This window comes from Perna viridis, chromosome 5, assembly GCF_037379345.1.
Source record: "Perna viridis isolate PV_CMFRI_1.1 ecotype Kerala chromosome 5, ASM3737934v1, whole genome shotgun sequence".
NCBI lineage: Eukaryota > Metazoa > Mollusca > Bivalvia > Mytilida > Mytilidae > Perna > Perna viridis.
The window spans coordinates 46609804-46729441 of record NC_142449.1 but is presented as its reverse complement, the minus strand read 5'-3'; the positions used below and the strand labels follow the sequence as shown (position 1 = coordinate 46729441).

The window sequence follows — 119638 nt, the reverse complement described above, 5'->3', positions numbered from 1 at the left end:
TCTATTTTCAAATAAGGATTTTAAATATTCCAATTCAATATGTTTATTCTATAATTTTGGAGTAATTTGTAGAATTGGTCTTTGTATGTTATCTTCCCTCATTTGACATGAGGATCACCTTTATCAATAATAAGAATCATTTCCACATTAAAAATTTTCACAGAGTTGTGTGTCTAGGTACCAAACCTGATTTGTATACAGAAAGCTTCCAACCCCCACCACACATCTGCTTCTTATTGCCGCCACACGGTGCATTACAGTATTTTTCTTTTGTTGAACCATACTTGTTGTATTTATTCCCACAAAAGCAGTGTTTATAGGACTGAAAGTATATGCAATTTATTCTTTAACTTTTTAGGCTTGAAGACAGCAATAAAATTATTACACATCAATTCAATATTCAAGTTAGACTTAAAAATCAATACTGAATTAAAGATGCTTTGAAGGTGCTGCTTTATATGACGACAAAAGTCAAACCCTGAAAAGTTGGGTGCTTACTTATTAAACAATCAGAACAGGACAAAATGACAACTTGATTCTTTAATCAGAAAGGTCTGAGTGAAACAACAGTACTCACAAAAAAAAAATTATCAGCTTAATTGTTTTCCTTCTCTAAAAAGCAGACTTCATTCACTTTCCTGCTCAGAAAATTTCAATCACAAGTTCAAACTAATGAGAAACTAAAATGTCTTTTAATCATCTTAGGCATTGTACCAAATAACTTTTCATTTTTTGGATGTGTTCCAAATTTAATGAATATCACTTGTAGATAAAAGCTGTACAAACTTTAAAATGGACAAACAGGAAAAAACTATATTCCTCTCCTTCAAAAGAAAAGATTTGTTTGTTTTGTTTGTTGGGGTTTAATGCCCGAGCAGCAATATTTCAGCTATATTCAGGCGACAAAAGAAAAGATATTGTTACCTCCACACCAGCATAATGATACCCTTTACTTCTACAGTGCTTAGTACATGTCTCTATGGTCATTCTATTATTAATGATATGATTGTATGGCATTGCATGATGTCTGTTATCTTTGAAACATCCAACATATCCTGTAATTGAAAAAGAAGTTTCATGTAAAATATGTAACCCACGTATACAAAAACCATAACTAGAGGCTCAAGAGAGCCCGAATCACTCACCTGGTTAACCATCTGCTTATTTGAAAAACTTGAGGAATGAGACAGGCTAAGTTAAAATCAACTAAAATTATTCATAGCATTTTCATGACCTGAACCAGAATTTTGCCAAAGGCAACAATTTTTCAAATTTTTTTTCAAAAACCTGTCTTATGACCCCTAAGTTCCATTTTTAGTATAGGCAGCCATATCTATTCACGGATTCAAAATCACAACAGTCATTTTCAGAACAATACACTAAAGAACTAGTATGCTTACTTTCATTCAATAATCTTGAATGGTTTCAGAGAAGAAGATTTTCAAAGCTGTACATGTGAAAAATGCAAACCAAACTATTTCAGGGCCGTAACTCCTACATCAGTTGACCAACCGTTTTGAAAATTACAGCATAGGTCCGTCTCAAGATGCTGAACAATATTACCCTCCGCAAGAAATTTGCTAAAGGCAATGCTTTTTGAGTTATTTGCAAAACACTGCCATTAGACCCCTATGTTCTATTTTTAGTAATGGTGGCCACGTTTTCTCATGAATCATCAATCCCAACAGTCATTTTGTAGTGGATACCCTAAGGAACATAAATGCCAACTTTCATTGAATTCTGTGCAATGGATTTTGAAAAGAAGATTTTCAAACTTGCACATGCGAAAAATGCAAAAAGCCTGTTTCAGGGCCGTAACTCCTACATCAGTTGACCAATCATTTTGAAAATTTTGGCATAGGTCCGTCTCATGATGCTGAACAATATAATCCATGCCAGAAATTTGCTAAAGGCAACAGTTTTTGAGTTATTTGCAAAAAACTGCAATCTGACCCCTATGTTCTATTTTAGTAACAGCGGCCATGTTTGTTTTTTCATGGATCAAAATTCCCAACAGTCATTTTGTGCAGAACACCCAAGGGAACAATCATCCCAAGTTCAAAACCTGTCAGTTCAGTAGTTTCAGAGATTTTTTAAAATTTGTCCACGACGACAACAACGACGAGGACGATGGACGCTAAGTGATGGCATAAGCTCACTTGGCCTTCGGCCAGGTGAGATAAAAAGGCACAATTCCCATTAATCCAAATATTCTCTGACAATGAATCACTTTAATATAGTCATACAACAATTCAAAATATTATATATACTGTTATTATAGATTGATTTCCATGAATTTTTACAGCCCTGAATATTGACCACTTTTCAATATGTAATTGTTCCACATATTTCAACTTGTACTAAAAAACTGTTTACAAAAAAATCAACGTTCCCCTTGATACTATATAGTTACAAAACATTACCTTTTGGCTTTATGGAGGGTTTCACTACTTTTTGTTTTCCTACAAGCAAATATTTCACACACTGTGTTAAAACATACAGATTTCAACTGAAGAATTTACTTTCATATATACATTGTACTTCATGCATACAGTTCATGTATTCAATATTTAGATATTTCTTTGGTATCCCTCTTCAAATCTTAAATACTTCCATTTTTCTAGGTTTTCTACAATATGTGTATGCTTCCTTTCAAGTAGGTGTGTATCATACATTTCTTCTGTATGTGAAGGCATTATGTACCGTGCATTGTTTGTGGTCATCTTATAGGTTTTCATAAATATTTTTGATATACTATTTCCATTGTTTTTGTCTATTTTCAAATAAGGATTTTAAATATTCCAATTCAATATGTTTATTCTATAATTTTGGAGTAATTTGTAGAATTGGTCTTTGTATGTTATCTTCCCTCATTTGACATGAGGATCACCTTTATCAATAATAAGAATCATTTCCACATTAAAAATTTTCACAGAGTTGTGTGTCTAGGTACCAAACCTGATTTGTATACAGAAAGCTTCCAACCCCCACCACACATCTGCTTCTTATTGCCGCCACACGGTGCATTACAGTATTTTTCTTTTGTTGAACCATACTTGTTGTATTTATTCCCACAACAAAAGCAGTGTTTATAGGACTGAAAGTATATTGCAATTTATCTTTAACTTTTTAGGCTTGAAGACAGCAATAAAATTATTACACATCAATTCAATATTCTAGTTAGACTTAAAAATCAATACTGAATTAAAGATGCTTTGAAGGTGCTGCTTATATGACGACAAAAGTCAAACCCTGAAAAGTTGGGTGCTTACTTATTAAACAATCAGAACAGGACAAAATGACAACTTGATTCTTTAATCAGAAAGGTCTGAGTGAAACAACAGTACTCACAAAAAAAAAAATTATCAGCTTAATTGTTTTTCCTTCTCTAAAAAGCAGACTTCATTCACTTTCCTGCTCAGAAAATTTCAATCACAAGTTCAAACTAATGAGAAACTAAAATGTCTTTTAATCATCTTAGGCATTGTACCAAATAACTTTTCATTTTTTGGATGTGTTCCAAATTTAATGAATATCACTTGTAGATAAAAGCTGTACAAACTTTAAAATGGACAAACAGGAAAAAACTATATTCCTCTCCTCAAAAGAAAGATTTGTTTGTTTTGTTTGTTGGGGTTTAATGCCCGAGCAGCAATAATTTCAGCCTATATTCAGGCGACAAAAGAAAAGATATGTTACCTCCACACCAGCATAATGATACCCTTTACTTCTACAGTGCTTAGTACATGTCTCTATGGTCATTCTATTATTAATGAATGATTGTATGGCATTGCATGATGTCTGTTATCTTTGAAACATCCAACATATCCTGTAATTGAAAAAGAAGTTCATGTAAAATATGTAACCCACGTATACAAAAACCATAACTAGAGGCTCAAGAGAGCCTGAATCACTCACCTGGTTAACCATTTGCTTATTTGAAAACTTGAGGAATGAGACAGGCTAAGTTAAAATCAACTAAAATTATTCATAGCATTTTCATGACCTGAACCAGAATTTTGCCAAAGGCAACAATTTTTCAATTTTTTTTTTCAAAAACCTGTCTTATGACCCCTAAGTTCCATTTTTAGTATAGGCAGCCATATCTATTCACGGATTCAAAATCACAACAGTCATTTTCAGAACAATACACTAAAGAACTAGTATGCTTACTTTCATTCAATAATCTTGAATGGTTTCAGAGAAGAAGATTTTCAAAGCTGTACATGTGAAAAATGCAAACCAAACTATTTCAGGGCCGTAACTCCTACATCAGTTGACCAACCGTTTTGAAAATTACAGCATAGGTCCGTCTCAAGATGCTGAACAATATTACCCTCCGCAAGAAATTTGCTAAAGGCAATGCTTTTTGAGTTATTTGCAAAACACTGCCATTAGACCCCTATGTTCTATTTTTAGTAATGGTGGCCACGTTTTCTCATGAATCATCAATCCCAACAGTCATTTTGTAGTGGATACCCTAAGGAACATAAATGCCAACTTTCATTGAATTCTGTGCAATGGATTTTGAAAAGAAGATTTTCAAACTTGCACATGCGAAAAATGCAAAAAGCCTGTTTCAGGGCCGTAACTCCTACATCAGTTGACCAATCATTTTGAAAATTTTGGCATAGGTCCGTCTCATGATGCTGAACAATATAATCCATGCCAGAAATTTGCTAAAGGCAACAGTTTTTGAGTTATTTGCAAAAAACTGCAATCTGACCCCTATGTTCTATTTTAGTAACAGCGGCCATGTTTGTTTTTTCATGGATCAAAATTCCCAACAGTCATTTTGTGCAGAACACCCAAGGGAACAATCATCCCAAGTTCAAAACCTGTCAGTTCAGTAGTTTCAGAGATTTTTTAAAATTTGTCCACGACGACAACAACGACGAGGACGATGGACGCTAAGTGATGGCATAAGCTCACTTGGCCTTCGGCCAGGTGAGATAAAAAGGCACAATTCCCATTAATCCAAATATTCTCTGACAATGAATCACTTTAATATAGTCATACAACAATTCAAAATATTATATATACTGTTATTATAGATTGATTTCCATGAATTTTTACAGCCCTGAATATTGACCACTTTTCAATATGTAATTGTTCCACATATTTCAACTTGTACTAAAAAACTGTTTACAAAAAAATCAACGTTCCCCTTGATACTATATAGTTACAAAACATTACCTTTTGGCTTTATGGAGGGTTTCACTACTTTTTGTTTTCCTACAAGCAAATATTTCACACACTGTGTTAAAACATACAGATTTCAACTGAAGAATTTACTTTCATATATACATTGTACTTCATGCATACAGTTCATGTATTCAATATTTAGATATTTCTTTGGTATCCCTCTTCAAATCTTAAATACTTCCATTTTTCTAGGTTTTCTACAATATGTGTATGCTTCCTTTCAAGTAGGTGTGTATCATACATTTCTTCTGTATGTGAAGGCATTATGTACCGTGCATTGTTTGTGGTCATCTTATAGGTTTTCATAAATATTTTTGATATACTATTTCCATTGTTTTTGTCTATTTTCAAATAAGGATTTTAAATATTCCAATTCAATATGTTTATTCTATAATTTTGGAGTAATTTGTAGAATTGGTCTTTGTATGTTATCTTCCCTCATTTGACATGAGGATCACCTTTATCAATAATAAGAATCATTTCCACATTAAAAATTTTCACAGAGTTGTGTGTCTAGGTACCAAACCTGATTTGTATACAGAAAGCTTCCAACCCCCACCACACATCTGCTTCTTATTGCCGCCACACGGTGCATTACAGTATTTTTCTTTTGTTGAACCATACTTGTTGTATTTATTCCCACAAAAGCAGTGTTTATAGGACTGAAAGTATATGCAATTTATTCTTTAACTTTTTAGGCTTGAAGACAGCAATAAAATTATTACACATCAATTCAATATTCAAGTTAGACTTAAAAATCAATACTGAATTAAAGATGCTTTGAAGGTGCTGCTTTATATGACGACAAAAGTCAAACCCTGAAAAGTTGGGTGCTTACTTATTAAACAATCAGAACAGGACAAAATGACAACTTGATTCTTTAATCAGAAAGGTCTGAGTGAAACAACAGTACTCACAAAAAAAAAATTATCAGCTTAATTGTTTTCCTTCTCTAAAAAGCAGACTTCATTCACTTTCCTGCTCAGAAAATTTCAATCACAAGTTCAAACTAATGAGAAACTAAAATGTCTTTTAATCATCTTAGGCATTGTACCAAATAACTTTTCATTTTTTGGATGTGTTCCAAATTTAATGAATATCACTTGTAGATAAAAGCTGTACAAACTTTAAAATGGACAAACAGGAAAAAACTATATTCCTCTCCTTCAAAAGAAAAGATTTGTTTGTTTTGTTTGTTGGGGTTTAATGCCCGAGCAGCAATATTTCAGCTATATTCAGGCGACAAAAGAAAAGATATTGTTACCTCCACACCAGCATAATGATACCCTTTACTTCTACAGTGCTTAGTACATGTCTCTATGGTCATTCTATTATTAATGATATGATTGTATGGCATTGCATGATGTCTGTTATCTTTGAAACATCCAACATATCCTGTAATTGAAAAAGAAGTTTCATGTAAAATATGTAACCCACGTATACAAAAACCATAACTAGAGGCTCAAGAGAGCCTGAATCACTCACCTGGTTAACCATCTGCTTATTTGAAAAACTTGAGGAATGAGACAGGCTAAGTTAAAATCAACTAAAATTATTCATAGCATTTTCATGACCTGAACCAGAATTTTGCCAAAGGCAACAATTTTTCAATTTTTTTTTCAAAAACCTGTCTTATGACCCCTAAGTTCCATTTTTAGTATAGGCAGCCATATCTATTCACGGATTCAAAATCACAACAGTCATTTTCAGAACAATACACTAAAGAACTAGTATGCTTACTTTCATTCAATAATCTTGAATGGTTTCAGAGAAGAAGATTTTCAAAGCTGTACATGTGAAAAATGCAAACCAAACTATTTCAGGGCCGTAACTCCTACATCAGTTGACCAACCGTTTTGAAAATTACAGCATAGGTCCGTCTCAAGATGCTGAACAATATTACCCTCCGCAAGAAATTTGCTAAAGGCAATGCTTTTTGAGTTATTTGCAAAACACTGCCATTAGACCCCTATGTTCTATTTTTAGTAATGGTGGCCACGTTTTCTCATGAATCATCAATCCCAACAGTCATTTTGTAGTGGATACCCTAAGGAACATAAATGCCAACTTTCATTGAATTCTGTGCAATGGATTTTGAAAAGAAGATTTTCAAACTTGCACATGCGAAAAATGCAAAAAGCCTGTTTCAGGGCCGTAACTCCTACATCAGTTGACCAATCATTTTGAAAATTTTGGCATAGGTCCGTCTCATGATGCTGAACAATATAATCCATGCCAGAAATTTGCTAAAGGCAACAGTTTTTGAGTTATTTGCAAAAAACTGCAATCTGACCCCTATGTTCTATTTTAGTAACAGCGGCCATGTTTGTTTTTTCATGGATCAAAATTCCCAACAGTCATTTTGTGCAGAACACCCAAGGGAACAATCATCCCAAGTTCAAAACCTGTCAGTTCAGTAGTTTCAGAGATTTTTTAAAATTTGTCCACGACGACAACAACGACGAGGACGATGGACGCTAAGTGATGGCATAAGCTCACTTGGCCTTCGGCCAGGTGAGATAAAAAGGCACAATTCCCATTAATCCAAATATTCTCTGACAATGAATCACTTTAATATAGTCATACAACAATTCAAAATATTATATATACTGTTATTATAGATTGATTTCCATGAATTTTTACAGCCCTGAATATTGACCACTTTTCAATATGTAATTGTTCCACATATTTCAACTTGTACTAAAAAACTGTTTACAAAAAAATCAACGTTCCCCTTGATACTATATAGTTACAAAACATTACCTTTTGGCTTTATGGAGGGTTTCACTACTTTTTGTTTTCCTACAAGCAAATATTTCACACACTGTGTTAAAACATACAGATTTCAACTGAAGAATTTACTTTCATATATACATTGTACTTCATGCATACAGTTCATGTATTCAATATTTAGATATTTCTTTGGTATCCCTCTTCAAATCTTAAATACTTCCATTTTTCTAGGTTTTCTACAATATGTGTATGCTTCCTTTCAAGTAGGTGTGTATCATACATTTCTTCTGTATGTGAAGGCATTATGTACCGTGCATTGTTTGTGGTCATCTTATAGGTTTTCATAAATATTTTTGATATACTATTTCCATTGTTTTTGTCTATTTTCAAATAAGGATTTTAAATATTCCAATTCAATATGTTTATTCTATAATTTTGGAGTAATTTGTAGAATTGGTCTTTGTATGTTATCTTCCCTCATTTGACATGAGGATCACCTTTATCAATAATAAGAATCATTTCCACATTAAAAATTTTCACAGAGTTGTGTGTCTAGGTACCAAACCTGATTTGTATACAGAAAGCTTCCAACCCCCACCACACATCTGCTTCTTATTGCCGCCACACGGTGCATTACAGTATTTTTCTTTTGTTGAACCATACTTGTTGTATTTATTCCCACAAAAGCAGTGTTTATAGGACTGAAAGTATATGCAATTTATTCTTTAACTTTTTAGGCTTGAAGACAGCAATAAAATTATTACACATCAATTCAATATTCAAGTTAGACTTAAAAATCAATACTGAATTAAAGATGCTTTGAAGGTGCTGCTTTATATGACGACAAAAGTCAAACCCTGAAAAGTTGGGTGCTTACTTATTAAACAATCAGAACAGGACAAAATGACAACTTGATTCTTTAATCAGAAAGGTCTGAGTGAAACAACAGTACTCACAAAAAAAAAATTATCAGCTTAATTGTTTTCCTTCTCTAAAAAGCAGACTTCATTCACTTTCCTGCTCAGAAAATTTCAATCACAAGTTCAAACTAATGAGAAACTAAAATGTCTTTTAATCATCTTAGGCATTGTACCAAATAACTTTTCATTTTTTGGATGTGTTCCAAATTTAATGAATATCACTTGTAGATAAAAGCTGTACAAACTTTAAAATGGACAAACAGGAAAAAACTATATTCCTCTCCTTCAAAAGAAAAGATTTGTTTGTTTTGTTTGTTGGGGTTTAATGCCCGAGCAGCAATATTTCAGCTATATTCAGGCGACAAAAGAAAAGATATTGTTACCTCCACACCAGCATAATGATACCCTTTACTTCTACAGTGCTTAGTACATGTCTCTATGGTCATTCTATTATTAATGATATGATTGTATGGCATTGCATGATGTCTGTTATCTTTGAAACATCCAACATATCCTGTAATTGAAAAAGAAGTTTCATGTAAAATATGTAACCCACGTATACAAAAACCATAACTAGAGGCTCAAGAGAGCCTGAATCACTCACCTGGTTAACCATTTGCTTATTTGAAAAACTTGAGGAATGAGACAGGCTAAGTTAAAATCAACTAAAATTATTCATAGCATTTTCATGACCTGAACCAGAATTTTGCCAAAGGCAACAATTTTTCAATTTTTTTTTCAAAAACCTGTCTTATGACCCCTAAGTTCCATTTTTAGTATAGGCAGCCATATCTATTCACGGATTCAAAATCACAACAGTCATTTTCAGAACAATACACTAAAGAACTAGTATGCTTACTTTCATTCAATAATCTTGAATGGTTTCAGAGAAGAAGATTTTCAAAGCTGTACATGTGAAAAATGCAAACCAAACTATTTCAGGGCCGTAACTCCTACATCAGTTGACCAACCGTTTTGAAAATTACAGCATAGGTCCGTCTCAAGATGCTGAACAATATTACCCTCCGCAAGAAATTTGCTAAAGGCAATGCTTTTTGAGTTATTTGCAAAACACTGCCATTAGACCCCTATGTTCTATTTTTAGTAATGGTGGCCACGTTTTCTCATGAATCATCAATCCCAACAGTCATTTTGTAGTGGATACCCTAAGGAACATAAATGCCAACTTTCATTGAATTCTGTGCAATGGATTTTGAAAAGAAGATTTTCAAACTTGCACATGCGAAAAATGCAAAAAGCCCGTTTCAGGGCCGTAACTCCTACATCAGTTGACCAATCATTTTGAAAATTTTGGCATAGGTCCGTCTCATGATGCTGAACAATATAATCCATGCCAGAAATTTGCTAAAGGCAACAGTTTTTGAGTTATTTGCAAAAAACTGCAATCTGACCCCTATGTTCTATTTTAGTAACAGCGGCCATGTTTGTTTTTTCATGGATCAAAATTCCCAACAGTCATTTTGTGCAGAACACCCAAGGGAACAATCATCCCAAGTTCAAAACCTGTCAGTTCAGTAGTTTCAGAGATTTTTTAAAATTTGTCCACGACGACAACAACGACGAGGACGATGGACGCTAAGTGATGGCATAAGCTCACTTGGCCTTCGGCCAGGTGAGATAAAAAGGCACAATTCCCATTAATCCAAATATTCTCTGACAATGAATCACTTTAATATAGTCATACAACAATTCAAAATATTATATATACTGTTATTATAGATTGATTTCCATGAATTTTTACAGCCCTGAATATTGACCACTTTTCAATATGTAATTGTTCCACATATTTCAACTTGTACTAAAAAACTGTTTACAAAAAAATCAACGTTCCCCTTGATACTATATAGTTACAAAACATTACCTTTTGGCTTTATGGAGGGTTTCACTACTTTTTGTTTTCCTACAAGCAAATATTTCACACACTGTGTTAAAACATACAGATTTCAACTGAAGAATTTACTTTCATATATACATTGTACTTCATGCATACAGTTCATGTATTCAATATTTAGATATTTCTTTGGTATCCCTCTTCAAATCTTAAATACTTCCATTTTTCTAGGTTTTCTACAATATGTGTATGCTTCCTTTCAAGTAGGTGTGTATCATACATTTCTTCTGTATGTGAAGGCATTATGTACCGTGCATTGTTTGTGGTCATCTTATAGGTTTTCATAAATATTTTTGATATACTATTTCCATTGTTTTTGTCTATTTTCAAATAAGGATTTTAAATATTCCAATTCAATATGTTTATTCTATAATTTTGGAGTAATTTGTAGAATTGGTCTTTGTATGTTATCTTCCCTCATTTGACATGAGGATCACCTTTATCAATAATAAGAATCATTTCCACATTAAAAATTTTCACAGAGTTGTGTGTCTAGGTACCAAACCTGATTTGTATACAGAAAGCTTCCAACCCCCACCACACATCTGCTTCTTATTGCCGCCACACGGTGCATTACAGTATTTTTCTTTTGTTGAACCATACTTGTTGTATTTATTCCCACAAAAGCAGTGTTTATAGGACTGAAAGTATATGCAATTTATTCTTTAACTTTTTAGGCTTGAAGACAGCAATAAAATTATTACACATCAATTCAATATTCAAGTTAGACTTAAAAATCAATACTGAATTAAAGATGCTTTGAAGGTGCTGCTTTATATGACGACAAAAGTCAAACCCTGAAAAGTTGGGTGCTTACTTATTAAACAATCAGAACAGGACAAAATGACAACTTGATTCTTTAATCAGAAAGGTCTGAGTGAAACAACAGTACTCACAAAAAAAAAATTATCAGCTTAATTGTTTTCCTTCTCTAAAAAGCAGACTTCATTCACTTTCCTGCTCAGAAAATTTCAATCACAAGTTCAAACTAATGAGAAACTAAAATGTCTTTTAATCATCTTAGGCATTGTACCAAATAACTTTTCATTTTTTGGATGTGTTCCAAATTTAATGAATATCACTTGTAGATAAAAGCTGTACAAACTTTAAAATGGACAAACAGGAAAAAACTATATTCCTCTCCTTCAAAAGAAAAGATTTGTTTGTTTTGTTTGTTGGGGTTTAATGCCCGAGCAGCAATATTTCAGCTATATTCAGGCGACAAAAGAAAAGATATTGTTACCTCCACACCAGCATAATGATACCCTTTACTTCTACAGTGCTTAGTACATGTCTCTATGGTCATTCTATTATTAATGATATGATTGTATGGCATTGCATGATGTCTGTTATCTTTGAAACATCCAACATATCCTGTAATTGAAAAAGAAGTTTCATGTAAAATATGTAACCCACGTATACAAAAACCATAACTAGAGGCTCAAGAGAGCCTGAATCACTCACCTGGTTAACCATTTGCTTATTTGAAAAACTTGAGGAATGAGACAGGCTAAGTTAAAATCAACTAAAATTATTCATAGCATTTTCATGACCTGAACCAGAATTTTGCCAAAGGCAACAATTTTTCAATTTTTTTTCAAAAACCTGTCTTATGACCCCTAAGTTCCATTTAAGTATAGGCAGCCATATCTATTCACGGATTCAAAATCACAACAGTCATTTTCAGAACAATACACTAAAGAACTAGTATGCTTACTTTCATTCAATAATCTTGAATGGTTTTAGAGAAGAAGATTTTCAAAGCTGTACATGTGAAAAATGCAAAACAAACTATTTCAGGGCCGTAACTCCTACATCAGTTGACCAACCGTTTTGAAAATTACAGCATAGGTCCGTCTCAAGATGCTGAACAATATTACCCTCCGCAAGAAATTTGCTAAAGGCAATGCTTTTTGAGTTATTTGCAAAACACTGCCATTAGACCCCTATGTTCTATTTTTAGTAATGGTGGCCACGTTTTCTCATGAATCAACAATCCCAACAGTCATTTTGTAGTGGATACCCTAAGGAACATAAATGCCAACTTTCATTGAATTCTGTGCAATGGATTTTGAAAAGAAGATTTTCAAACTTGCACATGCGAAAAATGCAAAAAGCCCGTTTCAGGGCCGTAACTCCTACATCAGTTGACCAATCATTTTGAAAATTTTGGCATAGGTCCGTCTCATGATGCTGAACAATATAATCCATGCCAGAAATTTGCTAAAGGCAACAGTTTTTGAGTTATTTGCAAAAAACTGCAATCTGACCCCTATGTTCTATTTTAGTAACAGCGGCCATGTTTGTTTTTTCATGGATCAAAATTCCCAACAGTCATTTTGTGCAGAACACCCAAGGGAACAATCATCCCAAGTTCAAAACCTGTCAGTTCAGTAGTTTCAGAGATTTTTTAAAATTTGTCCACGACGACAACAACGACGAGGACGATGGACGCTAAGTGATGGCATAAGCTCACTTGGCCTTCGGCCAGGTGAGATAAAAAGGCACAATTCCCATTAATCCAAATATTCTCTGACAATGAATCACTTTAATATAGTCATACAACAATTCAAAATATTATATATACTGTTATTATAGATTGATTTCCATGAATTTTTACAGCCCTGAATATTGACCACTTTTCAATATGTAATTGTTCCACATATTTCAACTTGTACTAAAAAACTGTTTACAAAAAAATCAACGTTCCCCTTGATACTATATAGTTACAAAACATTACCTTTTGGCTTTATGGAGGGTTTCACTACTTTTTGTTTTCCTACAAGCAAATATTTCACACACTGTGTTAAAACATACAGATTTCAACTGAAGAATTTACTTTCATATATACATTGTACTTCATGCATACAGTTCATGTATTCAATATTTAGATATTTCTTTGGTATCCCTCTTCAAATCTTAAATACTTCCATTTTTCTAGGTTTTCTACAATATGTGTATGCTTCCTTTCAAGTAGGTGTGTATCATACATTTCTTCTGTATGTGAAGGCATTATGTACCGTGCATTGTTTGTGGTCATCTTAGAGGTTTTCATAAATATTTTTGATATACTATTTCCATTGTTTTTGTCTATTTTCAAATAAGGATTTTAAATATTCCAATTCAATATGTTTATTCTATAATTTTGGAGTAATTTGTAGAATTGGTCTTTGTATGTTATCTTCCCTCATTTGACATGAGGATCACCTTTATCAATAATAAGAATCATTTCCACATTAAAAATTTTCACAGAGTTGTGTGTCTAGGTACCAAACCTGATTTGTATACAGAAAGCTTCCAACCCCCACCACACATCTGCTTCTTATTGCCACCACACGGTGCATTACAGTATTTTTCTTTTGTTGAACCATACTTGTTGTATTTATTCCCACAAAAGCAGTGTTTATAGGACTGAAAGTATATGCAATTTATTCTTTAACTTTTTAGGCTTGAAGACAGCAATAAAATTATTACACATCAATTCAATATTCAAGTTAGACTTAAAAATCAATACTGAATTAAAGATGCTTTGAAGGTGCTGCTTTATATGACGACAAAAGTCAAACCCTGAAAAGTTGGGTGCTTACTTATTAAACAATCAGAACAGGACAAAATGACAACTTGATTCCTTAATCAGAAAGGTCTGAGTGGAACAACAGAACTCACAAAAAAAAAATTATTAGCTTAATTGTTTTCCTTCTCTAAAAAGCAGACTTCATTCACTTTCCTGCTCAGAAAATTTCAATCACAAGTTCAAACTAATGAGAAACTAAAATATCTTTTAATCATCTTAGGCATTGTACCAAATAACTTTTCATTTTTTGGATGTGTTCCAAATTTAATGAATATCACTTGTAGATAAAAGCTGTACAAACTTTAAAATGGACAAACAGGAAAAAACTATATTCCTCTCCTTCAAAAGAAAAGATTTGTTTGTTTTGTTTGTTGGGGTTTAACGCCCGAGCAGCAATATTTCAGCTATATTCAGGCGACAAAGAAAAGATATTGTTACCTCCACACCAGCATAATGATACCCTTTACTTCTACAGTGCTTAGTACATGTCTCTATGGTCATTCTATTATTAATGATATGATTGTATGGCATTGCATGACGTCTGTTATCTTTGAAACATCCAACATATCCTGTAATTGAAAAGAAGTTTCATTTTAAAACATGTAACCCACATATACAAAAACCATGAAAAGGCACTACTCCCATAAATCCAAATATTCTCTGACAATGAATCACTTTAATATAGTCATACAACAGTTCAAAATATTATATATACTGTTATTATAGATTGATTTCCATAAATATTTACAACCCTGAATATTGACTACTTTTCAATATGTAATTGATCCAGATATTTCAACTTGTACTAAAAAGCTGTTTAGAAAAAAGTTCCCCTTGATACTATGTAGTTACAAAACATTACCTTTTAGCTTTATGGAGGGTTCCACTACCTTTTGTTTCCCTACAAGCAAATATTTCACACACTGTGTTAAAACATGCAGATTTCAAATGAAGAATTTACTTCCAAATTTAATTCATGTAAACTGTTCATGTATCAAGTGTAAATATAATTCTTTAGTTCCCCTCTGGAAATGATTCATGTTACCATTTTAGCATGCTTTGAGTAATATATATGTATCATTCAATATACTGTGTGTTAAAGTATATGAGGGCATTATGTACAGTTTATTGTTTATGGTTGGGTTTCTTTTGGTATTCTGGTTTTGTTTTGTTTTTTTTTTTTTTTTGGGGGGGGGGGGGATTTAATCAGTGTATTCATGTGCAATATTTTTTCTTCTGACATGTCGAAAGACTGAATAAATGCTGTAAACAGTTTTTTTTTTTTTTTTTTTTTTTTTATGCAGATCACTTGCCATCATTCTTGGTAACCAAATGCTTCATTAATGAAAAGAAATGAGCTGCATTACAGTTGATAACAATTTTATTAATTTTTATATTGTGTTTTTTATTTATTTATTTTTTTATTTTTTTTTTTTTTTTTTGGTAACTTAAAAAAAAGGCATTTTACAACATAAGGACCCAAGCTGGGACAGGAAAAACAAAAGGACAGAAGTCCAAAGGTTTATATAATAGCACATATATAAACTGAAACCTTGGCCCAAAAAAATATTCTGTGGCTAAAAGACCATTGCAAGATTTTAACCAGAGAATATTATTCATGAATTTATCGGCATAATCAGTTCACAATTAAAAAAAATATATTTTCAAATTTTCTTCAAAGCACTATATACTTCATGATGAAGGAATATATACATGTAAATGTTGAAAAAGAAAGACAGGTTAACATGGTGTCCATGCTTTGTCTTTGTATCAACATGTGTAAATATTTCCTAAAAGTAGGATATCTTGATACCAAACCTGATTTGTACACAGAAAGCTTCCAACTCCCTCCACAAATCTGTTTTTTATTACCAAGGCATAGAGTGTTACAAAATTTCTCTGCTGCTGAACCATACTTGTTGTATTTATTTCCACAAAAACAATGTTTATAGTACTGAAAATATAAATTTGAGGCATAGATAATGTGAACAAAGAAAGATCAACCACTTGTCAACTAAAACTTGTAAAACTTATTGACTCTCTCCCTTGAAGCAACCCACAATAGCACATGGTCTCACTAACCACTTCTAACATTCCCATTACTTTACATGTTAAAAAAGTATATTTCAAAGTTTCACTGTGAATTCCCAGGACAAATGATAGTTAAGTGCTGCATACCATTGTCAAGCTTGGAAAATTAGGCTTTCAAAATCATTATGCTAATAGTATGCCATCATGATTGTTGAAATTCTTCACAAAACTGACTGGAATAAATAGCACTGAAAATCTACATTTGTATCTTTTCTGCTCACTGACACCATGAATGCGAATTATTCACAAATGCAAACAATAATCATACATTTTTGTAGTAAATTACGAATATGATTTTAAAGTACACATTTTCAGCTTTATTTTGACTACTACTGATAAAAAAAACATGCTCTCACAATGCATAGATCTAGGTTCAGTGTCTTTATGGTACTATATAGAGGAGTGGCCATTTGACCTGAAAGTGGTAAGTGAGACCCATGGAAACATGATGCGTTTAAGGTTTCACTAAATGCATAAAGGAGTTTTACATCATAAAGGTGAAGACAAACAGGAGGTTCATATATACCCCAAAACTTTGTTTGGCAAGAAGTAATGATCTGAAAATGCTGGATGGTTACATCCTTTTTATCAATATGATTCAGTTTTATTAATCCAATAATATTAACCATATTTTGAAGATATAAGTTATGTGATTTGGACATAGAAGACTTTAGACCCATCCAACACTGGATGTTCAATTAAGACAAAAGTCTCACAAACATTTCATCTCATTATGTAGAATCCACATACCATTATTTAATAAGACTCATGAACTTTACAAGACCTGATACTGAAGCTGCATACCTTATTCATTAGTCTCATTTATAACTGGTGATGCTGAAGCAGCATACCAGTATTTAGTAAATCTTGTGAACATAACAACTCAAGAAGCTGAAACTGCATAGCTTATTCATTTGTCCACTAAACATTACAACTCCTGATGCTAAAGCAGCACACCTTCATTATAAGTGCTCCAAATAATAGCTGACTAAAAAAACTACACAAAAGTACAAAAAATTATAGTTATATAGGAAATAAGTAAAACAACAAAATTACCAAACACTAATTCGATCCATGATCAAATCAAGTCCCATAGAAATATTACATCACCAAAGAGAATGTGTGATCAAGTCAAAATTCTAAGACATTATAAAATTCATTTTGCTAAAGATGCAAACTACACTGAAAGTCAGTTAACATAGTAGACCTTGGGTACACCCAAAATTTTCCATCATTCAATTTTCTTCAAATTTGTACATGATATTACACTAACTGTGGCACATCATTTGTCAAATTTTTAGGGAAATTTGATGTGCAGATTTTGATCAATGAAGACTAAAATATAGCTATTTTTTTTAATCTGAATCATTGGCCAAACTGAACCATATCTGGTATTTTAGGATCATTTTGACAATATTTAAATAAATAACTGAATATTAAGTCAAATACACTTTAAAAGAATTAATATATCAGATTTAATATCCAATTCTATTCTTTCCATTTTGTAGAAGAGATACTAGGCTTTTAATTTACCAAAATAACAAAAAAGGGGGGTCATTTTCAGTGATTGGCTTACATAAAAACCTCTATTTTGCCAAAAATTCAAATTTCGTACAATACTGATATTATATGGACTATTCATATTCGAATCAATAAACAAATTTTCAGAAAAATTCACAGTGTATTTTTTTTAATGTTTTAATGACATTAAGGTAAGGCATTGAAATTTTTTTTTTTTGATAATTCATCATTATGGCTAAAATCATGTTAATTTTCAATAAGGTTACCAAGTATCAAATTATGATGACTTATATTGATGAAAGAGCATTGCCAGGCACAGCTTGAGTCAACTACAGTTGCAAATTAATGTCACAACAAATATCTATACTTCTGCAGAAAGGGACAAACTTATATACTAAACCTAATTCAATGCTGGATACAGTCATATGCTGAACAAAGCAACAAAATGAAAACAGAAAGCTTAAAGTCTTGTATGGAATTAAAGAAATTGTATATTTTGTTTAACTCTAAAAGGTTAAGGAGTTATAAAAACTGGCAATGTTATTGGTTAGCCTTACTGTCTCATAACAGAGATCATTTCATATTTCAATTTTAATATCATATCAAAAGGAAACTTGGTTTGCCGTAAAAGGTATCATTTCAAACGTTTTCCCACCTTATAAAATATATTCCTAAATGTACCCATTCGAAACATTTAATCTATACTTCAAAAGAGCAGAGTTACTGGGACTGGCATCTTTGTTCTAGAAGTTGAACCCTTTCTTGGAGTTATTTCCCTTTAACATCAGTATCACTTCGAAGCTTGCATATTAGGAGTCATTCAAACGCTCCAGTGACTTAAACTCTTTCAATTTGGATTACCTCCCTTACCCCAGGTCTACTACCTTAAATAAAACTGTTTAAAATATATTAATCAAATGGTTCCAAGTTTTAGCTATAAGAAAGAACTTTGTCTGGGAGTAAAGCAACACTTTATGCCAAGCCATCTGAAAGCTCAAGAAAACCAACAAAAATTCCATAACCTACTAACATACCTTGCTGCAATAAATCCAAAATAAAATAGCTATGCATACCTATATATCCTCCACCAGTGCAAAAAAGATGAAATGCAAAAACACCACAACTCCTGTAGCTGAATCAAAATGGCAACAAAAAAGATCAACTACATATAGTGACTAACAACCCTGTAAAATTTGAACAAAATCCATGAAGCGATTTCCCAGGAATGCGTCCAGGCAGTGTTAGGGACATACACAAGCATGCATTGACACCAGTAATTTGTATGTCCCTTCTGCATTGCAGTGAGGGACAAAATGTGTCAAAGAAAGAGCTGAACATTTTTTAACAGGAAGTAGATGTTCAACAGGCCTGTAATTGGATCTCACAATATGGGCCTGTTACTGATGCTGGATACCAAAAGAGGCTGCAATTAGTAGTTGATAAAAAAAAGGGTTTTGGAAAAGAATTTCTCCACCCACCTGCCCGCCCAACTGACCAACACTCACCATACTTGGACCAGATTTTCACTATGTGAAACTCAGCCAAAAATGTAACTTATTGGATATTTTAAGAGCCTGTCTCAGAGAAATCCAAGCAAATTTGTCACATAGTGATAGTTTCAAAACAGATTCATTTTTTGCTTAAAAGTGCCCTATGGACATGTACAACTAACACACAAAATATTTTTTTTTTTTTGGTTTACTATGGATATAGGGGGATATGATTTATACCTTATACCGTGCAAAAAAAATAAATGAGAAAACCTGAAATTTAGTGTTTTTCACCTGTATTTTTTTTTTAAGCAAATAGAATATCAAAATTTTGCCCTGTGGAATATATACATTACGTATGACAAAAGATAATAAAAACATTAAAAAAAATATTACTCTGAATTTCATACGATCAGGTCAAAGACACCCATAAAACCCGAATACGTAGTATTTGCTCAAACTGGACAGTAAAAAGAGTCCATATCTCCCAAGGGGGATATAGTAAATACATTTTCTGTCTATTATACCAATATTTAGTCATCAGTAAGCAATATATGAAAAATTTATCTTTGGCAAATTAAATATAAATAGTTAGGGTAAGGGCAAAAGTTAAGTGCACATGCAGTTAGCTAAAACATTCAAAAAATAAACAAAAAAACAACAATAGCCTCCACAAGTCTGACAAACCATGAAAATGTCTTATAATTCATCAGCTAAACATATTTTATGTATTTAGATCAATTAAATTTATTTTTGAGAAAAAAGGGGGATGATGGAGAGGAAAACAGGGGGGTGAGTTTCTGTGATGTTTGTAATTTCGATGACCCTTTGAATTTTGCATCATATTTATCAAATGCCAACATGACAGCCCAACTTGAGTCTTAGAATGGATCTCTTTTTAAAGACATTTTCAAAAACAGAGACTTATAAATGAAACATTAAGCATTGATGTGTAATGTATTAGTGAAGTGTAATTAACTCTATAATACACAGTTGGTCTGCCCTTACTTATACGAGGTAATTCTTCAAAGATATGGATCTAAACCTAAATATAAGTTGCAATGACCTTATTCTTATTATGTGGTGTCATTCTACATGTACATGTACCTCAGACTCAGACGTGTGTCGTGCTACAAAAGATACATCTACTTGGTCATTAGTCTACTACATATAGCATGTTACATATCGACATAAACCAAAAATTTGACCAAAGTCGTTTGTGATTGAAATATAAGTTGCACTGACCTTACTCATTGCGGGTAGTGTCATGCTACCAAAAATACATCTATTGGTCATTTATCATTGGTCACCTGTGCACTTAGACCAAGAACTTAACCAGAGTGTGATGGACGTTCATACAAAAGTTAGAATGGACATGTTTAACATTATATGTCTTGGCCATATAAAAAATGTTTATATGAAAGACAAATTCCTATTGAGCTGCGACAGTGGATCTGCAACCATTTTTAAAATTGCCATTGGAAGTAAACTGCACTCTACTGTATCCACAAGTTCAAGATCTTCCTGTGACAGCTGAATGAATTTTCTTATATTTTCCATAGTTGATTTGTTGTTGTACACACAACATTTACCAATAACCTTTCTTTTTCAACATGGAAATGTGTCTGGAAAATCCAGATCTCAAGCTTGGAACATTTTGGCAGAACTTCCCATCAAAATGTTTTTAATTACAATGTGTAAGTGTACAAAGTTTCAAGAAGATAGGACTTTCAGAAAAATCAATGAAATCATAAAAAGGAAACCTGAATGTGTCAAAAGGACAGACAGACAGAAGATGACTTAACTAACCAAACAACTGTACGTGTAAGTCCTGCAGCAATTTTGGCAGGACATAATAATAAACAAGCAGTTGCAGGCTACAAAATGTACATCATGCTAGGAATATCTCCAATCAAATATCTAAGCATTCCCTCTAAGAGAAGCTAAGAAATATATTCCTAAAAGTGTAACAGACTGACAGACAGATAAGGTAATTGCAGGAATAACTAGAAATACTGTAAGATCACAAAGAGAATATCCCCACTTCAAATGGATGTCACAAACAGAACTGTTCCAACTTATGTATCTTGTTTCTGTTTCATGAGTTTGGTCAGTGTATTTGAGAAAAAATACTACATGTACATTTGTATTTCATATATTTTGGAAATGTAATTCCTTTCCCCATTTGTTCTACAGATACAGCACCCTAAGACTGTTACTTTTAATAAGTATGAAGGTTTTTGATTGCAACAGGTCAAAGGCAGTGTATTTCTTGCATATTTCCTAATTATTTGACTTAAAGAGAGTATGATACATATGTTACAATATACATTGTACTCATATATAGTTTGCTAAAATACAACTATACCCCTTCACTGAGCCCCCATGTGTGATATCAACTTTAAGTTATTTGTGTGTTTTCATACCTGTACCCATAATTTTCAGAAAGGAGTGTGTTTAAAATGCAAACAGATTGGGGGTGCGCATGCAGTGAAAAGAGGATTTTGACCCCTCCTGAAGAATTTGAATTATTTTCTTTTGTACGGGCCTGGTTTTAAAGATGAACTGGATTTTTTTATGTGTGAAGTGTAATTCTGTCCCACACATATTCAATCAATATCAATTTATTTCTAGTGTCAGGATATTGAAACCTTTTTAGGATGCCAATAGTTGAAAAACTTTTTTACAGTCAGAACAGTTTTAGCCGTCCAAACTGACAAAACCGACACTGTTTAGAAAGTTTGATGAACTAAAATACTACAATCATGTAAATGAGCAAACATCACTTGCTACATTTTGTACATGTATTACATTTAAGTAGCCAAAACGAAGTATTGTTTTTGATCTATTTCTTCTTCTTCCTATTATTATTATTATTATTATTATTATTATTACTCAGAACGTAAAGATGGAGGATGTGCAATCATTTTTCGAAGTTATAAAATGGCTGATGCAGTCAAAATGGCCTCCAAAATCGGCAAATTTCAACATTATTCGATTTAAATGAAAATTTATTTCTAGGACTAGGGTAAACATGTCATTGGTGGCTTCAGAATTTAGCTGAACCCAATCATTTTGCCTGTTTGGGCGACTTTTGCATTTTGCTTGCAAATAAAGTACATGTATCACTTGTTTACATTATAAAAATCTTTGTAGTATTTGGCTACATTTTGTACAATTGTCTTTTGTGCAATGGAATATTTTTTGGAAATAAATTGTAAAGGCTATTTTATCATTTTCATCATACTGTTTTTATCCTTGCCCAACCATGAATAACAGACGGTTTCTCTCCAAGGCACCAGCAATTTTTTAATTGAGATGGGGGGATACCAGAGATGGCTTTTTCTTCAAATAATGTTTTGCATTAACTTCTTGCAAACAAATTAAATTTTTGGTTCTCTTGGCTAAAAAAAAAAAGAATTTTCGAACGCTATGTAAACCATGTACATGTGTAATTTGAAGAAAGAGAAATAATATCTGATAAATAGTTGCACGTTTAATAATGTACAGGCTGGCAAAGAACACAGAAAACGAAAAATCAAAACAATCCATTACCTGACAGATTTACCTAAATCAGTAAATCGTAATGCAATTCACAATTTTATTGCCCCAAAAATGTCTGACCTCTCCCATGTCTCCGGAGAAAAATCAACTCAAATCTGCAGGATAATCAATCAGACAACTAAACATTTTGTCTGACATGTTAGAACACAGGGACATGTCTCATGGACATTTTTGGCGAAATAAGTGCTTGTCAACTCATTAGGGGTTGAGATAGTTAAGCTAACCCACACTAATTTTGCCCTAGCGCAGAAGCCGTAGCCTTTTGGCTTTCTTTTGTTCCACCAAAAGAATTTTTTTTTTCAAAGAACCAAAGAGCTAGAATTTTGCAGTTATTTAATGTCTAAAACATCTATTATACACTCCCCAACCCTGTGGTCGGATCTTCTTGCACATTTTGATGCCACCCCCACCCCCTTTTCAAAATGAAATATTGGTGCTTTAAAATGGACGTGATGGCAATTAGTATATGGCATATTTTGTGGCATTGCTTGTAACATCAAACTTGCAAAACAATTTTTGTCTGTAAATACAACTCTTTACACATTGTCGTTGTAGCTCCTCTGTCTGCCCTGCACCTGGCACTGTGATATGTTCTGGATACAGACTAGGGTGTGGCTCTTCCTCCACCTAACTCCAAAGTAGTCCCTATGTCTTTTGCATATTTGTTACAACAAAGAATCAGAAGGGCTTCAGACTACATTCAAAGAAATCCACCGCTTTTCCTGGTATTTTTTCATCAGATTTAATGCCAGCTAGATGAAAGGCTGATGGCTTATTGCATTGATACAATCGGGTGTTATCTAGACTGCATTCATCACAAGAAATGTATGAAAAGTTGGCAAAATGACAGGGTTGACTGGGGGAAGCCATTTCCCTCTGTATGGAGATAACTATGTAGGGGGAAGTAACTTTTAAAATGCAAATGCCTAAGCTGTATTGTATCAGATCACTTTAAACAGGCAAAACTCAATACATCTCAATTGTTTGCGAAAAAAATCCCTTTATCAGCTTTCTGATTCTTCTTATAACACTAATTAAGTTAATTTTGTGTTAATTAACTGATAATTTTATATAAGATCAAGTGTGCCAAAAAATCTCAAAATGCTTATGGGTCCCTACTTCAACAGCAAATAACTTTTTCTGTTCTCTTTAGCCAAGTCCAATTTTTATATGTTTTAGTCCCAAGATTTACCTAAATAGGTAAATTATAACAAGAATGACAATTATCCCCCAATCGAGATATTATTATACAAACTTGGGACAAATTCACAAATTTCGAAAATCGGACACAATGACCAACATTAAAATGCCACAACATTTCCTCAAGAAATATTTCATACTACTTTTTTGGTCAATGTTTCCCTCCAGTATAGTCAAATATTTGGACATATTTATTTCATTATTCTTTGACTTTTAACATTTATAAATTATCATCGCTATATGCATATTTTGGAACTATTTAAGCACATTTTCCTCTTGTATTTGGCTTAAACATATAAGTCTATTTTTCTCGAAAACAACAGAGTTTTGCGAAAAATCAGTGGTATATCTTTGAATAAGTGCTATTAATTGAGTAAAAAACAAAAGTGATGAATTTTTTCAAAGACATGGGTTGGTTACAATTTTTTGGATATTGCATGGTTTTCTGTGAGACATGCTCTTAAAAAGTCTAACTCATCCAGGCACTGAATCAAGTTACCTAAACAGTAAAACAAAGTTAATAAATAAAATAAAGTAGATAAATAGAAAGCTTAATGAGCAGACTGTTAAAGTAGAACAAAACCTATATGTCTCCCATTATTACAGGCTCTAGTGGGTGGGCATCTTCAGTACTGTTACATAATGTGATAAATTCCCTTAAATACAACTGCAGTTTAGCAGTTGAAAGAACATTATGGAAACAGGAATTGTTTGGTATTTAAAATTGCATAAAGCAAGATTTCGAAAAATGAATAAATTGACTGTTTTTGGACATCATTGTAGATTCTTTTAATAGCAATTATAGTACAAAATGTATGTAAATATACAGATATGACTACATGAACAAGAGGCTCCCAGGAGGCTGAATCGCTCACCTGGTTAAATTTTGCCTTTCAAGGATAATAAATTAAACAAGAAGTTGTCCAACAATTTTAACTCAAGAAAACTTTGGTAAGACTTTTCATAAGGATCATTTCAGCAAATGAAAGTTTAAATCTATCATAGTTTTCAAGACATTAGCTGAAAACTATTGAAAAAATAACCTGTCATTTTCCCCTATCAAGGGTAATAACTCTTATAAGGAGGCTTCTGACAACTTTTATGCCTGAAGACTTTTGTAGTCCTAAAAATTAGGATCGTTTCAGCTATTGAAAGAATTTGGCTAAACCTAATGGTTTTGGAGATATATGCGAAAAACTACTGCCTGACCCCTATGTTCTATTTTTAGTAACAACGGCCATGTTTTTCAACGGATCAAAAACATTAGTTCTATGCATGATACCCCAAGAAACATTCATACCCAGTTTGGTTCCAATGGGTTAGTAGTGTCAGACGAAAAGATTTTTGAAAGAAATAACATTAAAAATAGCAAAAAAATGTCAAAAAAGAGCAATAACTCAACATGGCTGAACAGATTAAAATGGAAAGTTGACCACAGATAGATCTTATCATGCTTAACACTTTTACCCAGGTCAAAATTTGGCTAAACCTAATGGTTTTGGAGATATATGCGAAAAACTACTGTCTGACCCCTATTTTCTATTTTTAGTAACGGCGGCCATGTTTTTCAAAGGATCAAAAATCCCCACCTCAGTTCTATGCATGATACCCCAAGGAACATTCATACCAAGTTTAATTTCAATTGGTCAAGTAGTGTCAGAGGAGATTTTTGAAAGAAATAACATTAAAAATAACCAAAAAAAAATGTTGAAAAAGGGCAATAACTCCAACATGGCTGAACAGAAAAAAAATGAAAATTTGGCCACAGATAGATCTTATCATGCTGAACACTTTTATTTGGACAAAATTTGGCTAAACCTGATGGTTTAGGAGATATATATGCGAAAAAACTACTGTCTGACCCCTATGTTCTATTTTAGGTAACGGCTGCCATGTTTTTCGAAGGACCAAAAATCCCCACATCAGTTCCATGCATGATACACCAATTACCCTTAAATGATTAATAAACTGAATCTTCATTTCAGAGATATCAATTCCTATCAACCTTTAAAACAAATAAACTGGGAGATTTTCCAACTTGACATGTCTCAAGTAGATTTTTATGTAAAAGCATATTTTTCATGTAAAATTTATTTATTTTCTATTTTTCACAGAAAACATAGTTATTTCAACCAAAAACATACCACTAATCTTACATTCTTCTGTAATAGATTCTACATTTTCCATATATTTTGTGGGAGTCTCCCTCAAGGTATGCTTATGATCTGTAGATCAATAGTTTAGGCCTTGTCATTAGGATCAGTCCAATAACTTAAAATTTCTACCTATCTATTACATTTTACATCCAAAAATCACAAAAATCATCATTTAGCAATAACACTGATATATAGTCTCATATAATTTAATCCAAATGGAGACAAGCAGTGCTTCACAAGCTAAATAGGAAGGTCACATTTATTGCCCAGTAGTTCATAGTAGAAAATACTTAATATATGTAGAAATTGATGACTTTATCCCTGTGGTTTTAAAATAATGACTATGTTTTATGTCAATTTTGGAACTATTTGGCCATTTCTGAATGGAAGTAGTTCTATCCACCTGATGGCGCTAAAAATTTAGATAGATATCACTGGAAATAAAGAACAATAACTCTTCCAAGAATTCTGTCACAAAGCGAGGAGTTAAGAAAAAAAGCAATGGTAAAAAATTCATCCAGTTTAACTATAATTTTAGAATTGAATTGGTTAAATTCCTGACTGATTCCTCTGCCTGGTGCCTCTAAGGTTATTCTTCTGTGTAACAAGTAAGGCTTACGACTTTGGATTGAGTTTAAGCTTGATCTATATCATCTTAACAATTTTTGAAGTAGACACACTAAGGACACAGGTTACTAAATTGGTAATTATCCACAGAGCAGTTTCAGAGAAGATCGCAAAAGTAACACTAATGACAGATAGGCACCAAAGGAAGGTCATGACAAAAGCTCACATAGATGGTCAGTCCTGGTGAGCTAAAAATGGGAAGCTATTATTACCTCAACACCAGCATAATAGTAGCCTTTACTTTTACAACGCTTGATACACATCTCCAGAGTTAATCTACTATCTGTCGAATGCCTGAAAGGCATTGCATGGTGTCTTTTGTCATTAAAACAACCAACATACCCTGTAATTGAAAAAAGTAGCATTAAAATGGATATTTCCTTCTCAAATTCTCAAAACTATACAAAATATCAATTCAAGCATTTAAAATTTCTTGGATATTATATCATCCATAAAAACAACATTGAAGGCTTAGCAAGGCACAGCACCATATATTTGCAGAAATCAAATCCTGAATGGTTTACACAGATCTAAAAATCTGACTGGATGTAGCTCTAAATTTGGATGATGATGAATATTTGACACAGGATGAGAATAAGTCTAGAACTGAAGTGGCCAAATCACTTAAACTGCTTGTAATAAGACTAATAATTATTAGAGATTACATGAACAGACAATGTGATTTCATTATACCCGCAAGTTTTCCTTTTAAAGCACGGTGAATAAAATCAAAATGACTTTAAATGGAAATAAACACATTAATCAAAGTTTTTTATTAAGTCAAAAAAAGTAAAAAGTAAAAAAAAAAAAAATTGTTATGCATAGCCATATGTATCCAACCATCACAAAAAATTGCAAAAGAACCCGTAACTTCTGTAAAATTTGTCGAAATTAAAATGGCAAACATAAAATGGAAATATGATCAACTACAAATAGTGACTAACAATCCTACAAAATTTGCTGAGCAGTTTATGAGGAAGAGTTGTGTCCAAAAAGTGTTCCTATAGAGTAGTATGTATTAAGCCTCTTAACACCTATAAAATCGGTAGAATCAAAATGGGGGCACAATATAATAAACTGTAAATTGCAACTAACATTCCTACAAAAGTTGAAAAAATTGGTTTAGAGGTTTACGAGCAGTGCATCCACAAAGATTTCCTATCATGAAGCATGTACATATTCAATTAGTCCCAGGACACCTGTAAAACTTGTCGACTCAAAATGGTGGCATATTATGACCAACTACCTATGGTAACAAATAATCCTCAAAAATTTGCAGAATGGACTCTGAGAAGTTGCGTCCACAATGTGTGAAGGATGGATGCAAGCAAACAGGCATTCACAGACGGACACCTTCTGCATTGCAGCAGGGGACAAAAATGATAAGAATTTTAAAGGGTTTACATCAATTGAGATGAACTGTTTCCAAAAGTTTAGCAAAAATTGGTGGAAGCATTTTTAATTTATATTCTGAAAACTGGAACATTCCATAACTGCAAAATGCATCATTTAAATTATAGGGGGACACTTGTGTATATACATCTTGTCTACAAAATCTTTCTTTCAAAACATACATGTATATAGTTTACTGCTCTATAATTAAGACGAGTAGAAGTCAAGCTAGGAAAAAAGAATTGGATATGCCATGTCCTTTTATTAAAAAAATAAAACTTCTTCTAAATATCTACTAAATACTTAATATTACCTTTAAGCTTTATGCAGGGTTTCACTATTTCTTTTCCTGCAAATGAATTTATTATATCAGATTAAACATTTGGAACTCAACTGATGCTTATAAACAATACTTCTGTAAATCCTAAAAATGATTGGGAAATATATAAGAGAAGTAATCCTTGCAATAAAACTTTCATGCTTAATGTATTTTAAATGAAATTTCCTTTTTTTTCTTCAATATCACTGGCATAAAATGACCAATTCTAATTATTACATGCAAGAATAATATCTGGCTCAACTTTTTCCTTCATATAGTACGGTAAATATTACTTTTCAGTTCTATTCTACACTCAATATCCTTCATATCCATAAATTATGCTGTAATATACATCTTTTATTCCCAATTTAATATTATTCTTATACTTATTTAAATGTCGGACCTCAAAGTCATTTAAACGCAAGTCTGAAGAAAAGTAATATCTTAAATACTTCAGGACAGCAAATACAAAATAACTATAAGTTTTCATCAAGGTTTTTTATATGATTAAACTGAAAGTACACTATAAAATAACTTTCTGACTTGAAGATCTGGTACACTTCCATATCAACAAGACACAAACAAATACTATCACTAAATAAAAGGACTTGCCACCAGACCTGTTTTGTATACAGAAAGTGTCCAACTGCCTCCACAAATCTGTTTTTTATTGCCAAGACATGGAGTGTTACAGAATTTCTCTTCTGATGATCCATACTTGTTGTATTTATTCCCACAAAAACAATGTTGATAGTACTGAAAATGCAAAATATATTTAGAAACAAGAGGCTCTAGACATGCTGATTTACAGTCTTCACAAAGTCTGTCAGTCTGATGTACAAAACAAACAATAACAAGACGGAAGTCTGGAGGTTTGTCATTGTTCTGGAGCTTTATTGATGAAAGAACCAAAACTCCTGTAATATCTAGCCCCATTTTTGAACAGTCTTGCTTTTCTAGAATGTTTGGTGGACCAAATGTCCACGTTTTTCTAAAAGATCATCATAAAGACTGAAAAAAATGTAAATCTTACAATTACTAAGGGAGTTAGTTAGGACAGCATGACTATAGGGTCTAGTAAGTTTTCCATGCCTTTTGCTATCCGACCAACTTTTATTGACCTTCAAAGGGCAATGTCTACAAAAAGGAGTCAACACACCTAATGATCCCTATATGGACTTTTGTATGTCTTGTCATATAAGAATCATTTTATCAACTGACAGTTTATTCCTCTCTACTATTGTTTTCAAGTTTTCATTTAAAAACACACAAAAATAGTCATTTTTGACCTTCTCAGGAAATAAATACAATAATGAGCTGTCACAAGGTAGAACAGGGTTATGTTGCTATAAGACTTAAGTCATCACTACAGAAGTTATATGGTCATCATCATGAACTCATGGATCATTATGGTGTGTCCATCTGTGCCATAAAAACTGATTTGTTCAATGTGTCATAGTTTTCCTTTCCCCTTCACCAAACTTGACTTTTATGAGTAACTCAGCAGGTGTTTGTAGAAAAGCAGAGGACATTTACCCTACCAGTGCACCTGGTCCATGCTCCCAGTTTTTAGTGGAGTCTGAGTTGCTCATTTACTTTTGTTACTCTGTATGTATGATTTTAGTTACTTTATGTTCTTTGTTGTGTATGTCTGTTTTCCATGTCTGGTCTTTGTCCCTGGATTACATTCTTTTGATTACTACTTTTACCTTATTTCTCTTGATTACTCTTGTTTTTAAATTAAAAGCTAAAAACCACAAAGATCATTATTGTTTACCTTCTAATGTCAATAAAGGAAGGAGTTGTCATACAATTTTGACGAAAATGAATAGTTTTGTAGAGCTTCTCAAGGTGAAGAAAGAAGGTCCCTGTTAATTATCCAGTATCTGTTATAGTTTTTTTTTTTTTTTATATTTAGAAATTGGTTGACTTAACCCCAGTTGTCTAAAATTAGCAATGGCAGCCATGTTTTACACTTAATTAAAAATATATGAGATTTTTTTTCATAAGTAGAATACTCCTAGGATGCTAGTGTTCATATTTAGTTATAATCCACTGAGTGGTTTCAGAGAGGGTTGATGACAACAGATGATGAAAGATGCAAAATGATGACCATAGCTTACCTGAACCACAAAACTTTTTATCAAATTTGATCTGATTCAATACAAAAATTTAAAAGTTTTGAAAGTCAAATCTCTGCAACAATTATTTCATGTCATAAAATAAAGCCTAAAACTCAAAAACTATGAATATATAAGTTGTCATTCATATGCACAAATAAAATACCAAATGTTACAACAACTACAAATATTGGAAAAGCAAATGACACAAAACGATATTTCTCCAATATCTCTTTTCAAAAAAGAAAGGCATAATTACCTCCAAACCAGCATAATAGTAGCCTTTACTCTTGCAATATTTGGTACATGTCTCTACCATCAACCTGTTATTTATCATATGTTTGTATGGCATTGCATGCTGTCTTTTATCATGGAAACAACCTATGTAATCTGTAATTTACAAAAAATGGTATTATGGAATAAAAAATATTTTTCTTTTTCAGTCTGCAACTTTAGCCACAAGTCCGATATCCCAGACTAGTAGATTTGAGTATCAATTTCTACAGGTCTGATTGGACTTTTTTTTTCTTCTTTTTTCTAATATCATCTTATGAATGGAGGACTAGTTTATAATTGCAAACAAGCAACTTGTCTAGTAAATAAAATTATTAACCTTTTAAATTGTCTATTTTTTTAATAAGTAAATCTGTTCTGGGACTATTGGAAGATTTCATCTACTAGTCCTGTTGACTGGTTGTTTGAAATTTTTTTGGTACAGACTGCTCTTACTACAATAATTCCTTAGAGACCAAGATATTTTGCGTTGTCTTCCACATATCAAAAATAGGCTTAACATGAATATTTTGCTTGAAAACCATTTCCATTTTTCATAAGATTAAATCATGTTCACTTTTTTTTATATTTAACTGAATGAAATAAAGAAAGATTGGTAAATTGATTTTACCAGCGGTATTTCATACAAGTGTTCAAATCTAAAAATGTATTTCGGCCAGGGTTTCATAAAAAAAAAATAAAAAAATCAATATTGAGATTTTTCTCAAATCCGAACTCCAATTTTGCCCAATCAAATCACTTGAAATTGAAGATTTGAGAAGAAACTCAAGGTTTTGAGAAAATTTTTTTTTTTTTTTTATGAAACCCATGCCAGAACAGCATTATTCTCTTTTTCAAAGCATGCACTTTGAATTTATTTTGCTATCATACAGCCAAATAAAATTAGAAAGTAGATTCTCATTCCTCCACTCCCCCCTAAAAGAATTTTCAAACATCTGAAAGCATTATGGGAAAAATGCAGAAAACTGAGTTTTGCATTAACGTTCCAATTCCAAGGATCATAAATCAACAAAAAAAAAAGCAGAGGACCAGAACACATTCAAACTTGATACATAATTTGTTATGGTTAAGCAATGGACTCTTGATTGATTGATTATTGGGATTTAATGCCCAAGCAGCAATATTTCAGCTATATTCAGGGGACTGGACTCTTGACCTTACTGTTTTCCACCAGGTTTTCACATTACAAAATAAACCTTTTGTTGTCATTTTTGGACCCTTCAAGAGCAATAACTCTAACATCAAACAAGTAAATTTGGCTAAACCCATTGGTTTTCAAGTTATTTCCACAAATCCTCAATATTTAGTTATAGTGACCAGGTTTTTTGACAGATCAAAAATCTCCTCACATAGATGTTAAAAATATCCTATAAAACATTCAAGCCATGTTTGGTTACAGTCATTCTTACTGGTAGTCTCAAAGGAGAAAATTTTCAAAGTTGGAAATGTAAAATTCAGGAAAAAATCCATTTCAGGACCCATAACTCATTCAACTGTATACAGATCATTCTGAAAATTTTGGCATGTTTTGGCATAGGTCAAATTCATCATGCTGAACATGTTACCAGTACTCCCTACCAGATTTTACCTAAACCCCGTTGTTTTTGAGTTCTTCATTTTGACCCCTATGGTCTATTTTCAGCAAAAATGGCCATGTTTTTTGCAAGATCAAAAATCTCTATACATAGATTGTAAGATGATCTACATTACATTTATGCCAAGTTTAATACATCCACTAGTTTCAAAGGAGAAGATTCTTAAAGTTGGAAATGTAAAATTCAGTCAAAAATCCATTTTAGGACCTATAACTTATTCATTCATCTACAAGACTACAAGAATTAAGGCATGGGTCTATCTCATTATGCTGAACGATTTTACTTCCTGCCAGATTTTAGACAAACCCAACTGCTTTTAAGCTACATACAAAATTCGATAACTTTACACCTACAGTCTATTTTTAGTACCAGCAGCCATGTTTCTTTGCTAGATCAAAACTCCATATACAAGGATTGTTAAAAATACCCTTAGGAACATTCATATAAAGTTTAGTTACATTCTGTCTAATATTTTCAGAGGGGAAGACATTTGATTAATTGATTGACTGTTGGGATTTAAAACCTGAGCAGCAATATTTCAGCTATATCCAGGCAATGAACATGAAATAGATGATAAAATGAACATGAAATGACGATGAAATGAAGAATGTGATGCAACACAAGGATAATGGGGTCAACAAATTTTGATTGCCACTGGAAATAGTTAGAAGTGGGTAGGGTCAGGCAGTTTAGCCTTCTGTAGTGGAGCAAAATGGTTCCTACTTTGGTAGAATACCACAAAAGGGTTCTGTATTGTGTGAGGGACATGGCATCTTTCCCAACACCTTGCACCACTATGGTCTTCAGAAAGGTTTTCCGTATTATGGCCTGACGACGCCAGCATGTAACATGGTAGGGGTACCCCCATTCCACCCCATCAGGCACACAACCCAGTTGTTCTATGGGCAGAGCACCCTTACCCCCGGCCAAGGTTCTGAGCACTATTAAGTCACCTTATACTACAAGTTTAGTGCTGCTGTGGGCCTACTCCTTTGACATACGGACCCACACAGGGTGAAAATGTTTGATAAAGTCAACAGAGAATAGACACATAGTGATGGCAATAGTTCACATGGCCTTTTGGCCAGGTGAGCTAAAGAAGCAGAAAACTGTCAATTCATAAATTTTCCAAGTCCAAGGTCCAAAACTCAGCAAAAAATCAACAGACCAAAACAAAAATTTGAACTTGACCTGTAATTTGTCATGGTTAATCAATGTACTAAATATTAATTGTATACCTGCAAGCATGACAAAAAATGTGCAGAAAAATTAATTAGTACATAAATTTGTGAATTGGTGAAAGCATTACAAACAAAAGTGTGGAAAACAGTAAATTCACTGAAATTTTCTAAGTCCAAGGGCCGTAACTTCCGTAAAAATCATTCAACTGTAACCAAAGTCGAACTTTATCTGTAACTCTTCATAATAAGGCCACGTACCAAAAACAAATGTATTTGGTATAACAAAAAAAGTGCGGAAAACGCGGACAGACTGACGAACGGAAGGACGACCAGCATTACCTTGAAATCGTTTTTTTAAATATTCATATATGAAATAATACAAAATATAAAATGTCATGAAATTCAATGAAGCAGTGCAGCTAACCAAAAACCTTGCTAGTTTTACAACGACTCAAATTGTTAGAGTTGAAAAAAAGATACAATATCATAATTCCCATTGAGATTTCAAGTTTTCTGCTTTCATTGTACATGTTTTTAGCATATGACTCTATCTAGCATATAACTTTTTAGAAGATGAATATTTGTGTGCCATTATTTTGCATCATTCTGTACTTGACAATGCTCTTTATATTGAATATTCAGACTTTATCCATTAATTTGACTGAAATTTTCCAATGTCATACCTCAAAACCTTTAAAAAAAAACTACATGATGGACTTTTCTCCAACTTCGTACATGAATATTCCTGAAATTTTTGTACAAAAATTTAATTATAGGTTTTTGCAAAACAGAAGTTCTTTTGTTTTTTTTTTTTTTTTTAGGAAAACAGCTGAAAATTCCCCCTTCTTTAGTTACTATGGTAAAATAAAAGCCCAGTTACTCTTCCACAATATCAAAACAATAAAAACTTCATATTAAATAATTATTATATATTAATCCTTTTTAAGTGAATTTGACTTAATATTTTAATTCATTTAAGGTAGTAGACCTGGAAGGTAATCCAAATTTGAAAAGACTTCAGTCACTATAGCATTTGAATGACTAATATGCAAGCATCAAAGTGGGATACTGATGTTAAAGGAAAATAACTTCAAGAAAGGGTTTAGGTCTCACTAACTACTTCCGGCTCAAATGGCCACCCCCCTATGTAGTACCAAAAACACAGTGAACCTAGATGTATGCATTATTAGTGCATTATTTGTATGTTATCTGATCAAAAGTACTTGTAATAAATAAGAGAATGGGTACTTTAAAATCATATTTGTAATTTATTTCAAAAGCAAATGAATATTGTCTACATGTGTGAGTAATATGCCTCCATGCTGTCAGTTAGGAGAAAAGGTAAAAATATGGATTTTCAGTATTATTTATTCAAGTAAATTTTGTGAGGAATTTCTACAATTATTGTAGCATTAGCATGATTTTGAAAGCCTTGTTTTCCAAACTTCACAATGGTGCATACCTTTAAGACGCCATCTGTCCTGGAAATTCACATTGAAACTTTAACAAGAGGCTCCCAGGAGCCTGAATCGCTGACCTGGTTAAATTTTTGCCTTTCAAGGGCAATGACTCTAACATGAAGTTGTCTTGGTAGGACTTATCATGAGGATTATTTTATCAATTGAAAGTTTCACTCTATCTGTTATAGTTTTGATATTGACTGAAAACTGCAAAAAAAATGTAATTTTTCATCTCTCAAGGGCAATATCCCTTATATGGAGTCATCTGACAACTTTGATCCCTGAACAACTTTTGTAGGCCTTATGATAAGGATATTTCAGCAATTGAAAGATATTGGCCAAACCTAATGGTTTTGGCGACCCCTATGTTCTATTTTTAGTAATGACGGCCATGTTTTTTAACCGATCAAAAATCCAAACGATCATTTTGTTAGGGATACCCTAAAAAAGAAAAATACCAACTTTCATTGAATTTTGTACAGTGGTTTTTGAGAAGATTTTTGAAATTAATAACATCAAAAACAGCAAAAAACATCCAAAAAGGGCAATAACTTCAACATGGTTTAGGTCTCACTAACCACTTCCAGGTCAAATGGCCACCCCCCTATGTAGTACCAAAAACACACTGAACCTAGACATATGCATTGTAAGTGCATTATTTGTGTGTATTATGATTAAAAGTGGTCAAAATGAAGCTGAGAATGTGTACTTTAAAATCATATATGTAATTAACTACAAAAGTGTATGAATATTGTTTACATGTGTGAGTAATTTGCCTCCATGCTGTCAGTTAGCAGAACAGGTAAAAATGTGGATTTTCAGTATTATTTATTCAAGTAAATTTTGTAAAGTATTTCTACTATCATCGTACCATTAGCATAATGATTTTGGAAGCTATATTTTCAAAGCTTCGCAACGGTATGCAACTTTAAGATGTCATTTGTCCTAGGAATTCACAGTGAGACTTTGAAAATTACTTTTTTAACATGTAAAGTAATAGAAATGTTAGAAGTGGTTAGTGAGACCTTAACAGATTTTCAACAAAATTTGACCACAGATATATCTCATCATGCTGAATACTTTTTATCCAAATGTCAGAATTTGGCTAAACCTAACAGTTTTGGAGATATATGAAAAATATGCTGTCTGACCCCTATGTTCTATTTTTAGTAACAGCGGCCATGTTTGTCAACTGATAAAAAATCTGAACATTAATTTTGTTAAGGATACCCTAAAAAACAAAAATACCAACTTTCATTGAATTCTGTACAGTAGTTTTTGAGAAGAAGATATTTGAAAGTCATAACATCAAAAACAGCAAAAAAGCATCCAAAAAGGGCAATAACTCCAAAATGGGTTAACAGATTTATACCAAAATTTGACCACAGATAGATCTCATCATGCTGAATATTTTTACCCATGTCAGAATATGACTAAACAGTTTTGGAGATATATGAAAAATCTGCTGTCTGGCCCATATGTTCTATTTTTAGTAACAGCAGCCATGTTTTTTAACAGGTCAAAAATCCAAACGGTCATTTTTTTGCAGGATACTCTAAGGAACAGTCATTATAAGTTTCATGCAAATCTATTCAATAGTTTCAGAGTAGAAGATGTTAGAAAAAATTGTTAACGACGACGGACACCAAGTGATGGCAATAGCTCACATGGCCTATGGCCAGGTGAGCTAAACATTACTTGTTTAACATGTAATGTAATGGAAACGTTAGAAGTGGTTACTGACACCGTAAGCTAAATTATGGCATATTTCAGAGAAATGCATAATTTGATTATTAAAATTGCCTTTCCTGGTCATTATTTCCATTTTCACATAGTGACAGTATAGTGATATTGGCAATCTGGCTATAGTTTAAGAGGTGCATTGTGCAAATTATTGAAAAAATAACAACATAACAACAAGATTTTTGTCAGTAAAACTGACTCATAACTTGTCATCATCCCTGAAATACCTAACATCACAGGTTGGGATATTCAAAGTACTCAAATGGTCATACAGCACAGACTAAGAATCACATATTAGATGAAATAGGTATGATATTAATTGTTGAAATCTGCCCCTTTTTTTCATAATGATAAATGATATTAACTACTACAACTTCTTGAGTTATCATAGATATCAAATTGGAGTGAAAAGTTAGCTAAAATTGTGATTTTTACTCGGAAGTCATGTCAGTGGCTTCAAGTATTGTAAGCATAAGAATGACAAAGGGCTTCCGGCAGATAACTTCACAGACGGAAATGCTTTCTTCAAATTAATGCATAATTCTCTTTTAAACTTTAAATATTTCACCAATATCCCAAATGAATGATATTTCAAACATTTTAAGTGTTAATTTTCAGCTAAATATTGTCAAACTGGTATATCGAGACGCTAAACTATTTTTTGCGCTTGGCCGTGTAGTAATTTTAAAGAAGATAATTAAAAGCCAATACAATTTAATTGGAGTTATCTCTCTTTGGGTGGTGTTGGATTTTAACTATGTCCTGTGAATGGTATTATAATCAAAATCATTTTATCAAGAAGCATCACAATCAACATCATCAGCTGCCTTTTTTCAAGTTTAAGGTCTCAAAAACGTAAATAAATGCAATAATTTTCATGATATTTGTATACATCTTCGTTTTGTTTTGCTGCAGGTTGCAAGGGAAATATGGGTTCAACACCAAAACATTCTCAAACTTGTCCATGTCATGACTGGCACTCTAGCACACTGCTTGAAAAATAAACATCGGGAACCTATCTTGCGGGTTGCATGCCAAACGACTTCAGAGTTTCAGTACCTTTGGTGCTTTGATTTAGTAATTTAGTAACTTAACAGAGAGGCATGACATAAAAATGACCATTTCTTTGTAGTCCCATATCTCATTTTGTTAGTTTTCATTTTATTAGAAATACCACAAACTTACATAAAATGTAAAAAAAGAAAAATATAAAAACTCATAAAATGTTCTTAACATCTAGAGCTAAGTCAAAGATGCAAGCCCTAATATTAAATTCTGTTCCTTTAAAGTATTGATTCAATGTTTCAAATGGGTATATTGAAGATTTTATTTTTATAAGGTGGAAAAATGTTTGAAATGATATCTTCTATTCCAAACCAAGATTTCTTCAGATAAAATATTCAAATTATCTCTCTCATCACATGAGACAGTACGGCTAACCAATAACCTTACCAGTTTTACAACTCCTCAACTTTGAATTAAAAATACATTCTTTATTATAATTCCTTAAAAGATTTCAAGCTTTCTGTTTTTCAATGTTGCTTTGTTTAGCATAAATTGTACAACTCCATCTCGCAATGAACTATGTTTAGCAAATAAGTTTGTCCCTTCATGCAGAAGTATGAATATTTGTGTTACATTAAAATTTACAACAGTAAATTGACTCTAGCTGTGCCTGGCAATGCTTTTTCATCAATAAGTAATCATAATTTGATATTTGGTAACCTTATTGAATATTAACATCATATTAGCCATAATGATTAATTATTAAACTAGAGGCTCAAGAGAGCCTGATTCGCTCACCAGGTTAACCATTTGCTTATTTGAAAAACTTGAGGAATGAGACAGGTTAAGTTAAAATCAACTAAATTGTCAAATACAGGAAATGCTTTTCATAGCATTTTCATGACCTGAATCAGAATTTTGCTAAAGGCTAAATTTTGGAATTTTTTTCAAAAACCTGTTTTATGACTCCTAAGTTCCATTTTTAGTATAGGCAGCCATATCTTTTCACGGATTAAAAATCACAACAGTCATTTTGAGCACAATACACTAAAGAACTATTATGCTTATTTTCATTCAATGATCTTAAATGGCTTTAGAGAAGAAGATTTTCAAAGTTGTACATGTGAAAAAACCCAAACAAAAAAACTGTTTCAGGGGTCGTAACTCCTACATTAGTCAATGAATCATACATGTGAATCTACTAGCCATAGTTCAATTCTACCGGAATTTGAACCTTCTTACCGTTCTACCGTTGAAACAGAAAATCTACTGCTTTCTGAATATTATACACTAACAAATTTTGGACGCTACTTTTTTTATTTACTGAACGAAAAAACCTGTGAGGATCAAATAACGACATTTCCGGTTGATCTCAGGTAGACAGGTGAACATGTTAATTAGGGTCATAAACAGTAATTTAGAACTTTAGTGGTTATCGACGAGATGTAATTTAAAAAATGTGTGATGATTATATAACAGGAGATGATTGACAATTATCCAAAGTTTTAGTGGCACATGATTAATTGATTAAACGATTTATTACCGACGATTGGGACTGGTGTAAATATGGTTGCGGGACATATGATCTTTTGATGGTTATGGAAATGTTTACCACGCAATCATTTAAAAATGAAATTGACTCAAAGTATGGCTTATTTTTTATCCAAGTCAATGGAGGAACTAAGTGATTTTTTCTATTTTGAGCACTCTCACGATCATCAACCATCAAAATGTTGAAATGTAATGTTTCACCTTCAGCACCTCCTGCCATGAAAACAAAGTACTGTTCCAAATTCAATGTTGCGTGGAAGTCAAAGTTAAAGTGGTGCCAAGCCAGTAATGACTATTTGAAATGAAATCATTTTGATGCATATTCATGCAAAAGTAGCAATTGCACGTAGTGGCAATTTTTAAATGAAAATTATTTAATTAATAGTAGATATATACAAATGTAGTAATAATGACACTTTTACATATACAGATATCTATATTTATGCTGTTCTTGTTATGTAAATATTGTCAATAACAAATAAAATCATTAAAATGTCAAAATTTTACTCCATCAAAATGGGTCTTTCCAACTATTCAAACAGAGAATTCACATTTTTTCTCATGGAAACAGACTTAATGCAAGGTTTTCCATAAGTTTCACACATATTTGACTTGTTACGCCACAAAAAAAAAACGCCGATAAATATCTTCCTGTTATCAAACCAAATCTCCGATAAAAATCTTTCTGTTATCAAACCAAATCTCCGGCTGAAAAATGACAAATCTCCAGTTTTGAAGGAATGACCTTATCACATGTATGATGAATGGTTTTGGAAATTTCGGCATAGGTCTGTCTCATGATGCTTAACAATTTAATCTGATGCCAGAAATTTGGTGAAGGCAACGGTGTTTGAGTTATTTTTAGTAATGATGACCATGCTTTTTCATGAATCAACAATCCAAATGGTCATTTTGTGTGGGATACCCTAAGGAACATATATGCCAACTTTCATTGAATTCCGTGCAATGGATTTTGAAAAGATTTTCAAAGTTGCACATGCGAAAAATGCAAAAAAAACCTGTTTCAGGGGCCACAACTCCTACATTAGTTGACCAATTGTTTTGAAAATTTCAGCATAGGTCCATCTCATGATGCTGAACAATACAAGTTGTACCAGAAATTTGCTAAAGGCAATGGTTTTTGAGTTAAACTGCAAATCTGACCCCTATGTTCTATTTTTAGTTACAGTGGCCATGTTTTTTCATGGATCAAAAATCCCAACCACCATTTTGTGCAGAACACCCTAAGGAACAATCATGCCAAGTTTAAAACCTGTCAGTCCAGTAGTTTCAGAGAAGAAGATTTTTTTTAATTTGTCCACGACGACAACGACGGACACCAAGTGATGACATAAGCTCACTTGGCCTTTGGCAAGGTGAGCTAAAAATATTTTAATGCCTTGCCTTATAATTATTTAAACAATTAAAAAAAATACACAGTGAACTTCATTAAAAAATTTTTTATAGATTTGCATATGAATAGTCCATATAACATCAGTTTTATATGAAAATTTAATCACATATTTTTTTTTTGGCAAAATAGAGGTTTTTATATAAGCAAATAGCTGAAAATATCCCCCCTTTTTTGTTATGTTGGTAAGTTAAAAGTCTAGTTTCTCTTCTACAAAATAGACAGAATAAAGTTTCCTGTCAAATCTGATATATTAATCCATTTAAAGTGAATCTGACTTAATACATTTGTATTCAGTTATTTATTTAAATATATTGTCAAAATGACCCTAAAATACCAGATATTGTTCAGTAATGCCAATGAGTCAGATTTCAAAATATCAATTTTTTAGTCCTCATTGTTTAAAATCCGCACAGTGAATTTTCTTAAAAATTTGACAGATGATACACTACAGTTAATGTAATATCATGCACAAATTTAAAGAAAACTGATTGATGGGGAAATTTTGGGGATACTCCAGGTCTACTACCTTAAATATTCTACAAAAAATGATCCTAAAATACCAGATAGTGTTCAGCTTGGCCAATGTTTTAGATTTCTAAAGGTAAAATTTTTTTTAGTTTTTAGTTTTTTTATTGTTCAAAATCTGCATAGTTAAATTCTAAAAGAAACTGAACTAAAATAAGATAAATACTAATCAAGGGAAACAAGATTCTAGTGGAAATAAAAAAATATGTAATCCAGGGACAAAGACCAGACATGGAAAACAGACAAACACAACAAAGAACTTAAAATAACCAAAATAATACATACAAAGTAACAAAAGTATATGAGCAATTCAGACTCCACTAAAAACTGGGAGTATTGATCAGGTGCAAGGAAAAGGTAAGCATCCTCTGAGTTACTCATAAAAGGTTAATACCAGGGTAGACTAAAGAGGAATGGAAAACTATGACACGTTGAACAAATCAATTTTCATGGTGCAGATGGATACACTGTAACAATCCACGAGTTCATGATGACGACCATAAAAATTCTAGAAGCAACATAGCCTTGTTCTAGAAGCCTAATTGTAAGGAGTCTAGCATGATACAAAATGTCTCTGTAGTTACGGCAAGCTCTGGCATAACATATGAGTTGTGATATGAAAACCCCAAACACAGATGCTTGAAGGGATGTTGCCACAGATGAAAGGAAAGTTGACAGTACGGAATGAAGTCATCACATCTATTGTATAGTTTAATCAGTAGTTTTCCTTACCACCAATCTCCAAGTGTAGGTCAAGATATGAGGCTGACTTCACAGTGCCAGCAGTATACTTTATCTCAAGTTCCTTGAGGTAGATGTGATGTACATGTATATAATCCCAAAAACTAGGATTGTATAACAATATGTGATCTATATAGCAGAAACTCAGATTAAAGGATCTAGCTAGACAATGTTCCTTCTTTTGGATAAGATCAGCTATAAAGTCAGCAACATAAGAGAGTGAAGGAATAGGCCAGCAAGTAGAGGAGCACAATTCGTTCCCATAAAGAATCTAGCTAGGCAATGTTCCAACTTTGGATCAGATCAGTTGAAAAGTCATCAACATGAGAGAGTGAAGGAATAGGCCAGCCAATAAAAAAATTATTTTTAAAATAACTTCTTTTAGTATATTTAGGAGACGATTTGGATTTTTTTTTTTACAATTTATGACAAATCTCTACTAAGAACAACATATGTGTATCTAGGTGTACCATCCTTTTCAGAGTAACAATAATATATAATGTTTCTGAGTCAGGGTTTTAACTGAGAATGGGGAACAGAAATACAGAGAGCTGAATAATCATACATTTTAATGCTATTGTATTCTGATAATAATCTTAAATTGAGGGTTTCAGGAAGAACTTTCAAATTTTGACATTGCAGTAATACCACTACAGGAGTAACAAGTGTCAGGGTCGGACTGGATACCCTCTTTGACAGCTGAGAGTACTGAGGTAAAAAGTTTAAAAAGACTAAATACTATTGTCAAATTAAAAGAAAATTGAATTATGGGAAATTTTGGGGGTACCTCAGATCTACTACCTTCAACATCCTATGAAACTCCAAAGGTATAGCTCAAAATCTGTAGGAGATAGCCAGACAGGTCCTGCATGTAATAATAAATCTGTTTTAGTCAACTTTTTCTACAAAGGAGTAGGTTCAGTAAAGCCTTATTTTGCCCCAGTATTCAACATTTTTGAAAGATTTGTTTTAGTCTATACTAGTTAATTTATTTGAAAGGATAATGGTTGCAGTAAATACATCTCAGCAGATTTTGGCTGTGCCATGAATGTTTTTGACCTAATAGCGGTCAAAACCTTTTTGACCTAATAGTGGTCAAAACTTACACAATAATAGTAAAATCTTCAATTTTGTTGCATTTTTGCACATATTTTTCGATGGTTTTTGCCTGTAACAGAACTGGCCGCATCCGCGTTTATCCAAAATATTGACATACATGTTGTATCTTTCAATACTACACAATATATATAAAGACCAAGAATGAACATGAATACAGCTGTATTCGTTTTCCACAAAAACTGTCAAAAATATGCTGAAATGTTGAGATTTTATGGATTTTGCATCATTTAGGCAATTTTGTTTGTGCGACAACGACAAGATGCTTTTCTGTTTTGGCTTAAATCTTATCGAACTAGCTGGTGTAACCACTTGTGTGTATTAAAACAATAAAAATCTTTGTTTTGAACAATATCAAATTTTGAGGCCAAAATTGGCCATAACTGAACCTTCTTCTTTTGGAAATGTTATCTCAGGAAAATCAAAATCCTTTTGATCTGCACAACTCCTTATCAATTTTTAACAAACACTCTACAAAATTTCAAAACTGCACTGTAATAGCTTTGACATAATAGCCAGACAAACTATGTAAATGAACCATCAATAAAACTGTAAGTGTGACCTTGAAGTTAAACAAGAGGCTCCCAGGAACCTGAATCACTCACTTGGTTAAATTTTTGCCTTTCAAGGGCAATAACTCTAATAAGGAGTTGTCTGACACTTTTGACTCCACAAAGACTTTGGTAGTACTTATCGTAAGGATCATTTCATCAACTGAAAATTTCATTCTATCTATTATAGTTTTCAAGATATTGCCTGAAAATGGCTAAAAACATAATTTTTTGCCTCACAAGGGCAATAACTCATACATGGAGTTGTCTGACAACTTTGATCCTTAGAGACTTTTGTAGGCCTTAAAAAAAGAATCATTTCAGCAATTAAAAGTCTCATTCTATCTTTCAAAGTTTTCATGATACTAGCTAAAAAGTAAAAAAAAAATGTCCTCCTCTGAAGGGCAATAACTCTTACATGGAGTCTTCTTTCTGACAACTCTGATTGGTTAGAGACTTTTTAGGCCTTATAAGGATCATTTCAGTAATTAAAAGATATCAACTAAACCTAAAGGTTTTTGGAAATATATGCACAAAACTACTATCTGACCCCTATGTTCTATTTTAGTAACAACGGCCATGTTTTTTAACCAATCAAAAATCCAAACACTCATTTTGTTTACGATACCCTAAAAAATAGCAAAATACCAACTTTCATTGAATTCTGTATAGTAGTTTCTGAGGAGTACATTTTTGAAAGTAATAACATCAAATACAGCAAAAAAATGTCCAAAAAGGGCAATAACTCCCCAAATTTGACCACACATAGATCTCATCATGCTAAATACTTATACCAGGGTCAGAATTTAATTAACCTAACGGTTTTGGACATAACTTTTTTCCTTTCAAGAGCTATAACTCTTACATGGAGTCGTCAGACAACTTTGATCCTTGGGGTCTTTGTAGGCCTCATGATAATAATCATTTCAGCAATTGAAAGAACTTGGCTAAACCTAACGGTTTTGGAGATATATGCGAAAAACTACTGTCTGACCTCTATGTTCTATTTTTTTTGTGACAGCAGCCATGTTTTCCAAGTACAAAAATCCCCACATCAGTTCTATGCAGGATACAACAAGGAACATTCATACTAAGTTTGGTTCTAATTGGTCAAGTAGTGTCAGAGGAGAAGATTTATGAAAGAAATAACATTAAAAACAGCAAAAAAATGTTGAAAAAGGGCAATAACTCCACCGTGGCAATACAGATTAACACAAAATATCTGACAACCGATAGATTTCATTATGCTGAACACATTTATCCAACACCAGAATTTGGCTAAACCTAATGGTTTTGGAGTTATGTGCAAAAAACTAATGTCTGACCTGTATGTTCATGTTTTAGTAACAGTGGCCATGTTTTTCAATGGATCAAAAATTCCCACATCAGTTCTATGCAGGATAAGAGAAGAGAAGATTTTTGAAAGAAATAACATTAAAAATAGCAAAAAACATTGAAAAAGGATAATAACTCCAACATGGCAATACAGATTTTCACCAAAATTTGACCACAGATAGATCTCATCATGCTGAATACTTTTTATCCAAATGACAGAATTTGGCTAAACCTAACGGTTTTGGAGATATATGCAAAATCTGCTGTCTGACCCCTATGTCCTATTTTAAGTAATGGTGGCCATGTTTTTTAACTGATCAAAAATCCAAATTGTCATTTTGTGCAGGATACTCTAAGAAACAAGCGTTATAAGTCTCATACAAATCTATTCAGTAGTTTCAGAGGAGAATATGTTTGAAGAAATTGTAAACGACGACGGCAGATGCCAAGTGATGGAAAAAAGGAAAACGTCACAAATCATGGTTCGCAATAAACTGCCTTCAGCTGATCCAATCTCATGCCCAATAACAAAATTCTACACCAAAATAAACCAGTCCAGACACAATGCTATACAGTACAACAAAATCATTTTAGGTCAATGGTCATCGACTATTGTACGTAGCAAAAGACAATATAGTTACATCCTAGACAAGAATCCTTCATGCAAAATTGTGGTTTACACCCACACGGAATTAACAAAAACATTAAGTTCTTCCTATTTTTAGAAAAGTTAAAGAACAATCAGTGGAAGTTAAAGAAAAAAATCAGTGAAAGTTAAAGTTAAAGAACAATCAGTTGAAGTTAAAGAAAAAAATCAGTGAAAGTTAAGGAAAAAAATCAGTGGAAGTTAAAGAAAAAAATCAGTGAAAGTTAATGAAAAAATCAGTGAAAGTTAATGAAAAAATCAGTGAAAGTTAAAGAACAATCAGTGGAAGTTAAAGAACAATCAGTGGAAGTTAAAGAAAAAAATCAGTGAAAGTAAAAGAACAATCAGTGGATGTTAAAGAAAAAAATCAGTGGAAGTCAAAGAAAAAAATCAGTGAAAGTCAAAGAAAAAAATCAGTCAGTGAAAGTCAAAGAAAAAAATCAGTGGAAGTTAAACAAAAATATCAGTGAAAGTTAAAGAAAACAATCAGTGAAAGTTAACGAAAAAAATCAGTGAAAGTTAAAAAAAACAATCAGTGGAAGTTAAAGAAAAAAATCAGTGAAAGTTAAAGAAAACAATCAGTGAAAGTTAACGAAAAAAATCAGTGAAAGTTAAAGAACAATCAGTGGAAGTTAAAGAAAAAAAATCAGTGAAAGTTAAAGTTAAAGAACAATCAGTTGAAGTTAAAGAAAAAAATCTGTGAAAGTTAAGGAAAAAAATCAGTGGAAGTTAAAGAAAAAAATCAGTGAAAGTTAACGAAAAAATCAGTGAAAGTTAAAGAACAATCAGTGGAAGTTAAGAAAAAATCAGTGAAAGTCAAAGAAAAAAATCAGTGGAAGTTAAGAAAAAAATCAGTGAAAGTTAAAGAAAACAATCAGTGAAAGTTAACGAAAACAATCAGTGAAAGTTAAAGAACAATCAGTGGAAGTTAAAGAAAAAAATCAGTGGAAGTTAAAGAAAAAAATCAGTGAAAGTTGAAGAACAATCAGTGGAAGTTAAAGAAAAAAATCAGTGAAAGTTTAAGAAAAAAATCAGTGGAAGTGAAAGAAAAAATTGGCATAAGTGTAATGCAAATCTGCACAGATGCAAAATGTCACTTAGCAAACATTGCTTAGTTTTAACAATAGAACCTAGAAGACCTTTGACCATAACCTTTGCCTTACTGTGGTCCTCTTGTAATTTAGTTCTTTTTGTTTTCATAAGTACTTGCACACAAACTGTACCTGAAGGCTTATATAATACAAAATATGACCAACAGTTGTAAACTGAGAACAAACTGCAAAAGGACAGTTTTGCTGAACAAGTAGGCAATGCTCTTCACTCTTAAGAAATTGAGGGCTAACAAGTTATCAGATATAAGCATTTTCTACAAATCTGTCTTACCATTTGTAGCAACAGTATCGTGTAATTAGAAAATAAGGTCTTGAAGTTTGTCTTATTGCTTCATTTTTTTAAATAACATACTATCAATTGATACAAATGATTTAAAAAACACTACTAATTAACTTCAATTAGATTTGTTATGCATTCATCATTCATTCCATATGTTAACTACTCATTTCCAATGCATTCAGATAGTTAGCAATAAAAGTTGGGGTTTGTGTAAGACCGCCTTGAGGCATTATGATGGTCTTCTAGTTTTTTTGTTTTTTTTTGTTTTTTTTTTTTTTTAAGAAGTTAAAATAAGTCAAAATGTTATTTTCTCTATTACAGTTTATTTAAGAAATAATTCGTGGAGGAGGTAGATTTGTACTCATTTTAACATGGGTATGGCATTTATATTCAATTATTCAACACCGAGCGACAGCGAGGTGTTAAATGAGAATATAAATGCTAAACCCATGTTAAAATGAGTATAAATCTACATCCAGAAGGAATTATTTCTCTTCTAATATGACAAAGATGGTAATTTTTGTGACAAAGATTTCCCTAGGCATAGCCAAAATAACGACTTCGGTTAACCTCTCCCATAATGGAAGTTGGATTAAATTTATATATTCATGTCATCATATGTGTTAAATGTATGTATTTATATAATTCATTTCAATTAGAGATAACCTCTCTGCTGTTAAATCATCACATAAACATTTTTAAATGAGTGTTTTGTCTCAAAGCGACAGCAAAAGGAAAGAGACAGTGTGCAGATGCTAAAGGTGGGGTAGTACTGACATGTACTGTTTGATGATATGAAAACATCATATTAGAAAATTACATAACTATCATACAAGAGTGTTCCAACTAGACAAAGAGACATTTCAATTCCTTAGAAAGCTCTAAGTAAACTCTTGATGCTTTCAAGATAATTTCCCACCTTTATCATATTTTTTTTTAATAATTTACTAATTTAATATTTATTTAATTCATGATATCACCCAACTGTGACTTGATCGATAGTTTTTGAAGGGTCCCTTAATCATTGAAGCCACTTGCAGCACAGAACATGCTTACAGTTCCCAGGCAACATGTCACTCCTGATAATTTGTGGGAGTTTATACTGGTAATGATTCAGATTTTAGTGTGATGTCTTGTTTTCCTTGTCTTTAGTTCATATATGTATTTCATATATGTAATTGAATTTTATTCTGTTTGCTTCATTGTGTATTTAGACTATCTTGTTTGCTGTTTTCATATTCAGGCTTGGATTATCTCAAGTATACAATTATTTTACCTTTGATAGTTTTTTTTATACTATTACGGGTGTCATTATGATAGACATTCTTTACCCTAGATTCATTAAGATAAAAGCATACCTTTGTGTCCTTCAGAACACAAGCTCAGTTTCTTATTTCATGCATGATACAGTAAGGAAGAGGAAAACTAGGACAACTTAAATAAATCTGTTGTAATGGTATAAATGATGCCAATTCTGCAAAAATCTGTTGTAATGGTTTAAATGATGCCAATTCTGCGAAAATTGGGATCAAGCATGTTTGATGTCTGATTGCTAACAAATTACTGTTTACAGCTTCCAAAAAGTAAAAATTAGTTTGTATGTGCTGTCGTGCTAAGAATACCTTTACTCCTACTACTGCTATCCCACAAAACATGAAATTGATAGAAGACTGCAATCAATTTCAAAATATGCCCCATCTATGTTATACAACACATCAAATTTGAAATCAATGCATCCAAAGGAAGTCTAGATTCTGATGGACAGACAAGGTGAGTCATATACCACCAACTCATTGAGTGTGGATATAAAAATGATGATGATTAAAATTGCTCATTTTTGTTTCTTTTTTTCTTGCTTTGTCAATTGTCAATTGATACATCTTAATCATGTTTTTAATATCTACTTAACAAAAACCATTAAAAATTCATTTAATTTTTCAAAAAGTTCAATAACTTCATCATAGCTTGATAGATTCATACAAAAAATTAACCAAAGGCCATATGAGCTAATGCCATCACTATGTGTTCGTCATTGTTATCTGTTGCTGTCATCCATCCTCCATTAACTTTTTCATACATCTTCCCTTTTTAACTATTTGAAAGAATGTAACCAAACTTGGCATGAATATTCCTTAGGGTATTTTTAACAATCATTGTGTGGGGACCTTTGATCTGTCAAAAAACATGACCACTGTTACTAAAATAGACCATGGGGGTCAAATTACAGAATTTTGGAAATAACTCAACAAGAGTTGCATTTAGCTAAAATCTGACAGAGGGTAAAATTGCATGGCATGATGGGATGGACCTAGGCAAAAATTATCAGAAATATCCATAGAAGAATGAATGAATTATGGGTTCTGAAATGAATTTTTTTACTGAATTTTACATTCCAATTCTAAAAATCTTCTTATCTAAAATTACTAAATGGATTGAAACAAAATTTAGTATGAGTGTTATTTAGAACATCTTTAACAATCTGTTTGTGGTGATTTTAGATCTTGCAAAAACACATGGCCACTGTTCACTAACAATTGATCACAGGGGTCAAATTGCAGAATTTTGCACATAACTCAATAACCCAAAAATAAAATATTGAATTATCACCAAAAAGTATACAGATCTATAGGTTGATATAACTAACAAGTTGGATTTAGCTAAAATCTGGCAGGGAGTAAAATTTTTAGCAACAGTTGGACCTATACCAAAAATTTCAGAAAAATCCATTGACGAATGAATGCATTATGGGTCCTGAAATGGATTTTTTACAGAACTTTATATATTTCCAACTTTGAAAATCTTCTCCTTAACTACTGGATGAATTGTAATCCAAGTTAGCATGAATGTACCTTAAGATATCCATAGCAATCTATGTGTGGGGAATTTGTATCTGGCAAAAGCCATGGCCAATGTTACCTAAAAAAAGACCACAGGGGGTCAAATTAAAGATTTTTGGGAATAACTTGTAAATAAATGGGTTGAGCTATATTCTGAAAGAGTAATCAAGGGAACCAAGGTTATAGCGGTAATCAAAAGAATGTAATCCAGGCACAAAGACCAGACATGGAAAACAGACAAACACAACAAAGAACATAAAGTAACTAAAATCATACATACAAAGTAACAAAAGTAAATGAGCAACTCGGACTCCACTAAAAACTGGGAGCAAGGACCAGGTGCACCGGTAGGGTAAGCGTCCTCTGCTTTTTTTAGAAACACCCACCGAGTTGCTCATAAAAAGTCAAGTCCAGGGTAGACAGAGTATAATTGATCAGCATGGTGAGACCTACCTAAGCCAAATTTTCATAAAGACCTATCGACCTATGTGGGAGTTAATGCACTTAAAGAGTAAAAAAATGACTATGAGAGATTTATTTTATTAGATGAAAACCAGGTAGGTAACTAAAATGCTCTAGATCTCTACTGATTAAATGATTCTAGTGACAATAGTACAGCAAGGTCATGAGTCCAGCTTTGGAAAGCTAAAAAGACTATTTTTGAGCAGGTGAGTGATTCATGTTCTCCAAAAAGTACACAGACCATTTGAAAAAACAAAACAACAATGCAAAATTTTAAGAAATTTGGATAAATTGTTTTCAAGTTATGGTGCGATATGTTTAAGATGGAAAGACAGATGCTTCCATTTGTATACCATAATACTCTCGATTAAAATTGACGGGCGTATTACTAGTCATAGCAGTAAAATCCTGAATGGAACAACACCAGTAACATATCTACACTTGCATGGCCATCATATATTTTTCAGCACATATATACTTTCAATATGTATATAAACACTAAACAAGTTGAAACGAACTTGAGTGTTGGCTACAAATTACCTTAAATAAGTAACTATGATAGCATATATTGCTGAAAAAAATGGCCAGTTTCAAAAGATAGAATTCCTATTTATATTAATGTCATATTAGTCCATAATAGATTACAAAGACTACTACAAATTTCTCTTACTTTGTCAAAATAATATATATAATATCATTATAATTGATATAAAATAGGTGGCTGTTACGGAAACATAAAATTCCCAAAGGATACAGCAAAATAAAGAGCATACTTAAATCATTATTCTCAGAGCTTTATTTTTCACCGTTTTGCAACAAAGATGTACACCTGATCTTGGCCAAGACATACAATTACAACATTTTGTTCATTCAGCACCAGCAGTTTTAAGTTGCCTAACAAAACTGATGAAATGTGTCTAAAGAGAGCTCCCTTGATTGCTCAAAAAAAGATGTCCAGTTGAATATAAGTTCATGCATTACCAGAATGAAATAAAATTCGTTGTACAGCATAACATTCCATACCAGTCTCAAATCATTCAAATGTATAGTTCCTAAGATTTAGCACATCAGAGCTAGGGTATAAATCAAGCATATTTGATGCATGCACAAAAGTCATTTGTGGAGTGCAAACTGTATGAAAATTATATACTATTGAAGTTACCGTTGGGCCTCATGCATGTTAGACTACATCCAGTCTTCGTTTCAAAATCAAGCAGCAGTTGCTCGTCTTTGTCCATGTAGTCAAGGTCAATTTTATTAAAATTTAGATCAATACAAGCTTACTTTATCATGACTTCAAGTCTCTAACATTTGAAGGCCCAAAAAAAACCAGATGAATATTTTAAACTGAGGCAATTGAACAGTGAAAGAAATTAGCAGTAGACCTACGGACCGAGTCTATGTAAAATCAAGCAGGTCTATGATGAAATTGGCTCAATTTCCTTTGAAATCTACAGTGTGTTGTACATGAAATTATGATGGGTCAATGTTGACAAAAAATTAAGTTTTTAACACTGATTGAATACACTACTTTTTTTCTATCAACCTAAATATTTTTTTAAATCCATGACATGAGCACTAGATCCCAAGACCAAGGTCAGTAAAAATCTATTTAAAGAGATAACACTACAGAAAAACATTCAATTTACATTTAAAATTTTGGTTAATAAAGCAAGAAACTCAGTTTTGACAAGTATGAGTCCTGCTCATGGTGAGAACTGAAAACATACAAGCAACTTCTAAAGCATCACAGGAAAAAGAATGCATTTTTATCACTGTCTTTATTGTAGAAATATAGATGGAAATTTATTTGATTATAAGAAAATGAACTTTGACAATTTATCACTCGAAAGCAATTCCTAAGAAGTAGTTCCATGTGATGTCATGTTAAGCAAACTCCACTCATTCCAAATCTAATGAAGTCCCTCAAAACAGGAAATCAGTGTCCATGCAGAACTGAAAATGAAAATAGGAGACAACTTAGGACTCATCACATCAACCTAACATGAAATCATTCAGATAAGTTGAATAAAGGGTAACCACAGTTAAAACAACTTTCAAAGTTCTTACTTAAAGTGGCCAAGATAGAGCAAAGAAAAGTGAAGCTAAAACAAAAAACATACAAAAACAAAAATGCAAATCAAAAACAAAAAAGACTAAAAGAAAATGAGCAATTCAAGACTCCACCAAAAACCTGAAACTAAATGCATTGAAAGGGTCAATTTTCCTCGATTTTTTTAAAAATACCAACCCAGTTGCTCATGTTGTCCAGTATGACACTAAAGAGATAAATTGAGATGAACATATTTTTTGGGGTATTGGTGTTTCCTTAAGTGATGAAACAAAACTGGATGTTATACTTCAATGCTCTTAAATCTAATCAGTTAAAATTTAAGCACCATAAAAAAAGTGTAAAAAATTCAAGCAAGCCTTTGAACACAAGTTGAGTGCTAAAAACATATATGAAACAGATAGTATTTTACCACAACTTAATGGAATGCAAAGTTATCATGTTTGTTTGGAGTAAACAATAAATCTGTGGGCCATGGCTCACTAGTAATAACCCCACTTTCAATCACACTATACGAAAAATGAAAAACATCCTCGTCAAGTCGAATTTTCTGAAAATAGATCCCAACATATGTCATACCTACAGCAAGAATGTGTTAAAACAGTGCGACAGTTGCTGAAAAAAGTGTGACAAAAATTTCAACTTTCAAAAAATAAGGTAAAAAATACACCAAGTCCTCTGTAAAAAGAAAGTTGTTTGTCGAATTTTTATTTTTTTTTTCTGGAAAACGGATCTCGCCATATGGCACAACTATAGGAAGAATGTGTTTAAATTTCAAGCAACTGTGATGAGTAGTTGCTGAGAAAACTGTGACAGAAAAAGTGTTTTGGAAACAAAGAAACACAGACAACAGTATCCCACCTCTCCTTCCGAGCTGGGATATAATTATTAGTTTTCCTCTTTTGTCAGTTTCAAACTCCACCATGAGCTATGATGAGTGAGCCACTCAATTTCAGATAACTATGTTATCCTAGAAACATGGAGTCACTAAACAAAGTAGGAAACAGACAACAACTTAAAAACCTCTATATAAATTTCATTATGAAATTTAACATTCTACAACATTGAAATTAAAAACTTTGACAAAATCTTTGTTATAAATAAATAAGCATGACTGGATTATTAAATAAACTATGAGAATAGGGTATAGTCAAATATTGTGAAAAAAATCAATGTGTATAGCAGAAAACAATCCTATTTTGACAAAAGACTGCAGAAAGTTGAGAAGAAACTGGAAACTATTTCAAAGTTTTTTTTCTCTTTTTCATAGTTTAGTTAATACAGTACTATAGGTAAGGGTGTTTAAATCAGACCTTAATGTTACATGTTATTTCAAAGGTCCAGAACAAGTGGAAACAATATTGGACAAAGAAATGAAAAAAAATAGACCTACAAAGAAAGTCTTGAAATAGTATTTTAATTTCTACCTAAAGGTGATACCTACTTAATCTTCTACTAAAAAATGCATACAATTAATTTTCAGTCCAATTACAATATACAAATTCTGTAACATTGAATACAAATTATAAGTTTCTTGGTTACAGCTGAACCATTGGGTTTTCTTCTTCTTAATCAATACTAATTCAGTCCTACAATTTAAAGCTTTGTATTCTAGAACCTGTTATGATTAAAATAATTATAATTATTCAATTTTTTGTTATCATTGTTTTTACAAGTTTTAGTTGTAATTTTTGAGAGATTTTATTTTTATCCATGCAAGTCAATCAAGGATTCAAGTTACTTCCCAAAGGACTAAGATGAAAAAAAGTTATTTTACCTTTTAATCAAAGAAATACGTTACCAAAGTTACAAAATATGTGGACAAAACAATGCCTGGAACACCAAAAAGATAAAGAATAAAATCATACAATACAAGAGAACTAAAAGTACACACAGGAAAACAAACAGCATGAAACCCATTGATAAAACACAGTGCTGAATTCAGGTGCTCAGGAAGGATGAGCAACTGTGCTTCTTGCAATGCACCTGCAATGTTTCTCACTGAAGGTTTAGTGTGGAGACAGATGAAGAATGTTCATGACAGATGGAGGTCATCATTTTATTGAAAGCTAACACTACATAGGTTAATCAGATCTAGATGACAACTGTGGAATTTTTACACCATTAGAAACTCAAATAATGAAGAGAAAGATAACTCTGATGGTGATAGACTCTATGCAATAAATTGCTAAAATCAGGAAACACTACAGAAGCATATAACAGGTCTTTTTTTATGCTTGAGAATGCTGGAGGCTAAACACAAATAGCCAAGCAAGGCTGTGTTGCTTCCACTTAAAATTATTCAGTTCTAGATAAGAATTATATCACTGCACTTCACACAAAAGTAAATATTTCATAACCTTAGGCAAGTGACAAATTTTGAAACAGAATTGCTTAAATACCTTGTTATTAATTAACATGTAAGACAGAAATTGACAAAGCAGTCATCAATATTGATACTCATAGAGCCTGTTATCACATGCTGGAATCATCTCCATAGAAATATTTTATAACTAATTATTTAATTTTTTTTTAAATGATGATAGATTGTAAAAAAAAAAAACCATTTGGATCACCTTCCTGAACAAATTTAGAGACAGTTTTCCTTATCAGGGTCTTATTTCCAAATAAGTAAACTGGTGTCATTAACATGCATTGGTTAATGATATGTTCAGAAACTTAAGATGTAATAAAATAAATGATCAGGACTATTGATGATTACCAGGTCACCCCTTTTGGTCCAATCATAGGATTTGTTTATTTTAAAAGCTGCAGCCAGTATGATGTATAAATTTCTAAATATCTCATTCAGTATCAACTGACTTAGTTTACGAATTTTCTGATAATGATAAATCATTCTCATTGTTACGATGTGACATAAGCCCAATCCAACTTAAAACATTGATACCTACAAAATTAGCCCAAGCTGTGTATATACCAGATAAACAGATTATAGATTATTTGTTAAATCTATTTGACTTCCACAAATCTTACATTATAAACAGATAAAAATCTTTTATTTCTAACTGTTTGTTGTTTTCTAAACCAGGAGGCCATTGATATATCATATGCTTTAAACACAATTTGTACTCTTAAGACAGTAATAAAAAGGTGATTTCACATATCTAAGTTTGACCAACCTGTTCATATAATCCCACTTTAAGTTCAAACATTTTCCCAAAAACACTTTGGGAAAATCAAATCTAATTTCTTTCTCAAAAAATTAAAATAAAAACAATATTAGTCATGACAGCTTAATGTACACTTTTTTTATAGAAGACAATGTAAGTGCCCCAAGTCTGACTACAATCCATTCAGAACTTTTACAATTTTGGCCTAATTGACATAAAATCCAGATATGAAAAATATCCCTGTTACTTCACAAAAATTCTCTTAATGAAATAAAAAAGAAGTGGAAAAAAAAAACAAAGGTAATGATCTAATACTTAAGCCTATTACTTTTTTTTTATTTTTTGAAACACCTTTCAAAACACAGTTTTTAACCAAAGTAACAGAAAGCTGTGGTGAGTTGGTCATAACAAATATGTTGGGGTAAAATCTCAGTCAAACAGTCAGATGAAAAATGCACCATTAAAGTCAAGATGGTTTCCACATTAACTCAATGTAAAAAGTTTTGGAAAATAAAACAATTCCCTACCTACCTACTCTATTTTTTTTCTTGCTGGTAAAAGGAAAGAAGATTATTATTTTATTTTGGCATTACACAACAAATATGTCCTATAGTATCAGCTTGTACTATAGGGGTTCCCTACCTACCTACTCTATTTTTTTCTTGCTGGTAGCAGGAAAGAGAACTATTATTTTATTTTGGCCTTACACAACAAATATGTTCTATAGTATCAGCTTGTACTATAGGGGTTCCTTTACAAACAATACAGTAGAAATACAAATAGTCCATATCACTGGATAAAGAAAAGTAAGTTTTTGGTGGAGTCCCAGTTGCTCATTCAATCTTTATTATCGGTAAGTTTCCATAAATGTACATGGATGTACTAGCATACAAGATTTCTCTCTGTCCATCTTCATTTCTTCTCAGTATTCTTTGATAATATTTTTACTATGGTTTCCCTTTTTTTTTACCCATCAAATTTTACATAACATGTACAATATTCCAGCAATGAAGAATTTCATTCAATTCTTCGAATCATATTTTACTTTTTATGCATTTATATAACATTAAAAATCATCATCAAAATTTGCCTTTTTCCTCTACTTCTATAAGAGATTATTTCATTCTAGTGGCTTCTGAAATTTATTCAATCTTACCTTTAATCATTTTTCCCCCTAATCTTTTCTTCACATTACTTGGTGCATAATGTTCTACAATGGGAAAAAATCTTAATCAAGAGGTGGTAAAATGCTTCACAGGGCATAACTTGAATCTACTGCAGAATTTGAACCCTAAACAATTGGGGCAAGTATGGACACACCATTCAAACTTGACAAACGTTTGACTTTTGATTCAGATTGTGATACAATTTCAAATAGGGTTGGCAGATCTGCACTAAAATACAATAAAAACTTGGATTTTCAATGTGGATTATCTCTTAATAGCAGACAGATTGGAATGAATCCTTAAATAGCCCAGCATTCACCTCCATTGATACGGTTTTTTCAGTGTCTGGGACCTGTTGCCCCCAGATCCCCGGCTGATTACTCTTTTTTAAGGGGATCTGGGGGCAACAGGTCCCAGACACTGAAAAAACCGTATCAATGGAGGTGAATGCTGGGCTATTTAAGGATGATTTGGACCGTAACTATCAGACCCATCGAAACCTGCCGCACTGTCGGACCTGTCCGGTAAAATTGTCCCGGGCCCGGTAAATACACGTTGCTTGTCGGCCCGGGTGTCCGATGTTTTTTTCTTACGTTAAAGAAGATTTTCTCAAAACTGAAGTGGTTTTTGTGAATAATAAAACTAGAACGTTTTAATAATTACGTGAATTAGTCTACAGTCTAGCGAGATAGTCAATCAATTTGATTGTAAACAATAATATGTAACTTCCGGTTCATTCGCTACACGTCATTTCGTCCTTTGATATATCGTCCCTTCCGTTGTCTCGCTACTCGTTTACATGTGAAACATGCAGTCATTATATTGTCAAAATAATAATGAAAAAAATAATAAAGTATATTTCTTTTACATCGAAATTGATAAAGATTAATAATTGAACATCTGATAAAACAAATTTTCATTTGAAATTTTGTTGGGTTGAACTTATTTATGGGTCGAATTTCAATTAGACAGGAAGACTGATTTCCGATTTTTAGGAACCAGATTAATTTACATAAAATAAAATGCGTGGAATTTTTTAAAAATGATAAGGATTGCAAAAATCCATTTGTTATTGGTACAACAAACTTCAGAACTTCAGCTGTTGTTGACCATGAACGGTCTAATGTACATACCAAGTCTGCAGATGTAATAAATGCAAGAGATCAAACCCCATCAGAAACAATGAACTCGGAAGCAGGCAAAGCATTAAAATAGAAGACAAGTTCAAATCTACTGCAATGTTGGTAGATTGCAATGGTCCTGACTTGGTACAGGCATTTAGAATGAAATGGTGGGTTAAATCAAGTTTTATGGCGCACCAAACCTCCCCTTCAAATGTCAAGTACTCAAAATTATAATAAGTTAAAAACAGATTTTCAATATTAAACAAGATATAAAATTAGTAAAATCTTTTGTACTATTATCTTTCAGGAAGAAGGTGTGGGATGTAGGAAACCAACATACAACAGGAAGCAATCCAAAGGGCCAATTTGGAAATGAAACCAAAAATCAATCCAAAGAGCCTGTTACTAATACCAATTTGGAAACTGAAAATGAAACACAAAATACTGTTGATGTTATAATGACTAATGATGCAGATGTTGAAATACTTGATGAGGAAAAGAATGATATTGATAATGTACAAGTTGAAGTTAACTCAACACTTAACATTGTGGAGAGCCTTTGTGACAAAGACAATGATGATGATTATGAAGACAGTGAATGTTTTGACTATCAAGATGAAATGTTGAATTTTGAAATGATTATGTTTTATGCCAGAGATTGAGAATAGATTTTATAATTAAATAACAATACTTTATTTCAAATTTAAAAAATCAACAATATATAATACAAAGAACTCAAAACAAAGTACACATGTTTCATTTATGAAGACTCATCAGATACACTCTAGCCAAAATGAATAATGGTGAAAAATTAACAAATTCAAGAGCCCATACCCAGTAGTTTTAAAATCAGCTTGATAATAAAATGTACTTGGAGATTCCCACCCCCCATCAAAAATGTTAGCGTGTCGATAAATTGTTCAGAGTTTTTTCGGTCAGACAAATTGTCGTTCGGTCAGACAAGTCATCACCTTGTGTCTGACCGAATGTCAGATGTGCTTAAAAAAATTTTGATGGGTCTGAACTATACTTTCCCACTGGATGCTCTTTTTGCCTAAAAAAAATTCAACATTGGACCAAAGAAAACTCCCAAAACATTAAGTAAAGTATCAATATGTTTACAAAAAAATCATTTATTGTAAAATTCCATCTCTATATATCTCATAAAATAAGTAAGACCTAATCAAGATGCAAAACTGGGGCAATTAAAGAATTGTTATATACTTATTTGTGTATAATAGCCTTATGGTTTCTAGACCTCTAGATTTTTAATTAAACTATGTATTTCTCAAGGATGGAGTGTAGTCTCTCTGACACTTAGATACGTTTTTCTGGGTTGAGGCTTTTTTCCACCAGGTAGGATGAGGTTACATAAAAAGTGACAGATCAGACAGGGAAACTGCAAAGTCACAAGTTAAAAACCTAAAACTAAATTTTACGGGATCATAAATTGTGCTGAAAGCTCCATAAGGTCATAAAGTTCCAGAAATATTTCTTTCGAACTACACAAAAGTTTTTCTGCCATGCTTTTGTCATAGTCTTCCTTTGCTCGTTTGTCTACCCCGGACTTGATTTTTAATGAGCAACTTGGCGGGTGTTTCTAGAAAAGCAGAGGACGCTTACTCTACTGGTGCACCTGGTCCATGCTCCAAGTTTTTAGTGGAGTCCGAGTTGCTCATTTGCTTTTGTTACTTTGTATGTATGATTTTAGTTACTTTATGTTCTTTGTTGTGTATGCCTGTTTCCCCATGTCTGGTCTTTGTCCCTGGATTACATTCTTTTGATTACGGCTATAACCTTGGTTTCCTTAATTACTCTTTGAAAAGTCACTATCTTTAAAACGTTTTAAGAAATTGACTGTAGGAGCTCTCAAATGACTCAGATTTTCAAAAACTAATTCCCCGATCAAAGTCAGACCAGAAATGAAAAAAAAACGGAATTTTGGTAAAATTTTTATACCAAAAGTGTACCAGCATAATTCAGGCTGAAAAAATCGCAAAAATTACGCCAAAATCATAATGGTTGGCAGGTCTGTTAGTGTCATTTACAGAGTTACCTCCCTTAATTTTGAATTCTACATTACATTCTATATATTTTTTGTCTCCTAAGAACAAGGGTTATATGAAAAAACCACATGTTAATTTTTGTTTACAGTAACAGTTTAAACAAAATATCAAAAATAAAAATATGTAGGCTTTCCAACCATGAATCACATTTTGCATGATTTTTGGCTGGAGTGCTACATAATAAAGATAGTAATGGAACAGAATTATGTAATAAATAAACAAGAGTTTATGTGCTAAAATACACAATTGTCTTAAATTCTAACAACAATATCTCAAATGGAACTGAATTAGGGGTCAATTTTAAAAAATACACTTGATGTATTAATCATAAGTTTTAAATATAAATAAGAATAATTTCTAAATTCTGAAGCCAAACCTTACTTTTGTGCTTTGGAGTCATTACTGTGGGTTTTGTAATCTTGTGTGGTTTTGCTACAAAATAAAAAACATACAGATTAGCATAAAAATTCACATTTTTTATCCAAAAAAAGTCTGTCTTGAACATTGGAAGGAAAGTCTAATAATTTTAGAATTTAAAATTTAAACTGCAAAGTCCTTATAACTTATGTGTCTTGTAATACTAATATTTTTTTCCGGAGAATCAATTTAATATGACAACCAATGTACATAAAAATTTGAAATGTTCACTTGTAAGAGTATATTTGCAGGTGAAGGCTTTGAAGTAGCAGTGTTTGTATGCAGAATTTTTGAAGCATTTGATACGAAAAGTCCCTAAAAAGATGAGAAAGAAAACATACAATATACACAGACTATTTTGTTTGTTCAAGAACCTTAAATTAGTATAGTACTCTTTTAATGTTTCCATTAGAATAGATTAATAAACAAAATTTTTAAGCTTAACCTTACCTTTGTGACTTGGTTTAGAAATATTGTGGTGTGGTTGTGCTACAAATAAAATATACAGTTTAACATAAAAAATATCTTTTCTGAAAAAAACAAAAAACTGTAAGCCCTGTTTGTCACAGGAGCCCCCACAGTAAATCAAGTGTCTAATAATGATGCCCCCACTCGCTAGATTTGCCAAATTAAGAACATGTTTAGTTTTGTATGAAGACATGGTTTGCAGATTCAGAAAGGTTATATACTGTTGGTTGATGCAGTAAATATTGGGTATGTTAGGCTAAGCACTGCAAAAATACTTGCGATTATAAAAAGAGGACTGATGGAGGGACTGACGGACACAATAAAAATGTTAATACCCCCAAATAACATATCCCTAACTTTGTTGCTTGGGGTATATTTCTGATAAAATTACAAAGTCCAACTATCACCCTGTTCCGTAACATTCCAAAGTCTACCTATCACCAAGTTCCGTAATATTCCACAAAAATCAAGATTCTATGACTTTTATGTGTAGAAACATCCTGCAAAAAATACTTAGATGTAGTTCAAAAACTAAAGGAGGAGATAGCCGGACAAGCCATATAGCCCTATATCTTATGAAAATGACTAAGTCTAACTATCACCAATTTCAGTAATATTTCATGAAAATCAAAATCCTTTGACCCTGCACACCTTCATGTGTAGAAATATCCTGTAAAACATTTTAGATGTAGTTCAAAAACTGTATGAGGAGATAGCGAGACAAGCCATGATCCATATATTTCTGAGTAAAATGACTGTGTGTAACTATCACCAATTTCCGTAATATTTCAGGAAAATCAAAATTCTTTGGCCCTGTACACCTTCATCATGTGTAAAAATATCCCGTAAAATATTTTAGATGTAGTTCAAAAACTGTACGAAGACAGCTGGACAAGCAATGATCAATTGAATCGGAACAAACAGACAGACAAACGGACTGGCGTAAATTAATATGCACCACAACTGTTTGTCGCAGGGGCATAAAAAGAAAAACAGATAGTGATATAAAAAAGAAAAGTCCCTGAAATTGATAAAGATGAGAAAGAAAACCTACAATATACACAGCTATTTATTTGTTCCAGAACCCTAGATCAGTATAGTACTCTTAAATGTTTCAGAATAAGTTACTAAACATTTCTTAAAAAGGAAAGTTTCTGATATGTTTAAATCAAAGATGAGAAAGAAAATCTACAATACACACAGTTATTTTCTTTGTTCAAGAACCCTAGATTAATATAGTTCTCTTTTAATGTTTCGATTAGAATAAATTACTAAAAAAAACTTTTTACACTTAACATTACCTATGTGACTTGGTTTCGAAATCTTGTGATGTGGTTGTGCTACAAATAAAATATACAGATTCACATAAAACATGTTTTCTTCTAAAAAGGTAAACAGGACTTGAGGTAGTGATATGTTCAAGAACCCTGGATTAATATAGTGCTCTCTTAATATTTCAGTTAGAATAAATTAATAAACAAAATTTTCATACTTAATCTCACCTTTATGACTTGGTTTAGAAATCTTGTGGTGTGGTTGTGCTACGAATGAAATATACAGTTTAATAACATAAAACACTTTTTCTGCTTTTTAAAAAAAGAAAACAGGACTTGAGGAAGAGATATATAAAAAAAAAAGTCCCTGAAATGTTTATAGATGAGGAAGAAAACCTACAATACACACAGATTACTTTATCTGTTCAAGAATCCTAGATTAGTATAGTACTCTTTTAAATGTTTCAGAATAAGTTACTAAACATTTCTTTTAAGCTTAACCTTACCTTTGTGACTTGGTTTAGAAATCTTGTGGTGTGGTTGTGCTACAAATAAAATATACAGTTTAACATAAAACATACTTCTCCAAAAAAAGGAAAACAGGACTTGAGGTAGTGTTAAAAAAAAGAAAAGTCCCCAAAATGTTTCGAGATGAGAAAGAAAACCTACAATACACACAGCTATTTATTTGTTCAAGAATCCTAGATTGGTATAGTACTCTTTTAAATGTTTCAGAATAAGTTACTAAACATTTTTTTAAGCTTAACCTTACCTTTGTGACTAGGTTTAGAAATCTTGTGGTGTGGTTGTGCTACAAATAAAATATACAGTTTAACATAAACATACTTTTCCAAAAAAAAAAAACAGGATGCAGATAGTAAAATAAAGAAGGAAAGTCCCTGAAATGTTTAAAGATGAGAAAGAAAACTAACAATATACACAGATTATTTTCTTTGTTCAAGAACCCTGGATTAATATAGTTCTCCTTTAATATTTCAGTTAGAATAAATTAATAAACAAAATTATTAAGCTTAACCTTAACTTTGTGACTTGTTTTAGAAATATTGTGGTGTGGTTGTGCTACAAATAAAACATACAGTATAACATAAAACATTTTTTTTTCTAGAAGGGAAAACAGGAAAATGGAAATCGAAAAAATCAGAAGTAAATAAAGAGTTAATTGGGAAAAAAACAGGAAATCTGCAAATCAGTAATAAAATGGCATCCCTGATATGAAATGTTAACTTGTCAAGACAAATATGCTGATTGAAGGTTTCAAGGAAACAGGTTTTGTAAGCAGAGTTTTAAAGTTTAAGGGATGAGAACAAGGCTCTGGAAATGGTAAAAAATGCCAGTCATTGACTGACTAATCTGCAAATGATCAATTTTCTACTTTTGGACATAAAAAAATCGCCAAACCTTATAAATTACAATCTGAGTGGTTTATTGGAGTCTAAAAATCCTGCCTGCCTTTCTCCTAATTGTGTATTGGAAATTAATTGACAGGTGTGCCTGATTCATTAATTACATAATTAAATTAACAATACACATGCCTTTACATGCACCATTGCATATACAAAAGAACTGAAGTGACTCTGAGAATTTTCATACAATTATTTCTTCATTTATTAAATATTTGAAATCCATCATTTTCCCCCCAATCTTTCAATGATTACAAAAACATGTGGTCTATAACTGTCTGTAAAGTACTATGAATCAGTCAGAGTTAGTACTTACTCATTTATCGATTGAATCCATTTCATACAGAGGTCAACTTTCCATTTGCAACTATACATGTATTTTGAAACATATTTGAGATCTGATATCATTTACTAATTTGTTTCACCAGCGATATTGTCCGCCTTCTCAAAACTATTTTTTATTGGGAAAAAATGTGTCATTTTTATAAATTGGAAAATTTGGAATAACCATACAATCCTTGAATTTGTAGTTAAGAGATAAATTTTAAAGGGGATGTCAAAAAAAGATGTCTCATAAACAATGAATCAGTATAATTTTGAACAGAAACACCATAATCTTCCCTTTGACTACCAGTAGGGAAATAGTAAATCCTATTTAAGATTATTTTGAAGGTTTTTTTTTTTTTTTTTTTTAGCCAATTAGGATACTTCTATCAGCCTTATTTCAGAGGTGATTTTGGGAAACAAAATCACTGCTTCCTGGATGTTTTCTAATGTAAGTCCAAGAGATACCTTATTTACTGGGCTATAAGTCAAATAGCCTAATTCTGACCAAAATCGACGAAAAAAACATAGGCAAGTTGAATTCAGCAGATAAGTCTAGGGTCAGACATGTGCATTCATATCGTAGTTTTCTGCGGAGATCAGAGTTGAGGGGTTTGTTTTCAACAGCATATTATTCCAGCGATGTTACTAAGTATAATTTTTCTGAATTAAATTAATAATTGAGCTTTTGTTAAAGAGTACTTCGTCCACGAGTTCAATTATTTTTATTGAATGGCATGTCAATGGCTCTGAAGCCTTAGATCATCAGGTGTACGAAATTGTGAACATTTCAAACATGGGCACCCATGTGTGAAATAAGCGGAAAATTCGTTGGATGAATTGGTCATAATTACAAGTGGTAATCAATAAACAACATTACCTGGTATTACGAAATACAATAAAAAATAATTGTCACCTGCAAATCTGGTTGCAATTAGCCATTTAGATAACACCTTAACTAATTATAATTTTAGCCATGTGCAAATGTGTTACGACATACCGTAAATGGGTATAAATTTGCATATTAAAGGACCAATAACTCCAGAACACTTGATAATGTCTTCCCAGTTTCAAAGAGTTTTGTTAACGTATCTTCTAGAGTTTGTTTATATATTTTTACAGTTTCAAAGTTTCAAAGTTTTTATTAACATCGTCATATTCATTCATAAAGGGTAGTGGCAATGATAAAAAAGTATTCAAATTCAATTGCCGGTTTGACTGTTTGAGTGACGGCTTTCATTGATTGTAGTTTACCAAAAAGTTTGAATTAAAGCAATCAAAAGTGAGCTTAACACATCTAATGAAATGCATTGCAGATGAACATTTTTTCTTGAAAAATCTGTATATAAGTCGAAATGGACTATAATATGTTACATGTACAATGTTTTTTTACTTGTTAGAAAGTCAACATATGGTAGAAATCAGTCTCATTTGTTCTTTGGACACGTTCAAATATTTTGTAACGTACATTGTATGTGATGAAATATCACTAATTCCATTACATATCTTTAAATGACAACAAAAAATCAGTTTTTTAAAGTTTATTCTTAAAAAGACCAGAATGAATATCCAATTTCTTCTGCTAAGATTAGATTAAATGACTGCTTGGCTGCCAAAATTTCGGGTGCCTTTGATGAGAAGTCCCTAAAATTTTTATGATCTGTGTAAAACCCTACAAAACAAGCTGCTATTTGTTCATGACCCTAGATTAGTATAGAACCCTTTGGTTTGTTCAAGACTCTAGATTAGTATAGAACTCTTTGGTTTGTTCAAGACTCTAGATTAGTATAGAACCCTTTGGTTTGTTCAAGACTCTAGATTAGTATAGAACCCTTTGGTTTGTTCAAGACTCTAGATTAGTATAGAACCCTTTGGTTTGTTCAAGACCCTAAACATTGTCTGAATATAGCTGAAATATTGCTGCTCGGACGTTAAACCCCAACAAACAAAGATTAGTAAACCCTTTGGAAACCAAACCTCTGTGACTTGGTTTGGAAATTTTGTGTACTTTTGCTACAACATACAGTTGAAAAAATTCATATTTTCTTTTTTTTTTAATGGGGTCAGGGTAAAAATATGAAATAAAAAGTCTAACAAGTTAACTAAAAAAGTCCTTATCACTTAGTAAGCTTTCTGAGAAAGTAAATTTATATGAAATATTCAGTTTTTGGACTGTATTAAAGGTTTTGAAGTAGCAGTTATTGTATACTTGAATTTTAGAGCATATGAGATGATATGTTCCTGAATTTTTTAAAGAGCAGAAAGGAAACCTACAAAACAAGCAGCTCCTTACCTTTGTGACTTAGTTTATAAATCTTGTGTGGTTGTGCTACATATAAAAACATACAGTTTAACATAAAAATTAATATTTTTTATAAACAACTAGAAATACTATGAGCAAGCTCATAAAGAGAATACCCTGCTTCAAAAGGACTTAAATGTAAAACACTTACTGCATTGTCTCTTTTTGGCATCATTTAACAGTAATAATATTCCTACATGCACATCTACATAAGAAACCCAACCTTCCTATAAAATTTCATGAAAATCACTTGAGCATTTAAGAAAGAGCTGTGCTACATATGATACTAAACCTTCTAATAAAACTACATCAAAGTCTCTGGAGCAGTTTATGTAAATTTGCACTTACAACGTTTTAACTTGTAAAGCCTTTAATTTGGATAATCCCACCTTTGAGTCCTTTGACATTAATTATATTCCTTTATGCACATTTGCATATGATACCTAACCTTCCTATAAAATTTGATCAAAATCTTTTGAGCAGTTTAGGAGGATATGCACTTAAAAGAAATATGGACAAATGAATGGATAGACAAACAAGGTGATTTCTCACAGTAAATGGGGGGGTGTCATTCTTATTAGGAACTTAGGTGAACTTGAAATACTGTGAACAGGCTTACAACGAGAATACCCATCACTTCAAATGCATAAATTTGTAATTTTACTTATCTCCCAATAGTAACTATATTTATACACATCTACATGTGATGCCTAATCTCCCTATAAAATTCTATTGCAATCCCTTGAGTGGGTTAGGAGGAGTTGGGCTTACAAAGATTTAACATGCAAAACCCTTCAATTAAATAACCTCCCTTTAGAAACTCCTGACAGTAACAATATTCTTTTATGCACATCAATGTAGGTATAACCTTCAAATAAAATGTCATCAGAATCCCTCAAGCGGTTAAGGAGGACCTTATGAGGTTTTAACATGTAAAACCCTTAACTTGAATTACCTCCCTTTAGAGTCTCCTGACAGAAACATTACCATTTCAAGCAAATCTACATATAATACCCAACCTTCCTGTAAAATTTAATTTAAATACAGCAGGTAAGCAGTTACAATAAGGTCTCACTAACCACTTCCGGGTCAAATGGCCACCCCCCTATGTAGTACCAAAATTACACTGAACCTAGACATGTGCATTGTAAGTGCATTATTTGTGTGTATTATGATTAAAAGTGGTCAAAATAAAGCTGAGAATGTGTACTTTAAAATCATATATGTAATTAACTACAAAAGTGTATGAATATTGTTTACATGTGTGAGTAATTTGCCTCCATGCTGTCAGTTAGCAGAACAGGTAAAAATGTGGATTTTCAGTATTATTTATTCAAGTAAATTTTGTGAAAAATTTCTACAATCATCGTACCATTAGCATAATGATTTTGGAAGCCTTACTTTCCAAGTTTCACAACGGTATGCAACTTTAAGACATCAATTGTGCTGGAAATTCACAGTGAGACTTTGAAAATTACTTTTTTAACATGTAAAGTAATGGAAAGTAAAGTTCAGTTGATACCGATGGCGTATTGTACATAGAGTTCTCTAAGAGCTTTCGATTGACTTGGTGTAATTTCCTAAAGTATCGCTCCTGTCGATGAAGTTCACTTTTTTGTCGTTCTTTATGAAAAATATTTCTAGTATCAATATTGATCATGTGATCATAAAATGGACTGTCTTCACAGTAAAATATTCCAATTTCTTTTGCAATTATTAATGTTGAATGGCCTGTGCCATGTGTATCGGAGTGAACTGCTGAATGGCACATAGCTCCAAAATTTCTACTCCATGTCACTCGTTTTGTGATATAAGTCATAAGGCGGTTATGCATGCTTTCAGATTTGTTAGTATTTGTTAATCCATATAGTTCATGTAAATTAGCATGTGAAAAATCCTTGCTAAGATGGGTGGTAATTTTATTAATATCCGTCTGACATAAATTTAAATATTAACCGCAAGGTAAAAATGTTGGTCGAAAAGACTCCTTGTATGCTTGACATACAGAAGACAATGTTCCACACATACTATGGTTGTTGGTAAAACAATTGATAATATTTCTTATACATATTGAAGAAAATTTTACGAATTCCGACTCTTGTTTACATTTTCTTTTAATGCGTCCTAATTCCTTCTGTATCCGCTTACGAAATGCTAAAGCTAGTTGTTTTATATACTGTGAACTTTCTAAACCAAATTTGTTTGATGATGTTTCTAATTTCATGAAATGTATATGTTTTTGAAATGTTCTCATTTTATGTAAAAAGCAAGTTAAATGACGTACTGGTTTTCTGTTGAATTTACAGACTTTGTTGATCTGATTACAAGCATCGCTTGTGACCGTGTCAACTGATACAATTCCAGTATTCTCAATTTTTTCTAAATTATGTTGTAGCATATATCCCTCTGATGAGGCCACAGTTTTTTGGTCCAAATAGTTTTTCGGCAGTTGGCCTTCGTACAGTTTTTAACTTTGTGACTGCATAATTTGTTGACATAATCCAATGAGAGGGTTAATTTTTTTGTTGTTATATTCTCTATCATTGGCGAGAAGGCTTGTGTTCCTGCTTCGTATCCAAGACGGGGCCGGTTATTATAACTAACATCTGTCTCAACTGAAATTGAGCTTGAATTTGATGATTTTAATGCATTTATTTCCTTTACAATCTTTTGGTTTTCAACCATTGATTCTTCATTAATTTTTATCATTACATCTGAAATTTTGTTGACTTTCCTTTGTAACATAGTTATTGAAGGTGGTTTAATAGACAAAAGCGATAATATAAACTGTATATCTGTCATTCCCATTTTTGTTTTTAAACATGCCAGCCCTAGGGCATCATTTAAACTACCGGATGGATATCCATGGTTGGAATCTGTATTTGATCTGTCAAAAAGGTCAACCGGTGTTGATTTGAACATGCAATATTTGCATTGTATATATGCTGATATGCAAATTCCAAGATGGGATTTTTTAAATATTTCAATCACTGGTTTCATGCAACCGGTCTTCGTATGTTGAACTATAAAATTATTGAATAAATCACTAATCTTAGAGATTTTTACAATACCATATTCATGTGTATCAAATGTTTCCTTCTGTCTTTTAGTTTTTTCTTCTTTTTTTTTAAGTTGTTGCTGATACGGACGGAGTTTGAACGGAATTACAGTTGATCTTTTATCTGTATGGACTAAATTTGTTGTATTTGATGGAAGACATGTTATAAGCTGTGGAAAATCTGCGGATTGGAAATCTTCCTGTTCATCTGTTTGAGAAGACTTCAACTTTTTTGAAGGTTGGTTGTTACTTGTATAAAAATAGCTTCTTTTCCTTGAACCAGGTTTTCCAAATTTTGTAAAGTTGTGAGAAATTCTTGATCTGGGCATCCCTGTATCCACTGTGTTTCTTACGTCATGCATTATGATGTCATAATTGTGGCATTTAGCAAGAGTGCATTATTTTTTCTATAATTATATTATTGGTCAGTTAATTTCATTTATATTTAACAATGTTTTAACAAGGCAAACGCAGGAATAAAATACCATGTTTTTTCCATCGCAAAAGTCTGATTGTTAAAAAAAAAAAAAATACTAATAATAATACATGTACTACTATTCTGTATGTAGTAATTAGAGTTATCTGCCCTTTGACCACTATCATTGCTTAAGGTTAAGTAGCATGACAGAGTATATATATATATGTTGGTACTGAATGATTGATTATGATGTAGAATAAATTTAGCTAATTATTTCATGCATTTTTTTATTTCATATAAGAAATTTTCTCAAAATGGCATTTTTTTTTCTATATTTTTGCAAAATATGCACTTTTTTATACTTGTAATGACCATGTCACCATGTCTGATCAAATACAATTAAAATAAGTATTTAGAATAAAGGTTTTGTTTTATTAAAAAATGAAAAAAACAGTTAAATACACTTATACAATTTAGTAACTATGTTAATTATTTGACGTTACAATCTTAACTTTCTTCTACAACACCATACTTTTTAAAAATGGCATCAAGTTGGAATGCAGCCTTGTACAATCAAGTGTGATGGCTTGTTTTATTCGAAATGAGCTATACTTTATGAAAATGCAAAAAAAAAGAAACTTTGTAAGGTACACCAAAACCTTAAGGTCTCACTTCCCACTTCCGGGTCAATTGGCCACCCCCCTATGTAGTACCAAAAACAAAGTAATTGTAAGTCTATTTATTATGAGTGTTTTATTTCATTCTATTAATAGATATTGCTATCAAATTAAAGCTTAGAGAGTCTATTTTTAGAATATATGCATTATTTTTAACTAGTGCGTATGAATACTGCTGACATGACTCTGTGAGTTGCCCCATGCTGCCATTTTTTTGTGAATGAAAACGTGGTTTTCTGAGTATTTTGTCTTCAAGGTAATTTGGTGAAAAATTTAGACTATGACCGTACCATTTATACACCAGTAAGAATATCCTCTTTTTTAAAGCTTCGTATTGGTATGCCACATTAAGGTCCCATTTGTCCTGGGAATTCACAGTGAAACTTCAAAAATGTCAACTTTAACATGTAAAGTAATGGGAATGTCAGAAGTGGTTAGTGAGACCTTAACTGAATGAATTGAAAATTTAATCCCAAAATCCCAATCAGAATTTGGCTAAACTTAATGGTTTTGGAGATGTATGCAAAAAACTACTGTCTGACCCCTATGTTCTATTTTTAGTAACGGCGGCTATGTTTTTCGAGGGATCAAAAATCCCCACGTCAGTTCTATGCAGGATACCCCAAGAAACATTCATACCAAGTTTGGTTCCAATGGGTCAAGCAGTGTCAGAAGAGAAGAGTTTTAAAGGAAACTGTTAACGACGACGGACAGCAACAGATGCCAAGTGATGGCAATAGCTCACATGGCCTTCAGCCAGGTAAGCTAAAAATGCGTCAATTCTAAAGTTAAAACTTACCTTTGTGTTTTGGTTTAGAAATCTTGTGTGGTTTTGCTACAAACATAAGCCTACAGTTTAATATAGAAATACCCAACATCTTGTCATTTATGCAGAAAATTGATTGTTTGTTTTGTTTGTTGGGGTTTAACGTCCGAGCAGCAAATTGCAAATAACTAGAAATATTGTAAGAACCTCACAAAGAGTACCCCACTTCTAACAGAGTTTGGATTCCTTGGAGAAAAAATACATTCCTTTATGCACATCAACATAAAAAGTCTTCAAAGGGAAGTAACCCGCCAACACACAACAACCTGGTTGGCAGTCCCATTGGGGAAAGGAAGAACAGCAAACTTTTTTCTTTTAAACTTAAACTATTTTCACTTTGGTAAGTAGCTAAATGGTTTGAAATAAGTTATTTAAAAGTATCCAAGAACTTACCGCAGCTCCAAAAAGTCAAATATTTGAATTTGAAGTATACTGCTGTCCATTGCCCCATTAAACCAGTCTGTCAGGTTGGAAAGTAACTTCGCTTTGCTCAATTTTTGTTTAAAACGAGGTCAAAGTTTAGAATATGATAAGGACTACTGAACACAAACCTTTAATAGAGACCATTAATTTACTATCATTATATTATAGGGAATCAATGTGTCACAGTGTGTCATCTTTCAGAGGAGGTAGTGTCACAAGAAATTGTTGCTGTGAAATTTGAAATCAGGTCCATTGCTAAATATAGAATATTTTAAGAACACAAAAGCTTGGCACATCTCCCTATTTGAGAAAATTTTAAGACAGAGATCTCCCATTTAAAAAATTTCACAGGTTAATATCTATTTGTCCAACCTTACTACAAAATTTTATCAAACTACTTTACAATAAATGTATTACTCTTACTTGATTTTAACAAAATTACCTTGATGCTTCTTGTTTTCTGTTTTCAATTTCATTGATGGACTGACATTCACTATAAGAATAAATATAAAGGATTTTAAAACAAATGATAAAATGCATTATAGAACACAGTCACAAGAATAATTGTATAGTAGTTCAGAATCACAAGACCTGACACTAATTGCATTCAAGTCTAGATAGTGCATAGATTTTTAGGATGAACACGAGTTTAGGCAAACTAAAAAAAACCTAGGTTCTCAGTCCCTACCTGTTCTCTTTAAAGGGTACTTAAATACCAATTTTATAGTCAAATCAACTGAACAATAGAGCTTCATGGGGCACAGCATGATACAAACACAAGTGTGCACACAATATTAGTTCTTGATACATTTAAGCATAGGGTCTTATAGTTCATTACGGACACAACAACTGACTTGGACGCAATATTTGAAATTCAATTAAAAAGGTGAAAAAAGTTTTGCTTTAAAGGTGCTTATCAAAGACTTTTGCCTTCAATCCTGGTAACTAAAAAAAAAGACATAAAAGTAATTGTAAATATGATTGAAAAAACACAGGCAAGGATTAGAAATTTAATTTTAAAAAATTTAAAATCAGACCAAAAAAAAAGGCTATTTTTTTTTTTTTTTTTAGCATGACCTCCTTTGGCCTCTTTAATTCAAAAATCATAAGAGATATCTGAAATCAGATTGAAAAATGCACCCAGTAATTTTAATAAAGAATTAAAAAATAAACAAAATTGGACCAAAAATTTTTATAAGTTGATTTTTGCTCTAGTCAGGTGCAAATCATGTGATAATATTTCAGCTGGACAAAGTCCTTAGCTACTGATTTCGTTTGATAAGTAAAAGTAACTTGATTTCTGACTTAGTGTAAATGATGACAATTAATGTATACCATAGATTATCAAATGACAGTTGTATAAAAAATGAAACATTATTTAGGCCATTGTTTTTTTTTATTTTCAGTTTTACAAATCCACCGACCCTAATTTTAAGCAATTTGGAAAAAAAAATAAAATGACTTTCATTTCTTTTTTTTTTTTTTTTTTTTTTTTTCGACCGACTCAGTGCTTTGCTGTTTCAAAGAAATAAAAGGTTAAATGTTATTGGCTATATCTTTAATAGTTTTAATCTTTGTTGTGCTTGAAAGACATAGCAGTTTTTACGGTAAAAACCATGTAGTTCAAAGTTTGTTTTAAATACTTAGAAGCAAAGAGATCTGAACAGCAAGCACAGGAAAGATGCAATCATGATTCTGCATTGTTTTGTTTGATCCTGGTCTTAAAACAATTAAAAACAAATTTATAAAGGCCCAAACTAATTCTATGATAGGCCAGGCTATATCTGACAAATTAGATCCGGACCTATTAATAGAAAAAAATATATGGAAATAGTGCTTACATTCATGGACAGCTGGGCCACAGTACGATTCGTTCCTCCACAGAAGTGGCAACTGATTTGCCTGTGGGAGTGATGAGTGAAATGGGGTATGAATACCTATACATTTATTGTTTGAAAATAATAAAAAGAATGTTCAACTCTATTTCTGTTTAATATTTAGGAAAAAGTGGAAAAAAAGGAGGCAGGTCCCATAGAACCTTGTGGGCAGAATATCAACACATTATTTTAAAGGTACCAGTATCGCATTGCATATCCCTGAGTGGGTGTACGTCAAAACATGGATGCTATAAAAATATAGTACATTTTCTTTTTGCCTCTCTACAAACTAAGGTTATGACAAAAGATATGAACAATGACTTATAAAATAGAGCAAACATCACACTATAAGATGACAAACTTTTTTAGAAGAAAATCTGACATAATGACATAAAAATGTTCCACTGAAAAGGTTGGTTTGATGAGTGCAAAACGAAAGTGAAAGTAGAGAAAATGGCTATTTATAGTTCAAGACTTACTTTTTTGTCCGATCTTCGTGGACTCACCCTATTTTCTTTGCAGGAAATTATTTTTTCAAATGCCCTTAGAAATGCTACATAAGTGAAAGTTTCATTGAATCAATTTACATATTTTTTTAAAAATCCTAAAAAATATCCACTTCACTAAAGAAGTCTATGGGAAAATTAATACGATACTGAGACCTAAAATGGTTGAAACAATGTCAGACAGAAAGAACAATTTCAAATGCAAAAACACAAATTCAACCTATTTTGTCTTAAAACCACATTAAATACGTTCAGAAACATATCAGTAACAAAATCAAAAAAAAAATCTTAGGAAAAAAAAAATTGTAAATGTCTCCATTTTTTTTTTTTCATCCTCCTACTCATGACTTTGGTGAAATAATTTCATAAAACTAAAAACTAAAATACAATGGCCTTATCAACCGTGCATTTATTTTAAAAAAAACTATAGTATAGAGCTTTCGAACAGTTCAGTTTTTATACTTCTTTTGCAAAAACAATCATTACCTTTAACTTGAGGTTTTGGTGTCTCAGACAGTGGCTTCTTTTTCATTTGCTGTTGTCCTTTCTTCATTATTGCTGAAATTGCAGTTGAGCTAATATATCAGTCAGTCCAGTATCAAGATTTTACGAAGCCAATAAAAAAAGCAGAAATTGGAAGTAAACATACAGTAAAATAAGAAATGAAATGATAAGATCAGGGTATGAAAAGCCAAATTCCACATTAAAGCAGAGGAAAATTATGTCTGCAGTGTGGAGTAAATCTATTTGATTCCAGAGAGTTCATTTGAATTTTAATTCTGATCAATTTTGTATCACAAAAACTATAAGATTCAGGTGAGTTAAAAATTCTAAAAAAAGGTATATACAAGATCATAATTAACATTACCTATGAAAAAAATCATACCTTGCGTCTTCTTTTCCATATGGTGAAGGCTTTTTTCAGTTTTTTTCATATCATTAACCTTCTTCCCTTGCTTTGCCTAAGTAAATGGAAAATCCTATTTTTATTACCTGTTTTAAATAAGCAGTGCTATTATTATCACAACTTGCAGTCATGGCGAAATTCATTGGACATGACTGGTACTTTTAGTCGCCAGTCCGGTAAAATTTGTGTGATTTCCGGAAATCACTCAAATTTTACCGGACTAGATGTCCAGTACGTTTTTTTATTAGACACACCTAAACTGGAACTTCCGGTATAAATATGGCGTCTGATTCAAGGCAAATTTAAATTGTATTTTTTCGGTGGAGCAGATAATTGTTTGGTCCAGCATATTTTGTTAGGTTGCCAGACCAAATGTCTGACAGGTTGAAAAATGATTTCGCCAGGTCTGAACACATGGGAGCGTTTATGGTTGTATTATCAACTTGGTTCTGTATACTTATGGCAAGAAAAAGCACCAATATTCGATTTGTACCTGCATTTTCAGGAGCTGAAAAACAGCATAATGGCAGCTTCATTTGTGTATACTTGTAAATGTGTGATTGAGAGCCAAACCAGTCTCAAATATTTGCTAGTTTCCATAATTAAATACAAATCAAACCATAAATTTTCCAAGATAGGGTTGGTATTATAGTCTGCAGTATGGCTCCCAGATGTTTACTAAAATTACGTAATCAATATTACCCATAATTCACAGGTCATAAAAATTGCAAAACAAAAACGAACCAAAACGAAATCAAAATAATCAATAAAAGAAAGAATCAAAACGAATCAATTCGATAAAATGAATCAAATCATTATAAAAACATAATTTAACTATACAAAATGGAACAGAATGAAGCGAAACTAACTGCAACAAAAGAAATCCTTGAAGACGTTTCGCAAATATAAGGACCATAATGTTAACCAGTGCCGGACAATTCGACCCAAAGACATTTCGAACCATGACAACCAATAATTCCTTATGAATGCCGGACATTTCGCCTAATAGACATATCAGACCACGACAATCAGTATAATGCTTTTAAAGGACAAATATATATCATTACAAAATTTGCCATACTTGAAGGTTATAAGTATAAAATATCAAATTAGAGTTGACAAAAATTATCAAGGTTTTTTAATTAATGTTTCTTCGGGAGCATTAAAAGGTTTCACCTTCATCATATTAATCCATGCTGAATAACTAAGTTCATGTTTACAATATTCAACTGCATAATTTTTTCTTTATTTTAATTGAAAAGACACACATGGGACTGTGGTCCAAAAAATTCAACTCTAATATTCAGTGCTTTACATTTCAGACAACAGCAGAACTTTCAGTATTTTTTCTCCTAAAAGGTCAAATAAAAATTTGAACAGGACAAATTTATTAATTCTTAATTAAATGATATGTAATTTTTCCCACTTGAATTGGCCAGACAGGTGTTTGAAGCATGCAAATTGGCCTCCAGCCTTTTCCTAATGAAAACACTGCAACAGCCATGGAAAAACAGTGATAAACTTAATTCCATTAGTAAAAGAGAAGTTTTACCCACTTTTACCAACATCACAGTATAATTTTGCTACACAAATTCAATGGTTGTCTTTCTGTGAAAAAAAAACATACACTGTCTCTTTTCAAAACATGAAGACACTAGTCCTACCATATTAGAATTGAAATAATTCATTGAGATTCAATTTTATTATTCTTTTACCTCAGGCTGGCTATTTATGTCATGATTTTACCCTTGGCTATTGCTTGAGGTAAAATAAGGTGACATAAATAGCCAGCCTGTAGCAAAACAATGATAAAACAAGATTGCTACACACAGCCACATGGCCCCTGCTGCTACAAAAAAAGATGAAGTGCAAAAGTCCCATAACTCCTGTAAAATCAGTAGAATCCAAATCCCAGTGCAAAATGATCAACTTCATATTGTGATCAACAATCCTGCAAAACTTGTGCAAAATCCATACAAAATTCTCCAATGAGTTACATCCACAAAGTGTTTCTATAATGTAGCATGTACAAAATCAACCAAGTCCAATAACTCCTGTAAATTTTAATGCAGTTCAAAACGATTCATGGGAAAAGATTAACAGTCGCCCACTCACCAATGGCGACCAGAAATGTGCCTGGGCGACATTTTGTCTATTTAGTAGCCCAGATAGCGAACTGCAACAAAAAAACAAAAGTTGCGGTCGTAATTTGAACTGGTCAACAATCAATCAGAAACGTAGCGTCCCTAGTTAAATTTTAATGGTAACCAGTTTTAATACTACGGAAATCATTCACAACCAATGTCAGTTTCTTATTTAAAACTGCTTATTAATTTCCGCTTCCGGTATTTCATAAAATGTGGAATTTTATAAGGGTCTTCAACAATAACATGTGGACGGCTAGACTAATGGACACCAGTATTTCAATGTCCTTCTATGTTGTGGCAGGGCGTAATAAAGAGTCTCCATGAAGTATTTCATAAACAATCAGTAAGACTTAGAGGGAGTTTCTTCGCCAACCAGACAAAATCCCTTACACAGTATAACAAATACTAAAGTCCATAGGAAATATGAAATAATTTTAAAAAATTATGGTTTTCTATATTTTACATGATGGTAAATGAACAAACCTTCATTAACAGGAAATTCACCGGAGAGTGACCCTTAAATTTTTACAACCATCAATATGGACCTGCACATAAGCATGCATTATAAGCATGACAGAGTAGAAACTCTTCAATGTATGCTGAACCAAACAATGTAACATTATTTTCTTAAAAGATCTCCAAGTAACAGAAACTGGCTGAAAGACTTGATTTGAAATTCTTATATAACCAATAATCAATCATCTGACACGTATAACCAATAATCAATCATCTGACACGTACTACATACAAAAATTGTAATCTTTTATGACACTGACAAACTCTGGCCTAAATTAAAATATTGATTGTTTGCAGTTTTCTGACGGACCCTAAAAATTAGCCCAACTGATGAAATTTTATTCCACCTAAATAGTAGATAAATTTTTTAAAACATCAGTTGGCTACCACAACCTCTGACAACCTTTCAGACGCCAATCTGACATAAGATCAAGACTAATTACATGCTTAAATCCCACTGTTTGAACTCCTTTGCTTCACATGTTTATGAGACCATTTTATGAAACCATGTGGATTATTATTAATATGCTTCCATGAACCATCTCCTCATCAGTTCATCTAAAGACTGCTAACAAATAGTGTGGTGGTAATAAATTTTTCTTTGTTGGAGTCTTAACTTTGTCATTAAACACTACCCACAAAAACCATTAAAATAAGTACCAACGAATGAAAATGTATCCACAGTACTTACCTTTCCAAATTAGATATTATAAGTAACTTTAAACAGACATAATTTTTCTTGGCCCTTATTTAAAAGTGTTGTCTAAATATTTATACCATTTTCTTCCCAAGAAGCTTTTCTTGTTCCATCATTTTCTGTGCCTGTTTACTCAGCAAATTCATGTGCTGCTTTATCTCCTTTAAGTGGTTGTCCTGTTTCTGTAAAACCTAAACATACACATTTAATTTACAATTCACTACAATTAAAAATTACATGAGGATTCTCGAAAAACTTTTTTATGCCATTGTTGGTCTAATTAAATCAACATCTATATTACAAACATGATTTTATGTAGCAAATAAAAGAACAAAAATCGTCAAAATTGAAAGTACAGGAAAACGTACAGTGAACAAGAGGCTTTAAAGTTTGAATCACTCACCTTGATTCATTTAGTCTTTTATGAAAGTGGCAATGTTTTTATATGGATATAAAATCCTAACACTCATAATGATACCTAAGGAACAATCAGATCAACTTTCATTGAATTCTATCCAAAAGTTTGTTTTACTGTCAGAAGATTTTTGAAAGAAATAAAATAAACAAGAGGCTCCCAGGAGCCTGAATTGCTCACCTTGTTAAATTTTTGCCTTTCAATTTCAAGGGCAATAACTCCAACAATTTTGGCTCCATGAAGGCTTTGGTAGGACTTATCATGTGGATCATTTCATAAATCGAAAGATTCATTCTATCTATTATAGTTTTCAAGATACTGACTGAAAACTGCAAAAAACGTAATTTTTAACCTTTCAAGGGCAATAACTTTTATGTGGAGTAGTCTGACAACTTTGATCACTGGAGACTTTTGTAGGCCTTATAATAAGAATCATTTCAGAAATTGAAAGTTTCATTCTATCTATCAAAATTTTAAAGATATGTTTTTTAAATTGTAAAACTTCGTTACACTTCATAAAATTTGACATTTATACAAACCAGAAGGGAACTTACTTCAATAGATATGAACACTGTTTCATAAAAGTTAGTGAAAGTGTTTTCGAGTTATTGTGCAAAAACTTGAAAATCCTCCTTTTTTTAAGAATAAAAATGTGTAACACGGAAATGATAAATCTGAAATTTATAAAAATTAATAAGGGAACTTACATCAATAGATATAGACAATTCACCAAAGTTTCATAAAACTAGGTGAAAGTGTTTTTGAGTTATTGTCCGAAAACTTGAAAATCCCCCTTTTTTTAAATATAAAAATTCATCACATGGAAACGAAAAATCTGAAATTTATAAAATCGAAAGGGAGCTTACGTCAATAGATATGAACAATTCACCTAAGTTTCATGAAGTTGGTGAAAGTGTTTTTGAGTTATTGTCTGAAGTGTTGATGACCAACGTACGGACGGATAATGATATGCCATAATAAGTCCGGTCTTATACGGGCATATAAAAAGGGGAATCCTGTTTTATTTTAAGAACCATGTCTGATATTAGTAGCTCAGTACAAAGTGTTAAAAACAACATTGTCCTGAATTATTTTATATAAAACATTTACCATTTTTCTCTAGAAGTTTTAAATGTTAAGATTAAGGCCAATCTTTGTAATTTTGCCATACAAATTTCAAAAAATTGTTTAAAATAATTTAAACATTATTTTTACATCATTTTAATTGCTTTTAATTGATTCTTTTCACTCATCTTGCAAAATCATACAGACATATATATTTTTAATCAATTCATAGCATTTAAAATGGTGTAAAAATAATTTTTAAAATTATTTTAAACAAATTTTTAAAATTTGTATGTAAACTTTGCACGGGAGACTGATGAAAACAGTCAGTTCCTGTGTATAACATGCATTATTAGGAAGCAAGGGTCACCAGCAGAAGATCAAATTGAGATGAAATGCATATCCTTTCAATAAAAAGAAAAATAAGAAGCCAATCATGGTTTTTGTACAAAAAAAGAAGTCAAGAAACTCCTTTTGCACACCCCACTCCTGGAACAGAGAAAGGTTGGAAAAAATTGTGCAGAATACATGGAATAATAAGGTACTGTGAAAATATTATTGTTTGCAAGGTACCAATTTTTGTTGGTTTGGTAAATTTGGTTCCCAATAAAAAGTAAATTTTCCATTCGTTTGAATGATAAAGTTGTCAAATCCACAAATTCAAGAATCAAACAAATTGATAAGTCTTCCCTAAACCATGAAAATTGGTACTCACAAATAAAAGTACTTTCACATTAGTTGAAAATAAACTTTGAATATTGTGACATGTATACTGGCATCACACAGTTAACATCTGTAAGTTTTTTTTTCAAACAATGCTTACCTTAGTCTCCTTTGGTAACAACTTTGGAGCTACGTGTACTGGTATTTTCTTTGCTTCTTTCAGTTTAACATCATTAATTTTTTTATGTCCTTTCTTTACTTCTTCCCCAAGAGATGCAACTTTTTTCTGAATATTTTTAATTTTATTTGCCTCTATCAATTCATTCTTGTGTAGGTCGTGAACCTTTGATTGTAATTTATTTTCATTTTTTTGAAGTTTTTGTACTATCTTGTTGTTTTTTCCCTGAAAAGGAATGAAAACAATATTGTACTGTAAATGCGAAAAAAATGAATTTTTGTCTATGAAAAAAAAAAAACATTTAAAAGGCAGAAATAATTTTACACTACAAGAATTTTACCTTAACACCTTCAGAAATTTTCTCTTTAACTTCATGAAGCTGTTTCTTTTCTTCCCTCTGTTCATCAAACAATTTCTTTAATTTCTCTTTCATGTCCTGAGACAACTAGAAAAAAATACATTAAGAAGTACATTTAAAAGTAACAGTTTTTAGTGATATTTAGTGTACTTGATCCTATTGTAAAAAAATGTTAGTGAGAAAGTGTTGAGAAATTAATTGTATACTACCTGTGAAAAGGGGCATTGATTGAATTATTGTTTTCCAGCTAGAAATTCACAACAAAAACATAAAACCCTACATCAAAAGTAAAAAAAGTTACAGCCCAGACATGAGTTTGTCCCAGAAAAATAGGAACCAGACTTTAAGTAAAAGTTCAAGGTCATATGACACTATCCATGATATGCAACACATCCTCTTTAGGTGATCTACTTACATGCAAATATCAAAAGCCTACATCTAAAGATAAAAAAGTTACAGCCTGAACCAGAGTTTGTCACCGAAAACAAGAATTTGACCTTGATGTCAAAGTTTAAAGTCATAGGCCACTATCCTTGGTAAGCAACACATCATCTTTAAATGATATAATCATATGCAAAATATCAAAAGCCCACATCGAAAGACAAAAAGTTTTTGCCTGTACATGAGTTTGTAACAGACGGACGGACAGAGTGATCACAATACAGGGACAGCCACTTTTCAGTGTGGGGCCCTAATATTTTATTTTTAGGGCACAGCTTGATACAACTACATTTACAGATAAAAGCATGATCAGTTGGCACAAGAAGTGGACCCATCATCCAGACTTGATACAGCTCTGAATTTTGAATGGGATTAGATATTAAACACAGAATGAGAATTCGACCAGGATGACAATGACCATTAATTGGTCCTTATTCCTAAACAGAATAAATCACAACTCCAAACTTTCCTTTTGTAGTATGGTACCTTGTGGTACAATTTCAAAGAGATCCATTCACTTATTATCAAGTAATTGTAGGGAAAATGAAAATGCTTGTTTCTGGTCCCTTCTTGGCTCTAAATTCCTAAATGGTGCAAGTCACAACCCTCAATATCACATTCCTTTTGTGGAATGGTACATTGTGGTACAATGTCATATAAATCCACACACTTATACTCAAGTTACTGTCTGGAAACCAAACTCTGTAGAAACGCTGGAAAACGACAATGACAGGATGATACCATTATACAACTGCAAATTTTTTGTGGTCACATAAAAACTTCAACTATATTTGTAATTATAAGGTGTCATCACAACTAAAAATAAATTAACATTCAGTCAGTCTGGCTTTCTGGTTAACATGACAAATCATGTACTCTTTCCAGACTCACCCGTTACTACAGTGATGACAAAGTCTTGTCAGTCTCAGTGTTTATGTTACCAACATATTTCCTGCAAATACTACCTCAGACTATATTTGCTCAATTTCTTTCAAAAATATAAACTCATTGCTGGTAACGTCCACTCGCCAACTCGCCAAAAGCAGGTAAAAATTACTCTTACTCGTGACAGTCAATGAACACTTACTGAGGTGGCAAGTGATAATTTCCTGATTAGCATTCAAATGACTCTGTACAATTTGGTAATATTATAAAAACATTTTGGTCAAGTAAATCTAGAAAATTTTTACCTTACCGGTAAATCTAAACAAATTGCAACAGAAGAAAAAGTCTAAAACAAAATCTTAAAATAAGAATTTCAAATTTCCTATGGTAAGGGAAGTGGCAGCAATAGCAAGTAAGTTGTTACAAAATCATTATTATGCCTTAGCTGATAAATAAAATGTAGGGATAGGGGACATCACAACATTAATAAGAGGATCATCTACACCTTAAAAAGAGTTTTCATACCCATTTATCAAAGAATTTTCTAAACCATGTGTCCATTTGAGATAATGTTCAAGAATTCTAATTTTAATGAAAATGAGGAAGTAAACATTCTACTCTTTTTTTTTTTTCTTTTTTTTCTTTTTTTTGGTAAAATATTCTAGCAAACAAAGTTAAAATTGTTGACAGTTGCAGATATAATTAAACAAAACTAAATTTTGAAAAAAAATATTAGTGCCAGAAATGAGCATTTTCAATCACTAAAATTTACCAAAAAAAATAAATTTACCAATTTATTTCAAATGTGACATAACATATGCAGCATATGTGACATAGTCAATAAGGAAAAAATAGCAATATCAAAAAAATATATGTATAAAATATGCAATTGACAGATAGTACAAAAACATTTTTATAGAGTTAGCTCCCCTGTTCAATGAAAATTACAATAGGTATTTGAAATGGTTTAGTTTGAGTCTTAGGCATCTTTTATTTTTGTAAACTTTTTTTGTGTGTGTATATTTGGGTAATAATGGTATAGATCAGAGGTCCTTTTCACAAAACAAGAGGCTCCGAAAAGCCTGAATCGCCAACCTGGTTGAATTTTGCCTTTCAAAGGCAATAAATTTAACAAGAAGTTGTCCAACAATTTTGACTCAAGAAGTCTATTGGTAGGACTAATCATAAGGATCATTTCAACAAATGAAAGTTTCTTTTAATCTATCACAGTTTTCAAGATATTGAATGAAAACTGTTAAAAGAAAAAAGTCATTTTTCCCCTTTCAAGGGCAACAACTCTTACAAGGACAGTGATGTTATTAGAAGCTGGCAACTGGCAAACATCGCCAGCTACTAGCCAGTAAAAAATAAGTGAAATATTTAAGGGATTTTAAGGGATTTCCGGGAATGTCATATTTTTTAATACTTCAACAAAATAAGATATATTTTATTACTTCAAGGAAGGAGTGAACTCAGTTTTGACCTCTAGTTTTATTTAATGAAAATGACAATACAATGAAATGTTTACTTCACTGATTTTTTTTTGAAATTTTTTTTTTGATATATTAGAGTGGGGCATGGCCACCCTCCCACTTCCATTGTAGGCGATTCTATGCTGTGAAATTTAGATTGATATACAAGAAAATCATGAATGATGACCACTTTTGGTGCCAGTTAGCACCTACTCCTACAACGTAAGAGGTTGGAATTCCGTTCCTCCATACCCCAACCTCTTACTTCCGAGCGCCATATTGCATAACGCTAGTTCCGCCATTCCTTGAAATCGGCAGAATTATAGTGAACTATTTTCCATTTAAAACATTTTATACAGTTTCTTTACCATTACACAGGAGAAGGTGACTAAACTGAAGAAAAACAATGACCTACCTGATGAGAAAATCCAACAATCCTGGAAATCCTTTGTAAAAGCAGTTAAAATGAACTTCATATTTGGTTTTTAGCTTTTTGAGTGTGTAATTTCGGTTGATAGAATTAAGGATTTTCAAATTTACGAAACGAACACATCAAATTAACCAACGAATTGTCTTTACCAACTTCAAGTTCGTTTTGTCAAAAATATATTGTACTCCGTAAAATTAGTGACCTAAATCAAAATTGCTGGTCATTTTGACAACTGTCTTTTCATAAAAATGTTTTCTAGTTATTTAACAAATATCAAGGATTTTTATCATTCGATTTCTGGTAGGTTAAACTTCTTTTATGTAAATACAAGACAAAAAGTATTTTAAAACACATGTTTAGCTAATTAACATTTGCAGTGGCTTTCAACATGTCAGATGCTAGAGGTTAGGATGGCACCAAGTCAGGAAATAACTTGCCAGACAACCTATAGCATTGCTGGAGTAGTTAGCACCCACTTTCTGTGTGAAATGTCTTGTCAATTTGGACCCTTGTTTTCAAAATAAGTTTTGTGAAGACCTTTAATAGAAAACAATATCAACCACTCTGCAAAAAAATGTTTTATTAGGATACCTAAAATAAAAAAATCAACATTTATTGTTCATATGTACAAATAAAGTCTCTTTATTGTTATGTGATATTGTTTCTTAACTTATAATTTTGTTTTGAAAATATTATCTATTATTTTCATTTTTTGGGGGGGTTTATTTTGCTTTTATATTGAGTTGCAAAGTGTTTCACTTTATAATTTTTTTAATGTTTTTCAGCTTGCGACATTTCAGAAGGGAGAACCTGTTGGAGATAAACTTCTGGTTTGAGTTAATAAATCAAAATAAAAGGTATTTTTGTAGCAGGTTTATTAGCAAACCATTTAAAAGCAACGTCGACAGTTCAGTGCCTGTAGACTATTTAGTTTTACTTTAGACCAAAGGAAAATAAATAAATAAATAAATGATAAAAAAGACATCTTAGATCCTTGATTGAGGTTCTTTGGTTATGGTTTATATTTCAAAAAATGTCTTGGCAACTGCATGGACCCAAGGGCCAATACTTTGTAAAATAAAAATAAAACCAAAATAGAAATTGACATTCACAAAAAAGGAAAGGATTTTGCCATACTTCATCATATCCAGCACCAAGCAATTTGTAGTCTTTCCACACTAAGGTAAGTAAGCCACTGACTCACTGTTAAAACATTATAAAGTGAAAATAATCATTATTTCCAAGTACAAGGACTTGGTTTTGATTAACGTGCAAGTCTCAAAAATGTATAAGCGAGACTCAATTTGTATGCCCCATCAACTTTGTTGGGGCCATAGGTTTCCTGTATGTTCGTTCCTCATACCCCAAGCTACCTTTGATTATGAATTAAAAGTCAGTATAATGGAAAAAAAACTTCTTAAGTTGACCAAGTTACATATTTTTCACAATGTTGAATTAAAAAATTATCTATTGATTGAGAAATAAAATAAAATCCCTCAAAACACACCAGAATGCAGGATTTTGTGTCTCCAATTTAGAATTTTTCTGGGAGGGAAACCACCCCAGACCCCCACTCTCCTATTACTTTAACCAAATCTCCTGATACTTCAAAACTTAATGACATCACTGAAGGTGTCATCTGAAAACTTTTATCCCTGAAGATATTTGTAGTCCTAATAATAAGGATCATTTCAGCTATTGAAAGAATTTGACTAAACCTAACGGTTTTGGAGATATATGCAAAAAAACTACTGTCTGACCCCTACACTGTATGTTCTATTTATAATAATGGCTGCCATGTTTTTTGACAGATCAAAAATCCCATCATCAGTTCTATGCAGGATACACCAAGGAACATTCGCACCAAGTTTGGTTCCAATTGATCAAATAATGTCAGAGGAGAAGATTTTTGAAAGAAATAACATTAAAAATAGCAAAAATCGTTGAAAAAGGGCAATATCTCCGAAATGACTCAACAGTTTAAAACCAAAATTTTACCAGAGATAGATCTCATCATGCTGAATACTTTCACCCCATAAGAATTTAGCTAAACCTAACAGTTTTGGAGATATATGTGAAAACTACTGCCTGACTCCTATGTTCTATTTTTAGTAACGGCAGCCATGTTTTTCAACGAATCAAAAATCCCCACATCAGTTCTATGCAGGATACCCCAAGGAACATTTATATCAAGATTGGTTCTAATCAGTCAAGTAGTTTCAGAGGAGAAGAGTTTTGTATAATTGTTAACGATAACGACGACAGACGCCAAGTGATGGCAACAGCTCACATGGCCTTTGGCAAGGTGAGCTAAAAATTGTAAGAAAATAGATCAAAGTATTGTAACGTCATAACTTGTGACTGATTTTCCTCCTTAATATGGTTTTAGTGATAAGGGCTGCTGAATTAAAACTTTTAACGTTACAATTAGTTTAAGGTAAAAATTTGTTTTGACTGGACTATTTCTAACAACCTGACACTTCATGTTCAGTGTTTATACAGGTTGTACTTGAACTACAGAAAATTTTATTTTTGGCAAGAAGAATATAAAAAAAAAAAATATTTTACACCAACAATTACTTTTAATCTGATAAATAATTCATTGAATCTAAACAACACATTTATTTTGTCTGCTCAATCTGAACCAGTACAGAATCAAAACTAAACGCCATTAGGTTAAAATAAATACCAAACATGAAGTTGCAAGCATTGTCATGCTTGGTATTCCCTAAATGGTACAGGAAGTTGATATCAAACAACATCCAAAATTGCTTAAAACATAAGCTCTATCTATATAGAGCCACGCACTCAATTTGAAATAAATCCAACCTTTGGAGCGACGGACGGAATGAGAACAAGTGATTCCTATATACCACATACTTGTTGAGTGGTCTAGAGGTATGCATATGTAATTAGTCAATGGGTCAAATGGATCTGAATATATACCTTCTTTATTCCACTGGAGTTGATTGCATCGAGAACCCATTTTCCTAATTTTTTTATGACTTCGTTTATTTTATGCTCTTGTTTCTGTCTTTCTTTCTGGTTATCTTTGATTCCTTTCCACACTTCTTTTATTCTTTTTTTCAACAAGCTCAACACTTTATCAAAATGTCCGGTATTACTATTGACACTTTCAATTACTTTGACAAGTTTCAGCTGGTTTTTCTTAATTTTTTCCATACTAGTATCATGTTTTTCATCTAAAGCATCCTAAAAAAGAGAAATCTCTAAGCAATAAAAGCCACCAAGCAATAGTTTTTCAGATAAAATAAACAGCACATTTTGTACTGTTAATGGGTATCAATTTTCGTGGAAAGAGGGAAAAAGGCTTTTTGTTGGGTATTTGAATTAGTGGTTTTTTGATCAATATTTTTTTTATTGATGATTTCTTTGCATTTTTGGTAAAATTATTACATAAGCTATGCCTTTATTTATTGAATATTAAAAAAAAATATTTTGTAAGCATTTACCTTCTAGTGCACAGGTGTTTCTCAACACTGACAATTGGGACAGAAGTAATTTTAATGATGATATAATACATCCATAGAGAAATTTTGCTTCCCATTTTCATTTCTCTGATAACGAGTAAAATTAATGAAGTCAAAATAACTTTGAATAGAAAATTTCTGGGGCTATTGGGGTCCAAATTGTATGAAGATGATAAAACCCCCGAGTTTACCAAATGCCACTTTTACAACATCTGCTAGCAGCAGAGAGATGGAAACAGTCGAGAATACCAAAAGTCACACTAACAATATGTTTATGATCAACACCGAAGTAGCCTTGTGGCTAATGAGCACTAACAAACAGTTAAATTGTTATTAATGGAAGAATTGAGGGGTGACAGGAATATTTGACAAATAGGGAAACACTTTAAGAAAATACATGGTAAAAATGTGAGACAAGGACTGAAGTTAAAGGTTGCCCAGGACAGGAATGATCACAATTCGGACAAGTGAAAGTTAAATAATATATTCAAAATTTCATGTATTATTCATATAAAGAGAATAGGTAGGGTGTAAAGGTCAAAGAAACAAAAACCCCACTGTGATGAAAATGTTAGCCCAAGGCCACCCATTGGACTTCAATGAACGAAGTGGAAACCCTTCTACCATAAGGCAGGCTGCAATTGGCACCAAAATATCATTATATCCAGGTACAGCAAAAGAGTTGCCCCTATATCCTCAGCCACAAAAAAAAGAACTACAGGTGAAAACAAAACAAGACATAGAGACCAGAAATTCCTGACTTGGGACAGACGCAAAAAACAAGGCGGGGTTAAAGTACTTTGCCTTGATCAAAACCCTCCCCTTTAAAACCTGGCCACTGTGGAGAAATATTACACAATGAACACACCTAAAAAATCAGTTAAAAAGAAAAATGCCAACATGCATTTACTTTTGGACAACCTAGCTTTCACTTTGGGGAAGTAGAAATTCCATCAACTTGACCAATAAGTCAAGGTTCACAAAATGTTAACACCATATCCTGTGAGATAGCGTGAACAAGAACTCCTTAAATGCATACTTACAATATTTTGTCCGACAGTCTTTCTAGTTCTTCTCAATTCATCCTTCAACTTCACATTTTTGTCTTCAAGTTTATCCAAGTCATCACACATTAATTTGGTAATTTTTATAAGACTTTTAACATTGGTTCTGAGATTGTCATTGGATGACTCAATATCAGCTGTTTTTGCTTTTAAGTTTTTATAAACCCTTTCCATCATATATACTTTTTCTGCTAATTTGTTTTGTTTGTCTATAACCTCCCGCAAAGAAGAGTGTTCCTCTCTGACATTTTCAAATGATGTTCGCAAAGATGTAGTCACATTGGATATTTTTTTAGTCCCAGCTGTATCATCATGGGCTAAGATCAATAATATTTTTTTGATGACATTAATTGCAGAGTATAACTTCTTCAGTTTTTCATGGAGCTCCTACAAAAATAATCAAAAATGAACAAAATTTTCATTTTTTAAATTCAGCCATTTGTGTAGTAATCTATCAACTTGAACAATGATCATTTTTAACTTCATTAAAAAGTTCAGTCTTAGAAATAGAGTATGAACTAAATTATATAGAAAGAATTCTTCAGAACAATCTGCATGAAAAAACCTTAATTACACATAATAATAAGTATCTTAATACAAAATATGTACTTGATCTTTTACTTGTTATGGTAAAGCAATCTTCCAAGTATCAAATGAAAATCTGCAAGCATGACCAAAACAGGTGTTAAAGACCAAGTTACACAGGCTGCTTAAGTTCTCAAGTATGAGACATGGACATATGGAAGACTTGTGTTAGAGAGCTGCAAGTAAAGAGTCTATCCAAAAAAAGAATTGAGTTGAAAAATGGACTCATAGAGAGTTGTTCACTGTTGGCAGTTTCAGGAGGAGTCTGTGAATTCCTCAGATAATTTAGTGGTACCTGTGACCTTCCAAAAAAGAAATGGATGGGTATTTTAAAATTAGTATGATATAAAGACAATCCTTATAGTATGGCATAATTTTTGCTTTTTCTGAAAAGTCAACATGTTCACAGATATTAATTTTCGTGGTTTTCAAGGTTGAAGAAAGAGTGTTTAGTTGTCTCGGCAGTATGGGATTCCTCTTTTTATCACTTACTTTACTGTTAATATTTCAATAAATTAATGACAGCCACTAATATGACATCAACAAATTGACGAGCCAACATATATAGTTTCCTATCAGCATTTTAATCAAACAGTGTATTCTTATTTAAAACTAAAAAGAACTCATTCAATTGCCCAAGCCATAGCTAATTATAGCGATTAACTTTTGACACTTAAATTGCATGTTTAGACAGATTAACTTTTTATTGACAGTTCTCAGAGTGTGTATTTAATAGTAATCTGTTATGGGTGATCACTTATAGTGTGTGTGTGTTTGATACCTACATTTTTTTTTTGTGAATAGAATGTTTGCTCAGTATTGATTTCTATTCTTTGATGTGACCAGTATTCTTTGGCCATTGATACAAATTATTGTAAAACAAGATCATAAATTTAGAAATTATTGCCCATATACTTTTACCGTATATGTTTTTATAATAGACAGCATAAATTCATACTTAATTGCATTGATTGATACAACCCTTCCAAAAAATTATGTTTCTTTTCAAAATTGTGAAAACAATCATTATAATAGTCAAAAGATTTGGTAATGTGAATATATTTTCATGGGTACTATTTTCACGTTCTTGAGGAAACCGTGAAAATAGCAAAAATTAGTACACCATGAAAATTAATGTTTACAGTATTAATTTTAATACATCATGTGACATACCTGTTTTGTTGTCCATCTAAGACTTTGTTGTACCAAATTATGACAATCAGCGTATTTCCAATTCACATAACTAAGGTCAAGTAACATTTTGACTTAGGAAAATTGTTAATGTCATGGGACTTTCCCATTAGTAAATGCAAAAATTAATTAAAAGATTTTGTTTTATAGTGGCCAGTGAATAAAATTTTTTTAGATATTTAAGAATAACTATACCTGCTGCATTTGCATGTATTGTTTCATTCCACCCACATGCTTTGATAAATGATTTACTATTTTTTCATGAGTAGATCCTGTTCTTTCTTTCTGATGTTTTTTTGTTTTGTGGTGAGAACTCTTCTCTGCATGCTTTGGTTCTATATGCTTCTTTTTTTCTTTGTGATGAGCCTCATGAACATGCTTATGTTTTCTCGTCTCTACTTCATGATGACTCTCCTTAGCATGTTTATGTTTCTGGTGATGTTTCTCTTTTTTATGGTGAGCTTTCTTTGCATGTATATGTTCTTCATGTTCTTTATGTTGACTTTTCTTTGCATGTTGATGTTCTTTGTGTTCCTCATGATGAGCCTTCTTTGCATGCTTATGTTCCTCATGTTCCTCATGGTGAGCCTTCTTTGCATGTTTATGTTCTTCATGTTCTTCATGGTGAGCCTTCTTTGCATGTTTATGTTCTTCGTGTTCCTCATGGTGAGCCTTCTTTGCATGTTTATGTTCCTCGTGTTCCTTGTGATGAGCCTTTCCATGTTTATGTTCTTCATGTTCATCATGATGAGTCTTCACTACATGTTTATGTTCTTCGTGTTCCTTGTGGTGAGCCTTTTTTGCATGCTCATGTTCTTCATGTTGCTCATGGTGAGCCTTCTTTTCATGCTCATGTTCTTCATGTTCCTCATGGTGAGCCTTCTTTGCATGTTTATGTTCTTTGTGTTCCTCATGGTAAACATTCCTTGCATGTGTATGTTCTTCATGTTGGTCATGGTGAGTTTTCTTTGCATGTACATGTTTTTTATGTCCTTTGTGATGAACCTCCTTTGTATGTGTATGATGTTCATGCTCTATCTTTTCATTGTTATGACCACTATTTCCATGTTCACCATTTTTATGTTCTTTTGTATCTTGGTGCTCATTAGGTTCTAAAAGATTATCGACTACTATTGCATTAGCATTTCTAGTATCAGGAATGGCTCCCCCATGTTGTGCAACCCCATTGTTTTGATTATCTAAAATACATAAAACATTTTTAAACAAGACCAATACTTGTCAGGACCTAGTCTCCATCATATATTGTTTGCATATTAGTGTCTTCAATATGTATATAAGGCCAAACTGAATAAAGAGCTGAACTTAAAACGCATGATACGCCTGTTGCCCTATTAACTTGGCCTTATACTGTGAGCCCTGTCAAATACCCTAACCCCCCCCCCCACCCCAAAAAAAAAAAGGGAAATATAAAATGCACAAAAAAATTGGCACTATCAAGGCTACCTCAAGTTTAAGTCTGTTGTCTTGATTTTTCACCCATACAATTCTATCTTGTTTAAAACATACTTTTCTGACTAGGTTACCAAGTACCTTTTAAATTCAGTAGTTGATCATCATAACAAATGGTCTGTTAAAAACAATTTTTCAACAAATAAAATTTCCTTGGTCTTTTCCGGCTTTTTTAATTAATAAAACTTTATAACACGTATAAACGTAAAATTTGACATTTATGCAAATCTTAAGGGAGTTTACTCCAATAGATATGAACAATTCACCAAAGTTTCATAAAAGTTAGTGAAAGTGTTTTTGAGTAATTGTGCAAAGTGTGGACAACGGACGGACGGGCATATAAAAATATGTGATTTTCCTAATTACCATACCTACCCTATTTTTTTTCAGCTAAATTTAGTGTACTCTAAAGGTTTTCATTACTATTCAATAAGCACTATTTAAGTGGGAATGTTTCATAGATGCAATGTAAAAAAAAAGCAAAGAAAAAATCCCTACCTACCTACCATGTTTCAAAGGTGTAATAGGAAACACACATTTCTTTTTTTTTTTCTTTTTTTTTTGGGGGGGGGGGATGGGGAGCCTAAATATTAATAAAATTAAAAATCTACATTGTGGGTTACAAATTTCTATGTCCAAATGATAACAAAAACTCAAAAAAAATTGCTAAGTTCAACATGAAAAAAATGTAGGAAAACAATTTTCAAACTTCTCTATGATAGGAAGTGCACATCTTCAATAAGTATATAACCACTGTGTAAAATTTGACAACCTAGGCCGAATCAGGTGCATTGATATTTTAACTTTTAATATTCTTTAAAGATCATCCATTTTATGAATCCTGGAAATCAGTTCCATAATGCATCCAATTTTTAAAGCCCTAAGTCAGTATTGCACTTGAGGACACATCATTTATTGTTTTCTTTACTTCAAAGTCAATCAAACATGTTTAGTATAGCTACCAATAGATAAAAGAAATTATCTTCGTATTTACAGAAGCATGAGCAAGAAATGAGTGACCGCCAAGAATACTGAAAAGAAATCTGAAGAAATTATTGACAGTGGTATAGGAGGAGATACACTTATAAGGTTCATACATATAAAACCCTTTAGATTATCTCTCTTTTGAGTCCTTCAATGATCTACTGCTTCCACCAAAAACACGATAACTGGAAGCCCTGCCTTCACTGTCACAGTTGTAGACTTTACCAAAGCCTTGTTCATAAGAGACATTAATGGACATGAAAGCAAAGTATACATATGCTTATTTACTTGTGCTTCGAAGCATGTGATACACTTAGAAGTCATTCAGGACCTTACAGAGAAGTCCTTTCTACAAGCATTCAAAACATTACAAGCCGAAAGTCACTGACCAGACTGATGATTTTGGATAACGTGTCAAGGTACTTAGCTGCATCAGAGACTTTAGAGACACTTACAAAATAGTGTCCAATGATGAAACTATTCCCACAGTGCACTTGAAATATGTGACATTACAATACAAAGTTGTACACAACAACCAAAACAGCCAGGATCTAGTGACTTACCAAGAAGAATGCTGATTCATGAAGCAGATGAATGTGACAGAAAATTCATGAATGGGTTAAGAAATGAACTGGTTAAGTGCTAAGTTAAAAGTGGTTAACTACTTTCATTTGAGAGGGACATTTATTTTCTTTCGATACATGTAATTTTGAATTTTGATTTTGATTTCAAATTTGATCATATTTCACTTTTATTGGCCCTCAAAATTTCAGACTGCGAAACGCATAGGACAGACACAATCATGGAAACTTAACAGCTATGACATCTCTTTGTTGCATTATTTTTTGTATGATGTTATGAATGTATCAGCTTGTTAACTACTAATTAAAATAAACACCACTGAAACTTCTACAACGTATTATCACTGAATTTCACTACACCCCAGACCTCCTTTGAAAAATTTCTTGATTGAACACTGTAGGGGTAAAACAATTTTTGTGATAATAAAAATGTACTTACTGGCTACTGGTTGATGTCCTCTCTTATCATCTGCTGTCATAAAACAAGTTTTTGTTTCATTTTCAAACCTAAAAAATTGGCATTTTAAAGTTGTTTCTTCTAAACATGCTTTGGCACAGCCATCAAGAGTATCCGTAGCTTTCTTAACAACATCACTAGGAACTGGAATCTTCAACTTTTTAAGTTCATATGACTTTGAATCACCATATATTCCTGAAAATAGCAGATTTATAGTTTCTCTTTAGGTTACAGATATGCCAGCAAAATTTTATAAGTAAATTTTTATACACTAGCATGTAAATCACCGAATATACCTCTCGCACATTGACAATACAATATTAACATTATGCAGTTGTACAATAGTAATTCACATAATATTATATTATGAATATATGAAACAGAAATTCACTAATAAATTAACTGTAAAATAAACAAGACCCATAACATATGTCTGGACCTGTGCAGTCTTCACAACTAACTTTCCAGTTCACAGGCCCAAAAAGGCCCATTTTTCATAATTTTTTATATTGTGACTGTTGGCCTATAGCAGTTAATTTTACAGGCCCACCTCCATTTTGACAATAAAGCCTTGGGCTTCAGACTACTGCTGAGCAGTGGAGACAGCCAATGTAACCATCACATATTTGTCAGCACACAAGTATTTCCAATAATATGTATACAGTGGTTGGGAAAGAATTTTTTTTTAATTGGCCATTTCAAGCATTTATCATAGGTATTCACAATTTTAATGGGCCATTTATAACATTCTAAGTAAAATCCTGCAATTTGAAATAGCCATTTCCAGCAAATTTCTCCATGCATGCACATCTTTAGTTTCTATATAAACACTTGTGAAGTTTAAAAAATATTCATTTTATACCTTTTGAGTTACAGATTACACAAAGTAGGCACCGTCCCTATACAGTGACAATAAATGGCTTTTAAAGTTCAGACCACAAGTTCTTACAAAACTGAAAACTCATCTGTCTGACATTTGGTCCAATGAACTATATTTCAGTCCAACCAAACACAGTTTTGTCTAACTAAAACAAATGCCTTTTTTTTACTGATTTTGTCAGCATTTTCATTGTGCTCTTTATATCTTATGTTTATTGTTTCATTTTTATAGGAATTATAGAAAAATGCAGTGTTGATCAAGAAAAAAATACCATAATTCCATAATTTGTAGCTTGCAAAACTTTGTCCATCTGTCTGACAGTACATCTCATTGACTGTTGTCATGATGTAAAAATAGTACATACCAGTAATATTTCTGAAGACAAGTCTACAAATTCATCTGCCAATTTATCAACTTGGGTAATAAAAGGATTGAAAAACTAAAGCCAGATCATTGAAAAAGTGAGATTACAGATAACTACAGTTATGACATTGTACTTTAATGTGTTTCATTGTAAGGTGCAAGCATTTCAAATTATCATCAAGCAATTAGTGCAAATATCAGAATGTGAGTTCAGAATAATTTCAAAGCATGTCCCCTATTTAGTGGATTTTTTCTCATTTCAGGGAATCTGAAAATGTGAATCCATCATGGTAATGTGGCGCATTGTGAACAACTTCTATTTTTCAATATAGGTGTTTTAAAGTACTTGTAAGAAAAAGGGGAGCTAACTCCAATAACCTTATTTGAATTTCAATTCCAACCCATGGATTTTTTATTCAAATTTAGAGAAAAGGAGTGTGGTTTAACAATTTTCTGTGAATACTCATGAAGCCTGGTGTCAGACCCCATATTTTTTTCTCTTGAAAATGTTTCAATTTTGTGTCTGTAAAACATATAAGTCAATAAGAAAAAAATAATTTACTGGTTTTTGTTTATATTTATTTTTGTGTTAATTTTGAGGTTTTTAAGTAAAAAAATAAGCCTCAATAGTGGGAAAGAATTTTACTAAATACAAGTTGTAGGATATATTTTTTTTTTATTTACCTTTAAAAAGTAATGTACATGCTTAACAAATGACAGCAATAAAGATGTTTGATAATGGTTTCATATATTTGCAAATATTCTGGATATATACTACACAAATTCATTTTTAAGAAAAGAAGTCCAGTTATCCCTACTTTCTTTTCATTTTGGAATAAGAGTAAAAGGTTGTATAATTTATATCAATATTACAAGAACTGTGAGCAATGCTTACTTAATCTATATCCCCTGCACCCCAAAAATGACCATATACAATGCACACAGAAATCTTCATTGTAGACTAGGTACAGAACCGGAAAAAAAAAATTGGGATTAAAAGTGTCAACAAAATTTTGATATTTTTTATCCTAGTTTGGCCATTGCCTTATTAACATATTATCAAAATTTGTTCTTCTTATAATCAAAAGTGCTATGTACATGTAACCTTTGAAAGTTGGATGAATGTCCTCAGTGGCTTCATCACAGAAATTTTAAATAAATTAAATAATATGTTATAACAAGTCATTAACATATAAAGCTGTAATCTGTACAAAGAAATATCTAAAAAGCTCATAAATTCATTAGGCCAAAAAAAAAAATATATGTCTGTTTAGGATTACATTCCTCCCAAAAATAGGGTAGGTCGGTCGGCATTTTCATTTTATTTTTTCTCGACTAAAGCCTATATTTGTAAAATAGCATCATGTTTAAGTCATGAAAGTGTATGGTTTTAAGTAGAAAGTTTAATTTTTAACATACACACCTATTAATAATATAAGTACACTGTATTTATGCTTGGATTTACGTGATATAAATAAGTCTCCTATTCAAACGTTATTGTGACCTGGTTTTTAACATACTTTCGGTTTTATCGGAAATGATCTGTATTATACCGGAAATTGGCGGAAATTACTGATTTTGTCAATTTTGGAGAAAAAATTAGGGTCAGTCGGGAAACCCGAAAGACATTTTTTTTTTTGGCCTTTGATCACCATACATCAAATCATTCCTTCCAATAGCTGCTGAGAAATCTGTGACAGAAAATTTCTCAATCCAGCACATGTAAAGATTTTAACTAGCTCAGAAACAGAAAGTAAATGACCTAGAAAGCTGGAAAGGGAGACACTGTAGGAGTCATGAAGTTTAAACCATATACCAAAACACTATTTTTCCTTCTAATGGGTGCTGAAATATCTGCGGCAGATTATTTCCTAATACCTCACATATAATAATTCTAAGTCTCTTGGATAACAGGAAGTAGATGACATAGAGAGCTGCAAAAGGGTAGACATGGTAAATGTCATCATGTTTAAACCATATACCAAAACACTAATCATTCCTCCCAATAGGTGCTGAGAAATCTGTTGCAGAAAATTTCCCAATACTCAGTCTTCAGTTCACAGGCCCGAAATAAATTTTTCAAAAATTTTTATATAGTGACTTTTGGCTTGTAGTGGTTAATTTTACAGCCCACCTCTGTTTTGACAAGCCTTGCGCCTCGGACTACTGCTTAACCATGAAGACTGAATATGCACATGTAAAAATTCTAACTTGGTCAGAAACAGGAAGTAGATGACCTAGAAAGCTGGAAAGGGCAGACACAGTACAAATCATCTTGCTTAAGCCATCAACAACAAATCTAATCATTCCTTCCAATGGGTGCTGAGAAATCTGTAACAGAAAAGTTCCCAATACCTCACCTGTAAAAATTCTAAGACACTTGGATAACATGAAGCAGACAACCTAGAAAGCTGCTGAGTAGAGACACTGTACAAGTCATCACGCTCAAGCCATATACCAAATATCTAATCATTTCCTCCAGGAAAAGCCCAGAAATCTGTGATAGAAATATTTGTTACGGAGGGAATGACAAATGGAATGAAGGATGGACAGATTAATATTTGACACCCTAATCACTATATATCCCCACTGTTCAAGTGGGGTATAATAAAGAAAATTAAATTGATGGAGCTTAAGTTTAAGAAACAACCATTTGATATTTTGGCATGTGTCCAAGCTTAATTTTCTATCCTATCTATTTTTTCATGGAGAAAAAAAAATGTCCTAAATGTCCTGCCTATTTTACCTTAGGGGCAAAAGTGGCCAAATGTTTTTTTTTTTAAATATGAACAATAAAAGATTAAGACAATAAGAGAACCCACCATTTTTTCCCCCATTAATGCCTGGTCTGCCTATTAATTTCGGGAACTTTCAAAAAAAATATTCTTGAAGCTATAAAGATAATGAAAAATAACAAAATGTTTAATACATGTATTTCTAAATGTCATCCTAGATTTATTGCAGATATATAAATCTGAATCATAGCAGGTTATCTTATTAATGCACAAGTTGCAACATTTCCTTTAACATCATAAACAATTTTATTTGCACAAACACATTTACAGTAAATGGTTATGGCATGAACAAAAACAGAACAATGTAATATACATTACATATAAACTAAATTTATGACCATGGTGCGACAGTGGTTGTAAATATGATCAAAACAGATTAATGTATAGTTTTAATGTTACATATTAATATAATTTCTGTTAAATTAAATTGACCTTCAATTCCAACATTCATTCATGAATTTGATAGTTATTTTTAGTATTTCTAGAGCGCTACTGTTTAATAAATATGCAATGTCTCTTGGTGCGAGGTGAGGTTTTGATGAAGAAATTAAATTATGATTGTTCAATTTCATTCTGTATTGATTTCTTTGCAGTGTGTAGTGGGTGCACATGAAAAGAAATAGTTTTCATCCTTGTTAGGACTGAAAATTGGACAAAACTCTTTTTCTAGTGTTTATTTTGTTTTCAATAACAGCTTATTGAACTGCAAAACAGTGAAGTGACCTTATAATTAACAGATATTAGATATATGCACAGATTGACAACTGGACTTTCTCATGATCATAACATACGTTCTTATCAGTGATGATAATTGTAAAAACAGAGGGAAGTATATGCCTGTTGATGAACTGTGACCTCCAGTGGTGATGCAGTGACAGATCCACTTATGAATTAAGTTTAAAACTGAACTTTTGTTTATAAACAAAATTTACTGATGATAGATCTTTCTATTTTAGATTCACATAAATCAATATATGGGGGTCTTTTAGACCGAATAAATATTTTATGGAAAAATGAGTTTTTCACTCATAACTAGTGAGCCTACTCAATTTTGCTTAAATTGATCGTGTAGTCTTTGTTCGATTCTTTTGATATAAAATTGAAGGTTATTAAGTTGGAAGTCAAATGACAGAACCCCAATTTATTTAGTATATTTTTCACATGGGACATCTACAAGTTGTTGTTTTTAACTTCTCTGAACATTTCATTGACTAGTGTATCAGGGGAGTTAAGGAAATCATTTAAAACCTTAATCGTATTCAATTGAACTTTTAGATGTAGAGATGTTCTGTTCAGTTCTGCTAAGCATGCAATGTTTGTAGTTTTACTATTTACTCCAATTCTTTTTATGAATTTCAAATGTAAGTGTTCACATGGGTCAGAGTCACTGAAAGTTTTTCCAGCTCCCAAGACCTCAATTCCATAAAGAATAACAGGTATTACCAAAGTGTCAAATAACTTTTCAAGTAAATTACAAGGAACATCTATAGATATGAATTTTTTTTATTTCAAAGCAAGCCTTTCTTCCCTTCTCCATTGGGTTATTTTTTGATAGATTCAAATTACCATTGTAGTTGAATGTAATGCCCAGGTAGCAGTAAGATATTACTGTTTCTAGCATATTTTTATCAATATTAAAGTAGTTGAGAAAACATTTACCATTTGAATTGAATATTATTATTTTTGATTTTTTTTGTGTTTACTTCGAGTTTCCATGAAATGCAAAAATCAATAAGAATGTTAAGTGCATTTTGCAGGCCTTTTTCTGTTTCTGACAGCAGAATAATAACATCTGCATACATCAGTGATGTATTTTTTTAAAATTACCAATTAATATTGGTTCAGTGTTCCCATTTTTAAGCTGATCAAAAATACCATATATAAACAGATTAAAAAGGGTGGGACTGAGGACATCACCTTGTTTAACTCCACAACTGGAGGGAAAATATTGACTTTAAACCATTTGGGAATTTAATTCAGCGTTTTGTTTTTAGATACATATAATAAATGATATTAAAAATTTTATTTGGGACTTAATATTTTTATAATATATAGAAAAGGCCCTCCCGCCAAACTGTATCAAACACCTTTTTAAAGTCAATAAAGGCGACAAGGACTTTCTTTTTCTTTCTTTTGTAATTACATATTATTGATTTTAAGGTAAAAATGTGATCAGTTGTTCATGATTTTGGTTTGAATCCAATTTGATTTTTATCGATCAGTTTATTGGAATCAATAAATTGATACAATCATTCATGAATAATTTTATTAAAAAGTTTACCTAGATTAGAGGTAATTGATATCCCTCTATAGTTTAATGGGTCTAATTTTTCTCCTTTTTTAAATATTAAAGAAATGTAACTCTCCTTCCACATTTTAGGGAATGATCCTGTGTTGAATATTAGGTTAAAGAGTTTACATAGTGGTTTCAGTAAGACTTGTGTACCACACTTGACTAGAAAACATGCACCTTTTGACCTCCTTCATTGATTTGGATCTAAATGTAAAATAGAAGATGCACAATGGGGCCATGTACCGGTAATAAAGATTTTGTGAAAGTTTCATTCAACTCCATACAGTGGTCTAGGAGGAGTAACAAATAAGAGCTGTTTCCCCATATGCAGAAATGGCAGTCTACATTTTGCTATGTTAAACCCCCATACTGATGCAGGTCAAAATCTACAAAAGAAGGTGCAGAATGGGAATATGTAATAAAGCTTCTATTCAATTCCATATAGTGGTGTAGGATGAGTAACAGTCCCGTGTGATGGAAGGAAGGAACAATGGACAGATGGACAGATGGAATGAAGGATGGACAACCCTATCACTATAAACCCAAACAACCTGCAAGGTGGGGTGTAAAAATGACACCTGCAGATTTTTTTGTGTATACATGAACCAATACCCCAAATGAAATAGTATGAACATAATCAAAAAAGGACAAATTTTGTCCAATCAATTAACAAAATTATATCATGCTCTAGTGATCACAGTAGTTTTCAACTCTTAAGGTAAAAAAAGAAAAATGCATTTAAACTTGTGCAGTTATTAGCTTTTTATTTACACACATGCATTACAGGGTCTATTTTAAAAGAATCCATATAAATATTATATTTTCAAAATTACGAAAAATTTCAGTCGTGACTGCACCAGTCCCTGGTCTTGAAAAAATTCTGAAACCACTGTCCACAGCCATAGGAACGGATCCTTCCTCAAAATTTCTATCTTTTCGTTAAGTAGCAGATTATCACGTTCTACTACTCTAGATAAACTTAAAACACGAACATGCAATGAACTAATAAAATCAAAATTTATTATTCGGACATCAGTTTGAGCAGACGGTATGAACGGCGGTCACTTCGTACCCAGTACGAAATTGAACAATATATTGGTTACCATAATGGCGATATTTTGTTATGGTGAAAATGGATAACAGTAAAATCCAGGGTCTTTCTGCTTGGATGTTTTAGTATAGTGGGATTCTACTTTGAACCGACCGTCCTTATATTATGTCAACACGACGCGTTTGACGGTCAAATCACAACAATTTAGAACCTTCACTATCATTTTCCAAGACAGCGCTATAACAGAACTCACCAATAAATAAACAGATAAAAATAAACAAAGAATGGATCATTCTATTTCCTTAGATCCTCAATTTTGCATTCTAATGGACAAAAAAGTTAAAGAAGCACCGCCATTTTGCCGTCAGACGCATATGACGTCAGACAGAGGAAGTTGAGTAAAAGCAAATGCGAAACGGGAAACGTGTAATACTTCCTGTAGTCCAGGCTATATTTTGAGTCCGAGTTGCTCATTTACTCTTACTTTTTTTATTATTTTGGTTATTTTATGTTCATGGTTGTGTGTGTCTTTTTTCCACGGCTGGTCTTTGTCCCTGGATTACATTCTTTTGATTTCCGCTAGTATCTTGGTTCCCTTGATTTCTCTTTCAATATTTTATCCAAAGACTTATAAAATAAGAGTATGGAGGGGTAAATTCTTAAATTTGACAGACATATTTAAAAATTGCAAGTTTGAAAAAAGGCTGTGTGTAATATATTCTATAGAATTATTCACGCATACATATATATGAAAATAAACACTGAACAGGGGCGGATTCGGGCGGGAGCGTGGCGGGCGTGCGCCCTATTAAAATTTGCAAGGCGTGGGTTGTCATGGGAAGATTTAGGCGGTTTTAGGCTGAAACTATAATTTCTTGCAAATTTTACCACAAGGATATCTCCATTGCACCCACTCTATAAGAATATTAAAAAAAATTAACCTCAAAAACTTTTTCGCCTCGATCCGTTTGGCGAAATTTAATCTGTGCCACCCCATCCCCTTCAATCTAAAACCCTGAATCCGCCCCTGCTAAATACCAGCAGTTGAAGTGACATGAGTATACATGAAATACAGGTTTTAGAGTTATGACACATGATATTAACTACATACAAAATACCAGGACACAATATCCGAAAAATGGTACACCACTGGCACAGCAAGGGAACTAAAATTATCAATAATTTAATTTGATAAAATTTCAAATACTCTTCATTTCATTTTGATAGTAGTGAACATAACTGATCTAAAACAAAGTGATCCTCTGAAGACAGTAATCATACAAATTTATCTTTAATAGTTTAAGCTTGAATTTTTTATATCAACAAAATGTTTATAATGCGTAATGTCCGAGTTGCTCATTTGCTTTTGTTACTGTGTATATGATTTTAGTTACTCCATGTTCTTTGTTGTGTATGTCTGTTTTCCATGTCTGGTTTTAGTCTCTTCGCTATTTTAAGATCATGGTATACTGATTTTATATTTGTTATTATTTTTCGCTTTTTATAATCCCCCCTCCCCCATTCTAAATATTTTTTCAAAATGGAAATCTGTTTTGAAGTTTCTATAGGTTCTTCATGTATTGCCATTACTCTAGCAATCTGGATTTTCTCATCAGGTTGGTCATTGTTTTTCTTCAGTTTAGTCACCTTCTCCCGTGTAATGGTAAAGAAACTGTATAAAACGTTTTAAATGGAAAATAGTTCACTATAATTCTGCCGATTTCAAGGAACGGCGAAACCAGCGTTATGCAATATGTATAAGTAATCAAGTACACACACATTTATATATATGGTCTGAACAATTCCCAACGATGTTAGAACTGTCAAGTTTGCGAAGCAAATTTTTGTCGTTCCCTCCGCGGGACTCGAATTCGTACCGCTGTGACATCTATGGCAACACCGCCTGCACGAAGTCCAGCGCCCTAGAGCACTCGACATGCTAGGGTATATAAAATATAATTTCGCTGGCCGGGTGATTCCTCCTCGTAGGATTAATCTAGGGCTGTAACTTATATAGCCTAGCTGGTCGAGTGGTCTAGGGCGCTGGACTTAGTGCAGGCGGTACGAGTTCGAGTCCCGCGGAGGGAACGACAAAAATTTGCTTCGCAAACTTGACAGTTCTAATATCGTTGGGAATTTTTCAGTTTGTTTGTTGGGGTTTAACGTCCGAGCAGCAATATTTCAGCTATATTCAGACAATGAACATGAAATGGATGATAAAATTAACATGAAATGAAAAAAAGGATGGGTCACAAGGATAATAGGGTCGACAAATTTTGATTGCCACTGGAAAAAGGGGGATGGGTAAAGTCGGGCAATTTAGCCTCCTGTGGCGGAGCCCTATGATTCCTACTCCGGGAGAATACCACAGCAGGGTTCTTTAACGTGCGAGGAACGTGGCATCTTTCCCAACACGGTGCACCACTATGGTTTGCGGTCAGGTTTTCCGTATTATAGCCTGACAACCCCAGCATGTAACACGCCAGGGGTACCCCATTCCACCACCTGGGGCACTCATCCCAGTTGCTCTGTGGGCAGAGCGCCTAGCCCCCGGCTAGGTTTCTGAGCACTATTTAGTCGCCTTTTACGACAAGCTTAGCGCTGCTGCAGGGCTATTCTTTTAGCACGCGGACCTGCACGGGGAATTTTTCAGACCCTTCTATAAGTTTACGGTATCTTCCCTGTATCAATTTGATCAGATGGAGCAGTGTAGAGAATAGAGTCGTCACATTCTGAGACGTTATATATATGTATATATATAGACTGACCCTGTAAAACAGGAGATATAGCCTGGATGGCTGGCTGAGTCTCACCAGGGACTAGAATTACTCTAGTGTATTGTAGTTATATTATAAATTTTTACCGAACCCAAACTATAGATAGGGATCTATGCAGGTCCCTTGGATATAAGCACCGGACCTGCAGTTCTCCAGGAAGTGGAGGTATATACGTAACAACAACAAATTATGGCGCTCGGAAGTAAGAGGTTGGGGTATGGAGGAACGGAATTCCAACCACTTACGATGTAGTAGTATTGCCATCATCTAAACGGTAAACGCTAAATAATTGCTCATGCAAACATTATATTTTTTCATGTATTGTTTTTAAAACTAATCTTTTATTTTTTTTTTATAATCACGGAAATGCGACATAAATGACCAGCCGCGGTAAAACAAAAATAAATTATGTTTCCGTGATTTATTTCTCAATTATACCACATGTTTTAATGCATTGTCCCTTGGTACTCTTTGCAGTTGAGTCACCTTTCACAAAATATCTTCTTATATTCTGTCAATATTTTTAACCTCTATAATACTTTCTCAACTGTCAGATACTTTTTTTCTCAATGAAACTCGGGTGTGCGCCAGACACTGTTCTATATTATACCCTTATAGTAATTACTAATACAACATGTGGTCAAGAAAAACCATGCATTGTTCCCATTGTTACTTAACTATAACTGTTCAGTTTTGTATCTATATATGCCCTTCATGGGGCGTCATGCTTTTGCGCTTTTTTTTAATATTCTCTATTTCATTTGGGCCACAAGGTTGTTTTTAATTCGGCTTGTTCCCATTCCGCCTTAGCTGTCGAATTGGTGCATAAAATTATTCCCATTTCGCCTTTGTATGAGTTGGGGTGAACTAAGACGAAATGGGAACTTATTTAAACATGTAATTCAGTGTTACTTGTGTTTTTAATACAATTTAACCTTACAAACACATGTATTTGTAAATCATTAAATTGTTTGTTGGTATTTTTTGTTATTTTATTTTGTGAAATAATTAAGTGGATTTGTTGGTTTGCTGTCTTTATATTTTTTTATGAATGGCCTTTTTATTTTTTTTTCTGGTTTAAATCACCTGTTTCTTTTTTATTTGATAGATATTATGAATAATAAATGTGCAGAGCAAAATTCAAAATACGACAGCACTTTGATAATAACCCACCTTTCATTTGTGAACTACATGATGTGTGATGCTGCATCTCCAAGATACATGTAGATGCTGTTTTTCTTACTACAATAGTCAGACTGAAGATGCCTGAGACACTAGCATACATGTACCTCGGTGGTTAAAATTTTCAAAATTGCAACAAGTTACAAAACTTTAAGTATATGCTAGTTAATTTCAATTATCTGATGGTTTGTATTATAATAACTATTTTAATAATAATTTCATTAGTGTCATTCATTAGTGTCATTCAATTCTATTTATATACATTCATTAAATTTATTTAAATAAAAATCATATTTAATTTTTGAACTCCTGAATTGTATGTGTACTTATTCATGAAAAAAATGTCAGTATCTTAAAAAAAATATCAAGAAAAAAACAAGTTGAAAAGTAATTTTAATTTGTAGCTAAAAAAAGAAAAAAAATGATTATTTTGCCTTACAACACCTTATTAGTTCACAGTTGTTTTTTTACAACGGTTACCGATAATTATAAAAATTCCCATTTCGCCGCAGTACTTTTTTTTACCTTTTACTCGCAATTCACAACTAAAGCGAAATGGGAACGCACATTTTATTCGCGCCTAAGACTAATTATTTCAAATCAAAACAATGATTATTCCCGAACTTCAAGGAACGACCATGAGATTCTTAGGGGGGCTGGCAGATTTTGAAAATAAATAATCTGTCTTTGATTATTTAGGAAAAAATCTGGCCTCATCATATAGCAGAAAATAAATAGTCTGACTGCAAATTGCTAAAAAATAAACATTCTGACCCTGGCTAGTGAATTGAAAATAAATATTCTGACCTCCGCAAAACCTTTAATAAAATTTGACTCGCTACGCTCGCCATAGTTTCATGAATTAGTAAAGTATACATGTTTACGCCACAAGTTTTATACAATACCCTTATAGTCTCCAGTGGCAATATTAAATACATGAAAATAAATGACTTTACTGCAGTAATGTGTAGTAGTCCATGGGCTGAGAGGGTCCACCGTTCACCCCACTCATCAACTTCATGATGATTTTTAGGTACCTTAATACCCCCATTACAGAAACAATTTGTCGCCAAAGAATACTCTCGGATTCTTTTTCATTATAAGCCTATATTTGTACCCCATTTTGTCAAAAAGCCAATATTTTTCCTGGGACAGCATGTGTGAACAAACTAAACAAACATAGGAATCATCATGTAGCCCAATGTCTCAACTTTACAATGGTACCAAGATATTTGAGATAACACCTAGGGATTGGTATTTTCTGTTAAGTATTATCACAATTAATATTTACGTGGTTCTTTTGATGGATTTTGGCGGTTTTTGTTGTCAGAATTTATCAAAAATGAAAAAAATGGAATTTTCGTTTTTTCCTTAAAAAAGTCAAATAAGTTCGACTCTACAAGTTATTGCTGGACTAAAACGTCTCAAATTTGGTGTCATTCGATAGATAATCTAATTTCCTACATAAATAAACCACGAAAAACTAATGTTCAAAAATGTATTTTCAAAAACTGCCAAAAATATTACCCCTACCCCTAGACAACTGGTCCCAGTAACAAACAGAATTCTCATTGACTGCATACTGACACAGTAGAACTCATATTTAGGCATTCATAATTAAGATAATAATGTACCCAACACATCTGATAAATTCAGGCGTTTAGATTTTCTTTTTGGTGTGACAAATACTATGAAATCGAAAAAAATGTGAATTTTCAGAATTTCAGAATTTTTTTCTGTATCACCCATTATTGTTATTTTTTCAGAATACCGTAGTTTTAAACAAGCTTTTGTGTCATACGGTACATTAATATAGTGTCTTAGCTTCAAAATGAGCCCAAGTAATAAACATTTGAACTTTTCCAAGTCAAGTTAGGTGAAACATTGAAACTCCTACCCGTGAAAAGAATACCTCAACATGTACTAAAATGTTAATTTTAACTTTTGTATATTCAAATACAAATACATAAGGTCAACATACCTACTCACTTCAGGTACGTATTTTTTTTTTTTCAGTTCCGATATGACAATAATGAGTTTTTGATAAAAGGGGGAATTTTTGGAATTTCATATTTTCTTCCAATTCACCTTTAATTGGCAATTTTTCAAGTACCCTACTTCAAAGAAGCTTTTGCATATTCAAACACATCTACGTAGCATCTAAGCTTTCGAATAAGCCAAGGGAATAACACTTTAACGTGTTCTAGGCCATTTAGGTGAAAGAATGGTACCCCATACCCACTAAAATTTCCGTGAAAACCCAAATTCGTATGTGGTAGATAAGCATTTTTTAAATGGTTTTGGATTCAAGTATGCTAATGATTCATCGTAGTTGCTTCTTTGAAACCTTATATGTATAAAAATAATGATAGCAAACAAAATCATTTTAAATCTGTGATATTTTAAACAAAAAATATACAATTTACATGCTAAAATGTTTGCTAATCTGTTACTTCTTAAATTTCCATTTTTTTAATATTTTGTAATCTTCGGGACCATTAAAGGATATGTGCTAGACAATATGACTGATACAAGAAGATTTCCATAATAAATGCCAAATAGACAATGTTTACAGTTCGTGTATGCTATAAAGGGTCATTTTCTTCCACTTTGGGGCAGATATTAATGGGTAGGGGTTACCATCTTTCTCCCAAATGGCCTGGAATATGTTTAATTGTGCATTGTCTTGGCTTATTGGAAAGGTGTTACATAAATGTGTTTGAATATATAAAAGCTTGTTTGAAGTAGGGTATTTAAAAAAAATGCCAATTACAGGTGAAATGGAAGAAAATATGAAATTCCGAAAGTTCCTCTTTTTCATGAAAAACTCATTATTGTCACATTGAAACTGAAGAATACCCGCCTGAAATGAGAAGATATGTTGGATACATCAATAATTTAAACAATAGTACCCAAAGTGTCTAGAGTACGCCGTGCATATGCCAAAAATTAACATTTTAGTTCATGTTGATGTATTTTTTTTCATGGGTAGGGATGGCAATTTTTCACCTAACTTGACTTGGAAAAGTTCAAATATTTATTACTTGGGCTCATCTGAATGCTAAGATACTGTATTAATGTACCGTATCACACCAAAGCTTGTTTAAACTACGGTATTCGAAACAAAATGACATGGAGGAAATTATGAAATTCTGAAAATTCCCTTTTTTACAATTTTAGAGTTATTGTAACCCCAAAAAGAAAATCTAATCGCCCGAATTGGTCAGATATGTTTGGTATATCATTATCTTAATTATGAATGCCTAATATATGAGTTTTATGGAGTCGGTATGCTGTGAATGAGAATTCTGTTTAATACTGAGACCAGTTTTCTAGGGGTAGTGGTAATATTTTTAACATTTTTTTGAAAATTAATTCTTGAAAATTAGTATTTCGTTATTTATTTATGGATAAAGTTTGAATACGAAAACCGCCAAAATTCATCAAAAGAAACCAAGAAGTATTAATTCTGATATTACTAAACAGAAAATACCAAATAAGCTATACTTTACTGAAGCATAAATACTCTAGGGGTTTTACATGGAAAAATATGTCGATTTTAGCAATTTTTCGATGGGTTAGGTGTTCATTTTGTTCATTTTACCCCAAAACCTTAATTGTTACCGCAACTTTCTTGGTACCATTGTAAACCTGAGACATTGGGTTACATGATGATAAAACTGATTTTTGCCTCAACGAAGTATAAAAAGTAGCTTAATTTGGGGCATATTTCAGGTCCAGGAATGCCACCTGTTGGATATAGTAAAGACTGTGCCTTGAATCATAGAGAATGAACTCCATTTAATAATGTCTATAATATTATAAACATAAAAAGTAACACATGCTTTGATATAGAACCCAAACCATATATTTTGGTAACCCGGATATCCACATTTAAATTGTCATTGAAAAAAATTAGACTCCTTTATGAGTAGTGAAAATCAATAATCTAGCCAAGGTTATGATGAAAATAAATGATCTGACTTTTACCAGGCTGAAAATAAAATTTCTGACCTAAAAAAAAAATTGCCAGTTCCACCTAAGAATATAATTGTCGTCCCCTTAGTTTATTTACAAATCAATCTAAAATCGAGTTACCGTCATCCCGTTGCGAGGAGGTAGGCGTTACGAAACTCTGATAAGCGAATGAATGTGGGATACTGACAAGACATCTATATAGATCGGCATAATTATACCACACAAGCTTGAGCGTCCTAGAGAGCTTGTAACTGAATATGAATATAAATGTATATATTCATATGGTCTTGCATAGAAAACAAGCATGTTAAGTAGAAGTACAGAAAAAAAGTGTGAGAAGAACAGCACCGTGGATAACTTAACAGGTAAAAGGGTACGGGTGTGCGGCCACGAAAATTTTACCCCCCACACTTTTCCATTCATATATTTTGACAATGAACAACTGACACCCATTTATACATATGTAATGCATTTATGTTTCCCATTCATATACATGCATGGTATTTCAGGCGCGGATCCAAGAACTGGCGTGCCTGGCGTACGCCCTCTCTAAATCGGTAAGAAAAAAAAATTTACCACAAGTTTCACTCCATAATATTTTTTGCCTTGCTTTGCATGGCATTTAATTCAATTAACGCCCCCCCCCCTAAACTCAAATCCTGGATCCGCCCCTGTATTTATCTATATCTACATATCACAGTGGGATGCCGGTCAGAACAAATGACATTATATCTAAAGACATATCATTATCATGTCGGGGTTAATTGGATCACTTCCTGCGAATAAATCAAGTGTTAATCTTTACTTACTTTGATGATTTGAATTGATGTCAAATCAATAACTATGTCTAAATATATTATGTATATATAAATGTTACAAATAGCCCCTCCCCTTCCGTGAACAGCGCTGTCCGAAAAGTGGGCGCCAGGTGCCAATCTAGCTGATTGCTTTCTTTTTTTTTCTTTTTTTTTGAGGGGGGGGGGATGCGAGGGGGGTAATAGCTGTTAGCTTTTTTCAAGTTTAATATATATATATATATATATATATATATATTTGTATATGTCCCAGAATGTGACGAGTCTATTCGCTATGTGCTACGTCGGATCATGTCGATACAGAGAAGGGATCTGAAAGACACAAAGCAAACTTTTGGTTGTTACCTCCGTTGGACTAAAACTAGTACCGCTGTGACATCTATGGCAACGTCAATTAAACGCCCTTGACACCTGGCACATACATACATGCATTTATTCGAAAATGCCATATCTCTCTTTTTTTTAATATGACTGTTATATTATTTTCAATATTTATAATAATCAGTTTTGCCATTTGTTTATGCAATTAACAAGCCCGATATCCTGGCAGTCGTCAGTGACTCACAGTTACGTTTTTGTTCATGTGTTTTGAAATTATCTAGAATTTCGAGAAACTTACACTATTTCAAACATTCCCGGCTTCAACAGGCATATGCATGTATAGAGACTACATATTCAATATTTTATCGCGTCATTGATTGATCACATCTACGACCGTATCTTGTTAACATTGACCGTTTTGATATTTACCCTAACAGATTATACATGTTCCGCCCACTTCCACATTACCCACTTCCTTATATGAACATAGAGTACAAAAACTAGCACAGTAACACCGTACTTCTTAGTGAAACCATACGAAAATGGCCAGTCTTGCGGATAAAAAAGGTGTATTTGATGCCTATGAAGATGTGAGAAACGATGAAACTCCTACAAATTGGTAAGATTTATGAGCATTGTTTAATTTATTTAGTAGTAGTTTTTGTATTGTAGAAATAGCCGGCTTGTTTGACCTTTGACTTCGCGTCACATGATGTCTCAGCTATTTTGTATTTCGCTGGTATTTTATAAAAGTAGGAAATCTTTAGAATAGTTTAAAGTATTTACTATAAATCCTCTCTCTTTTAGGCTTGTTTTAGGTTTCAATGACGAAAATAAAATATTTCTCCAGTCTACAGGTGTGGAATTCGATGAATTCAGAGAAAAATTTACAGGTATGAATTATATTATTTTTTTAGTCTTGAAGTGGATAATGTTTTTTTTTTATTCTATGAAAAGTAAACTTTTCGGTTAAATTAATCGTATAAACAAAAATCTTTCTACGTGGTATTTCTACTGGCTTGTTTATACGAAGAATTATGTACAATTGGACAATATAGCTGGTTAAAATATGATGATATGAATTCAAGATGTTTCGCTCAAATATTAAAATTAGTGTTTAACCTTTCAGTTTCGTGCGTGTAGTAGATTTTCGATGACTAAACTAATACTAGTGCTTAAATTGTGATGCAGTGACTCATATACAAACTTGTCATTGTTGAATTTTTTATCGTCATCCGTTACGTATTTTACCTGACACTATATGGAAAACTTTCCTCTTCCGTTATGTAGTAATAGTGGTTTTCGTCAGTCAATATAACATGGTATAAAACATGTTATTTGTGAGCATGGAGTTACTCGTTTGGAAGCGTTTTGTAGTATCGGTACTAGTTGTTCAAGGCTGGATGAGATATGTAGTGTCTGCTTAACCAAACAAGATTGTTCAACATTCCCTTTCAGGCGTGGACGACCATGACCGTCTATTCACTACCATGGCATACTATTCTAGAAGGTTGGGGGGGGGTCGACAGTTAACTTTCTTCACCCGGACATTCCCGGTTTGAATCAAAACAAACAGTGGTGCTCTTAACTAGGAAGTGAACATCAAGACACCAATTTAGACTAGCGGATATGTATACTGCGTATGCTTTGACTTTCTTGAGCTTTCACAATAATAATTAAGTTTTACTTTATATATATATATATATATATAAATAAATGATTTAGTTTTTTATCTCGGTACAATCGCCTTCAGGGTAACTTATCCAGACCTTGCTCTATTCTATTTTATTTTATTTTGATAGTCCATTGTGTGACCTAGTGACCTTTCATACAATGAACAAATATTGAAATAAAAGTTTAGAATTTAAAATTCAAGTTAAGTGCCCTTGAAATTATCAATTATGTGTGGTTATCTCTTTGCTTGTGTCATACAATATACGCAATAATTGTCTGGTCTGTCCCCATGTTATACATAGTTAAGTCATTCACCCTTTTAGGAAGTGTGTAATTTTGCTAATTGTTTTCCTTAATTTAATAATTATACATTATTGTTACTAATCAAGCAGGGAAATTTTACATTTATTTCACGTGTCGACCAGGGATATTGTAGATTTATATCACGTGTCTAGCAGGGATATTGTACATTTATTTCACGTGTCTCTACATCTTTATCAAGTGAAACATGAGAAAGGACGAAGAAGAAGAAATCAGTCATATCAGAATACGGCAGATATATTTTATGATGTCTAAGGATTCATAAGAGTATTTGTGAAAGTGATATATATATATTGAGTATTGCTTGATTGGTTGTTTTCACACTTAAAGTATCAAGTTAAATTCGGAAGTTGGTGCAGCGTTAGAAATTTATTCAGAATTATATTGGGAAGTTTTTTAGATACCTTTAGATACTTTTTAAAGACTTTACTGGTCGTCCAAATTCCATTTTTTGTCTTCTTCTTTATGTTAGCTGTTCAGTCGAAAGCACTAAACTGAGGTGGCTCGGGGGGTCAGTATTGCAGGTTAGTGGGTGTAAATGGAATTGAAGACCGGTCGAAACTAGACAAGAAAATTTTTTTGTAGAATATTTGAAAAAAAGTCCATAATAAAAAAAAATCTCAATTTTAGTGTTGGGGAGTACATCAGGTCCTCCCCTATAAATTCACGCCTGGGGTTAATCTTGAATAAATTAATTTTAGATCAATACTGTAATCTGATTTGTTAAAATAATTTTGTTATATCTGAATGTATAAATAAATTGACATGCTCCTATTCAGTTAAATTCAGATCTACCTTGCTCATGTTTAAATATAAAAATATGTTTTGAAATTAATTGATAAGAATTGGCTATGATAAAAATTTTGTCTGTTGAAAAATAACGTAAATTTTCCATGTGCATATTGTTTATTGCGCGAAGAATTATTGCCAATTCTTAATTTAGTTAATAGAGTGATCATCATTTTTATCATTTTTAAATAATCTTTTATGGCTTAAATGTTCTTCCTGAAGATGTTTACCTTTGTATTGTATAATAATGCATATTTTATACAACAATATCACCTAAAGAATTTAAATAATCCTTTTCATACTTTTAGGGTTTTGAAAGATTAGATAAATGAATGCGGAAAGTTTTCCATACGAGAGGAAGAATGTAATTTTCCGCCTTTAGAACACGTGCGGATTTTCATGCTCTAGTTCGTAGAATATAATGTAACACGGTTTTCTAATAAGTACTGAGTTCCTTTAAATGTTGGTAAGACTATACACAGGATACAATTTCAAATGTTCAGTTTTAACCAAAATAGGAAACCGAGCTACATATGTACAATTGCCTATATTATCGTAGCAATAAACCGCTTTAAGTTTAAAAGGGGGACATTTCATAACTCAAGGACCTTTTAGATTTGTTTTAATATTGAATAACTCAATACTGTTGAATGGAATACAGGGTTGGATTAAGAGACTTTGAAAAGGGATCCAGGTTAATGCTCATTTTATCCCAAATTTTGCACAATATTAACAATATTTTCCAACGAAAGGGGGTGTCCATGCCCCCGAACCCGGTTCCTTGGAATCTGTTACGGTAATACATTCTACCGATAGAGTATATGGTAAACCAAGGACCAACAACATTTGTGAAGAATCTGTTGCAATATGTGCTATATCCATAGAAAGTAACGAAGCAAGCGCATATTATCAAATGTTTTGCACAAATATGGGATTTGAGCAAGTTTAATTTTTTTCTTTATTGATTCGACAAACAATTATGAATCTGATAAAATTACACTGATAATTCTTTTCACAATGTTAACTAAAATCTTATTTAGAATTCAGTAGTAAGGAGCCAACTAATGAGCATATTTGTCTTAAGTGAAAGAATTTCCGTTCGATTTAATTACATCCTTTTTATTTTCCTGTTCAGGATACATTGTTATTGCCCGATAAGCTGTTTAATCTGAATACATGTATCGACATAATCTGCCCGATATAAAACTCTTATCCGCTTTTATATTCAATGATTTCTTTGTATTTTATGTGAAACCTCTCTTTTTTTTGTATTTGTTTTAGATATTAATTCATACCAATAGATGCAAACACACACATATAGGAATTATATTTGTCGAATTGTCTTGACTTTCAAAGGACGTTATTTGCTTCACATCTTTATACGCGAAAGGAAACTGTTTATCAAAGTATGTCGAAATGCTGTATACGATCGATCAAATTTTAATCCATATTTAGATTACCGATCTTTAAATGTCAGCATGTATAAGAATCCGGCAAAATTGGAAAAAATCAGAAACGTGCATGTCAAAAAAAAAAACCCACCAATCTGACAATATAATTTCACTCAAGGATGCTTTCTCTATTTAATCGAATTACTCATGTACTGAATCAATTTATATCGTTCGTTTGAATTTTTACGCCTCAAATAATCGTCAAATTGCAAAAATAAAGTATAAAGGGAAGTTCAGGGATCGAATTCAAACATATTATAACAGAAGATTATCATTGTATCATTTTGAATCCTTTTAATTTATTTTTTAAATTAATCATTCTGATTACATTAAAAATGAAGGACATTAAAAAACGCACACACGAAAAATCAATGTGCATTGTAGAAGTGCGCCAGTTTGCGTAATATTCCGGTTTGATTGAAAAGACTCTTATCCAGAAACAAAGACCAGACATCGAAAACAGACACACAACTAGAAACATAAAATAACCAAAATAAAACATACAAAGTAACAAAAGTAGTTGAGCAACTCGAACACCACTAAAACTGAGAGCATGGATCAGGTGCATTGGTAGGGTAAGCGTCCTCTGCTTTTCTAGAAACACCCGCTGATTTCTCATAAAAAGTCAGGTCCAAGGTAGACGAAAGAGGAAAGGAAAGCTATGACACGTTGAACAAGTCTGTTTTCATGGGGAACATCATTCGTCATTGAAATAAACATGTCCTAAGATACACGCCACTCTCAACTAGCTATATTTTCCAGTTACTACGCTTTATAACTCGAGTACTACAAGTTATCGCATAGACACCTATGTGTCATGTTAAAGAGCTGAGTTTCTGGGGACCTATAGTTCCAGACACGTACATTAGAATGATTATTACAAACCAACACTACCAGACCACAGACTGACACTATATCCGAGAAACGCATTTTCGAAATTCCTATGCCATCGTCTAAACAAAGTTTTATTTTTACCTGCCATCGTCGGGCTTCTGGTGTCATGAGGTGACAACCGTAATAAAAATACAGTGAGTGATACATCAGGATAGTTTCGGGGGTTATATCACCCTTTTTGTAGAAAGATTCGCAAAAATGAGCGCCGAGTAATAGCCTGGAGCAAGACTGTAGTCCCTGCCTGGAACCTCTTTCTTTATATGTCTCTTGATTGGAACCACTGCCCCATTTTTGTAAATACTTAGTGTATGGATCCGCCAGGGCCTGCATGAAATATCTGAAAACAACTCTTCCAACTGGTACACACCAATCCCGTTTTTATATTCCATTTCTATGATCGAATATTTACAGTCTCGAAAGGTCTTCTTTTCTAGCTTAACATCAAATGGTTTATCATGCGTCTACAGGGATTTATATATTTAACCCCATGGCGCCTGTAACTAAGAACAAAGCATTTATAGGCAACTTTAATATATCGACAGTGAACGATTGGTTTATTCGGGTAAACACATGGAAATAAACACGTACCGATAAGAGGTTAGAAGTCAACTACTTTTGAATCGTTGTAAATACAAACCAAATTAATCAGCATATTTAGTTCGCAGTAAAAGTTGTTTATTGGGTTTGTTTATTAGCCTAAATATCATCGAATTAAATATATCAGAAATGCTTATTAAGTGGATCAAACTATCTGCATTTGAATCTTAATGAAGTATGCCGATGGGACTATTTTCCTGTGGTAGTACAAGATAATTGCGGATACGAACTGGCATGGTTACGAATTTAAAAGCTCTGGCGACTACTATATCAATTCTGATCTACGATCTTAATTGATAAAAAGACCATTATTTGACCCCTGCATCACTGGATTTACTCAGAACTTAGTCAAAATAATGTTAGAAAAATGGGGGGTTTGACTGAGTTATCCGCCTTTGAAATGTTCATTTTCGGTACATTTCAATGTTTTTCTCATACTCATACCATGTTTCACCCACTGCCTGATTCTTACAGGGACTGACACTTAATCTTCACCATTTCTATATAATAGGAAAAGGGAAATATTCATACTCATGTTTGATGCTGTCTCAGCATCTTTATAGGCTTATTCATCTTTTTTTTTTAATTTGTTGAGGGGACCGTCTCAAAACACATAACTTTAGAGTGACCAGAGACTGCATCGAAAGGCGAGTTGTATTGATAACGATTCATATAAAAATAAAACAATGTAAAAAATAGAGGTAAAACTAGAAATAGAACGTGACGACTCTATTCGCTTCACTGTTCCATCGGATCAAATTGATACAGGGTAGATAACGTGAGCATAGAAGGGTCAGAAAATTCCCAACGATGTTAGAATTATCATCGACGAGCACTTGAATATATGCTATTCATACGGTGATGAGTTCGTGTAATCCCATCTTCATAAAAGCAAGGTGGATGACTATCTCATTGGTAATCATACCAACCATATTTTTTTATAAGTTTAACATAGACGAATCGAACCTCATACCTTACTTGTCGTGTACATGTATATTACTGGACAGTTTGTTGAAAAGAATAAAAAAAAACAGTCATTGTTCTAAAAACAATACTTTAAAATGCTAGATACAAGTATATCTTTCAAATTGCAATTTTTAGTAACTAATAAATAATTAAATACAGAATTTGCAATCACCAAAAGACTCAGCCTGACACACACTTGGTGCATAAAAATAAGTTTTTGAATGCGTAAATAAATGTTAAAAATACATATTGACACGATGTAATTACTCTTATTTTTTTTTAGATGAAGAACGATTATTTGGGTACATGAGAATCATTAGCGGTGACGAATTGAGCAAACGAGCTAAGTTTGTATTTTTGGCCTGGATTGGTTCCAAAGTATCCGTACTCAAAAAAGCAAAGATGGCAACAGACAAAGGAGTGGTAAAAGATGTTATAAATGTAAGTTTTAAAGTGCATGGTAGCGGCGGATCCAAGGGGTTGGGGTGTTTTCGGGGTTTTAACCCTTTTTTGTTGGCCCGGAATCATTTTTTTTAAATTTTGAATTTTGGATAAAATGTGCACAAGCTAGCCTGGAACCCCTTTTATCGTTATTAATCTTGGTATTTTAAGTGTACTTGTAGGTCTAAGTATTAAAGAGCTTATGAGCTGACATTTTTCATCCCGGTGGTTATGTTGTTTCTTTAACTTACAGTATTCACCATATCAATTCTCGTTGCATTTAATCAATCGTGTCCACATATATTTTTTTTTCGAAATCATTTCTTGTAATCGGAACTCCAATTGTTTGCCGTCTCATTAACAAATAACCTCATCGTTTTTCTTACCAATTGTGCTACGTCTTACATATGATATTTTGAATGCCATGACGATATTGTGTAGTAATTGGTTTGGGGATTAGACATACTAGCACAAAAATCATGCGGAAAAATATGCAAAATTAACAGAGCTATTAAGTTACATGATCCTGAATAATACAGAATTTTGTGGTTTATGGTATCTGTATGCCTAAACTTAATTAAACATGCAACCAAGTATTTTCTGTTAATATTAGTTAAAGTTTTTTTTAATTTATATTTATTTAGCCTTAGTACATGTAAATATCCTTCTGCTGTACGTGTATGTTCATACTTTTTTTAGGACTTACTGGAGCCTCGTATGCAATACAAACACAACTTTCAACTAAATCAATCTTTTTTGCAGAATTTTGCTGTAGAACAATTAATTACCGACAAAGCTGAGATTAAAGAATCAGCCTTAAGGGCGGCTGTTGAAAAAGCTGGCGGAGCTAACTATGGAACAGGTGTACGTGGTTGATGATTATTTATTGTAGGATTGGACTGTCTCCATATTTATTTTCTTGCCTCTCTGCTATCTTTTTGATTGTTCGTTTTAGAATCAGGCTGACATGGGCATATTTTACAACAGTTCGTTATGAAACCTTAGGTGTTTTTTTTATTATGAAGATATCACTGTCCATACTGGTTTTTCTGACAACAATCATTTGCCATTATATCACATCAAATTTTTTTTTTTCTAAAAAAAACATTCCATATTTCGGTAGTCATAAATTGCATTTTGGTTTATGTCACATTTAGCCTGATTCTTAGGTAAAGCAGTACTTATCTAACTGATCATGGGAGGCGAGAAAGTACATTTATTTATACGAATTTTGTATATTGCCAAATAGTGACTTGAATTTACTCAGTCGTTTATAAAAGTAAAAAGTGCAATTTTATTTTTAAGAATATGTACATCTTGTTATTGAAGTTAACATTCCAAAACAATTATAAATTGAAGTGTAATTATCAATAATCATATTTTACAGATAGATGCAATATTTCCTCTCATTCCATTTATATATTTTTATACGTTTTCTTAAATTAAATTGTACTAAAACTTTACTTTGTTGTTCCTGTCTTTTTGGTTTGGATATCCATGTCCCCATGTCTCATAAATAGTCCATGGGCTGGGAGGGCCCATGCCTCTCCCCCGACTCGATTTTCATGAACTTTTATACCTCCCATTTATAAATCAATTTTTCAATACTGAGGTGTGGTATGGGTAAGTGAATCAATAATCGATTCATACAAAAATAGGTGTGGTATGATCGCCAATAAGATCAGCCACCAAATACAAAGCAACGAACATTTGAATTTCTACAGGTCACCACACTGTTATCAATGACGGGCGAAACCCACACAATAATGCAAGCTGTAAATTGCCCTAAATAAATGATTTCAAATTAATCATAAAAGACGAAAATTGACCAA

At 32.4% G+C, this 119638-nt stretch overlaps 2 protein-coding genes across 2 annotated transcripts; one reads left to right on the top strand and one right to left on the bottom strand.

Annotated features, from left to right (window-relative positions):
- Positions 1–3769: 3769 nt before the first annotated feature.
- LOC148617968 (uncharacterized) lies at positions 3770–101984 on the bottom strand. Its single transcript, XM_088585156.1, has 33 exons — positions 101854–101984; positions 94201–94413; positions 90922–91925; positions 88930–89337; positions 87342–87608; positions 81150–81254; positions 80792–81034; positions 78569–78679; positions 75108–75183; positions 74708–74779; positions 72281–72331; positions 71389–71424; positions 63162–63200; positions 62896–62934; positions 62618–62656; positions 62417–62455; positions 61098–61136; positions 60612–60662; positions 57031–57084; positions 31084–31214; positions 29325–29460; positions 28699–28734; positions 27206–27336; positions 16163–16298; positions 15207–15245; positions 14783–14913; positions 14046–14181; positions 12014–12144; positions 11276–11411; positions 9242–9372; positions 8504–8639; positions 6470–6600; positions 3770–3829 (listed from the first exon to the last, which is right to left on the bottom strand). Exons 1-33 carry the CDS (start codon positions 101891–101893, stop codon positions 3770–3772), a joined length of 4527 nt encoding a protein of 1508 aa, XP_088441282.1. The 5' UTR covers positions 101894–101984.
- Positions 101985–111132: 9148 nt separating this feature from the next.
- LOC148617967 (coactosin-like protein) lies at positions 111133–119269 on the top strand. The gene is made up of 4 exons (XM_088585662.1): positions 111133–111292; positions 111481–111566; positions 117649–117806; positions 118569–119269. Exons 1-4 carry the CDS (start codon positions 111216–111218, stop codon positions 118680–118682), a joined length of 435 nt encoding a protein of 144 aa, XP_088441788.1. The 5' UTR covers positions 111133–111215; the 3' UTR covers positions 118683–119269.
- Positions 119270–119638: the final 369 nt, after the last annotated feature.

Excerpts from the sequence above, each read along its gene's own strand:
- LOC148617968 (XM_088585156.1), bottom strand. The coding sequence starts at position 101,893 with ATGATCCATTCTTTGTTTATTTTTATCTGTTTATTTATTG. Across the intron at positions 60,663-61,097 it reads TTCTAAACCAAGTCACAAAG|CAAAACCACACAAGATTACA; the intron begins GTAAGGTTAAGC and ends TTTATTTTGTAG. Across the intron at positions 11,412-12,013 it reads ATCATTATGCTGGTGTGGAG|TCCTATAAACACTGCTTTTG; the intron begins GTAACAATATCT and ends ATATACTTTCAG.
- LOC148617967 (XM_088585662.1), top strand. The coding sequence starts at position 111,216 with ATGGCCAGTCTTGCGGATAAAAAAGGTGTATTTGATGCCTATGAAGAT. Across the intron at positions 111,293-111,480 it reads GATGAAACTCCTACAAATTG|GCTTGTTTTAGGTTTCAATG; the intron begins GTAAGATTTATG and ends TCTCTCTTTTAG. Across the intron at positions 117,807-118,568 it reads TGGTAAAAGATGTTATAAAT|AATTTTGCTGTAGAACAATT; the intron begins GTAAGTTTTAAA and ends TCTTTTTTGCAG.